The sequence below is a fragment of the Phyllobates terribilis genome, unplaced genomic scaffold (assembly GCF_046119375.1).
Source record: "Phyllobates terribilis strain yellow unplaced genomic scaffold, ASM4611937v1 Scaffold_5__5_contigs__length_657084704, whole genome shotgun sequence".
In the NCBI taxonomy this organism is placed as follows: Eukaryota; Metazoa; Chordata; class Amphibia; order Anura; family Dendrobatidae; genus Phyllobates; species Phyllobates terribilis.
In genome coordinates this window covers 150261944-150406122 of record NW_027362765.1, presented here as the reverse complement: position 1 = coordinate 150406122, position 144179 = coordinate 150261944, and the positions used below count along the sequence as shown (strand labels likewise).

Genomic DNA, 144179 nt, shown 5'->3' with positions numbered 1-144179 from the left:
AGCATAGTCCCGTACACTGTCCCGTGTCCATTGTTTGCACCCATAAAACTTCATCTTTATCTCTGCCGTAGTACGGGTGTCAAAAGTGTCCTTTAGGCGGGCCAATATCTCTTTTACAGTCCCTTTTTCTCTGGCTGACCAGGATTTTACTTCTCTCTGGGCTGCACGAATCAACTGGCCTACGAGGATGCTCACTTTCTGCTCCTCGGACAGGGGGTATACTTTAAATAAACTGCTTAGTCTCTCCTTGAAGTCACTCAGGGTGTGCGACTCTCCTGAGTACTGGGGCAACCACGCCGCCCCCGGTATATATGGCATGGAGAATGGCATTACCGCGGCAGCGGCCGCGCCGGTTGTTGAAGTTCCCTCCATATCGGGCGTCTTCCTCCCCCCTAGTGAACCGTGGCCTACCTTCTTTCACTTTTCTTCCGTAGGCCGCAGTTCCGCAGGCGATGGTCTCTGTCGAGGACCTGGCGTCGCACGCATCTGACGTCAGCGTTCACTGTGGCTCCTTCCAGGACCTGGCGCTGCGTCCGTGCGTGGGGCGGGGCTTTGGAGTTCACGCGTTTCCAGCGATCACGCCCCTCTTCTTCCCGCGCGGCGACTCGAAAATGGCGGACAATGGCGGGAAAACGGCGACAAATGGTGGGAAATCTTCACCACAGTATGCGACACAGTCTGTGAAGGCACGCAGTACCCGGTGGTAGCGGGCACGCAATCCTGCCGACTACGCCAAAGTTGACGCGCCCCCTGGGCCGTGGGGTACCCGGAGCCTGTAGATGCTGGGGGTTGTAGTCACCGTGGCGGTGACCCGGTCCGTGACCCAGGTGGTCAATCCAAGGGTAGTATTTGTGTCTATCTGTTATGTATAGTCGGACTACGCCACCTGTGGAATGCGGTTATTGGGAACCGCCGCTGCGGAGCAGTCCGATGAAGCTGGTGGTATGTGCAGCAAGGTGATGTAACTCCCCACAGGAAGAGTGGAGCTTCAGGGCAGCATGTATGGATGATGGTGGTGGTAGTGCAAGGTATCAGTAATGACAACACGGAGTCTTTGCAGTGCAGTCCCAGGGTCTTTACTGTTGGCAATTATATGGGCCCCAACGAGAGTACCGGCTAGTGATGAGGGCCTGATCAGTCTGGGAACGATCCTAGAGTCCTCCTGGCCAGGTGAAGTTGTAGGCCTGCCATTCTGACTATACTCTTTGGCTATCCCGCTTATAGTCATGTTGTAGCCCACGTCCCTGAGTGTAACGTGCTGCACTCACCCGTATGGCTGGCGACTCGGACCTTGTGGATTCCTCGCTCCTCTGTGGCGGTATGGGTCCTTTCGTGTGGCTGAGCCTCCGGGCTTCTGTTGGGCCAGGAGACCTGCAATCTCCTGCCCTGCGGTATCTGCTTCTGGGTATGCAATCCCCACAGCCTCGGACTCCGGTGTCCGGTCCTCTGTAGATACTATCCAGGACGAGCTAACTCCAGCTCCAGTCCCTGGCTCTTTACTCCTTCGTGTCCTACTTGACTCCTCACACTGACTCAGACTCAGACTGACTAACCCCGCCTCCAGACCCAGTTATAAAGGGCAGGATCCTCCCCTTTCTGGTCTGGAGCAGGAGGTGTTGCGTGTAATGTGTTCCTGGCCAGGAAACCCCTGTTTTGCTCCCAGACATGGTATTACTAACACTGTGGCAGCCAGACCCTCTGGGGTGCCACAGAAGCGTAAATTGATGTGCATGCAAAGTGTAAATGCATGTCCACATAAGGCCATGGGACAGAAAGAAAATAAAGACAAGGGCAAAATACACAAATACCTGAAAGTATATGAATAAATTGCACAGTGCATAAAAATAATAATAAATAATAAAGGGTATTTAGTTAACATAAATTTTGATCAAAATAATGTAAAAGCCATCCCGCTACGTCACGGCAACCCTTATGGGACAGTCCTAACTCTATTTTTTAATATTAAAAACCTTACCATTTGTCAAGTGACATCCATATGGATAAGGGCAGAGAGACTGAAACCCTAGTAGAAGCATAGGCCTGAGGCAGAATGAACCTTTCAGCTCAAACAAATTTTTCCATATTTTGGCCGACAGAGTCATGTGACGGCTTTATTTTTTGCGGGACAAGTTGACGTTTTTATTGGTACCATTTTCGGGCAAGTGACATTTTTTGATCGTTTTCTATTCTGATTTTTGGGAAGCAGAATAAACAAAAACCAACAATTCAGGATTTGTTTTTTTGCGTTTTTTTTTTATGCCGTTCCGCGTGTGGTAAAATTGATAATGCAGCATTATTCTTCAGGTCAGTACATTTACAGCGGTACTGCATTTATATAGTTTTTTTATGTTTTGCCACTTTTACACAATAAAAACGATTTTCTAGAAAAAATAATTTTTTGTATCGCTTTATTCCGAGAGCTATAACTTTTTTTTTTTCGGACAATGGAGCTGTGTGGTGGCTTGTTTTTTGCAGGAAAAGATGACGTTTTTAGCGGTACCATTTTTATTTACATTCGTCTTTTTGATCGCGTGTTATTCCATTTTTTGTTTGGCGGTATGATGATAAAGCATTGTTTTTTGCTTCGTTTTTTATTTTTATTTTTTACCGTGTTCACTAAAGGGGTTAACTAGTGGTACAGATTTATAGGCCACGTCGTTCCGGACGCGACGATACCAAATATGTGTACTTTTATTGGTTAATTTTTTTTTTCATAATAAATAAATATTATGGGTTCAATATATTTTTATTTTTGGGGGATTATTTTTTTCTTTTTTTTTTATTGTATTTTTACATTTTTTTTTTTTTTTTTTTCCACTTTTCTACTTTTTTTTACTTTTACACATTGTCCCACTATGGGACTTTCACTTTTTGCAGCCTGATCGGCTGCATGGCATAGAGAGCAGCAGCTCCCTTTGTCATGCAGCCTGTCAGCGCTGCACACAGGGGAGACATTACTTTGGTCGCGCACTGCGCATGACCAAAGTAACGTCCTGCCTCCTGGTGACCCGGATGTTGTCATGACGACATTGGGTCGTCATGGCAACATCCGGAAGCCGCCGCAGACATCGCTGGACGCCGGCAGGAGAGGTGAGTATACCGATCACCTCCCCCCTTGCCAGTGCTATGCTGCGATCGACTTTGATCGCAGCATTGCGGGGCTTAATGTGCCGGGAGTGGTGCAGGACTGTGGAATGCGATTATTGGGAACCGCCGCTGCGGAGCTGTCCGCTGAAGCTGGTGGTATGTGCAGCAAGGTGATGTAACTCCCCACACGAAGAGTGGAGGTTCAGGGCAGCGTGTATGGATGATGGTGGTGGTAGTGCAAGGTATCAGTAATGACAACACGGAGTCTTTGCAGTGCAGTCCCAGGGTCTTTACTGTTGGCAATTATATGGGCCCCAACGGGAGTACCGGCTATTGATGAGGGCCTGATCAGTCTGGGAACGATCCTAGAGTCCTCCTGGCCAGGTGAAGTTGTAGGCCTGCCATTCTGACTATACTCTTTGGCTATCCCGCTTATAGTCGTGTTGTAGCCCACGTCCCTGAGTGTAACGTGCTGCGCTCACCCGTATGGCTGGCGACTTGGACCTTGTGGATTCCTCGCTCCTCTGTGGCGGTATGGGTCCTTTCGTGTGGCTGAGCCTCCGGGCTTCTGTTGGGCCAGGAGACCTGCAATCTCCTGCCCTGTGGTATCTGCTGCTGGGTATGCAATCCCCACAGCCTCGGACTCCGGTGTCCGGTCCTCTGTAGATACTATCCAGGACGAGCTAACTCCAGCTCCAGTCCCTAGCTCTTTACTCCTTCGTGTCCTACTTGACTCCTCACACTGACTCAGACTGACTAACCCCGCCTCCAGACCCAGTTATAAAGGGCAGGATCCTCCCCTTTCTGGTCTGGAGCAGGAGGTGTTGCATGTAATGTGTTCCTGGCCAGGAAACCCCTGTTTTGCTCCCAGACATGGTATTACTAACACTATGGCAACCAGACCCTCTGGGGTGCCACAGAAGCGTAAATTGATGTGCATGCAAAGTGTAAATGCATGTTCACATAAGGCCATGGGACAGAAAAAAAAATAAAGACAAGGGAAAAATACACAAATACCTGAAAGTATATGAATAAATTGCACAGTGCATAAAAATAATAATAAATAATAAAGGGTATTTAGTTAACATAAATTTTGATCAAAACAATGTAAAAGCCATCCCGCAACATCACGGCAACCCTTATGGGACAGTCCTAACTCTATTTTTTAATATTAAAAACCTTACCATTTGTCAAGTGACATCCATATGGATAAGGGCAGAGAGACTGAAACCCTAGTAGAAGCATAGGCCTGAGGCAGAATGAACCTGTCAGCTCAAACAAATTTTTCCATATTTTGGCCGACAGAGTCATGTGACGACTTGTTCTTTGCGGGACAAGTTGACGTTTTTATTGGTACCATTTTCGGGCACGTGACATTTTTTGATCGCTTTCTATTCTGATTTTTGGGAGGCAGAATCAACAAAAACTAACAATTCAGGAATTGTCGTCATGGCAACATCCGGAAGCCGCCGCAGACATCGCTGGACGCCGGCAGGAGAGGTGAGTATACCGATCACCTCCCCCTTGTCGCCACAATGCTGCGATCGACTTTGATCGCAGCATTGCGGGGGTTAATGTGCCGGGAGTGGTGCGGGACCGCTCCCAGCACATAGCACCGGATGTCAGCTCTGACAATCTGCTGACACCCGGCGGCGATCGCCCCGCACCGCTTGTGTGCGGGCGCGATCGCAGCTCGTGTAATAATACATAGCTCGTCCATAAGTCCCAGGGCACAGCTACGTACTATTACTGACATGGTCGGAAAGGGGTTAATAGTGGGCGCACAGTGTCAGCAGCACCGCAGCTCCCGCTGCAGCTCAGCGATCCTCTGTGCCCGCTGCTAAAGAGAATGAATATTCACTCTTCTCCACATCCACGGTGGATCGCTGAGCCGCTGCGGCGCTGTTGACACTTTGTGCCCTCTATTAAAGAAATTAATATTCACTCCTCTCCACTCCCATGGGCGTAGAAAAAAGTGAATTTTCATTTTCCTTTAGCAGCGGGCACACTTGGTAGCTGCAGCAGATATTGACTTGATTTAGTTTCTCCTTTGTTTATTTACCTCGCATTTTGCTGATTAATAAAAATAAACTATCAACACTTCTATTTTTTAAAGCATTCTTACTTCGCAGCATTTTTTCAACGCCTGCATAAAACTTTTGCACAGTATTGTATACATACACATAGTATGCACAATATATACCTGTACATATTGTATACATACACATAATATTGTATACATACATCCATTGAAATTGCAACACCCAGAAGTAATAATAATCTTTATTTTTATATAGCACCAACATATTCCGCAGAACTTTACATACATTATCATGGCTGTCCCCATCGGGGCTCACAATCTAGATTCCCTATCAGTATATCTTTGTAATGTGGCAGGAAACCGGAGAACCCCGGAGGAAACCCACGCAAACACGGGGAGAGCATACAAATTGCTTGCAGATGTTGTCCTTGGTGGGATTTGAACCCAGGACCCCAGCGCTGCAAGGCTGCAGTGCTAACCACTAAGCCACTGTGCTGCATGTAAATGTCAAGGAATTATGGAAATCACAGAATCGATAGACAGGTTAATGATATGCAAATAATGAAAAAAATGGAAACAAAATTTTCAAGACTTTTTGATTTATTCAATATTAAGTATTGATATTGAGTGCAGAAATCCATCCACTTACATGCCTTAGGTGCTATCAATGAGGTTATTAATGGTTGTCTGAGCAATATTCTACCATGCTGATTGCACTTGGACAAATCATCAAGATCCTTAGCTGGCAGCAACCTTTGCAATTGTAGGCCAATGACATCCTGATGTGCTCAATGGGAGACAAGTCTGGAGACGCTGCAGGTCATGGTTGAACATTTAGGCCACAGAGACTGCTCACAGTAGCACAAGCAACATGCGGCCTGGTGCTGTCATGTTAAAAAATGCCTCCCAGGACACTCTGAAGAAATGGCTGTATCACTGGTTCCACATCCAAATCAAATCATTGTAGCGTCAAGCTGTTTCAGTTTCTGACCTGAAATTTAGAGTGGTCCGACTACCATACATTATGCCACACCATATTCCCTTTGTGAATAACACTTCATGGTGTTGCCCATGTGGTCTACACATTAATCTATGGCTATCGTTGCATCCAAAAGAAATGCACTACTTATTGCTGAGGATAGACCTCCATACTAGCTTCCGATCTCCATCTGGAGACCACATGGATAATGCCTTGAAGAGACCTTCTTGAGAGAATATCACACTGGTCCTATTCCTGAAATAATGGTGGGGGGTGGCATAATGTATGGTAGCCAGACATCTCGATTCTTTATCCGAGGTACACCAAAAGCTCGCTGTTACATTGATTTGATCGTGAAACCAGTGGTTTGACTACTTCTCTAAAGTGTTACAGGAGCCATTTTTCAACATGACAATGCCAGACCACGTGTTACTCTTGCAATTTCAATGTTGAGGAGTGAATGTAGAGCGAGAAAAGTGGCCGTTCCCAATTAACTTTTTTTTTAAATGTATGGAATCAGCGCAAAGGTGTAGCTTGCATCCCTGACCCCAAAGCAAAACCTGTAAGAGGGTGCCCACCTACAATGTGAAATTTATAGTACTTGTGTACACAGGCATTAGGGCAGGGGGACTACTGCTGAATGTATATAAATATATCTAACAACCAACTCAGTAAGGGCCCTCATGCACATTAATGTCAGCAGAATCGGATGATTTCTGGGGGTCAGCTACCCATCTAAGGCCCATGGGGCGTCTTAAATCTGTTGCGGGAAAAGAAGGATCGGCTATATTTTAATTTAAGTGACCATTTTTTTTGTCATTCTGTGAGGTAAGATGCCACCATACTTGTCTACCAGCTGCTTATTTCTCTCTTTTCATTAAGTATGTATGAATGCTTGGCCAATCCAAATCCTAGGAACAGTGGGTTCAAAGTCCCCTTTGTGAATGTAGTGTCAGTGGCCGGTGTGACCACCACTCTTATAGACAGTGAATGGAGCAGTGGCTGCACATGTTTACTTCTACTCCTTTCACTTATGGGACTTTGAGACCCCTGTTCTTGTGATTAGTTGGGAGTCTCGCCTATTGTTATAATGGTAATACAAATATATTGCCTATCATTTATGGGACAACTCCTTCAGGCTGGGTTGTCAACCGTCTGTAAATTTAGGAAAAGTCCATAAAAACCTGGTTCTTTTTCTCTGCCGCATGCTACAGAACCGTCCATAATCATTTAAAAACTTTCCTGAAGTTTGTACTGCACCTGCGCTAATGAGGCCGCTGTGCGCAGTACGAACAGGACCTTACCAGAAGAAGGACATTGGAGAGAAGATCCAATCACCGTTGGTCCAGTTGTCCAGAAAAATTTGAATACTAAGTTAGCAACCCTTCAGGTCAGCAATGTATTATAATGTATGGCAGCCTGGCAAAAATGAAGTGAGGCTCCACTTATGGGGCAACTATAACTTGTATGTAAAGGGGTGGCATTTGGAAGCATTCCACTAAGGCTGCATTCACACATTTGTATGCCACAGTTCGTGAAAGGATTAGATGAGACTCTAAAATCAGGTCAGCAGAAACGCGAGTCTGAATACAGCATAATATGAACTAATTTAATTGAGTTTCTTGTCTATTTGGTGAGTGGAATTGAAGGGATTTACGTAAATGATCGGCTGCTGACAATACAGGATCCTAATATAAGATAGATACTATAATACTAGACATGTACATACTGCAGCTATTTGCATAGGTTTATTCCTGGCACTGAATGAGTTAGGTAACCCCTGTCATGACTTTAATTTATAATGCAAGATTCTCTGTGTACTTCTTCAACTTGATACGTTTCGCTTGAGATCAATTCCTAATTTAATGTTTAAACTTTACCCAAAGCGTCCCAGGTCCCCTGAACACACGGCTGTGTCTGAGCAGGAGAAGGGGAGGGGGGTGTCTGGTTTAGGTAAATGTCGCAGACTTCCTTAGGGGCGGCCAGAAATGTCCTATGTGACAGATCCAGGGTCTTATAGAAAGGTATTAGTACATGCTTATATTCCTAATTTTCCTGCTCAGCCTCCATAGTAATAACATTTCTCTACTTAGATTCTTTCTCACATTTTTTTCCCATCATCTTCATTCTTACTTTTCTTCCATCCTTCCATTTTTCTGGGTTTCTTTCTCTTTTCCTTTCTTCCCTTTTTTCTTTTCACCTTTTTTCTTTTGTGCCATCCTTCCAGACCTGTCTCTTTTTTTTAAACAGATTATTCCCAAATCGAAAAATGTTCACCTATCCATAGGATAGGTTATAACTTACTGATGGTTGGGGGTCTGGTCATTGGGATCCCCATCATCCCAAGAACAGAGGTCTGCCATGTCTGATCATAACAGAGTGTTGCTTCCTTCCTTGCTGCCCTGTATAAACCACAGTTCTGGCATCATGTCTTCAACATTTGGTTATGTCTGAATGAAGGTATAGAAGGTTGAGGTATAATATAAACCAGTGAGCTATAAATATTAGCGGCATGAGATACAATGACCAACAGGGGTGAGCAGGGAAGTGCTTTAGGAACTGGTTGACTACCACAGATAGCTTTGGTAAGGTGTAGTTGAAATTAAGGGGCCAATTTGGGCAATCTAGTTATATTAGATGTTTTCCCCAAAAATAAGCTTACTACAATGTGCCCTGGTGCAGGAAATTCCAACGATCAGCTGTACTGTGCAGAGGACCCTGGTAAAAAGGGTTTCATTTTCCTGCAGTGCCCCCACAGAGGAAGTATTGTACTGACACGTTGGGTCCTCCAGAGAAGAAACAATTTAGGGAGCATCTTTCGGCTCTGGCTCATTGATGAAGTGCCCAGATGAGGGACCTCACTCTGATTACTAAGATATCCCTAATGAGGTACGTAAATTAGGCTTTCTAAACCAGACACCAATGCAGGAAAAAAGGTAGGCGTAGATCAATAAATGAAAAGGAGCTTATAATAAGGTGTATAATATACAATAGCAGGCAACAGTTCATACAGCTGTGGACATAACACAGAGAGCAGAAGAGGTTAACCAAAGATAGAAAAACCGCTCACACAAGCACAGCACACGACAAGATGCGGGCACGCTGAGGGCCACGCAGTGTCCCATCTAATGAACGAGAGATTTCTGTGGGAGCCAATTAATCAAATTGAATGAGTGACACAGAATGTGTCCCCAAGGGGGTTCCTGCTGCAGTGCACAGACACCAGGAGACAGCACTAACATATAGGAACTGCCTGCCTTATCCTATACATTCTCCTAACACTGTGTACTCCACCTACTGCTCACACATGCCAGAGAATTGTACAGAAATCTCACCACCGCCTAATACTCCACAGTATAGCTAGGCTTTCCTTCTGCCAGACCAAAGATTCAGTGGGCTGCCCTAGCCCAGTATATAAACACCCCGGCAAATGTAAAGTGGCATGTTGTTGCTCTTATGGCACCAAGTGCATATGTTTTATCAATCTCACCCATCCAGAAGGAGGTATTAAGGTGCCCACCTCTCATATATTATTCAGACATCAGAACACAAAACATTCACTCAAAAGTCAGGACCCTTCTGGCTCATCTCCTCCCAATACACAGGAATTCAGACACCTAGCTCTCATTTCCTTCTAATACACAGGAATCTGGACTCCACCTCACACATATACACGGGTATCAGGACGTTCTTTGTCACTAATACCAGGTATCAGGACCCATACCTCTCACTAATACACAGATATCGGGATGCTACTTCTCACTAATTGACAGTGATCAGGATCCTACCTTTTACTAATACATAAGAATCAGGACCCCTACCTCTCACCAATACCAATGAATAAGAACCCTACCTCTCACTAATACACAGGTATCGGAACCCTACCTCTCACTAATACCAATGGGTCAGGACCCTACATCTCACTAATACACAGGAATCGGAACCCTACCTCTCACTAATACCAATGGGTCAGGACCCTACATCTCACTAATACACAGGAATCAGGACCCTACCTCTCACTAATACCAATGGGTCAGGACCCTACATCTCACTAATACACAGGAATCGGAACCCTACCTCTCACTAATACCAATGGGTCAGGACCCTACATCTCACTAATACACAGGAATCGGGACCCTACCTCTCTCTAATACCAATGGGTCAGGACCCTACATCTCACTAATACACAGGAATCGGGACCCTACCTCTCACTAATACCAATGGTTCAGGACCCTACATCTCACTAATACACAGGAATCGGGACCCTACCTCTCACTAATATCAATGGGTCAAGACCCTACCTCTCACTAATACACAGGTATCGGGACCGTACCTCATACCAATACAGAGGTATCGGGACACTACCTCTCACTAATACAAAGGTATCAGGACTCAATTTATCACCTCTGCCTAACACTAAGGCCAGAAGACAGAGGCCTAATATGGAAGGCTATGAGTACACCAGAAAAGCTCCAGGTATAAACTTTACTCCTCCCATAGGCCACCATTTACCAGAAGGCGCTTTCTTACATAGCAATGGCTACCGATTCCATATGGTGGCACAAATGCCACGGCACCCATACAGACTGTGATACCTCATATGCCTGACAGAGGCTGCTTTGTAGATTTAGCCTAAGAAAAAGAATGGTTTCCTTTGATATTGCCGGTCTTAAATGTATTCCTATTATTTCCTGGTTTATTGCTCACTATTATGTGTAACGTCTTCCCCCCCGTATGTATGGAGAGGGTGTGAGCTGGACGTACAGACATTCACATGTTCAATTCTCATACCTAATAATAAAACTTTGCACATCGCACATCTTATCCTGTGTTGTCTTGGAGAAAAACAGCCTTAAGTTTTCCAATCGATGTCTGGAAAGTTTCAGATTATAAGAACAGGGGCACTTGAGTACCCCCTCCCCCTACGCTCCCTCCCCCGCCCTTCAAAAGGGCCAACAGTAATTACCCAGCTAGGGTGACTGAGCATGAATCCTCAATATTAGAAAGAGAAAAGGCAGCGCTGCCGAAAAAATAGCACATGGACACGTAGCAAGTGACAAACACACTAATTCCTGTGACAGATATACAGAGGACTCTGAACCGGCGAACAGACCAACACGTATCCTGTCTGTCCTGCAGGAACACAAGGCTCACATATAGGGCACGTCCATGGATGGATATACATGGCTAGGAACAACGACACACACAGCCACAGGCGACAATGACACACACAGCACTTAAAGATAAAGCAGCACAGTAACACTGACACAATGTGACATCACTGGCACTCGTCAATCACTGCGTGCACGTGCGGGCTGATCATACAGACATATCCACTGACATGCACAAAATGACATTCAGACAGCAAAGTGTGAAAGTAATACACAGACTGGGACTTGGCATGTGCATTATTACCATACCCAAGGTGCAGATTTATGTGTGTGGAGGGCGCACCCCACCCGGGATCCAGTGCCCCTCTGCCACAAAGAAAGACTTCAGTATTAGAAATGGCACATGATGGTTGGGGGTGCTGTTACAGGTTTTGTATTGGGACCCAGAATGTTACATCATTGGGCTGTACTTTTACCAATATTTCAGTGTTTGTTAGTATTACACTATATAACCCTTTAGTGACCAGGTGATTTTGTTTTTTTTTTGTATTTTTGTTTTTTCCTTCTACTCTTCCCAAAGCCATGACTTTACAGATTTTTCTCTTATCAGCGTAGCCGTATGAGGGCTTGTTTTATGCCGGACAAGTTTTAGATTTGAATGGCAATATTCCCTTTACCATATACAGTAAAAAAAAAATGAACGCAGTAAAAAATCCCTGACAATAGGATTCTCCAATTCAGTAAGGTTACAGCAATGCCAAACTAATATATTATTATTATTTTAGTGGCTGAAAAAAAATCTGAACTTTAGAGCTGTGCAAGGGTTTATTTTTTTTTTCCTTGGCAAGCTGTCGTTTTTAATGGTAACATTAAAAACATTGTTGGAACCCTGTAATCTGGACTTGTAACCTTGAGTTTGTTGATATTTTTCAACAATTTTGGTTCTCAAGTCCTCAGACAGTTCTCTTCTCCTCTTTCTGTTCTCCATGCTTAGTGTGGCACACACAGATACACAATGCAAAGATTGAGTCAACGTCTCCCCTTTGTATCTCGCTTCAGGTGTGATTTTCTTATTGTCCACACCTATTACTTCCCACAGGTGAGTTTGAATGAGCATCACATGCTTGAGACAAAGTTGTTTACCCACACTTTTGGAAAGGTGCCATCAATTTTGTCCGGCCCACTTTTAGGGTTTTGTGTGAAATTATGTCCGTTTTGCCTTTTTATTCTCTGTTTTTTTGTGATGTTCCAATACACACAAAGGAAATAAACATGTGTATAACAAAATATGTGTAATTGCAATAATTTTCTGGGAAAAATACTTTATTTTCTGAAACAATTTCAAGGGTGCCAACACTTTCGGCCATGACTGTGCATGATTTCAACATCCTCACTGCACAGGCTGGACATGGGCACTGTGCGTCTACTGCTGTCAAAGCATAAGTTCTCCTCTCCGATTGCGCCCTTGCTTTGTGACCAAACAGAGCAAAAGCAAGAGGATCAGTCACTACACCACCCATTTATTTTCTCCTTAGAAGTGCGCATATTTTTTCTATTCTATAATTCTTATAATGGACGCCTTTTACCTATATATACACAACTGGGCCATTTGTCTATAGTGAAGCTGTCTCTGTTGCACGCAGCAACCAATCAGGAATCAGCTTTAATTTTTTAAACCGCTCTTGTAAAATGAAAGATGCGCTGTGATTGGTTGCTATGAGCAACAAAGAGCTAAGAGAGTACACATAGGGTAATATTATCTGAAACACAGAATTGGAGAATGGAGGATTAGAAAGTGGAAGGATTTAGGGGCAAACAAAAATTGTACAGCATTTATTGATATATTAGAAACTATGCACAGAACATGTCTGCTCTTGTCCCAGGGGCCATTAACAAATCACAGAGCAGTTGGAGGAGTAGCTAATGTTATCTGTGCATATGGGAGATGGATGGTGGTCAAACGAAGGACAGCCCACTTGACACTTCGCAGAGACACAATTATGGGGGCGCTGGAGCAAGAAAATTATGTAATAAATTAGCCAGTGAGAATCTGAATACATGGCTGGTTTACTTTAGGAGTTTTTCAGACTAAAAACATTCTTGGATAACCACTTTTTTATGTTTTTATTTTTCACTGTAATTTCGGATCCCCATATGGTACATGAACCTGCGATCGCTTGCACTATATTCTGCAATACGTCAGCACATTCAGTGATATTTCAGTCTGTGGCTGGGCTTCACAAGAACAGCAAGATGGATGTAACAGGGGCCTTCAGCAGGCCCACGCCTGCAATGGCAACCCATCAGTGCCCCGGGATTGTGTTACACCTGGTCACCGGTACCCAACTGGGATAACAAGATGTAAATATCACTGTTAAGAGATTCACAGAAGCATATAAGTGGTTAAACAACTGTTGGCGCCTGCCCTGTGTGGAGCGGGCTCAGCTCTTGATCTAACTCCATACATGCTCCATGACGTAGTCATGGGGCAGAAAAAAAGGTTAAAATAAAAATGACCTGGAGAATGGCAAGACTTTCTCCTCCTACATATGACAACTGTTATTCTCATAATGGCAATATTTTTTATAAAGTACAGTATCTGCATGACCATTATTAAAATCCAGTACAAGCCCAACAGAAAGATTCTTTCTTATACCTTTGTGTCTTTTTTTATTTCTGTATGGGCAGTCCTATTCTTATCTACTAAAACTACATTTCAGAGCAGCACACTTCTCCTCGGTGCTGCAGACCCCTCCATCTGCACTTCTGTGTGCTACCTGATTGGGATAGAAAGATCTCAACACGGCAAATTTTTTATTTATACGGGTGAAATGAGCATTGATAAGTTTTGAATGTAGTGACTGTGACCCACTATTTGAGCTATATTCATTACTATTTAACAACTCCACATTTCATTGGTGGTTCAGGGTAATCTTTAGAGCATTATCATACTCTTTCTTGCATGAATAGCGGAGCATAAAATAGCTGAGCAGTGCGACAAGGCAATGAGGATGCCGTCACAGTGACTAGAGGATGCTTTTTTTTTGACAGGTTCATAGGTGCATCTGTTTTTCATGAATTAGGGTCATTAGGTGCACATGTATCTGGTATCAGTGGGACCTTAGCCATAGCATAGCTGAACTGTGCTACAACCTGGCTAGCACATATCAGACAGAGTCATTAGGTGCATCTGAGCAACTTCTAACAGAATTAAAACTACTGGGAGATGGATCCAGAGGCAACAGTGGGTAAAGAGAGCGCTGGGGGGAGTCATCATTAAGGGGGTGATAGCTGCAAAGGGATTATTCGAGAGGGAGGGGATCTGGTGGTGTTTGCTAACATAGGAAGTGATGATTTCCAATCCATTCAGTACCCCGAGGTCATTAATTGGCTGCAGAGTGAAGTAACTGATGGACAAGACATCCCTTCCAGTCCCAACAGACCACCAGCTTGGTAGGGGATTAGAGTGGTAAGTACAACCTCTTTCTTTATAATTTAACAATTCCTTCCCTCAGGATTGTTTTGGAATAAGTAATGGACTGCTTTTTCCAAGTATATTGACACGCTCCAGTGCACTTGTAGCCCAATTTGCATATGACTTTAATGCTAAATTTCTCATGACAGGTACATCAGATCTTTACAAAAAAAGGCTCATTTTTATTGGGGGATGAGCATCTTTACACTATACTTCTAAATGTAAAATCAGACTGACAGGTTCCCCATCATTTCAATTTCCCAAACTTCCAAGTGTTAATGAGGCAACACCAGCTGATCACCACAGGACTGGCTTCTTTAACCTCACAATTAGCTGGAAGCACTGAAAAAAGGAGATTATGCTGTGACATTTGACATAAAAATGACAGTGTTAACAAGTGGACATTCACTTTAGGCATGGGCTTCACACTGATACTGACAACATCCAGGCTGGCACACTAAAGGGAATGGTAGGATGCTCTGGGACAAAAAGAGACACATATTATCCTAATGTGGAAAGAAGGTGTTGAGCAAGCATGATGCCATGATCTGTTCAAAAATTACAACCCTCCGAATTAAGTTAAAAAATAAAAAACTGTGGCCACTAGGGGGGGCTGTTTGCAAATGGATTCATTAGTAAGTTGTGACCTTCATCTAGTGGCAGCTTTAGGTATTAACACTTATCCACTTGACCACATGCGAGCTGTTATAAGAATTCTATCACAGAATCACAGACCCCCCAAACAACCATTTGTTAAAAGATAAATAAAATATATATTTGCTTGAGTGCTGAAAAATGCCATATTTTCCCATTTCTATCAAGGTCATAAATGCATTTATATACCCCACTCCTTTTAAGGGTTCGCTCACACTGGTGTATAGCACAGCCGAGTGCTCTCTGATGTTTTATCGCACTTGGCGCAATGTTATACTATGGGGCAATGCAGATCATATATATATATATATATATATATATATATATGTAAAAAGTCAGTTTTCTTTTTACATATTACTATAGGAGGTTGTAACTGCCTCCTGTTTGACCTTGCACTCCCCCCATTTAACCAGCAGGTGATGTATATTCTATTCTACCAGCCCATTTAAATTGTAGGTGTTTCAGCCCAATGTGACATGTTCGGTCTAGAGTTATAGGCTTGTAGCCCAAGAGAGGCATGTAGGCAGAGTAGTACCCATCAGATGGGAGGTCACCTTGCAGCGATTGATGGGCACATATGAATTGGCCAATTTATGCGCTAAGAACCTCCATTCTTTGTAAGTAAAGCTCACTGAGTAATAACACAGCTTAAATCAAATGGTTTTATTGTCTTTATGTATCTTGGCCATAATGGAGTGCTGCTGCGCTTTTATATATACAGTACAGACCAAAAGTTTGGACACACCTTCTCATTTAAAGATTTCTCTGTATTTTCATGACTATGAAAATTGTACATTCACACTGAAGGCATCAAAACTATGAATTAACACATGTGGAATTATATACTTAACAAAAAAGTGTGAAACAACTGAAAATATGTCTTATATTCTAGGTTCTTCAAAGTAGCCACCTTTTGCTTTGATGACTGCTTTGCACACTCTTGGCATTCTCTTGATGAGCTTCAAGAGGTAGTCACCGGAAATGGTCTTCCAACAATCTTGAAGGAGTTCCCAGAGATGCTTAGCACTTGTTGGCCCATTTGCCGTCACTCTGCGGTCCAGCTCAACCCAAACCATCTCGATTGGGTTCAAGTCTGGTGACTGTGAAGTCCAGGTCATCTGGCGTAGCACCCCATCACTCTAATCCTTGGTCAAATAGCCCTTACACAGCCTGGAGGTGTGTTTAGGGTCATTGTCCTGTTGAAAAATATATGATGGTCCAAATAAACGCAAACCGGATGGAATAGCATGCCGCTGCAAGATGCTGTGGTAGCCATGCTGGTTCAGTATGCCTTCAATTTTGAATAAATCCCCAACAGTGTCACCAGCAAAGCACCCCCACACCATCACACCTCCTCCTCCATGCTTCACGGTGGGAAACAGGCATGTAGAGTCCATCCGTTCACCTTTTCTGCATCGCACAAAGACACGGTGGTTGGAACCAAAGATCTCAAATTTGGACTCATCAGACCAAAGCACAGATTTCCACTGGTCTAATGTCCATTCCTTGTGTTCTTTAGCCCAAACAAGTCTCTTCTGCTTGTTGCCTGTCCTTAGCAGTGGTTTCCTAGCAGCTATTTTACCATGAAGGCCTGCTGCACAAAGTCTCCTCTTAACAGCTGTTGTAGAGATGTGTCTGCTGCTAGAACTCTGTGTGGCATTGACCTGGTCTCTAATCTGAGCTGCTGTTAACCTGCGATTTCTGAGGCTGGTGACTCGAATAAACTTATCCTCAGAAGCAGAGGTGACTCTTGGTCTTCCTGTCCTGGGGCGGTCCTCCTGTGAGCCAGTTTCTTTGTAGCGTTGGCTGGTTTTTGCAAATGCACTTGGAGACACTTTCAAAGTTTTCCCAATTTTTCGGACTGACTGACCTTCATTTCTTAAAGTAATAATGGCCACTCGTTTTTCTTTACTTAGAATTTGTATTATGACAAGAAAAAAGCAGCTAACAGTCTATTCAGTAGGACTAACAGCTGTGTATCCACCTGACTTCGGCACAACACAACTGATGGTCCCAACCCCATTTATAAGGCAAGAAATCCCACTTATTAAACCTGACAGGGCACACCAGTGAAGTGAAAACCATTTCCGGTGACTACCTCTTGAAGCTCATCAAGAGAATGCCAAGAGTGTGCAAAGCAGTCATCAAAGCAAAAGGTGGCTACTTTGAAGAACCTTGAATATAAGACATATTTTCAGTTGTTTCACACTTTTTTTGTTAAGTATATAATTCCACATGTGTTAATTCATAGTTTTGATGCCTTCAGTGTGAATGTACAATTTTCATAGTCATGAAAATACAGAAAAATCTTTACATGAGAAGGTGTGTCCAAACTTTTGGTCTGTACTAATAGATAGAGATAGAGATATTATATATATATATATATATATATATATATATATATATATATATATATATATATATATATATAAAGCTAGAATTGGTATTGAAGCCTGACAGTCTCATGAGATACAAAGCAGCCTGGCACAGGGTAAATAAAATGATACACAATGCTGGCTATGAGATGGTGCTTGCCAGTTTTCTCGTGTGTAAGGCTGGCATGGATCTGTATGTAGGATTCTTGTCCTGCATACGTGGGGGAGCCTGGCATTGCTAATGACAAGTCTGGCATTGTGGATGACAAGCCTTATGGCAGCATTTTAAATAATAATGAAAGCTTTTATAGTTATGGTTGTGAAGTATGGAGGAAGGTGGTGATACCATGGGTACATATTACAGGTATACTGCATGAACCTGTTCATAGACACAGACTGCATAAATAAAATAATAACTAGTATATGCGACCATGCCCCAGGACAGAGATATTGTATATTTTGGAATAAGCATTCAAAAATTTGTTCCCAGTAGATACAGTAAATTTGTTATTCTACCACCATTATCTGTACTGAAACAACCCCTTTAAATAATAATTTACTAACGGAACTGTTACTGTTGCCTGAAAGGGTGGTCTGACAATAGAAAAGCATGGTCTTGCTGCCCTCATCTCAAGTCTAATGAGTCCGAAAACTATCCCAATCCGCATGCTCTGTAACTTCATATCCACTCTTTTTGAAAGTGCAGTTCTTCTTAATCAGCATCCTGCCAGCACTATAAATGCTGGAATTTCCTAAAATTCCCAGAAGGAATTGCTCCTGCCATTGTCTAATGGTTTGCCTGCCCTAAAGTGAATGCCTATATATCTGTTGTGTCTTTATGTAGTTTTACAGACGAGAGATACAGAGCAAAGAGACAAAGACCCACCATCACCATACCTACCTCCTGTGATCTGTCTCTACAGCTGCCAGAAACAAATTACACCTGACAACAGGCAGTGGACAGGAAGAGCGACACTAGTGTTTGCAGGTATGGGAACATAATTTTTAAATTAAGCGATTTGCAGATTGTCTATTTATCACATTATCTTAGTAACGAAGCAGTTATCCCAGGCTTTATTGTCACGCTCTACATGATAAATCCATGCTTGACATCATGGGGCAGTATTTTCTGTCAATCTCTTGGTCCTTTTACTCCAGACTTTTCCTTTTTTCAGTAATTAGTACCTAGATACTAATGCCATCCATTTTAACTCTCTTAGGGGTTGCTTTTTCTGTCACCTGGTCACCCAGAGAATTCCCCACCCGTCTCACAGCAGCTAATCACAGGGAAATAACTCTCCAATTCTGTTCTCATCACTGATTGTGTCTGTGGTTGTGAAATACGATCTAGTATTACGCAATCAATCATGTGTCAATCAGAGTAGAGCCCTCATCCAGCTTATGTAAGAAAAAACAAGGAATGCTGGGAAGTGTAGTTCAGGAGTGAGGAAAGTTGCAGTAAACCGCGCCATCAACTAGGTGCCTAATAGAAATCGATATAGCTGTCAGCCTGAGACAGAAAAAAGTGAGACATGAGATTTCTAACAAAGAAGTATAGCAGCTTTATTGCACATCTTCGTAATCTCCCCTTTAATTGATAGAAAATCTGTGCCTGCAAATCCTGGGAGCTTTAAACATTGTGTGTGCTGATCATGGTACTGATTCTGGAGACACCTGGTACTGATCGTGGAGAGAGGCATGTAAAATACAGGAGACTGTGTGCGTGCATCCTGCCTGGTGTGTATGGTGCTGACTAGATATGGTCCTGCTACTTATAATTGTTCATCATTGTCTGTGAAAGGTGACAGGGCTTGAGTGTCCTGCAGTTCTTGGGTTACACATTCTGCACGCTGGTCACGTAACGACACTGAGATGTGCTGTGACGGCCGTAAGATTGGGTGGTCTCCCTCCTTTCCGCTGATCCGTGTTTGATCAGGAAAAGAACAATCTGATAAAATCCGCCCCCTGCCCCTTCTCCCAGGTCGATAAACACCTCTCGTCTTCACTAACAAGCAGTGAAAAGTCAAACTATGCCACGCTGCCACCCGCTGACCACAGTGGGAAACTACACTTAACCAACATCAGACACATTATACGGTTCTAAGACAAGAGCCACACGACTTCTGTCATGCTGTGGACAATCGAGACAAACTGCATTCTCTAGGAGCCAGGCCCTTTCCAATAAGCCGATAACTGGATGAATGATCATTCCCGATCACTGACGCAAGTAAACATGAAAGCAATTAGCCAATGAATTCACAAATGTCTAAAAATTGTCGGCAGCGAATCTCAGTGTACACATGGGATACCCTCCTGTAAATACAATTTTAGTGTGCCGACATCCCCCAATATATCGCATGAGCCCACACACAACCCCCTATATACAGTGTGAGCCCGCACATAGCCTCCAATATAGTTTGTCCCCACATAGCCTCCTATATACATTGTGAACTCACCACACAGCCCCCCTTTATACAGTGTGCGCCCCATATAGCCTCCTATATACATACAAATATACCATAAACATGAAAAAAAACAAGCACCACCTACTCACCTCATTCCTGTTCCCCCAGCGCTCCTGTGCAGGGAGTCTCAGCAGCAGCGCAATGAAATGATGTCATTGCGCTTTCTGTCTCACGCGCTGATTGGTGGAAGATGGAGCTGGCGGCCCTATCCTCCACTAATATATTCACCGCAGTCTGCATCCTGAGGATGCAGCTAGCAGTGACAGCAGGAGGCGGCAGGTGGATGCCGGGTGAGGGAGGGCAGGGTGTGGCCTGTGGACCACTGTTTCGATCCGCGGGCCGGTGTGAAACAGACAGAGGGTCGGATGTAACCCACAGGCTGCAGTTTGCCGGGTCTGACCTACACTATGCTGGAATGTAGCAGCGGCACAGAGCGATCTTTGGCCGCTTGTCCTTACCAAAGTCACTGTGTAGCCCCAATACTGCAATGTTGCAATGCAGCGCTGCCATCTTCAAGTTGTGTGGCCAGTATCACTCTTTAGTCCTAGCCTAAATTACTGTGAATATTACGTGTAAAATGGCATCAGTATTATAAAAAAGGACACATTGTCTATTATTTATTTTAATCAATGAACCATAGATCAAATATGGCAGTCCGCTCTCATTGATCCCGTCTTTAAAAGTATAGTCCCAGAAAAATAAAAGACTTTAATAAATTCCATTCTATTTAAAAAAAAAAATCCGTAAAAATTAAAAACTTGATGTGTTAGTGAAAAAATAAGCTACTTTTGCTTTAAACAGGAAGACAGCTACAGCTGATGAACAGATGGTATCCACCAATCTCATTCACCCTGTAAAACTCTTTAATGCTTAAGCTATGTAATAAAAAATATATAATGTAATTCTCTGTGTAGTGACTTACATGGCAAATTCTTCTGCATTTCCACAAAACAGCCAGCAGAGGGGGCAATAAAATTTCTGATGCAGAATTCCGGCTGCAAGGGTTGCACAGTAGTCACCTTATTGACTTCCACATTAGAGTTGATCTAGAAATACATTGTTAAAATCAGCTAAAATCCAAATGAAGGCATTTATAGGAAGAAAAAACTAAAATCTATGTATCACAGTCAATATATCATTCTGCCCTTGGCTGGCGTTCACTGCCATAACCGCCTCAACAGGCTCCACATCAGCGCCACCAGACCAGCACCTACAGTCACGGCAGCAATGCGAGTTGGAAGGTATCCTAGTGAAGACTCCAGTCGATGGTGGAGTTGCAGGACTTGCCGCCGCGTACTCTCCCGGTCACCGGAGTTATCAATGACATGATCAGCTAGTGGCAATTTGCTATCAATGGGAAGCTGAGCGGCTAAACGTTTCTGGACCTCTTCCCGGGAGAGACCACTTCTCCGAATCAATCTGTCAACTTGAGTCTGTGGATCACTGCAAGAGAGTCAAGAGCATATTGGATTAAAATAAGAAAATTATATATAAATACATTTATAACGTAAAACTTTATTTATTCTTTGTTCGATGCTGGGATATAATTGCTTGACGTTTTAAGCCTAAACCTGAGCTGTACTAGAGAGATAGTCAATAACATTTGTGTCAGGTCCGATGTTGTTGTGGATCAGAAATACAACAATGTGTACAGGACATTAGATTGTCTCAGTAGTGCAGCCTCAGGCTTTGTACTTTTGATGTGTTACTTTAATACCAAAATAAATAGGTGATAAGTGTCTGCCCAATGGGGGTCTGACCCCTGGAACCCTTACCAATCACAAAAGCAGAGAGTGCTGGAAAAACCCTTCAAGTTACAGACTTTAGGCTGCACTACTGAGAAATTCTGATGATAATACGTACCTTCCTGACTTCTATCAGGCACACGGAGACTGGATAGGAGTTAATCAAATTGAGACACATTGAATTTGCATCAAATTTTAAAAAAACAAAATAAAAATAATAATAGAAAAAAAAAAAAAAAGATTCTCTTGTATCTGAATTCTTTGTGATTTGCTTTGTGTAAATTTATCAAAATGACGGCAGTCTAAACACCATTTTAATGATTTGTAAAATAAAAAAGGGTTAAAAAGTAATAATACTGCAGCCTCTTTCCATCAGCACGACCTCCTCTTCTGACATCTTCACTCTTCAGCATCAGGGTTTCCAGCGCTGAGTCGGCTTTTGAGGTCACGATGTGAGTCGCCCAAGGCTTAGTCAGTGAAATGGTGACATCAGAGGCGCAGAAGTGAGAATGCTTGGAGTGGAAGTCTCGCCGGAGGTAAGAAAGGGCCGGATGGAGCTTAGTGAAGGACCGGATGGGGCAGTTACAACAGGATCCGTAAGAAGCAAGACAAGTAGTATTTTTTTTTCACCCTAAGTTTATTATAGTGTTGGATTTGGAGACCTCTTAAAGTAGTGTCCCCCCAACAGGTCATGTTTTCAGGATTTCCTTAGTATTGCTCAGGTGATAATTCCATCACCTGAGCAATACTAAGGAAATCCTGAAAATATTTCATACATTGAATAAACATAAAGGGTTTGATTCATCACAGCTTTCACAACAGAATTCTGGGCAAGTTGTGCCTAAATTTTGCTACGTTTGGCGTTTGAGCAGTTTTTCCCAGATATGACAAAATGGATTGAGCTGGGGCAGGACGGGGTGTGGCGACCACTGCATGTCAAATTCATGACGAGCGGTGTTTGCTACGCCACAAATCTTACTCCAGCACTGTCTGGAGTAGGATTTGTGGTGAGGCGCACACAGAGGTGTACACCGCGCTGGTCTGACGCTCCGGATTCATGAAGAAGCGTAGGTGTATCTGACTCCAGCACGTCTCTTTGTTCATGCCAGTCATGATGAATCGTGGCTTAATGTCTACATCACAACATCAGACAAGTGTCATGAGCAGAATATTATCATTGAAACTCCTCATGCTTTGGCTTGCAACTTCACGCTATTTTTTTCTTCTGGTAGGCCTTCTTCTAAATTATTCCATGGAGTACATTTCCTCTTAAAAAGTAGAAGAATCTACATTAATCTTTTCTGCTACATCTGTTATACAAAGGGGTGTGATATCACTACATAACTAGAAGACAACCCATATGGTAACAGTCAAGGGGGTGACCACACTTAAGGCTAGACAGTCTACCAGAAAAGGAAAGCTAGCCTTGCAAATCTTGATCAAAACGAGAAGCGTTTCCACTGCCCTGAACAGACCAGAGCAAATTGCACATGTGCTGGTCTGATCTGCCGGGCCAGAGAAAAATTTGCAAGGCTACTGGGATGACATAAGGGATGTCATCCACATCCAAAGACAGAGAAGCTGCATTAGCAGTTTCAAACTGGGCACCGATCACAGACCAGAAACACCCACAGGACAATCCAGCCAACATGTTTCAGACCTTACATCAGTTCCCTATCATGGCATGCCTTGTGGATTTCAATAGTTTGAGTAAGGTTACATTTCTATTGCTAACTCTGTGGATACTGGATGACTGTGACTGTGGTGGTTGTGGACCCACTGTGCCACTGGCTGGCTTACTCTGGAGGGTCGTAACTAAGTACCTACCTGGTCTTCACTAGAACCTCTGATGGTGAGGATAGGTTTGGCCTTAGGGTAGTCACCAGGTGCTACTCCAGGGTAGTCCCCAGACCTGCAGCAGCTGACCGAAGGGTCAGAGGCAGAACACAAAGCCCAGAAGGCACAGACAGAGATATGGTCAGACAGTCCGAGGTCGGGGAAGGCAGCACAGGATCACAATATGAAGCCAGGGTCAGGAGTGAAGAGATCAGACAAAACGAGTAAACTAGCTGGGTCGGTAAAAGGAGTCAAAACAAATATGCACCTAGAGAGCTTACAAGATGAACTGACACTAGGAATCTAAGTTAAGGCAAGGTGTGGAGGGAGGAGCTGCCTAATATATACCCTGCTAGGAGGTAAGGGAAGCAAGACTCTGTAGGGGTTAAATTCCTGCAGTCTGGCCGTACCTCCCTATAACCAGGTGGAGAGTCTCCAGCAACATGAAGATGTAGCCGAGCTGGGAGTGCAGCAAGAGGCAGCTCAGCGCGATGGCCTAACACTGGAAGAAGCAGAGCAGTGAACGCAGTGAGTAGTACGGCACTGAGAAGGTGTGCTAGTTACTGGCCCGACAGTGAATTTTGTGTATCTAATTGTTGTTGCTTTATCTTAGCTTCTGAGCACAGAAAGACCCGGTTGAACTTGGACATTTGTCTTTTGTCAACCAAATTAACTATGTAACTACATGCAGAAGAGCTGAGATGACAACCCTATTGCTATAATCTTGGTGCTCAATGGTATTCGCTTGGCAGATCTGAAAAAGGTATGTCAGCTGTGGGCTGCAACAGGCAGGTGGGTAAAACAGTAAATGGGGGTAGTCTCAGGTTCTCTGAAGAGCTATATTCACAAATATTTTTTTTTTTTTGAGGTGTCCTGGGGTTTTTGCCTTTTTCTGGATCAACAGATTTAGGCATAGGGATTTTAGTAATACCATTATTAGAATCACAAGAGTAATACAAAATCTAAAACTAATTAATTTTTTTTTATTATAAACTGGTACATTTTTAATTGTAATAGTGCAGCAATAATAAAAATATTATTATTAATAATACATTTGAGAGGCCTAGTCCCATTTACTTAGTTAATAAGTTAGTGTAGTGTTAGTGTAGGGAGTACAATTGGGGGAGGAAGGTTGAACTTGATGGACCTAGGTCTTTATTCAACCTACGTTACTATGAGGGAAAGCTTTCTGAACAATTCTTAAATTAAGATGCCACAAATAAGAGGACGAGACAAGAAGCTCCCCAGACTGTTTGAAATTCTCCTCAACTAAAGAGAAATTCGTTAGACGAAATCATTGGCTACTGCTTGTGTTAGACATTTCCCGGCACAGACTCCTAATGAGCCAAACATCCTCACAAATCGATGCTCTGATTTTGCTTCGATAAGTTTTTCTTTTTAACCGTTTTTATTAGTGAGAAGCTTGCAGTGATTAATGTAGGACCAAAAAGTTAATGTTTGCAAGAGACTCTAAAAAAAAATTATATATTGGCACAAGTAAACAAGCTGAACTTGCTGGGATTTCCCACGTACTAGGGAACCATCATCTCAAGGTGAGATCCTTTATTTCCCTTCACATGTGGTGACCTGATTATTTTAGGATCATTCGTTCTTATCTAAGAAATTGTACTAAACTGCAAAGTTCAATATCTTCCTAGGATGCCTTAAGACCCTCATACACATTAGGCTAATGGGGGTGCTGGCCAACACATTGTTGGGGGAGATAACAGTTGGGCATGTCTGATTTTGAACTGCTAATCTCTTTATTCTCCCAGCGATAAGACGCCGGCAGAGATATCTGTTGGCGACTTTCTGATAGAGCACACAGGAGAACTAGGCCAAGAGAGCGCTCCTGTGTATGGGAGAGGCGTACGTAATGCCTATTGGCCGAACAATCTGCTAAAGCATAGTTTGGCAGACAGCCATCTAATGTGTATGACACATAGCAATTTTGCATCTTATCATAGCCCGATGCATAAAGATATTGTGGGCTAAATGCAAAACATTAGACAATCTGAAACAACTATTGGTAGCTGAAACCAACTTAAGTCCTACTCCGTCTCCACTATAATGTTCATATGATTTGTATATTAATCTTCATTATGACCATGGCCTCAGTAGTGAGAATCACTGGTCAGATCGATATCAGATCTTCTCAAGAACTATATTCAGCTCATGGGCTTAAAGTTATATCAGCTAGAACCATGTAATGATCGCTCATTCACTACCTACAGCTTGGATATTGGATCTGAGAGCTGAAGCCAATAGACACATTTCTCTGTAATGAAAAGTTAGCATTTCCCATGGGGGAGCAATCAATTAAGGTAATTAAGGTATCTAATTGTAGCTAGTGAACTGCACCAGACCTTCCGCTCTGCATATATTACAAGTGAAGAGATGATGTCGGGCGTCCTATATAAAAGTTTCATATACAGTATAATGCTTGGGACTACAACATACAGTTTATACAAAACCTGTAACGCATGTTTGCATGGAGCTGCTCACATCTAAAAGGAGAATAATGAGACCTCCAATCAGGATTTATGACTGACTCTCCATAGAAAAATCGATATTTTGTCTGATAAAACAACATTTATCACTTATCCACAGGCTGAGTAATCCGTGAATGATCAGTGGGAGACAACGTGTCTGCAAATTATGATTCTGATTTGGCTATTATCCTAAAGGCCCCGTCACACTTAGCGATGCTACAGCGATCCCGACAACGATACGACCTGTCAGTGATAATTGCAGCGTCGCTATGTGGTCGCTGGTGAGCTGTCAAACAGGCAGGCTCACCAACGATCAGGGGAGCAGCGACATCGTGGAAAGAATCTTTCCACGATGTCCTGCTCCTGGTTACCAGCCTGCTGAAGCAGGAGCAGACTGGTAACCATGATAAACATCGGGTTACTAGGGGCACACGCGCACCTAGTAACCCGTTGTTTATCATGGTTACCACTCTGCTACGGTGAGCGGGAGGTTACCGCTCACTTTAGCAGGCTCGTAACCATGATAAACAACGGGTTACTAGGCGCGCGTGTGCCCCTAGTAACCCGATGTTTATCATGGTTACCAGCCTGATCGCTGCTCCCGCTGGTCACACACAGTGATGTGTGCTGACCAGTGGGAGGTCAACGACCAAAAAATGGTCCAGGACACTTTGCAGCGATCAGCAGGGGCTTGATCGCTGCAAAGTGTCACACATAGCGACATCGCTGGTGAGGTCGCTGTTGCGTAACTAAAACCGTGACGCAGCAGCGATCTCGCTAGCGATCTCGCTATGTGAGACGGGGGGCTTAAGTCATATTGCACAACTCGTTAAAGGGTTGATTGTGACTTGTAGGATTGCGGCTTCCAATAGGTGGCGCTATAGAGTTCAAGTCCTCCTTTTCTCTGAAGAGGCAATTTGAATATTAAATTTCCCAGAGGAGCAAGCCTCCTTACCTTGACATGCCAGAGCCAGTATGTCACTCTCCACAAGGAGAAACATTACCCCTGGAAACATTGAAAACATTCAAACTATTTGTTATAAAAAATAAATAAATAAAACACTTATCTCCTATCCTGTATATGGAATAACCCTTTATTTTATTACAAATGTTTAATCTGAAGACATAGCATCGCCATATTAAATATAAGCCTTATATACGTATCAGACAGCACCAGCTCTAGGGGCAGCAAACTGAATATGGAAGAATAGTGACTGCTATATATAGGAAAGGCGGCCATGGACACCAGATCTAAGTCACCGGGATCTGTCAGGTTCACTGACAATCTATGGCAGGGGTGAGGAACCTTTTTTTCTGCCAAGGGCCATTTGGAGATTGATAACATTCTTTGGGGGCCGTACAAATTGCGCTCTAACTCCACCTACAAAGTACGTCCTGGCGATGGCATTGGTGTCAGGACGTAATCTTTCATCGCACGGGCCTCAGCATTCATTAGTGAACACTGTATGCGGGTGCTCACAGAGCAAGAAGAAATTAATAGGCCAATGGCCGGCAAAATACAGCTGCCAGCCCAAGCACTATGGTCCTCAGGAATCTGCCCAGGGGCTGGAAAAAAGGTCGAGGGCCGTAAATGGCCCTGGGCCCTTAGGTTCCCCACCCCTGATCTAAGGAGTCTGCTAGAGATCTCGTTGAGGTAACAAGGTTAGATCTTAGTTTCTCCAACACTTTGGGATAAATGATGTGCATGTTGCTCAGTACATCTATATAATCAGCGTCTTGTAACTCTTACCAGTAAACTAGTACAGTGTGTTTCATGTAGCGCGTCAGGGTCCTGGATTCAAACAGAAGTGGGATGTCAAGGATCACGTATTTATACCCTGTAGAAATTAAAAATTTGTAGAAATCACTTTTACCATTATCTGCAGCTATGTAAATCAGCAATTCAACTGAAGCCTAATATTTTCTGAACAGTGAATAAACCTAACGAATGCTGCATTCACACGTTTTAAAAAATATTAAAAAAAGCACCATATGAACACTTAAAGAGGCCCATTCACCAAATTTTTAATGTTGAACTGGACACACAATGTAATAGTGGCTGCAGAGTGGAATAAAATGTTTAATTCTTTTTTAGTTTTGCCTCGCCGTTGCAGAGATATTACCAATAAAAGTATTTGATACCTAATAAGTTAACTTTTGTTAAGTGGAGGTTCTCAAGTTTAAGAATTATCCTCCATATCCGGGATAGGGGATAATTTTCCAATCGCTAGGGGTCCGACCGTCATGCCCCCTACTGATCCTGAGAACTGGGGTTCTGAAGAACCCTGGCTTAAGGAAGTGGAACTCGATCATGCACACTGCTTCTCCATTCAATCTAATAGGAGCACCGAAGATCAGCAAAACGCTGCTCCCTAGTTCTCAGTATTGGAGATTACAACACAGATCGCTAAAACCTTTCAAATAAGGTCCCTGTGGCTGTGGTGTGGCGTAGCGCAGCGGAGTTCAACTGTGTCACATTACAAACCCTTCTATCAGCATTCCTCCTCTCATATCACTGTCAGCTCTACTGTACTGCCCCTCCTCCCACACTGTACTCACTCTGCAGCGAGTGCATGACAAGCTACTTCTGTGTGAGATGTAATGACACCCAGCTTTGCACTCACTACAGAGATCACAAGATGCTGTGTGCACAACAGACATAAGTGTGTCACATCTCTGGACAGGCATCTCTGGACAGTAGAGCTGACAGTGCTATGAGAGGAGGTGAGCTGATATTTGTAATGTGACACAGATTACCTCAGCTGCACTTTCTAATCATGCAGGAGGTTAAACTAGGATATCAGGGCAGTATCATTACATCTCACACACTGAGAAACCCGCTCTAAGCCATGGTGGGGGCATGGTCATCTTCTGCTAAGTTGCTGCCTGCTTATGATTGGTCAGCATCATACAATGGGGAAGAAGTACACACCCCCAGTGAAAACTATCTAATAAAGCCCACTTGGACTTAACTAAAGTTAACTCATTAGATGACGAATACTTTGATTGCTAACATGTCTGCACTGGAGAGACAAAATAAAAACCCCATTGTTTTAATCCTCACTGCCGCCACTATTCTCTCATCTATCCAGTTTAACATGAACAATTTGATGAAACGTCCTCTTTAAAGGAAATCTGTCAGCAGGATCAGCCCTCCTAACACAGTACTGCATAAGTGAACTGCATATTAAAAACCCATTTGCAGTTGTCTTTTCAGCACTTCAGCTTTCATTTGACAGACCAAATAGTAATAGAATCATTGAATAAACAGTATTGTGCACATTCAATTTTTTGTTATTTCATCTGAGAGCACCACAATGTAACAGCAGAGAGCCTGATGACAGCAATGTGTTACTTACTGGGCTGTGTTTTGCAGTTTTAATACAATTAGTGTTTTATCACCAGGAGATTATCAGTAGAGGACAACTGGCCTTGTGCATCTAATTCCAACCACGCCCCCAACACTGATTAGCAGCACTCTGTTACTATACCATGTACATAAAAAGCTGTGGTGTGGGTGGGGTTATAACAGAGCTCAACAATAGAGCTCTGCTACATCTGCAGCAGAGAAACTGTGACTCTCATAACTGCTGTACCCAGTATACATCACTGGAATCAGGGTCTCTGTCCCTACCTCATGATGCTATCAGATTACATAGAAAAAACTGCTGACAGATTCCCTTTAAAATAGTGGCAAACGCAAAAAATATACCAAACCTGCCTACAAAAAAAAAGGAGTTTGCAAGCACTTGAAAGGTTGAAGAACATCAATCTTTATTACTAACTTTGTCATATGAAGATTTAAAACAATTCCACCAACAAAGAACCAGGAAAGACCAAGGAAAAACAACAATTTCATGAACTATTCAATAACATAATCAAGGCCTGATATATGTATTTACAAGGGACAAAGTGCAAGTGCAAACTTGAATTAATTAGTACTAAAGTTCATAATTGCCATAATGAACTAGAATCCCAGAGTACAAAGACCAGAAGGGCCAGGCAGCTTTTACAATAAATATTGCAAGGTCACTGACTGAAACAAGTGCATATAAATGAGGATGCATAAAGTGCAATTGTCACTGTAGCATAAATGCCCTCAGAGAAAAGCTATACTGTATTTATATACACATACACACACACATATAATACATGGTATATACATACACACACACACGCGCACACACACACACACACACACACACACACACACACACTGTCTAAATCATGAATAAGTCAGAAACTAACTTAGGATAAAAACTATGCACAGACATGTATACCCAGGGCCGGCATCAGCACCCGGGCAAGTGCCAGGGCCCTGAGCAGGAGGGGGGGCCCACTCGCCGCCGGGCAACCCGCCGCGCTATGGGACCCGTGAGCGATGTGGTGCCAGTGTCAGCGCCCGCTCCCCCCCCGCTTGCTCAGGGCCCCGGCAGCCGGCACTATACTTACCTCTCCCCGTGCCTCAGCAGCGGCTCCGGTCTCTTCCGCGTCCTCTGACTGTGACGTCTCAGGTCAGAGGGCGCGGTGATGTCTTTCCACCGCGCTCTCTCCTGAGCCATCACAGCGCAGAGCACATCTGGGACATCATGTCTTGCTCCATCCACCAACGTCACGTTGCACCACAGACTGTCCAGGAGTTGGCGGATGCTTTAGTCCAGGTCTGGGAGGAGATCCCACAGGAGACCATCCGCAACCTCATCAGGAGCATGCCCAGGCGTTGTAGGGAGATCATACAGGTACATGGAGGCCACACACAATACTGAGCCTCATTTTGACTTGTTTTAAGGACATTACATCAAAGTTGGATCAGCCTGTAGTGTGTTTTTCCACTTTAATTTTGGGGGTGACTCCAAATCCAGGCCTCCATTGGTTAATAAATTTGATTTCCATTGATGATTTTTGTGTTATTTTGTTGTCAGCACATTCAACTTTGTACAGAACAAAGTATTCAATGAGAATATTTCATTCATTCAGATCTAGGATGTGTTATTTGAGTGTTCCCTTTATTTTTTTGAGCAGTGTATATTCAGGGTACTGGGTGAAGATGAGTGATGAAGAGATGATAGAGATGCCTCTTTATCATAAAGTACCTGGACCTCCAGTGATAATACAGTGCTGTACACTGATATATAATGGCTGCCATTTCTATATACCATGTGTGGTTCACTTTATTAGAAATGTGTACTAGGGGTTTGCTGTTTATGGAATTAACAACTTGTCCATGTGCTCAAGATACCTAACCTTGCTGTCATTTCTGGGATCTTTTTAACAAGTCAAGTGCTGTTCATTGGCCATAAATATTTTATAATCTATATAAAGACATTGTAGCTGTACAGAACATGTCATCCTCAGAAGACCACTTCATCCTTTTATAAAGAGTACAAAGGACTGCAGCCTTTCTGCAATATCTGCATTTGTAAAGGTCTCCCCTTTTACGGTGCTATACTAGCCTGCACATGCTCTATGACCTCCCTATTCTTCTCCCCCTACAAATACCTTCTCCATGTTATAATAGAGGTTCTTATCTGCAAGGGCTGACGTATTGTTCATATAATAAGCCGCAGGAGCTCCTGAGAGAAGGGGAATATTCGGCCTGGCTTCTTCAGACTTTGATTTTTATCCAGACTGGAACAGAATGGGAGACACGTTTCCTTTCATGTCCCTACAGGATCTGTGACATTTGTCACCCTCATCTTGAATAAAACTATTTGATTTAAGGAGTATAATATTTCTCATGCACCAGATTAGAAGAGGTTGGTACAACATAGGGGAGAGTGGGGTGAGTAGGACGACCAAGGGAATGGCAAGTCCTTCAAGTTATTGGCTAAAAATATTCACATAACATGTAATTAAACTTTTCCCCTGTCTGGGATTGACAGAGGGGGACAGATTTACCCTAAAGATTAGCGTGAATCAAACATACGTTTGTGTCATAGGGAAAAAGATAGTATTGTGGGTGTTCAGGTGGTGGGACCCCCACTCATTTATAGGTTTTTCCAAATGAGCTCTCATTAACCTCTCTCAGCTTTAGGCTACATGCATACATCTGGGTTAGTTTAACCATCTGTGACAAATGAACCCTTTTCATTCCCATGTTTCATCCATATTGTATTGCACAATTGTTTCCTCATCTGTTGATTTTTGGGGTTTTTTGTCTTTGTTTCCAAGGCAATACAAAGTTTGTGTATAGGCCTAAGGCTCAAAGCCATAGAAGAAATCTGCCACAAATCTGCAGAAAAATCTCAAAGGAGTTTGTGTTAAAATGTGTTTCCGTTAAATATTGATTTGTCTAAAAGGTAGAGGAAACGGAATGGCACTTACTAGTTAAAAAAGGTAGCTTTATTATCTTCAGAAAGCCCACACAGACAGGAAAGGTGCTGCAGCAACAGCTGTTTCGCAGGACTTTGTGCTTCTTCAGGCTACAGGAAGTGCAAATTATTGCAAAACGGTCATTGCAATCTGCAGCTCCCTCGTCTGTATTGCACTTTATGAAGATAATAAGAGAGCAGATGCACGTCCGTATTTCTTGTGCGAGGAACGCATCGTAATCCTCAATATGACCATCCGCTCTCCTGACCTGAGAGTGACAGCTGCATAGAAATACATCACACAGTCACGCTTAGATCAGGAAGGGTGTCGGGTCAGTCTGTGCACTGCGATGCGATCATCGCACGAGAAATAAGGCTGTCTGCGTGCGTCTTTAAGCTACAGTTTATATCTAGCAAGTGCCACCCCGTTTCCTCTGCAATTGGACGTATTTAATTTTGACTGTGCCAATTTGAGCAAAATCATGAAGGCTTTATTTTTATGCTTCAAAACTAAGGCTAGTAAGCTAGTGTATCATCGGATAAAGTGAAGTCACACTGTAGTGCTGACCCAGCATCTCCTATTTTGCACTATATACAGCATACATTTTATTTGCAGCGCGAGGATAAGATTTGTTAAAATCAGTAATACAGGGCAGAATTGCCACAGAGAAAATCCGGCTGGAAAATTTCCAGCGTATCTGTTTGGTGTGAATATACCCTAATAGCAAGCGTCTATACTGGGTGAATATGAGAGTGAAGAGATGATAGATTGGCCCCTTTGTCATAAAGCACCTGGACCTCCAGTGATAATACAGAGCTGTACACTAATATATAACAGCTGCCATTTGTATATACCATGTATGGTTCATATTTCACTCACCCACAAAAAACAAGCACAGCGTCTGTCTCAGCATAGCTCTGCGTATTGGAGGGTGGGTGATGGAATTGAGTAGAGCCCTCTTCGCGGGATTTGAGAAGATAATGGCTCCCATCTTCTCCCGATCAAGTTCCCCATTCTTTAGCAGTACTTCTTCTCCAAAATGGAACACAATCTGACTATGGGCTGAGGTTCCCGGCTGTACCACTGCAAGACAATCACAGGGCAATAGTCAGCAAGTGTCTTGATCTCTCGGCAATCCTTAAAGTGAACCTGTCAGCTGATACATGCTGCTCAAACCATGGGCACTGGCTGTATTATCTCAGCCAGGATGTAGGCAGAGACCTGTCAGTCCAGGACAGCAGGTGAGGAGAAGCCGCCGGGGACCCGCCCGTCCGAATAATTTATGCCTCAGTTGGTGGAAGCTATTGTAGTATGTTTTTCTCTGAAACACTGCAGCCTTTCAGAGTTGCGCATACCTGGCTGACATCATACAACCAGTGCTTGATACATGCTGCCCGAGGATTGAGGAGCATGTATCAGCTGTCAGGTTCACTTTAAGAGCCGTTTTTAAATGGAACATCTATAGATATGTATGTGCCATCAAGGTAGCCAATAAGGCCGCTATGGGATCTACATAGGGAGCCAAACCAGGTTGATCCTGAATGCAATAAAAAAAAATTTGGGTGTCTGCTTTGAATGACCTGAAACGATCATTTTCACTTTGCGGTCACCGTAACTGAAATTAAAAGGGATTGTCTGAGACTAAACTATAGATCCTAAAGAGATTAGAGTAGCCTTAAGGCCTCGTCACACTTAGCGATGCTGCAACGATCCCGACAACGATACGACCTGTCAGGGATCGTTGCTGCGTCGCTATGTGGTCGCTGGTGAGCTGTCAAACAGGCAGGCTCACCAGCGATCAGGGGAGCAGCGACATCGTGGAAAGAATCATTCCACGATGTCCTGCTCCTGGTTACAAGCCTGCTGAAGCAGGGGCAGGCTGGTAACTATGGTAAACATCGGGTTACTAGGGGCACACGCGCACCTAGTAACCCGTTGTTTATCATGGTTACCACTCTGCTACAGTGAGCGGGAGGTTACCGCTCACTTTAGCAGGCTCGTAACCATGATAAACAACGGGTTACTAGGTGCGCGTGTGCCCCTAGTAACCCGATGTTTACCATAGTTACCAGCCTGATCGCTGGTCACGCACAGCGATGTGTGCTGTCCAGCGGGAGAGCAACGACCAAAAAATGGTCCAGGACACTTTGCAGCGATCAGCGACCTCACAGCAGGGGCCTGATCATTGCAAAGTGTCACACATAGCGACATCGCTGGTGAGGTCGCTGTTGCGTCACCAAAACGTGACACAGCAGCGATCTCGCTATGTGAGACGGGGGTTTTACACCCGTAGATAAACAGAAGGACTAGGCACTAAACAATGTACGGATCAGTGGTGCTCAGCTTCTTATACTGGTTACATCTGGCCACTGCCAAAACAGACTTCAGCTGATCGGTGGGGGTAACGAATCTCCTATGGATGGGTCATTATTAGTCTAGTCTCAGACAACCCCTTTAATCTGCAAGATTAAGTAATGATATCAGAGACAACAAAAACAGCATTCCAGACTTATTATGTACCTATCATTGAACATTACCTATGAAATCTGGGTTTCATAGCATAAAATATTACAGAAACCGAGAAGGGTCCTTTTATAGCCCAGTGTCTTGGATCAGTGGCGTATACTGAAACCCAAACCCATAACACTATGATCTGCGGATCTAACCCAACAACCTCAAGGACTCCTATGAAACCCTAATGACATTAATGTTGTGTTGTATGTCTGTAATATCATCAAGTTTGCACAGAAGAGACCAGAATCAGCACACAGCATCGCATGTCCAATTAGTTTATGTCATGACATACTGTACAGCATATTGATACATACCTTGTCTGGCAATGACATCTGCGTCAATCACTGCACATCCCAGTTCCTTGAGGATTGACACAACGGTGCTTTTACCTGATGCAATCCCACCAGACAAGCCCACCAGGAACATGGCTGCAATGAGAAAACATAACCACAAAAGTGACACATCAGAAGCAGCTGAAGCTGGTCATACACATTAGATTATAGTCAGATGAACCTGTAAAGATACAAGCAGGAGGGTGACTCTGGGTGACAAAAAAGAACAACCCTGTTGGATCTAACATGGCTGACATTTAAAAAGCACATAAGAAACAAAAGACGATGAAAGGGGCCACTGGATTTGAAAAAGTTGTAACAAAGTTTATTAACATTAACAATTAGGCACACAGCAGGGGTAAGTGCAAGTACAATAGGAAAAGCTAAAAATATAAAAACAACCCACTCCACATGGCAATCATCATAATAAGCCCTACATTATATATAATTCAGTCATTGATTTAAGACATACAAGAAAAGAGGATGTCACCATGGGGAACTTACAACAAGTGACACCTCTATGAACAGTTCACAGAGTAATCAATCATACTGCCCTTATAGCATATAGAAAAAATCACTCACTAACTCTTACACATATATATTCCCCAGAGCGTTCACCATATACGTACCAGGGGAATCAAACCAGGTCACGAAGCAGGCCTATTAGGCCCTTTGGTTCTTGGTTGCCCTTTGACTGCTTCGTGACCTGGTTTGATTCCCCTGGTACGTATATGGTGAACGCTCTGGGGAATATATATGTGTAAGAGTTAGTGAGTGATTTTTTCTATATGCTATAAGGGCAGTATGATTGATTACTCTGTGAACTGTTCATAGAGGTGTCACTTGTTGTAAGTTCCCCATGGTGACATCCTCTTTTCTTGTATGTCTTAAATCAATGACTGAATTATATATAATGTAGGGCTTATTATGATGATTGCCATGTGGAGTGGGTTGTTTTTATATTTTTAGCTTTTCCTATTGTACTTGCACTTACCCCTGCTGTGTGCCTAATTGTTAATGTTAATAAACTTTGTTACAACTTTTTCAAATCCAGTGGCCCCTTTCATCGTCTTTTGTTTCTTATGTGCTTTTCATGTCTATTTGACGATGGGGTTTATTCAGTCCATTAATAGTAGTGGTTAATATGGTAATAAATGGAATGTTAATTTAGAAAATACACCCTCTTTAGGGTGTATACACTACCTTTTTCCATGAATTGTGTGTATTATCATGGCTGACATTTGTAGTTATACAGCTACTTCCTGTCTGAAGATCAGTTACCGCCTATAAAAATTCAGAAGTCAGGTTTCCATGTTTGCCAAAAGACTGTAGTAGTGAGGTGGAAGAGAAAGGAAACTGTGTGATGGGAGACAACTGCGGTAGGATTTACAACCACCACACAACAGATGGTGCCTGTTCCGATGTATCACAACCCCTTCAATCACCTGATCATGAAGATGTTGGGAGTCGGACCTCTTTCGATGAGATACTCATGACCTGTCCTCAGGATACACCATCAATATTAAAGTCCTGGAAAAACAGCTTTAATCATTAAAATGGAATATTCTACTCATTTATCCAAAAATCACTCCACATAGGTGTGGATGTAATACCTGCATCATGTAAATGTATGCTGCTAATGTCAATGCGGATGTCACCCTTTGCAATAGCTTTAGGATAGATCATCAGTATCAGATCGATGGGTATCCGACACCAGGTACCCCATCTCTAAACATATGGAAAATCTGCACAAGTACTTAGCACTCCAGACTTCACTATAATTTTTCAGCAGCAGATATGGCAAGTAAGAACATAGTCTATAATATTTCACAGTATTCTGGAGGTATTTTTCGCTAGAAATATTACTTTTATGGAAGGATATCTCCATAATACCAAGGACAACATCTACAAAGAGTCTGTATGTTCTCCCCGTGTTTGTATGGGTTTCCTCCGGTTTCCTCCCACACTCCAAAGATTGTGAGTCCCAAAGAAGACAGTGCTGATAATGTCTGTAAAATTGTCTAAATTGTAAAGCGCTGCGGAATATGCTGGCGCTATATAAATAAAAAAGAATATATTATAATAGTTTTGTTCGGAGGCACTGTGTCCTAGGCACAAAGTGAAATTCTCAGCCTCTAGAAGCTACTAACTGAAGGACGCTCCTGTAGTCAGAAATTACTGCCTACTGTACAAGTGATCAATAATTCTTCACAAAATCGGTCACATTGATCACTGAAACTCTTGTGATTGCATTAGCAGATGAGACTTGTTAATCATCATTTCCACCAAATATTTAAAGTGATCTCTGGGATTACAAAACAGATAACCCCGTTCACATCACATTATAGTAAGTCAAACCCACTAACCATGGATCTGAATGGGGCCTTTTTTCCTAGGACAAGCCACTGCCATGCATCTGGCAGTGACATACTCTGCTCTTCTCATAGAGAACACAATCCGAGCATTCATGTATATGGGGACAACTGACGTATGGGCACCTTTAGGTTAGCTATTAATATCAAATCAATGAAAGTGACTCTCAGTGCTCCCACCAATCAGCTCATTGAAAAGGGCACCATGTTCTAGAGAGCGCTGCATCCTCTTTATTGTACAAAAGGCACAGCGCTGTTCTTTGAGCAGTGGCCACATCTGGAATTACAACCCAGCATCATGCAAATGGATCAGCAGGTGTGCTGACAGTCAGAACCCACTGATCTTGTATAGTCCCCGCCCCGCATGTCTCATGGTTATTAGACAGCCAATAAACATGTAGGGATTGCCTGCCATATACAGTAGTGCTGTAGCCATGTTCATTGGATGTCTAACAGCTGCGAAACATGCAGGTTGGGGACTCGAGCACCTACGATACTCGGTGCATGCCCAAGCACCCGATGCACGATCGAGTGGCGAGCACGCTAGCTCATATACATACTGGTCATATACATTAGATAGTGGTCAGCCAAACTGCTGTTCAGCCAACAACTATCTCCCCTACCATCCCACACACAGCTCAGTGTTCCTGCATTTTATGTTGTGAGACAACCTCTACCAGACTTCTCTGACAGCAGCTTATTTCCACAACGAAAAAAGTATCAGGCGCTGAAATTTAACTGGCCGGATGATGTCGGGGGAAGAGTCGGGAGACCCTCATACACATTGAGCAGTTGGACAATTTTTATCTGAGGTGTATGACGATATTAAAAGGGGTTGGCCAGTATCTCATCATAAAACATCTGATGGTGTGCTGCTCAAGTCAACGGACCACTGCAACCGATTAGGCCACGTTCAGTATTTTACCTCCGTATTTGTAAGCCATAACCAGGAGTGGGTGATAAATACAGAAGTGGTGACGTGTTTCTATTATACTTTTCCTCTGATTGTACCACTCCTGGTTTTGGCTTACAAATACTGATGGAAAATACAGACCAAATACTGAATGTGTGAACGTGGCCTTACAGTTAGAAGCGATCCGTCCCCTGGTAGAACAGCAACATCACCGCCTCCTATCTATGAGCAGATCCAGGTGGGTGCAGGTAGGAGAGCAGAGGACGTCATGTGACCACTGCAGCCAATCAGCATGACGTCCTCCCATCAGACAAGGAAGTGGGGACACAGGCATACTAAGGAATGGTGGAGGTCTGGTAGGTCGTTTTTTAAGACCATTTTTAAGGAGTAGATATTCACTTTACAGTTCAGTCCAACTTTTCCACACTCCTCAATGTAAAATTAGTCTAGTGAATGACAAAACTAAGCAAAATCGTCATTCGGGGGGCTGGAAAAGCTGGGTGGTCCCCAAAGAAGACAATAGTGTTTACGGGTTAATATTGAGGCAGAAGAATAAAGAAATGTATAGAAACAGTGGATGCATCATGTAATTACAGGAGATTTAATGAAACACAATCTCCCACAGCTCTGTCCAGGATTACATAACAGGGTGATAATGGAGACGTGCCTGGAAAGTGACCACTTCACACTCCAACTGCTACCATGACAACAGTGGCTGGAACCACACAGACACACACCACACTAGAAGGAATAGGCAGCCCCCAGCGTCTCCTAATTAATCCTACCCCGAATCACGGACCACTTACCACCTGCCCTATGCCAGCCCTCACGTCAGTCACCTCCTCCCATCGCGCTCTCTCATTGGCTCTAATTTTACAGGGAACCAATAGGAGCCTAGCTTACTGCATCTCACTACTGGCAAGACGGAGGAGACTTCCGGGTCTAATCTCCCACTTCCGCCCACAGAGGCTGAACATTCCCTACGGTTGCTAGGTTACGGAAGGCGTCTGCGCGGCCCCTAGAGTAGCCTTCAGGAACTGCCAATCAGCTGCGAGCGGGAAAAAGTCACAGAGGGGGGGAGGGGCGCGGCGAGGATAAAGTGGGATTAAATTAATCATGAGGGATTGCAGTGGGTGGATGCTGGGGAAGGAGGTTGCCTAGGAGATAGGGCTGGAGTTAGTAACATATTTTTAATAAAGTTATTGCAAAAAAAAAAATTGAGTGAGATTTTTAGGGGTTCAGCTGTAATAGCCGAACTGAAAAATTAGTCCAAATTGTACGCAGTGGTGAATAATCCATGTAATATGATTACGGTCACGGCACATTATCGACAAGGACAACAGGTCACAGCCATAGTCCTCTCTAGTAGTCACAAGGACATTTTTCCGTTACTAGGATGCCACTTCATTCTCGCTCCAAAAGTGGATGTGTGAGAGTGGCATTTGCCCCCTCTTCCCAAGCAGGGCATGGCTGGTGTCGGGGCACCAACAAGCCACTTTTCTTGAGATGGGGTATTTAGCTACATGGTGAGGGTGGTACATTGAACCCTTTGCCCTGGGTGAAGGAACGCCTAACTAAGGCTCTGCCCACAAGCGGCAGGTACCAGGAGCTTGGCATGGGTGAACTTTGTCATTTAATGCAAAGAACTTAGAAGGATCTGCTTCAAAAGTATGAGACGAAACTGGGTGTCAGGAGCTGTGCCAAGACCTCAGAGGTTTGCCCCCAGCATCTCCACCCAGCTGGAGGAAGAAGAAGGGGAGAACTGGAGAGATGCTGTCTCGAAAGTATGCGGGACGGAACCAAGGACAAGATGTGAGGGTAGCCCAGCCTTGCCCCTGTCGTAGTAACAGGAAAGAACCAGGGAGAAAGTCAGTAGTGCATGGAAATGTTCCAGCAGATGATGTACACTTTGTAAATAGATGCCACAGTGGCCTTCGTCACCTTAGGAATCCAATGTAATCAAGGTATATTGCAGTGCGCTCAGAGATTTGGGATGCTGTCCCTTTAGAGACTCAGTGAGGATGATGATGGTGGGACGGCATCATGCTGGAAAAACGTCTGCACTCTGCCTTGTCCTAAAGCGGTTTACCTGTGAGGAAGGGCAGCAGCAGGCTGGACAAGATGAGGGGCCAGGGGATTGGGAACGTGCGAACGCCGAGGCTGTGAGCTGACGTATAAGTGCAGAGTTTGGTACCAGAGTACGGTACAGATAAGTCTGCGTATGACATATGATGGAGTCTCCCTGGAGCAACAACAACGGATTGCAGCAAGTTTGACCATCGAGATGTTGGTATATACGTGATAAAACTGTGCCCCGCACACTGACCTGGGTTTCCCACCAGACTAAGTTGCACAGATGTCTCTGAAGTGCCCCTTACCCCCGTGTTGCTAGCTAATGAGACAGAGAAAAAGCAGGGTGACGTGGACGAAATGGGTGGTGCGAAGAGTCAGTCCTACAATACGAGGCAGAAGGTGAAAAGCCTCCCTGCAAAATACTGATTGTTGGGCCTGGCGGGTTGGAGAGAGGAACAGTTAAAACGCCATCAACCTGAATAGTACACTGCAGAGATCCATGACTTTCACCTATTACAGAGACTGTTCTCTCCCTAATGTGATTGTTCGAACCTTGTTCCCCATAATAAGAAACTGATCTTAAGTGCTATCCATCGATTATGAACTGTATAGAATGGGAGCTGGCGTAAAAACGGCAAAAGTTGCAGCATTTCTGCAAACTACATGTTGTGCAAAAAATTGCAACTTTTTACGCCAGTTTTCGGTCACTGGATATACAGAAAATATTAAGATTTGAGAGTCCTCAGTGCTTGCACGCTTTCGAGACTACTCAGGTCTCTTCATCAGGCATAGTATAACACAAAGTCTGAAGGGTCACATATTTATACACAACAGGACACAGGAATAATGCAATAGATGAGACAAGTGACGAGAAGCAGAACTATCAGTATGAGAAGGGGAGAAACAGTTGTGGCCATGTATAAATATGTGAGTCTTCAGATTTCATGTTATACTATGCCTGATGAAGAGAGCTGAGTAGTCTCGAAAGCTTGTAATTTGTTACTATCTTTTCAGTTAGCCAATAAAAGGTATCAACCACTGAGGACTCTCAAATGTTATTATTTTTATATCTACTGGCTAACACCATACAAAGATATAGATTTTTCCTGGATACATAGGATGAGTTTTCCTTTAGAACCAGTGAATAGTAGGGGAATTACAAGAAGACAACCCTTTTTAAAGCTGGTTCCTTTTATCCTGATCAGATATTATCAGGGGGAAAGCCTGAGGCCAGTTTCACACATCTGACTTTCACTTGGACCTTGATGTCCAGACTGGCCACAGGTCTGACCTGAGCAGCTACATTCACAAGCATTTATGAGGCTGTTTAGCTCTAGCCAAGAGACCCAAAGCCAGTACGGATATCACGGTCCATACTCAGACTACGGCTACGGTCAGATGGCTGTAGATTCTCTCATCCAAGAGAATTGGGTCAATTATGCATATAACACTTTGATCAAACTGATCTGAGTGTCAGCACATTGTGATCCCCATTCTCTTGGATGAGAAAACTGCAGCACACTGAGAAGATGAAAAACACAATTTCTCCACTCGGAGTCCGTGGAAATCGGACTGCACTCAGATGTCATCCGAGTGCAGTTCGATGTTTTCTGCGCATCCATAATCTTGAATGGCCGAGTGTCTTCCGATTTCAGAGTGAAATCGCAGCATGCTGTGATTTTTTCATTGAGAGATTGTCAGTGAAAACAAATTGTGCATCAGCACCGCCCCATTGAATAACATTGGTTCGAGTGCTAGCCATTAAACAATCAGATAGCACTCATCCGATGAGTGAGTCCTATGTGTGGAACTGGCGTTATCTAGACTTGCAGTTTAGCTGTTGTAAAAGAAATATAGCATGGAATGACAAGTCATAAATACATGGACACACTAAGTTATACTTGACAACTCTTCCAGGAATGTCCAGGAGGCTCTCAGAAAAAAAGGGAGATCTACTGGACAAATCTCTGAATTGGAAAACCTCCCAGGTGCACCAAAGGCTCCAGAAACCTCCCGGGATTTGCACTTCTGACAGGTGTCTTTTTGCAGATGGGACCCCTGAATCCAATTACATGTGGGCATCGGGGTATTGGGCGTAGTTATGAGTAAACATTTTCGACAAGGCACCTATCTTCCTGAATAGTACTTGTGAAAGTTGGCAAGTATGCACTAGGTCCAACAGATTGGGTCTTATTCTGGCTCACAGAGGAGTATCTTGAGCAGTAACGCTCCCGCTATATGATCCTGAGAAAACCCCCGTTAGATGCTTCTGGTGAGGGGATGGTGTCAGTCTTATATAGAGCACGTTGAAAAATTTGTACCCAACTGCGTTTACCCTCTTATGTTGATACACTGGTATCTGTGGCCCAATTTAATTGCAGTAACCCCTGTGTACAGGGTCCGCAGAATACAGATGCCATATATCTTCAATAGTGTTGAGCAAAAAGACGAGCGGGACCGGCCACATCAGTGGTCCATGGCCGCCGGACCAGAGCCCTGTGAACCTCCTCCTACCTGCTGGCATCCCCGATGCCTCTTCTGGTTAGTAAACCCGATCTTGCCATGCCTACCAATAAGATCCCCACCGGGATCCCTGCAGATAAGGGGGAGGTTCAAAGGGCTATGATACTGAGACCATGGATTACTGATGTGACCGCCCCTGCAAATCTTTTTGCTGAACTCTAATGCTCATGTGTATGAGGTCTAATAAATCTAATTATTCTGCACCATGTGTCAGATACAGTAAAACCACACCTGATAGCTTTTCTAAATTTTGTGGGAATCATGTTAACATTTTTTTTTTTTTTTTTTTTTTTTACAGAAACATGCCGCCCTTTTACAGACCATATTTATCATGCAATATTCCCACACATACCCTCCAGGGTGCCAAGGGTCAACACCACAGCAAAGAAAACCTAAAGGTGGCATTGCCATGCAGGACTTGTGTGCGATGCCCAGGAGAATTGCCATATCTTCCAGCAATACTGTGTGCACGTCTCCAGAAGACCACCTCAGTGAGACCATCCTGTCATCCAGACCAGATAGCTTCCAGATCCACCATACACTATGTACACTGGCCATCCCATGTCACCACCATTTTCCATTGCTGCACGTTTACTGCAGGTCACTACTATTAGGCCACATTCAGACGTTCAGTATTTGAAAGCAACTCGATGGCTTGATACAATCAAAATAACAGCAGAGAAGACCCTGCTGTACCTATCCAGGCTTGCACAAGATGGATCTTCCTACAAGTCGTTCATCCAGCAAGTCGCCATGGCTGGAGATCGAGCTGAAGGCCGTTAATTATAAGCCATAACCAGGAGTGGGTGATAAATACAGAAGTGGTGACGTGTTTCCATTATAATTTTCCTCTGATTGTTCCACTTCTGGTTTTGGCTTACAAACATTGATGTAAAATACTGACGTGTGAACACAGCCTTATCCTAAGCACATTGTATACTGTACACACCACTCTGACTTTGGATATAGACTTTAGGGGTTAAAGAGCGGTAGGTGTAGACATAGAAAAAAAAAACTACAACCCCCAGTAAGCCATCGCCCTGCTGTATCGCTCAAATGAATAGTGAACTTACCCGCAAGGCTTCATGGGATTTGTAGTTTTTCTCAAGATACATTAAAGCTGGAAAATGAGTCCTTCACTACAAACACCGGCAAGCTTTGCGGCAAGCAACCAATAGCTGCTTTCCATCCTCCCCTTTACCCGGCTTTGGATTAAAGATGGCGGATCAGAGTGAGACAGCAGCAGGCGATCGGTTGGGGGATGACGAGAATGGACATGGACATTGCAGCGACTGCGAGAACGAGGAAAAGCATAGCTTCAACCGGGGGTAACGTCCCAACCTAATGCCCCTGCCTTCCCGGTGTTTCGTTCTGAAGTGGCTCTAGTGCACTGTTCGCTGGGTCGTTATATGTCCCGCCTCTACCCCTTGCTGATTGGTTGATCTGATGGGGATCCCCTAGTGTGATTGGTTGATGCTGCCGTCGATCAAGGCTCAAGCTTGTGTTTCACTGCATATGTGCTAGTAAATGTCATTAATGATATAGATGAGGGAGGTCGGGGCTGCTGAGCAGGATCAGAGCCGGGAGGGATTATGTGCAGGACACCTGTGCTATCAGCAGAGCTGCCAGGTGATTATGCCCTATCCCTTGTGTCATCCATTGTGATCCAGGGCACAGGGATCTGATGGAAAGGTTCCAAATCTTCATGTTTCCATTCATTATACTCTGATGATCCACCATTATCTAACCAATATCCACTGAACAGCCTTAAAGGGGACCTCTACTACAACCGCTTGCCGTTGCTCAGTGGCTATAAGTGGCCGGTGATCCCAAGATATATCCTAGTATAGCGGGTAGATCGGCCCCTCCAGAATCGCGTCTGTTATGACCAAGTATGCAATCGAGATCTGACACATGGCACCTTCAGTATTTATTTTTTTTCCTCTTCTTCTTTTAGTAAAAATATTAGCCTTTGGACAGGTCTTAGACTCTCTTCTGAGACCGACATAAATCCATCAATACAGAGAAATTAGGGTGTATGCTTTTGTGGGTGACCTCTAACCAATGGGACCCCTATCAATACCAAGAACGAGGGTGCCCCTTCCTTACTGCCAGTGGAATGTGGTCACAGGTGCACGTTTGCTTGATTGTTGGCGGATTGCTGCAATTTTGTACACCGGCAATGATCAGGAATGAACTTTCTTTTTTGATAACATGTATAAAGGGAATTTATCATCACATCTTTACATATAGAAAATAGTATGGCTGTGTAGGTGCCAGATCCCCAATAAAGATTATACTTTTTTTTTTTTTTTTGCCGAGAACCGATGTGCCAGTCATTAGAAATCCAGTGTAGAAACAATATGCAAATCAGGATGAAAGTGCTCTAGGGGCGTGGCAATGCATTGGCCATTATGACAAGCCCCCAGTGCAATTTCTACCTGATTTGCATATAGTTTCTACCCTGAATTTCTCATGATTGACACATCTGTTCTCTACAGAAAAAAGGTATACCTTTTTATAGCGATACAAGCGGCTATACAGACGTAGCATGTTTTGACATATGGATGTGGTGACATGTTTGTTTCAAATAAAGCCCAATTAAGATATCCATAATATGTTTTCCAGATTCAACCAAAGTGCAGATGTAGCAGAACTGGGGATGTCACTGTACAATTTAATAACCCTGAGGTCATAGTATTCTAAGTTTATAGTATTATGGAAAAGTAGACCTCCCAATAACACTCAGCTCTGCTACATCTGTTAGTGTAATGAGCTTCACTGCAGAAGGATAAGAGATTATGACACCTGTCTTATTGTGATTATGTCTCATCTGTTATCCCGTATAACATTTCAGTCGCTGACCATGTTCAAGGGAACCTGTCTTGTTGAGAATGATATCTGATCTGCAGGCAGGATGTTATAGAGCAGAAGGAGCTGATCAGGTTGATAGACATTTATGTGGGAAAAGTTTCAGTAAAATTTAGCATTTTATTCAATAAAATCCCCGGTGTTTGTATGGATGAGTCCAGTGGGCGGTCCTACTCAGAGATTGATAGTCTGCCCTTACTGTGCATGCAGATATATCTGTCAATCACTAGTAGGACCGCCCACTGGACTCCTCTACATACAGACACCAGGGATTTCAATGAATAAAACACAAGTTATGCTGAATATTTTCCATCAAACCTATATATAATTCTGCTCAGCTTCTCCTTCTCTGTAACATGCCGTCCACAGATCAGACTGCATGTACAACATTACAGGTTCCTTTTATTAAGTATGACGGGGCTTTAGCACCACAGTGGGATGTCTTACATAGGATAATCCTACAATGAAAGAGGTTTTTACCATCTCCGACATTGATGCCATGTCCACAGGAATTGTGGTCAGAAAACAGTGGGGTCCCCCAACCCATGAGGGTATGCTCGGGGTATGGCTTGATATGCTGGAAATTCATGGCACTTTGGTTGTATTAATAATTTTTTTATACAAGCACCAACACAGACACAAACGTGTAAAGGTATAGCCTGATATCCGCTAAATAAAATCCTTGTAAGAGTTTCTGTAATTAAATCTTATTTAGGCTTCATTCAGACATCCGTTTATCTCACGTACGAGAGAAACGGACCTATTTATTTCGATCACAGTGTGGTCCGAGGGTTATCCGTTTTCCTGTGCGTGGAGAAATTAAAAAAAAAAAAAAAAAAAGTTTCTCCACCTAAAAATCAAACGTGTCCAAGGTTTTTCAGGTCTGCAAAAAATCAGACATGTGAATGGCCCCAAAGATTGTCACAAGTAGCAGTGCAATCCATGAAAAACACAGGTAGCACTCGTACATGAAAATTGGACGTCTGAATGAGGCCTTAATTGTTCTAGCTATATCTTTTACTGGGAAAGCTGGGTAACAACTAGTGGAAAATCAATTCCAGCTTTTCTGCTTGGGTAGGCCGCAGTACGCCATTACAGTGCCTTAGAAAACACACGAGGTAAAAAGGAAAAATGGTGAAAATGATGGGTTAGTAGGGAAGAGAAAAAATGGTCGCTATGGATAATGGCTCTTAGACCTGAGAAAATAGGGGACAGAACTGGAATGAGGCATTGCTAAGGAAGGCATAACATGGAGCCATTGTTCGTAGCAACCAAGGTGTGAGGAAAAGGAGGGCAGGAGTAAATGATGCCTTACTAGGGGAGGTAGAATATGGAGCCATTATCCATAGTAACCAAGGTGTGAGGAAAAGGAGATCGGAATAAAATGACAGGTTACTAGGGTAAGCGTGAGGTGGAGCTTTTATCCATAGCATCAAAGGCCTTGAGGGATAGGAGTAAAACAATGGGTTAATAGGCAAGTCATAACATGGAGTTTTTATACATAGCAACCAATCAAAGACCATGATAAGAGTTCTAATTTGGTTGATGTGATAGATGATCTCCGGTCGTTGTATCTTATTGATAGGATATAGCGGTATTGATGGATGCCCGCGGCTGGCACACTAGCTTCTCATAAACTCTTAGACATTCTATTCGCTGCCATTTTCATTCTCCCCACATCTTGCGTCTCTCCCTCTCCTGTGGTAGTTGCTGTCAGTGAATGGATTCTCCTCCCCCACTCATGTGGAAGCCACTGGTGGTTGTAGTATTTTTTATTTTTTTTTGTCACTGCCGTCCTTGTGACCTGCAGCGTGTTCGGGAGATAATGACACTTCCTGATACTTTTGTCCTTTGCACAAAGCAAGCGATTTCCAGCGCTTTACTGCTTCCTGTCATCACTTTTTTCATCTTGTGACTGGCGTGATCTGGGCTTGTAGCCTTTTCTGTGGTCTTTATTTTAAAACTAATCGGCAGCCACCCCTATATCATCCAAAATATAATATAACACGATAGAAACCCATATTAATTCTCTTTATAAGCCATTATAAATGTACCTGTGATCAACTGGTTGACTGTCCCTCCCCCAATTTTTTAAACATATGGCCCTGGCCCAAAACAGCTGACCCTCTCCATGTCTCTGGCACTGTCTCTGGCACTGTCTCACTGTGCATCTGTCACATGAAATGGGACTTTAAATAGGGCTCCATTCCACATCGCCGGCTCAGGGACTCTAATAGGATTAGCAGGTATGTCTGTGCCGGCCGTGGCCCAAGGCTGTGTCTTCATTACTCGTGTTGGCATCAGCCCAGTGAACATGGAGTTTATTTTATGATGCCCTGTGGATTTAGGTTTGACTTTTTTTTTTTTTTTTTGCTTTCCATATTTTAATCCTCCTAAATTATCACTAGGATACCCTTTCACAAAATGATCAGTCTGATTCTCACTGTTTGGAGGAAACTTCATCGGCTAAACTTGACAATATTTGCAAGATTGTATGCCAATCTAATGTGTAGGATTGGGCATGTTAAATTTCAACATGCTTGATCCGTTAAATTTATTCCATAGGGGATAAGCAAGTGCCAGCTATTTCCGCTCTCCCTATTGAAAATTCATGTATCCTCAGCCAAAGAGTATTAACAATAGCTGTTGGCTGGCCTAGCTATAAAGTGCATATGTTTAGTCAATTAAAACTCGAACGTTCGTGATTAATTTTTTTTTTCTCTTTTTGCTGTTTTCTAGGGAAGTCGATGACCCTGGAGTCAAGAAAAAGAAGAAACAGAAACGCAAGAAAGATAAGGGAGGAGATAAGTTGGATGCCGACGCTCCGGTGAGGATATTGGGATTATTTTTTCCTGTGCCTTACTTTAAACCATGTAGATCAGTGGTAAAGGGGGCAACTACTGTATAAAAAAGTTTCATTTCCCATGATACCGGTGCTTCCATTGCTATTATTGGTCTGAGAATATATGTTTTTAAATAACCAACCGTTTACAGCAGTGCTGTAAAGTGCTAAACCAAGAAAAGACTGATGAAGGCTCTAGTCTGTTGCAAATGGGTTAAAATGCAGGCAACAATAGATCTTCCCATGTATTAATATAGCCCCTTCAGATAGGCAGAGGACAGGAACTCTGGTGCCATCTGTTGCGGTACTAATGTTTGCAGTTAGTATTGGCCATCATTTTCTTTAGTTTTTTTTTTTTTTTTTTTTTTTTTTTTTTAATTCTTACTTCTTATTAAGGTGACCACTCTTCCTGCTGAAAAGATCCAGGAGATCCAAAAGGCCATTGAGTTATTTTCAGTGGGACAGGGCCCAGCAAAAACCATGGAGGAGGCTAGCAAAAGAAGCTACCAGTTTTGGGACACACAACCGGTACCCAAGCTAGGTGAGAACACTGAACATGAATGATCCCTGTAGGACTTGTGTGCAGTACACATCCACGAGGCCCGCTCTCCTACTTTTTTGTAATGGTCCTGCTTCTCCACAGGAGATGTGGTGAATTCACATGGCCCCATTGAGCCAGACAAAGACAACATCCGCCAGGAGCCATACAGCCTTCCACATGGTTTCACCTGGGACGCTCTAGATTTAGGTGATAGAGCAGTGGTAAGTACATCTGCTATTACTTATCTGCCCCTTCTCCACTCCAGCTACATAAAGGTGGGTTTACACCACCCGACTTGCAGCATTACACAACCACAGATCTGTAAAATTTTACCAAATGACTATAGTTTAATAGTGTTTTTATGCAGGCAGACCGCTCTTAACGATATGCACTGTAATTGATCGTTCAGTGCGCATAGTCGGCCATTGTTCTCGACAGCGCGAGTCCTGTTGACAAAGGACTATGCACAGACAAGTGGTTTTCTTTCATTGAATGATCAGCAATGGGTTTAGACTGCTGATTACCACTTGATAATCTTACATTGTAAATGGCTGTTAAACGACCACAGATCCACAATCACTTAATAGCCTGTTTTAGACAGGCCGACCGCACCTCCATTTGCATAGAACGATCGTTAATATGATCTTTGTGTGCCCTTAGAGCATTATGTTCTTGGCTTAACATGTCCTATTTACACAGGACAATGTGCTGCCGAGAACGATGATTTTTAAGCAAGCTTAAAAATCCTTTCACCCAACAAACAAAAATTTTGTTCGGTTGTTGGGTAATTGCTGTCTGTTTAGACAGGCTAATAATCGGGAAATGAGTGTGGCTGATTGTATAGGCAAATATAGATGTCTAGTTATTACGAGTGATCTCGCCATCAGCAGGACAGATTAAACTAGCCAAAAAAAGGGAAAAAAATGTTAAACCGAATCTGCTAGAACAGAGTGACAAAAGATCAGCCACATTCAACTAGTCATGCCATAAAGGTGTATTATCAGCTGGAAATGGCTAAAAAATTCCAGCATGACAGATCAAATTTGTATGCCTTAGCGTGAATGGACGTACCCCTATATCCATACTAGATTCAACATGTGGGATACCGATGAGTTACCATTGAAAGTGGGAACCGCTGCGGATGGCTATCATCGCAGCTATCTTGGTACTTCTGTGAAGCCCAACCCATCAATTACAATGTATCAGCAATAGATATTGCAGTATCTAAAACAAGCCATGAAAGGGTCGCAGGTTCACTAGGAGGACTAAAAAATAGCAAATTTAGAACATGTAAAAATTCCCATCAACCTCCTTTTCTAGTTTCAAAATAAACATATTTGCCATCTCTGCTTTCATAAAAATCTATCAAAATGTAAAAGTACTTTACACCTAAGAATAAAATTCATAAAGAAAGTTGGGGGGGAACCAAATGTCATTTGGTGCAGCGACTGAAAGTACAAATCTTAAAAAATGCAATAAAAAGCAATCAAAATATTGTATGTACCCAAAATTATTATCAATAAAAACACCAGCTCGCCACGCAAAAAAACAAGTCCTCACATAGGTGTACTGCCACAAAAATAAAGAGTCTCTGAAAATGGCCATAAAACTATTTTCTCTGGCACTTGATTGGTGTATGCTGCTGCTCCAGACCTGTATCTGCCTCCTACGTGACACTAACCTAAACTGAGTAGCTTTGTGCAGGTAGGCGTATGTAGCCTGCAGAAGAGGAGCAAACCCATGGTTTCCCAAACCCCCCCCCATGAAGGCTACGAGAAAGGGATATTACAGAAAGTCATAAAAATCCTCTTTTTACTCGGTAATTTTTTTTTTTTGCTATCACTGTAAGTGTACAGAAGTGTCACTTTTACCATTCATTGAATGACGTAAAAAAATCCAATAAACAATGTCAGAATTGCATTTTTTTTTCATTTAATAGTTAATACAGTTGAGAAAAAAAACTTGTCCATCAAGTTCAACTAGTGGCTGGGAAAGAGTAAACGTACAGTGGGGGAAATAAGTATTTGATCCTCTGCTGTTTTTGTAAATTTGACCACTGACAAAGACATGAATAGTCTATCATTTTAAGAGTAGGTTAATTTTAACATTGAGAGATAGAATGTCCAAAAAAAATCAAGAAAATCACATTGTATAAATTTAGATAGATTTTTTGCATTTTGCAGTGAGAAATAAGTATTTGATTCCATACAAACTATTATGAGTTCTGGCTCCTACAGACCAGTTAGACTCTCCTAATCAACTCGTTACCTACATTAAAGACAGCTGTCTTACATAGTCACCTGTATAAAAGACTCATGTCCACATACTCAATCAGTCAGGCTCTAACCTCTACAACATGGGCAAGACCAAAGAGCTGTCTAAAGGATGTCAGGGACAAGATCATAGACCTGCACAAAGCTGAAATGGGCTACAGAACCATAAGTAAGACGCTGGGTGAGAAGGAGACAACTGTTGGTGCAATAGTAAGAAAATGGAAGAAATACAAAATGACTGTCAATCGACATCGATCTGGTGCACCATGCAAAATCTCACCTCGTGGGGTATCCTTGATCATGAGGAAGGTGAGAGATCAGCCTAAAACTACACAGGGGGAACTTGTTAATGATCTCAAGGCAGGTGGGACCACAGTCACCAAGAAAACCATTGGTAACACATTACACCTTAAAGGTTTAAAATCCTGTAGTGCCCGCAAAGTCCCCCTGCTCAAGAATGCACATGTCCATGCCCGTCTGAAGTTTGCCAATGAACACCTGGATGATTTTGTGAGTTATTGGGAGTAGGTGCTGTGGTCAGATGAGACAAAAATTGAGCTCTTTGGCATTAACTCAACTCGCCGTGTTTGGAGGAAGAAGGAGGAGTACAACCCTAAGAACATCGTCCCAACCATGAAGCATGGTGGGAGAAACATTATACTTTGGGTGTGCTTTTCTGCAAAGGGGACATGACGACTGCACCGTACTGAAGGGAAGATGGATGGGTCATGTATTGTGAGATTTTGGCCAACAACCTCCTTCCCTCTGTAAGAGAATGATCCAAAACATACAGCCAAGGCAACAAAGGAGTGGCTCAAAAAAGAAGCACATTAAGGTGATGGAGTGACCTAGTGGCCAGACCTTAATCCCATAGAAAATTTATGGAGGGAAGCAATCTATCCTAAAGGAGCACATTTTTCCCTCCTGATTCCGAGTGAAAATTTGATAGATTAGCGTTCAGAACAAGAATTTTATACATTTAGGCTATGTGCCCACGATGCAGAAATGAAGCAGAAAATTTCTGCAGCATTTCTGCAACTCCCTGGCAGAAAAAACGCATGCGGATTGTACATGCGTTTTTCCTGCGAAATACATGCGGAAAAGCATGTGAATAAGCATGTGGATTGACAAGCGCTTTAGCATCACTTGGAAAGTGCTTGACAACTCGGTCACACTATATAAATCCATGCAAACAGCATGGATTTATATAGTGTGACCAGAGAGAATGGTTAAAAATAAAAAATAAACCTATACTTGCCTTCCGATGGCCCGGCGTGTGTTGCTGCGCTCCTTCCTGGCTGCCAGCTGATCGCGGGACACTGCTCTGAAAGACCTGCCGAAACATGACTGTGACGTTACCACCGGTCCTTCAGTCCTGCCCGCAAGCACAGGGAAGGAGTCCGGGAGCCGTCGGAAGGTGAATATAATCTTTATTTTTTATTTTATTCTTGTTTTTACAGTTTCTATGGTACCTGGGTGTGAATGAGAGTCTTCTCTTCTCCACACTCGGGTACCATCCGCACATTAGAACGCGCCAATTACGCAAGTACAGATGCAGTCTTGCGGAATTGGCGCGTTCTAATGCAAGTCAATGGCGGCGAAAACGCAGCACTTCCGCAAAATAATTGGTAGTGCTGCGTATTTTTCCGCAATGATAATCCGCAGCGTAAATTTCCGCTGCATGTGCACAGCACATGCGGATTATCATTGGGGAACATTGCTGCCCTTCTACCATGCGTTTTTAATGCATTTCCGCAGCTGCAAAAACGCTGCGGAAATGCATTAAAAATGCATCATGGGCACACAGCCTAACTTACTTTTTTTTTTTTTTTGTTGTTGTAGAAAATACGTATCTAAGCCTTTGTTAGAAACCATAAGTTGTGACCAGGTTGTGTGGTAGACTATTCCACAGATTAATAGTTCTCATGCTAAAGAAACCTTGTCTTCTATGGAGGTTAATTCTATTTTTTTTTTTTTTTTTTGCCTTCTTGTCTTCTGAAGGTCTTCTACCTGAAACTGATTTTGACCATAGCTTTTGAGGCATTTATGTATTTGTACAAGTTAATCATGTCTCTCTGTAGACATCTCTGCCCAAGACTACCGTATAAGCAGAGTTTTGCAGCACATTATTTGTGCTTAAAAAGCCCCTATCGGCTTATACTCGAGTATATAGAAATTCCGGTGGTGGATAATGGTGGGGGGGGGTGTTGCGGCGGCTTAGGAGCGGGGCACACGCAGTAGCCAGCTGCTGCAGCTAGGTACCACGTGTACCCGCTGCTAAAGGGGAAATGAATATTCCCTCTTCTCCACTCCCATGGGCGTGGAGAGGAATGAATATTCATTCTCTTTAGTAGCGGGCACAGAGGAGCACTGTGCTGCAACTCCTGCTGACAGTTCCCGCTACTAAAGAGAAAGCATATTCACTCTTCTCCACACACATAGTCCCGGCGTGGAGAGGAGCGAATATGCCGGCAGCTCACATCAGCGTCTGAGGGTGCGTGGCAGTGAAGCCATGCACTTCTCAGATGCTGACATGAGCTGCTGCAGCAGAACAGGACGCAGTGCTGGAGCAGAGGTGAAGAAGGAAGGTGAGTATAAGTGTTTATTTTATGTGTGCAGTGATGGGGCTATGCATACCAGGATTGGGGGATGAGGGTGCCATGCATACCATGATTAGGAAACTTACCAGTAGCTGCTGCACTTCCCACCCTAGGCTTATACTCGAGTTCAAGTCAATAAGTTTTCCCAGTTTTTTTGGTGTAAAATTAGGTACCTCGGCTTATACTTGAGTGTATACGCTAAAAGTGATACATTGTTGAATTCAGCTTCTCTTTGTCTACATTATGCTGCTCTTAGATAAGGTAGCAAAAACCTAACAGACTCCCTTTAAAGGGGTTGTACACTACTTTTATATTACCCCTCCAATGTATCTCCTCTCACCCCCCACCCCGGGCCCCTAGGGCTTTTTGTAAATACCTTATGTTGCAGATAATGCATGTGAGCGGTGCTATCGGTGGTCGCTCACAGGCATCACGTGACACACATCCGCTGATGTCGCGACAAGTGTGGGCTTGTTTACCCCCCCCCCGCGTCACACCCGGCATCCGCCGCGCGCTCTGCCTCTCCCCATTCATTGGGAAAAGCGCGCGGTGGATGCTGGGTGTGATGCAGGGGGTAACCCCGCCCACAACCTAGCAGCCACCCCTGGGACCCCAGTGCGGAGTCACGCTTCCCTTGTCGTGACGTCAGCGCGGGGTCACATGATGCCTGTGAGCGGCTACCGATAGCGCCGCTCACAGGTAGTATCTGCAACATAAGGTATTTACAAAAAGTCTTAGGGGCCCCGGGGGCATACATCGGGGGGGGTAATATAAAGTAGTGTACAACTTCTTTAAGGAGTTAATAGCAACTGTAACAATAATTTGCAAATGATGGTCAGCTGCTTCAGGCAATATTTCCCTTATGTGTATGGGCAGTGCAGGGGGCATACAATGTGTCCTGTGCACCTATTGTGACTGGTTACTACTTGGCACCCACAGTTAAAAGAATTGTACACTCTGCTGAATGAGAACTACGTGGAGGATGACGATAACATGTTTCGATTTGACTACTCACCGGAGTTCCTGTTGTGGTGAGTTTTTCCTCTCCTGTATCTTCATTGCTATCTCTTTTCCTTATATTGAAAATTATTTGTGTGATTTCTGTCTGGCAGGGCACTTAGACCTCCTGGCTGGCTGCCACAGTGGCATTGTGGGGTGAGAGTTATCTCAAGCAAAAAATTAGTGGGATTTATCAGTGCCATCCCAGCTACCATGAAAATCTATGAACTGTAAGTACCTGCAGATTAACACCTGAATGACTGGGCTTGTGTCGCACTTCATTCTAGAATAAGAGCTGGGATTTCAGGGGTGTTCCTATGTTGTAATTGGGATTATTGTTAGGATATGCCATAATATTTGGATTGGAGGGAATCTGACCTTCCCCAATAATTGTAGGGTTTTATAAGGAAAGGAGCCCTTCTACAGTTCTCCTTATCAGCACTCCAGGTCACCCGGGAACTCGTACCACAAAACTGGCGTATTTCCCTGCACATCTGGGGACTGAGCAAGCAAGCTTCGGTGTGGCATCAGGCATTTAACAGTTACCATGACAATTGGACCACCCTGTCTGACAACCGAATTTAATTTCTTGCCCTTGTTTGCACATTTTGGAAGGAGATACAGATTTTCTTATCGTGTCACTTGAATTGGTTAACTACTTGGACAACTTTCCTCTCACTTCTCATTTAACTCTCTCTTCGACAACCAACAATCTGGCTTCCGCCCCCACCATTCCACCAAAACTGCCCTTACCACAATCACCAATGACTTACTTACAGCCAAAGCTAACAGACAATTCTCTGTACTCCTTCTTGACCTGTCCTCTGTCTTCGACACAGTTGACCACTGCCTCCTACCAGGGCTGTGGAGTCGGTAAGCCAAACTTACGACTCCACGACTCCGACTCCCTCATACATGGCTCATGTTTAAGTGATAAATTTACTGTAGCACAGATTAATCTCCGCTAAAAGTCTAGACCCTTAGATCAGGAATAGGACAAACATTTATAGGACATTTCAGAACTTTCCCAACTTTATGAAAAAATATTCCCCACAAACTGCATTGAACTACTGTACCCAATTTATTATATATTTTAGGAGTCGGTCCATTTTATACCGACTCCACCAAAATGGACTCCGTCTCCACGACTCCAACTCCACATCCCTGCTTCCTACTACATATACGGTCTTCCTTTGGCGTCAAAGACCTTGCCCTATCTTGGATCTCCTCATACCTTTCCAACTGCACATTTAGTGTCTTCCAATCCCACACTACCTCCTCATTGCGCCCCCTTTCTGTTGGAGTCCCTCAAGGCTCTGTCCTAGGACCCCTACTCTTCTCAATCTATACCCTTGGCCTGGGACAGCTCATAAAATCCCTTTGCTTCCAGTACCATCTGTACGCTGATGACACCCAGATGTCACCTCTCTACTGTGCAGAATCCCAGCATGTCTAGCAGCCATATCCTCCTTCTCCTCCCGCTTCCTCAAGCTCAACGTGGACAAAACTGAACTCATCATCTTTCCTCCTTCTCGCATATCTTCCCCACCTGATCTTTCTATCACAATAAATGACATCACACTTTCCCCTGTACCGGCAATTGACTGCCTCGGAGTAACCCTTGACTCTACCCTGTCCTTCAAACCCCACATCCAAGCTCTCGCCACCTCCTGTCGCCTCCAGCTCAAAAATATTTCCAGAATCCGTCTCCCACCTTGATTACTGCAACACCCTCCTCTGTGGCCTACCTGCTAACACTCTCGCACCTCTCCAGTCCATCCTTAACTCTAACTCTGCTGCGCGATTAGTTCATCTCTTGCCTCGTTGCTCCTCTGCTACCCCCCTTTTCAAATCCTTTCACTGGCTCCCAATTGCCCAGCGTTCAAACTACTAACACTGACCTACAAAGCCATCCATAACCTTTCTCCTCCGTACATCTCTGAACTAATCTCCCGATATATTCCCTTACGTAATCTCCGGTCCTCCCAAGACCTCCTTCTCTCCTCCACACTTATTCGTTCCTCACCCAATCGCCTCCAAGATTTCTCCCGAATATCCCCCATCCTATGGAATTCTGTGCCCCAACACGTCCGATTATCCGGGCAGGGTCCTCTTCCCCCTGTACCAGTCTATCATTGTTAGTTTGTTTACTGTAAGTGATATCTGTATTTGATATGTAACCCCTTCTTATGTACAGCACCATAGAATCAATGGCGCTATATAAATAAATAACTACTTGGACAACCCCTTCTTAAATTTCCTCCTGCACAGCGCCATCCTAGCAATGCTGGCACTCGCGCTGACCAGCCACATTCTTTACTGTTTTGTCAGAGCAGATGTCCGCTCTGCCAGAATATTGATGAGCAGCAGGCCGTCAGCAAACGCAGATGGGCTGCAGCACTTGCATGACATAATGTCACGCAAGCACTGGGAGACCCTTCTCCAGTATCGCTAGAATGGAACTGCTGCTGAGGTGAGTATAAGCTTTTTTTTTTTTTTTTTTTCTTTTCTTCTTTTCTGGGGGACCCTGACATTTAAGAAGGGATTGTCCAAGTCGTTGACAAACATTTAAAGGGAACCTGTCACCAGTTTTATCCTATATGAACTAAAACTATGAGCTTATTCAGCACCTGTATTCCATAAATGCTTATATAACCCCCTGACTCCCCTTGTATACCCCCCCCCCAAAAACCTTTTTTAGGTTGTCCTGCGCTGTATGGTAATTGGGTCGGTGCGGTCCGATGGGCGTGGTTTAGGGCCTCTCCATCCCTCGCTCGCCGTCCCCCTTCTTTAATTGAGGTGGCCGACACCTTATGTCATCCACATTGCCTTGCGAAATCTTGTGTCCTTGCACAGAAATCACTGCACGCGCCTGCGCATTATGCTTTTCCCAACTGCGGGCACAGCCAAAAACAAGTGCGCATTCACCCACTGTAGGGCAAGGCACCCATCCAATTACCATGCAGCGAGGGATAACCTAAAAAGGTTATTGAGTGCTATATAAGAGGGAGGAGTCAGGGGTTATATAAGTATTTATGGAATGCAACACAGGCGCTGGATATGGTCCTACATTTAGTTCATATAGAACAAAACTGGTGACAGGTTTCCTTTAATGATGTCACATGCTATTGTTTTGTTTTGCATCATTTTATATATTGTTCATCCAGCATATATTTATCTTACATGTGAAGATCTTTAGATTTTCTGAAACATTTCCTTCTATTTCGAACCAGAACCAAGAAAATGGTTGAGATCAATTTCCTTTGTGTTCACAAAAAGTTGCGTTCTAAGAGAGTTGCTCCCGTTCTGATCCGTGAGATCACCCGTCGAGTCCACATGGAGGGGATCTTCCAAGCAGTGTACACAGCAGGGGTAGTTCTTCCCAAGCCAGTAGGCACATGCAGGTATGTCTATTTTTTTGCATTAACTGCTTAGTTGTGTATATGTGTGCGCTGTGTGCATATGTATGTTATTTACATTCTCTTGAACAAATGGGTATTAATAAGGTCCATTCTCTTCTCTGTGGCTTTTAAGAAACTCCACAGCTAGTAAGGCTTTTTACTTGGCCACTATACTGCTAAAGGAATGATTAACATAAGTGACCTATCCATAAAATAGACAGTCAATATCAGATCGATGGGAGTTGTACTGTATGGAATTAGACTCCTAACACCCCTACCAATCAGCTGATGGATTATGGTGCCCCGAACTGGCACAGTTATGTATATTGTCTAGAAGTTGCAAATAGTACTGCATCTCTCATGAAAGTACTATTCAGGGCCCACAACACCACACCATGTTTTGGCATGCCACAGTCCCTTTAATTGGGTAATCACACAGGTTCCAGGAGTCAGACAATCATCAATCTGATATTGGTGGCCTATCCTTCAGATAGGTCCTCAGCATTAATGTCCCGACATACTAAAACTCATTCTGCCCTGTGCTAGGCCTAAGGTGGCATATAATGAAGGAGTTTCTATGCTTGTTTTCTGCACCAACCTCAGGGTCTGCACTAGCCTTAACATTTTAATGGAGATGGGCATTGCTTTTTGGTGATGAGGATGAATTGGAGAGAATTAGACTTTAAAATCTTCTGTGGTGTGCAGGTCAGGCAACTTCTTATGGTGATCCAGGGTTGGAAGAAGAGGTTGAGGGAGGAAAGGGGACCTAGCAGTTGTGAGAGAATGCAAGAAGTGATGGTAGATGACATGTATCTGAGAAGACTATTTTATTATGAAATGATTTCCCTTAGTATTACAGGGTCACAGATTTTAGTTCCATTGTACGAAAGTGAACTCGAGATCTTGAAAGATTTGTTTCTCATGAGCGATACCAGCTATGAGGGGAAGACTGTATGATTCTGTACAGCATCTGAATGATAAAGCTTTGTGCTTACATCTGCAGGATGTAGGGCGAACTCATTAGTTTCGCTGTTTTTTTTTGTTTTGCCAAGTTGCTGGTCTATTGCATACAATGGGAGAATCAAATAGTCATGTTTCTCCCCTCAATTTGCATTAATGGATTCACAAACTTCTTTATATATTGAACTTGTAATAGTATGTCCCCATGTGTTCTGCAGACCAACTAAAGGTAGAGGACATTGCTGTTTCTAAAGGGTTGTTTTGTTATAAGGAGTACACAACAGCTGTAAAGGGTTAACCTGAGTCTTACTACATACTGTACAGAGCCAGCAGCAGTCAAGTATAGAGAAGCTTGTAAGACTTGCCTATACTGCTGCTTCTAACCACCACCTCATATCGCTCTATAATATACTGGAATGTGAGTGTTTACATGCGGCAGTGTCTCTGCCTCCCACCATAAAATGGGATGTTTAACCTCAACAGGAGGAAGTCTCACACAGCTGTCAAAATAGTGAGACAGTGGAGAGCTTTTAATTTTCCTAATTACATTTGGTACTGTTTTATTTTATGAGATTTTCCAGGAGGTGATGGTTTATTTTTAATGAGTCTTTGTTCTCTGATCTTCAGGTACTGGCACAGATCGCTAAATCCTCGGAAGCTGATAGAGGTCAAATTCTCTCACCTGAGCCGTAACATGACCATGCAGAGGACTATGAAGTTATATCGGCTGCCTGAAGTAAGCAGGGTTTGAAGATTTCAGTGTAATCGCAATGCACACATGACATCCCACGAGCCTTCTTATATCCAATGTAGGAGGCTGTAGGACATTGGATTGCCCATAGTGGATTTTGTGTTCTAAATGTTATGTTTGTTCAAAGGCTCCTAAAACAGCCGGTCTGAAGCCTATGGAAATCCATCACATCCCAGCTGTGCACAAACTTCTAACCAGTTACCTATCCCAGTTTAATCTGGCTCCAGTTATGGATGAAGAGGAGGTCCAGCATTGGCTGCTTCCACAGGAGAACATCATAGACACTTTCATTGTAGAGGTAAAGTGGACATACTGCACCCGTCTCCTGCTGACTGGGTGGGTTGCTCACCATGTAATGACCAATGTGTTTTCTATCTGTAGACACCAAAAGGAGACATCACTGACTTCATCAGCTTCTACACATTGCCCTCAACCATCATGAATCATCCTACACACAAAAGTCTGAAAGCTGCATACTCCTTCTACAACGTCCACACCAAGGCACCTCTAGTCGACCTCATGACTGATGCTCTCATATTGGCGAAGACTGTGAGTTTTGGCGGTGTCAAAAAGTTATGGGCTTGGGGGGGGGGGGGGGGAGTCTGTAGTGACCTCTATGCAGAACGTAATGCAGTTCTCATCTCTACTTACTCGCAGAAAGGATTTGATGTTTTCAATGCCCTGGATCTTATGGAGAACAAAACCTTCCTTGAGAAACTGAAATTTGGGATTGGAGATGGGAACCTTCAGTATTACCTGTATAATTGGAAGTGCCCCAGCATGGGCCCGGAGAAGGTACCGTAATATTAACCACTGTGAGATGCTTGGCCTGTAACATAGGGTTGTGATGCCTTCTGTGTCTTTTCTGCAAAGAAGTTATGATTTAACCCTTTTTCTCTCTTCTAATCTTAGGTCGGTCTGGTTTTACAGTAATTGCTCTCATCCCTTGTATCTGAAGGGAACAGGGTGTATACTGAGCCGCCAGCTGCTCATCATGCCAGAGGTTGGACACCCAAGAGAGCAGCCCCAAGAAGGAGCGCAGGATTTGTGGGCGCTGCTCTCGAGCACATCATGCTGATGTAATGTGGGAGGGAGGCTTCAGGTTCACGGAAGTACAATGCAGGGAGCTTTCTCTAGCCTGGCTTTGACTTAAGGATATTTCAGGGTTTTCTCTTCTCCCTTCCTACGGCTGTGAATATAAAATTGCGACCACTCTTCCCTTCCTGCTGCCATTCGGATTGAATCGGAGTTGTGGCTGAATATTAAAGTATATATTATATATATCTGTGACTTGATGCTTCATTTTTTTTTTTTTGTTATGCTTTTATGGTATTCTTAAGGTTAAAAGTAATCGCTCACATCAGCTCATTGGCCAGAGAAAATAGGTTGTTCTCAACGTATCTTCCAGATTCTGACAAGTTCTCTGGACAACCTAATGTCTATGGACACTGCAGATAAAAACCTTAAAATCTCTGGTGGCATAGGACAAGTGAAAGTTATCTGGCAGCTTCTTATCTCCTCCGATTCAATTAGTATGTCTGTTATGGGGATTATGAAAAAGATAGGCTGACCCTACATATGCTCCATGTCGGCTAAAAGGTAAGACTTGTGGAGTGTATGGTCCGATTTTGACTAAAATGGAAACTGATATGTAAATGTGGCACAAGACCGGAGTCGCACATCTGTTTGTCTATGAGGCTTTGAATCTCGGATAAAGAGACCCACGCTGGTCCGCGTTCAGACCCCGATAGGGTCTGTGCACACATTGCAATTTTGTCGTTCTTTTCTGCGCAAATTTGTCACAACCTGAAGAATTTCCTAGTGCCAGCAAAGTGAAGGTCTCATGCACACGTTGCTTATTGTTTCCTTGCAGATTTAAAGCTGGAGCAAGATAATACTTTTAGCATTTTTGCTGCAGATTTCAACCATACTAATAAATAAGGGAAAAACGCATGCAAAAAAAAAAGTGTCAAAATTGCATGTATTTTTCTGCCGTGTTTTTCCTGCCACCACATCAGTATTTGCAGCAGATTTTTCGGCTGCATTCACATGTTCATGTACTCTCGTGGTTCTCCTGACCTGAACTCAACAACCTCATGGCCAAATATGTCACGGTACAAACCAGGTCATGCTGGGAGTTGTGGTGGTTTCACAACAAAAATTAAAAATCCCATCATTTACTCAGTAACCAGAGACAAGGAATCGGCTACACATTTATATTTATTATACGGTAACGCTGATCCTGGATAAAATACTGCTCATTGCTTCCTACCGAAAGTAGACAATATCATGGGAGCCCGCTGTATATGGCACCAGGCACTATTTAACAATCTTTAACAAATGCAGTCAATTTTTTGCTGTAAATGCTAATTGGTGCCCCCCGTATTCCTAATGGAAGGCACAAAAATGACATAATAATGGAGATATTTAGCAGTTAAAGTAAAAGTGTGTTACCAGTCACACTCCGCTGTGCGGACTCATGGATAGAAAAAAATGTATACCGCGGAAATATTTCTAAAAATATGAGAACACGCACAATATGTGCAACTATAATCGCCAGTTCTCAAACCAGGACTCCAGCAGGTTGCAGTTTTTGAAATGTTTGTCTGTATAAAGCATGGAGAAATTTCCATAAAGTCATGCGACTTACTGAAAATGATATATGATCTCACACCAACATAAAAAGCACATGTGCATTTTACGTGTTCCCCCATGTGTACAGAGGCTGCCTCTTATGTCCCCTGATTACAGCATCTTGTACCCTGTATCCATTCTACTTTAATAGCAGTATCGCAGCTGTAGGAATGTCTTGTGACCCTACTAGGGTAAAGGCACAGGGTCCGCACCAAACACGGGCTGCAGATAGTAAATATGGCACCTTTAAGAGAGCTGAAAACAGAACAGCAACCGCTAATAGAGATATTAGGAGGGTCCAAACTCAATCTCCCCCCAGGTTTAATTGGAGATAGTCCATCATCCGGCTGCTCACGGGTCTTCTATGTGTACATGTATAAAGAGGGTAGCTGGGGACAGGGAGGCTCCATCTTTGGAAAATAGGTGAACATGACGGTAACCTGTGATTGAAAAAATTATAAATCATGAAATTTTTATCAGCATGCTGGACTATGTTGCGTATAACACTGCCTGCTTATGAGTTTCATCATAAAATATCCACCCTGATTTTTTTTTTTAATATAGATAAAAAACCGAATGTTCTGCCTGCAGCCACCAGGAGAGGGAGTGAGTGAGCTTCCTACACCCATTGTAATCAGTAATAACACACTATGCACTAGGCTTGTAAGCGCCCTCTAGTGGCAGCGATAAAGTTGATATTCATTTAAAAGGTTAAAGGAAATCTGTCAGCAGAATTTCACCACCCCAAAGTATTTATATGAGCGTGTAGCTCTTTCAAAGACAAGTCCAGCATTCTCTTTACATGGTGTGTTCGTTACTGAGAAATCATCGTTTGATTCAGTATGCAAATGAGGCTGAAGAGCTATGGTAGACCTGAAGCCTGTCACTCCAGCTCTATTCCCAGCGCTGCCTTCTGCTTGACAGATGGCTCCTTTGCCTGAAGTCACACAGCAAGAAGGCTGTCAGTCAAGCAAGAGGTGGCGGCGTTAGGACGAGAACAGAGCTGGAGTGACAGAGGCTTCAAATCTACCATAGCTCTTCAACCTCATTTGCATATTAATTTCAATACTGATTTCTCAATAATGGAGGGATGTACTGTCCTGTAAAGGTATTGTTGATCTTGTTTTTGGAAGGGCTACATGTGCATAAAAAAAAAAAGTTTGGGGCTGAAATCTTGCTGTCAGATTCCCTTTTTAAAGGGGTGTTCCCAGGATTATAACTTATCACCTACTCTGTGGATGGGTGTTATGTACTGGTCTCTGGAACTCTATTAGTTCACTGTGCAGCTGAGCTGCAATACCAGATACAATTCATGGGGCTGTTTTTTTTTGTTTGTTTTTTTAAGAAACTGACCATATATTCCAAATTTATGCTCAATAAACCCATTTATCTACTTTTCTACCCCAGTCCTTTATATGATGCTCCCCTTTTACACTGTTCTTCCTATTATCCATCCAACCTATACAAAAAAATAGTGATCCTGACAAATTTCTCATTTCTGCTACAATACTAGAGACCTTCCCCATATTGCATGCATCAGTTCCTCTCCCACTTACCTTGCTTCAAGCTGGTAAATGGCAGCGTGAATTGTCCCACAAAATCATTACTAGACGTTTTGTCATAATCTTCAACCACAAATCTGACGAGAGCCAATTGAGGGCACAGCACCTCCAGCTGTAGTGTCTCGCGCCACATGGGGTTAAACCCTGTTAAGAATGTTCACATTATTTTGTGTATGTTTTTCATTTATTTTAAGAGGTTTTTTTTTTTTTTTTTAGTTTACTTATACATCTTGGTAATGGACATGTTAATGATATATAAATGGTGAAAAAATAGAAATGTAATTTTTAAAACATCGCAATATATTCAGTATCAAGCTTGAGCACCATGCGTAGAAATACGTTCCTCAGCTGCTATAATTGAGGTTATCTGAGGAATGTTCTGTCACGCTGAATGCACTTCGGCATGTGAATCAAGATCCGTTGCTGGCAGCTCCCTTTGCACTTGCCAACCAATGATGCCCCCCCGATATGCTCAATGGAAGACAAGTCGGGAAATGCTGCAGACCATGGTTGCATCTTTAGGTCTGTTACCTCATGAAGGCCTCTTCATGGTGTAGCTCACGTGGTCTCCAGACCAATCTCCAGTTATCGTTGCATCCATGACTCATCTCTGAAGGGTACAGACCTCTATTCCAGCCTACATTGCCATCTTGCTCTGCTCCATGATGGTCTTTGAGAGCGGTGGTGGCATGTCAAAAGGCCATGTCGCTGGATATCTGGCTTGTAGCCCAATGCTGTGAAAATGCTTTCTGACAGTTTGTGTAGACACTGACACAGAAGACTTAGTATGTGATGGCTAATTTCACTTGCAGTACAGAATTGATTGGTATGCACCATTGTTTGGGGAGACCATGGGGATAACATCATGAAGACGCTTCATGAGGGAATGTCACACCTGTCCCAAAGCTGGGATTATGGTGTGATGTGGCATAATGCATGATAGCAGGACCCCTCTAGTCTTCATTCCAGGTAAACAAAGGACTTGACGTTACATTAATTTGGTCAAGGAACCAGTAATACAACCATTTCTCCATATTTTCCAAGGAGCCGTCTTTCAGCACAACAAGGTTAGGCTGCATGTTGCTCGTGCTACTGTGAGAGGCCTGCATGGCCTAAACGTGCTACCATGGCCTGCAGCGTCTCCGGACTTGTCTTCCATCAGGCACATCTGGGATGTCATTGGTCAGCAATTGCATAGCGAGCTGCCAGCAGAAGATCTTGATTTGCCCAAGTGCATTCAGCATAGCAGAACATTCCTCAGACAACCAGTAATACACGCCTTGGCTGCCATCAATGATGTTAAGTGCAGAGACTTCTGTGCGGGGTGATAATACTTAATACTAAATATATAAAGATGTTTTGAAAATGTAGTTTTCATTTGTCATTATTTCCATGTCATTAACATGTCTATCCAACCTGTGATTTCCATAACTTTTTGTCTTTCCCTCCTTGGTGTTGCATTTTTAATGTTGAGGAGTGTGTGTGTGTATATTACTACTCACAAAATGTGATATTTGGCTTTTGGGTGAAATTTATGGAAAATGTAAAAATGTCACGCTACAGTGATATTTTATCATGAAAGTAGGGCATTTAAGTAGAAGCATTGTTTAAGATTTCCTCATCTTAAACAATTTATTGAAACAAAAGCCAAGAACAGTGGTGGGTCCGGTGATGTTGAGGTGGCAGCAAGCTAGGTCATGGCAGGCTGTAAGCTTGTTTGAAGAGGTGGGTTTTCAGGTTCCGCCTGAAGGATCCAAGTATGGCGGGTAATTGGACGTGTTGAGGCACAGAATTCCATAGGATGGGGGATATTCGGGAGACATCTTGGAGGCGATTGGGTGAGGAACGAATAAGTGTGGAGGAGAGGAGGTGGTCTTGGGAGGACCGGAGATTACGTAAGGGAATACATCGGGAGATTAGTTCAGAGATGTACGGAGGAGAGAGGTTATGGATGGCTTTGTAAGTCAGTATTAGTAGTTTGAACTGGATACGCTGGGCAATTGGGAGCCAGTGAAGGGATTTGCAAAGGGGGGTAGCAGAGGAGTAACGAGTCGAGAGATGGACCAGTCGTGCAGCAGAGTCAAGGATGGATTGGAGGCGTGCAAGAGTGTTAGCAGGTAGGCCACAGAGGAGGATGTTGCAGTAGTCGAGGCGAGAGATGATGAGGGCATGCACAAGCAGTTTAGTAGATTGAGGAAAGGACGCATTCTGGACATATTTTTGAGCTGGAGGTGACAGGCGGTGGCGAGAGCTTGGATGTGGGGTTTGAAGGATAGGGCAGAGTCAAGGGTTACTCCGAGGCAGCGGATTGTCAGTACAGGGGAAAGAGTGATGTCATTTATTATGATAGAAAGCTATGTGAGATGGGGGAAGGATGGTGAGTTCAGTTTGTCCACATTGAGCTTGAGGAAGCGGGAGGAGAAGGAGGATATGGCTGCTAGACATGCTGGGATTCTGGACAGCAGAGAGGTGACATCTGGGCCAGAGAGGTAGAGCTGGGTGTCATCAGCGTACAGATGGTACTGGAAGCCATGGGATTTTATGAGCTGTCCCAGGCCAATGGTATAGGTTGAGATGAGTAGGGGTCCTAGGACAGAGCCTTGAGGGACTCCCAACAGAGAGGGAGCGGGGTGAGGAGGTAGTGTGGGAGACGCTAAATGTGCGGTTAGAAAGGTATGAGGAGATCCAAGCTAGGGCAAGGTCTTTGACGAAAAAGGAAGAGAGGATCTGTAGTAGGAGGCAGTGGTCAACTGTATCGAAAGCAGAAAACCGGTCAAGAAGGAGTACATAGAATTGTCGGTTAGCTTTGGCTGTAAGTAAGTCATTGGTGATTGTGGTAAGGGCAGTACCGGTGGAATTGTGGGGGCGGAAGCCGGATTGTCGGTTGTCGAAGAGAGAGTTAGATGAGAAGTGGGAGGAAAGTTCAGCGTGAACGTGTTGCTCAAGGAATTTGGAGGCAAATGGGAGCAGCGATATGGGGCGATAGCTGGACAAGGCAGTTGGGTCGAAGGATGGCTTTTTGAGGATGGGCGTGATTGTGACATGTTTGAAGGCAGCGGGGAAGGTACCAGAAGTTAGTGATAGGTTGAAGAGATGGGTTAGGGATGGGATGAGTGTGTGGGTGAGGTTGGGGAGGAGATGGGATGGGGAGATGGGATGGGGTCGAGTGCACAAGTGGTGAGGTGCGATTTGGAGAGGAGACGAGCAAGGTCTCTTTCCGTGATGTTGGGAAGGGAGGTTATGGGGGAAGCGCAATGGTGTGGAAAACAAAGGGGTTGTGGTGGTTGGGCAGTAAAGACTTGCCATGTTTGGTCAATCTTGTTTTTGAAGTGTGGCAAACTCCTCAGCAGAGATGACTGAGGTCGGAGGGGACAGTGGAGGGCGGAGGAGAGAGTTAAGTGTTGAATAGCTGTTTGGGGTTGTAGGATAGGGAAGATATGACTGTTGTGAAGTAGGCCTGTTTAGCAGAGGTGAGTGCTGATTTGAATGCGAGTGTTGCTTGTTTGAATGCAGTGAAGTCATCTTGAGACTGTGTTTTCTTCCAACGACACTCTGCAACCCTGGACGCTTGTCGGAGCTGTTTAGTGAGGTTGTGCCAGGGTTATTGACTCTTCGTGCTCTGCCATGCATAAGAGGGGCAACCGAGTCAATAGCTGATGCGAGAGTGGCATTGTAGAAAGCAGTGGCACTGTGTGTCGTGGAGTGAAGATATGGATGTCAATGGTAGAATAGAGTCAGAGAGTGTGTGTGGTTTTCTAGATGTGCAAGGTTTCTGCGGGGGTGTGCTAGTTGCTGGACATGGGTGGCAGGTGAGGAGGACAGAGATGAGATACAAAGTTACGAGCCTCTACACAGAAACTCAGATGATTCCATAGGTTTTCCAAGGGATTCAGGTCTGGAGAAAGTGAAGGCCGCTCCATTTGAGGTTCCCCAGTCTCCAGCAGCCGTTACTAATTATGCGACCTCTATTAGCTGGAGCATTGTTGAAGAAGAAATTAGGCCTGTGTTGTTCATGCAGAAGCACAATGACTGGATTAATGATGTTATTCAAGTAGTAAAGGCTTGTCACTGTACCATTCACAAAGTGTAGGGCATTTCTATACTGCCTAGAGACACCTGCCAACACTAACACCACCACCAACGGCTCGTCTGGTGACAACAGTGACTGACGCATAGTGCTCTCTTTGACGTCTCCAACATCGTTGGCAGCCATCATTTCTGCTCAGCATGAATCAATTTTCAGCAGAGAACAGCACTGAGGCCCACTGGTCCCTTGTCCAGCGTAGATGCTCCCTGGCCCAAGCAAGACGATGATGCCTGTGCCTGGTGGTGTGGTCAGGTACCCTTGCAGTTTGTCTAGCACGCAGACCACGCTGATGTAAAGGGTTTCGAATGGTTTGACGTGACACTTGGGTGCCTCTCACCTCTCTTAAATATCTTGTGATTGTGTGGCATTCATCATCCGATTCCGAAGGGCATTGTTCACAATGAAGCGGTCATCGGTGTGGGATGTGGCCAAAGGACGTCCACCTCTCTGCCTTTCTGTGACTCTTCAAGTCTCTGTATTTCTGTTGCAACCTGCTGATGACTCTGTGACACTTTAAGCTCGGTGACCTCTTCCGTCTGAGAACATCCTGCTTGAAGCCTCGCAAGGGCGAGGTACTGGTAATCAATTGTCAGGTGTGGTCTTGGTCTCCTGATGTAAAAATGTGAACAGCATGATGAGGAGGACTGTTCAAATACCAAGTCTAATTGAACCCCGAAATTTATTGGCCGATTCATGGATCATAAACCTGTGGTGAATTTTGTCATTAAGCTCCTTGTTAGAGATCAGCAAGTTGTGCAAAAAGTACTGAAACATTGAACAGTTGGACATGTGCATCCAAAAGTTTAGAGATAGGCACATTAAGTCTACCTGAAAAGGTTAGAGGGCATTTTAGGATCATCTTGAAATTTCATCCGAAAGCCAAATATCCCTAACTTTTTGTGAGTAGTGTATGTATGTGGTCCACCTGAACATGACATTAACCTGATGTGCAAGAAGGGTATTTTCATCTCACCATTATTGAGGATGTAATTAGTCTCCCTTTCCCTCTTCTTCCCTAAACTGTGAATCTCCACACGTACAAACGGGTCCACAATAGAGTTTGGATTTTCCTGATTTAGTTTAGGAAGCTGCTGAGCTGAAATAATCTATGGAAAAAAAAAAATCAAATGTAAAATTTTTCATAAAACAAGCCCAGGTTTAATATCATAAAAAAATACTTTATTAAAATCCATTTAGCATCCCTATAAACTGGACCTTTTAGAGCAGTGTTCCCCAAATTGCAGCTCCCCAGCTGTTACAAGACTACAACTCCTATTGCGCCCCAAAATATCCTGTGGATATACTATAAGGCTAAGTGCCCACGATGCAGAAATGCTCCGGATTTTTCCTGAGCGTTTCTGCATCTCCCTGGCAGAAAAAACGCATGCGGATTTTATATGCATTTTTCCTGCCAGGGACAAGCGTAAGTGAAGCGTTTTTACATGCATTTCTGCATGCGGGTTGTCAAGCGTTTTCCAAGCGATTTTAGCATCACTTGGAAAGTGGTTGACAACTTGGTCACACTATATAAATCCATGCAACTGGCATTGATTTGTATAGTGTGACCGTAAAAGAATGGTAAAAAATAAATATTATACTTACCTTCTGATGGCCCCCGGTGTCTTTATCCGATCCGTCCGGTGTCTAGCGGTGGTCTAAAAGGACCTTCCATGACGTCATTTAGTCATGTGACGGGTCACGCGACCGCCGACGTCAGCGGTTGCATGACCTGTCACCTGACTAAATGACGTCATGGCAGGTCCTTTTAGACCATCGCGAGCTGCCGGTGAGCCAGGAAGGATCGCTATGGAGACCGGGGGCCATCGGAAGGTAAGTATAATGTATATTTTTTATTTTATTCTTTTTTTTTTTTACAGGTACTATGGTACCCAGGTCTGGAGGATAGTATCCTCTTCTCCAAACCCGGGTACCATCTGCACATTGAACCGCATGATATCTGCATGTGCACATTTAGTGATGTGGATATTATGCGATTCAATGCAAGTCAATGGCGGCGAAAACGCCGCCATTCCGCAAAATAATTGGTAGTGCTGCGGATTTTTCCGCAATGATAATCCGCAGCGGAAATTTCTGCAGCGGAGTTGCCGCTGAGGAAATGCTTAAAAAACGCATAGTGGGCACACAGCCTTAATGTCTGAGATGGGAATATTCCTTGAAAGAGGACCTTTCACCAGTTTGAGCATAGCCACATCATGGAATAGAAGTTGCAGAGCTGAAGAGAACATAGCTTTTTAGCTTTTTTTTTCTAATTTCTTATCATTGTTGCTGAAATGTTAGATTGTAAAGTTTTAGATTCTAATTTGTAAGTCTAACAGGCGTGTCCTTTTCACATCTCTACTGTACTCCCCTCACCCACATTGATTGCCATGACATGAAAGTTAGAAGTGTTTGTAATGACACTTAGCTCTGCTGTACTCTACACAGTAGATGAAGAGATCACAGAGGAGAGAAGGGCTGTCTGTTCTTTTTTCCCTGGATGATGCCTCCTGCTTATGATTGGTCAGTGTCATGCGGGGGACAAAGACCTCCAGCTTTTATCTCACCACAGTCAGTGTAAGGACAGAGAGAGTACAGCATAGCTGTGCAAAAGTACATGATCCCAGAAAAGAATCTCTGATAACGTCCAGCTGGGCTAATGGTAAATTATAACCTAAACTCTACAATCTAATATTTCTGCAAAAATATGAGAAATTAAAAAAAATTTTTTACTCAGCTTTGCAACCACTATTCCATGTTGTGACCAGTTTAACATGACCACACCGATGAATGGTCCTTTATAAGAGAAAAGTATTGCTACCTGCAGCCAGCACTCGGGGGAGTGTATAGCATACAGATTTATATAGCTCATATTGAACAATAAGGCTATGTGCACACATTGAGTAAATAGATGCAGAAATTTCTGTACCATTTCTGCATCTCTTGGCAGGAAAAACGCAGCTACAAAAACGCACGTTTTTCCCCTGCGTTTTTGACTGATTTGAATGAAGTCTGGTAAAAAAACGTGGGGCAAAAAATCACAGAGAATTTGCAGATTATTTTCTGCACCAAGTCTGTAAGTCAAAAATAAGCAACGTGTGCATGACAGGTTTCTCATTCACTTTGCTGGCATCAGGATTGCTTCAAGTTTAGCTAGCAAATCTATGAATTGTGCACACAGCCTAACAATCTGTTAGCAGTACGCTCCTAAATTCCTTTAGTGACGGCTGAAGAAAGTCAGAATTTTTGTTCTTAATCCACATAAAAGCCTAAAACTTCTTTTAAGCTTCCATATATACTCGTTTCCTAATGCTACACAATTATGTTTGTATGACTCGAGGCCTCATCTGGTTTTCCATTCTACCAAGAAAAGTTATACCATGCTTGCTCTGTACAGGTATGTCAGATACATTCCCATTTTATAGATTTTTCCCTTTATGGGTGAAGCCAACTGGTCAGACTGCCTGTTGCACTTGGCAGGTATGTTATGACCCATGATGCAGCCCAAAGCTCACCCTGACATTCAGAATCTTCAAACTGCCGCTGCCATCCTCTGGATTAAACAGAGTATCCTCTTTACATAAGAATTTGGGTTTCAGGACATAACCACAGGCACCATTGTCCAGGAAACGTCCGCGGTTCAAGTCCATTGTGTAGCCAGGGGTCTGAAAGTTCAGAGCCACTGAAAAAGAGAAATGTGAACAGTGAGAAAAGGAAGGGAAAAGATCACAAGATAATCGTTAGAAATTTTGATATTTGTATTCATAGGCTCTCTGAACAAGCACTCCACCAATCATGGCAGTTTTAATCATAGCAGGATCCTACCTACCCATATAAATGTAGGCTATTTGCCCGGAGAGGAATCACATAAGGTTAGGTCCCCAGCAAAGAAGATCACCTTGTCATGGCTGCTAGGCACACATGGATTGGCCAATTTATGCGCTAAGTATCTTCGTATTTTCTTGAGTAGTAATGCAATTCCAATTTCATATATTTCATGTTTACATGCTATTGTGTTACAGAGTGCTACTTTATTTGTTAGTTATGTATGGAGATGGCTACTCTTAATATTCACCTGTTCAGACCAGTATTTTTTTTGGAAGTGACGTTCAGTCTTTTGATATTAAGATGATCATTAGAGGCACCAAGTGTGTCCTTACCAAGTTGGCAGCCCGCATTCCACATCTCTTGCGGACTAAAGTTAGAAGAGTTGGCTCTTAATCCATCAGGGTAAATGCGACTGAGTTGTCGGGTATTGTAACGAACTATAGCATTTCCTGCAAGAAGATAAATTGGATAATCAGCTGGAAAACAGTGATGAATGAGAAGTATATAAAAAAAATGGCAGATAACAGAATGCAACTCTTTGTGAATTTAATATCAGCAACAGAACACAGGAATTCTAAATCCACGAATATACCCTCAATAGAGAGGAAGCCATTGATTGTCTCATTATAAAAGTCATTCTCTCATATTTATTCAAAGAGCCCAGGATCCGGAAGACAAAAAAAAAATCAAAGTCATCATTTCTTAATTATTTCTGATTCTGGAAAAGTGGCTTATAACCAGGTTGTGAAAGAAAAATTTTACTTCGAGGAATACTCCGGACAAAACTGGTACACTGCGTTACCCATGTATTGCTCTCCATCCCCGCAGGTTTGCCCATGGGTGTTATTTTAGCCTTGGCCTGTTTAAGGGAGCCATATTGCTGTCATATGTTATTGTGCGTGCTCCCAACACAAAGCCAGACCTTCAGTAGTTATAATGCCAAATACTAAAATTAGATCAGAACCACTTGTGATCAGGTAATGCGGCAGTAATGTAAGCTTTAAAGGAAGTCGGTCAATTCTAATATCCAGTTTAAAGGGAACCTGTCAATCATTTCATGCTGTCCAAACCACAATAGCATGAATCACAGTCTGTCTGCACAATTGTGCAAGAAAAAAGGAAAGGATTCCAGCTTCTAAAGTGCAGCAGACAATTCTTTATTCCATAAAAACAGATTCCGTAGTTAAAACAAGATTAGCTACGCGTTTCGAACACTCCAATCTGCGTTCTTTTTCAAAGCTCAGCTTTGGGAGGCACTGTCTATGGTCATTTCAGGGCTGACTAGCAACTGAGGGTCAGCTATGGATTGCCCTTATAAGGGCAGGAGTCTTGGGGTCCTAGGGTCAGCCATAGAAACAGGGTCTGTCAGGGTCAGTTAATGAACACCATCTCTGTGTATTATATGTGTTTTGTGTGTGTGCTTTTTACCATGTTTATCATTTTTTAAATAACATATAAAAAGTTATATTTTAAGTCTGCTAGAATTGCTGCAAAACTATATTGATTAGCAGTCTTTTGGCCTTGGGGATATTTTGTTATCTATTGTATATATTGCTTCTAGTTCTTGGTCAGTCTTGCTATTATGTGTACCTTAAAGGGATTGTCTCGTGCTTCTCACTTCCTATCTGCACACATCCTGGTAGGTATATGCCGACTCAAAGTTATCAACGATCCCCATCGCGATGTGGAAGTGAGCAGTGAATACTCTTTTATGTCTGCTTATCTGCTTCTCTATTATGTAAGCTTAGCATCTCCACATGTAAAAACTCTAATGCCGACATACTTAAAATTAATCTGTCAACAGGTTTTTGCTACCTAATCTAAGAGCAATAGTGTGTAGGGACAGAGACCCCGATTCCAACAATGTGTCACTTACTGCTACCATGTAATCCTCTATATGGATAAGCTCAGTGCATAGGCTGAAAGCTGACACGGATTGGCAAATTTTTGCCTATGCACAGTGTACACAGAAAGCTGCCAATCAGTGGTGTGGGTGCAGTTATACCGGGCTCAGCATTCAGAGAGCTGCTAGATCTGCAGCAGATAAAACAGATATTTTATCAAAACTGCAGCATGCAGCTCAGTAAGTGATACATCGCTGAAATCATGGTCTTTGTCCCTACATCCTACTGCTCTCAGATTAAGTAGCAAAAACATGGTGACAGATTCCCACTAAGGTTTAACCAGTTTTCCCAGGAACATATAAAAAAGTTTCTTTAATATATTGGTTATAATAACTTCTTTGGGGAGCTCCTCATCTCTACCCCAGACATTGGATGTAGTATACTTACCACCGTCCTTCATCAGTCTTCGCACCTTGTCCTCGCTGAATGAGCTCATCTCACACGCTTTCCCCGGCTGGTCACGATACTCCACAGACTGGCAATAGACCACCAGGTCAGAGAGCTCCTGTGCAATGTCCTGGATAGAAGAAGAGGTCATCTCATACGTATATTATACTGAACAAATGACACCTCTGCATCAAATCCTTCATCACATCTCCAGGCTGCATTATAATGTACCCCATACAACTCATCCAGATCCCCACTGTTTACACACTCACCATCCTGCTTCTTCCGTCCTCCTCCTCCGATGATCTGCGCTCACTGAGCTTCTTTGCCTTCACAAGGATTTTCCCCTTCAAAGCCTAAGAAATAACAGCACAAACTAATATGCCAGCCATAAAGTATTGGAGGAGATGTATAATAGCATTACTCAGTGGATATCAAGTGGTATCAGGGACTTGTGGCAGCCATATTGGTTGTTGCCAGCTCATAAAGTTTTAGATGCCTCTCACCCAGCCAAACCAGATCTCACACTTTGCACTGACGAGGGACAGTACCCCGACACACAGTGTCTGCAAATTGAGATTCCTGGTTTGGCTTTTATCCTAAATCATATGACAAGGTTCATTAAAGGGTCCATATTGACTTTTAGGATTTCTACTTCTGATAGGTGGCACTAGAGTTCTAGTCCTCTTGCTCTCCGAAGAGACAATTTGCATATTTAATTTCCCAGAGGAGCATTGCGGCTTAAAAGTCTCACCTTGGTATGTCAGGCTTGACATGTCACTCTCTGCAAGGAGAAACGTTACCCCTTGGATCATGACTTTAGGGGGAAAATCTCTTAAAGTATCGTAGAGGGGACATTGATGGCTATTCACTAGTGTACTATTCTCTTGACAAGAGAAGTCACTGGTCCTCAGCCCACAAAATCGTCATGATCTCCCATCCTAAACAGTATTTTTTGGCAGGACCGGCCAACCAACCATCTGACTTGTATGGAGGGGAGCTCTCTCAACTTTTTGCTATAGATAATGTTGACAGATAGAAGGATCAGGTGTCTGGAGGAAACAGATGTGTATGGGGGTAACAGAGGGCTCTAAGGGGAACAAAGGTGTCTGGAGGAAACGCGTGTCTAGTTGGAACAGAGGTGTCTGGGGGAACAGAAGTCTCTGGTGGGAATAGAGGTGTCTGTGTGGAAAAGAGGTGTCTGGATGGAACAGAAGTGTCTAGTTGGAACAGAGGTATCTGGGAGGGGCAACCATAGGTCTCTTGGGAGATCAGAAATATCTGGTGGGAATAGAGGTGTCTGGTTGGAACAGTGGTGTCTGGAGGGATAAAAAGGTCTCTAGGGTTAATAGAGGTGTGTGGCAACATTTTACTCCACTGCCCCCACTGAAATACATGTACACTTGGCTGAAATGAACGTTCATGTGTATTGGGGGTTGGAAGAGACATTTTTTGGACAACTCCAGTTTAATCAATTCAGGATCCTAATTAAAATAAAAACAGAGTATACTCACCTCTTGCAGGGGCGCTGTTCCAGCAATATTGGTGCCGCTGTTCCCGGAGAGTGACGTGACATATCACAGGTCAGCTACAGCCAATGTGCAGACGGTTTTTTGGCTACAGTTCATCAATTTTCCATTAGTACGGACATCCTCTCTGATGACATAATAAAGGCTGCAGCTGTCATTGGCTTCAGACTGCACGTGACACACAAAGTGTCTCCAGGAACAGCGACACCAACATCGCTGTAACGACACCCCTGTTGTTTTTATTTTCAGAATTACAAAAATATTCATATGGCATATATATATCTTTCAGCTGGGGACATAATGGTGTAGGTCCCCTCCTAATTTTTTTTTTTTTTTTTGTGAAATGGATTAATTTAATAATTCAACCTACAAATGAGCACCTAGGATGCGCACAAACCACCTACACATACAGTTATATGAAAAAGTTTGGGCACCCCTATTAATCTTAAGCTTAATGTTTTCTTAAAATTGGTGTTTTTGCAACAGCTATTTCAGTTTGATATATGTAATAACTGTTGGACACAGTAATGTTTCTGCCTTGAAATGAGGTTTATTGTACTAACAGAAAATGTGCAATCTGCATTAAAACAAAATTTGACAGGTGCATAAGTATGGGCACCCTTATCATTTTCTTGTTTTAAATACTCCTACCTACTTTTTACTGACTTACTAAAGCACTTTTTTTGGTTTTGTAACCTCATTGAGCTTTGAACTTCATAGCCAGGTGTATGCAATCATGAGAAAAGCTACTTAAAGAGGCCACTTGCAAGTTGTTCTCCTGTTTGAATCTCCTCTGAAGAGTGCCATCATGGGCTCCTCAAAACAACTGTCAAATGTTCTGAGAACAAAGATTATTCAACATAGTTGTTCAGGGGAAGGATACAAAAAGCTGTCTCAGAGATTTAACCTGTCAGTTTCCACTGTGAGGAACATGGTAAGAAAATGGAAGAACACAGGGACAGTTCTTGTTAAGGCCAGAAGTGGCAGGCCAAGAAAAACATCAGAAAGGCAGAGAAGAAGAATGGTGAGATCAGTCAAGGACAATCCTCAGACCACCTCCAGAGAGCTGCAGCATCAACTTGCTGCAGATGGTGTCACTGTGCATCGGTCAACTATACAACGCAGTTTGCACAAGGAGAAGCTGTATGGGAGAGTGATGCGAAAGAAGCCGTTTCATCAAGCACGCCACAAACAAAGTCGGCTGAGGTATGCAAAAGCACATTTGGAGAATCCAATTTCTTTTTGGAAGAAGGTCCTGTGGACTGATGAAACCAAGATTGAGTTGTTTGGTCATACAAAAAGGCGTTATGCATGGCGTCAAAAAAACACAGCATTCCAAGAAAAACACTTGCTACCCACAGTAAAATTTGGTGGAGGTTCCATCATGCTTTGGGGCTGTGTGGCCAATGCCGGCACCGGGAATCTTGTTAAAGTTGAGGGACGCATGGATTCCACTCAGTATCAGCAGATTCTTGACAATAATGTTCAAGAATCAGTGATAAAGTTGAAGTTACGCAGGGGATGGATCTTTCAGCAAGACAATGATCCAAAGCACCGCTCCAAATCTACTCAGGCATTCATGCAGAGGAACAATTACAATGTTCTGGAATGGTCATCCCAGTCCCCAGACCTGAATATCATTGAACATCTGTGGGATCATTTGAAGAGGGCTGTCCATGCTCGGCGACCATCAAACTTAACTGAACTGGAATTGTTTTGTAAAGAGGAATGGTCAAAAATACCTTCATCCAGGATCCAGGAACTCATTAAAAGCTACAGGAAGCGACTAGAGGCTGTTATTTTTGCAAAAGTAGGATCTACTAAATATTAATGTCACTTTTCTGGTGAGGTGCCCATACTTATGCACCTGTCAAATTTTGTTTGAATGCAGATTGCACATTTTCTGTTAGTACAATAAACCTCATTTCAAGGCAGAAACATTACTGTGTCCAACAGTTATTACATATATCAAACTGAAATAGCTGTTGCAAAAACACCAATTTTAAGAAAACATTAAGCTTAAGATTAATAGGGGTGCCCAAACTTTTTCATATAACTGTATACTAAAATCAATAATTGTATTATTTGACAAATTTCAACAAGACGTACATATTAAAATAAATGAATGAGGTCAAATGCTAATACATTTAGAAATACAATTCCAATATATACAGAGAATAATAAAGTTCTAGTTCAACTAAGGAGGTAGATGATTACAACAAGAAACCGGTCAAAGATCTAGTTATTGCTTACCCATGTTGTGTATAATGTGGGATCCACTCCATGCGCCCGACGCACGTTTTGCTATTACTACTTTTCAAGGGGATATGCTCTAAGACGATTATCTATGACAGTATATAGTGGCATTTGACTTTAGTATATGGGATTACTATAATGTACTTTGACATATAGGTCTAGTGAACTATATCATCAAGATTATTATCAATGACTGCTTTATAATTGCCTATCTTTTTGGTTGCACTTGCACTTTATTTCTAAATGTATTGGCATTTGACTTTATTACAAGTAGCTAGTTCATTGTATTGATACACATTTTTATCTGATGATAACACCTGTGATGTGGTCCAAACTTCTTTTTCCTGTTCCTCTTTGAAGACCTCATTCATTTACTTTAATATGATTGTATGTTTTGTGGAAATTTGTGTAATAAAACAATTATTGATTTTAATATTTGTGTAGGTGGATTATGAGCACCCTACGCACACGTGTAGGTTGAATTGTTTTTATTTTCGTTAGGGACCAGAATAGATTAAGCTGAGGATGTCTAGTAGTGCAAAACCCCTTTAGTAGATATGGCTAACTAGTAATGTGATACGTGTGTTATCTCACCTCTGGGGATGGAAGTGTAGATGGATCGGCATTCCTTATTGGAGCTGTTAGTAACACATCTCCGAGGATGGTCCGGAGGTGATGAGCCATTATCTCTTGCTGTTTCGACCCACAATGATTCTCAATGGATAAGATGACCGGATACGGCGAATACTGTCATATTTAACAAGAAATACAAATACATACAATAAAATACACACTAGCAGTATTATTCTCCATATCACAAGGATTGTTTCACAGTTAATAAGGTCTCATTGTAGTGGCTGTCTGTACTATCCTGTGGATACAGACGCTATACTGTGGTCACATTATACATCTATGTAGGGCAGGCCTTATGCGGCATAGAAAAACAAGATTCATCATCTCAACACTTCAAGGTAACAATAGCAGTTTGTTAGATGCGCTGCATGGGCAAGGGTGTGGGCCGGTTCCCTGGACGAGATTAAGGTAAAGTGGATGATTTCAGCAACTGCAAATGAAAAATTAAAAATATATATTTATTTGATCTCCCTAAAATATCATAGATGAAATAAATTAAAAGAAACACTTTACCTACTCGTTTCAAACCCATGTAATGCCCTTAGTCATAGACCTGCATGGGCTTGAAACGCGTAGGCCAAGTGTTTCTTTTAAAAAAAATTGTCTTTGAAATTTTAAAGTGATGAAATAAATATGTATTTTTAATTTTTACAATTGCGGATGCTGAAATTATCCACTTTACCTTATCCGGCATATCTAGTCGACATGTAACAATGGGGCGTATTTGTGCAGCTAGATGCGTCAGAATTTTGGAAGTTTTTTTTTCATGATTTGCACCATACCTTTGATGTGTTTTACACACATTTTATGACTTGTCTGATTATGTGCAATGCCCTTATAGAATACTCCTTGGTTTTTCCATCGTATATATTTGCCATATTCTAATCCTTTGGATCCATATCAGATGTGTCAGGTTTGCAGTATTGAATCTGATTGGCTCTCATTTTTCCTAAATACCATGTCTAATTGATCTGCACATATGCTGTGAACAAGAGCTACTTTAAGCCCAAAATGCGTTGGATGAGGTTTTTTGTTTGTTTTTGCACATGTTTTTATGAAGAATGTGAATATATTACAAGGAATTTTAATCCCAAAGTGCTAGACTAGACGATCTTAAGATTTATCAAACTGCATGAACCACTGTTATAAATGTGACGCATTTCAAGACTGTCTAGTGTTACATTTGATAAATATGCCCCAATGTGTTGCATAGGGATGAACTGAATTTCACATTTAAAAACTGTGTAATATAAGGGGCATGATGCTTTTTCCCCAGTTATACCCTGCACTATAACTGATATTTCTGTGGCATTTTTTTTCTACCTAAAGGCATTGTCTGTTAGAAAATGTTATTTTTCCTTAGGGTTGCAGGCTTTTATCAAATACCAAACTGAGCTATTGCTCACTCTCACCTGCCTCAGCGTCCCTGCTCCTCTCTCTTTTTGATATGTTGCAAAGGTGACATCACATCTACAGCGCAAGTGAAAGCTGCAGCCAATCACTGGGCTCAACGAGCATTCTGATTATAGATGTGCAACCTATCAATAAAGACTGGCGCAAAGGCCAAAGGTGACACTGGGCCTGGGGAGGGTGGGTAATAGCTCCTTTTGTTATTTTATAGGTCAGATGGAAAGATACAATTTCAAAACAGGCAACCCCTTTTGATGTAAATATGCTAAAAAAAATTGGGCCTGCCATAAAAATAGTGACTAACCATAAACTATTTGGCTCGTGTTTTCTGAGGGGACTGACTTGGTATTACAGAGACGCTGCCACAGACAAACACTTCATTGACTACCTCTATTTTCTCTCTAGTTTGCAGTGACATGTATGTGTGCACAGCTGGAGAGGACTGGACAACAAATTGGTATAACAGAAGGAGAAGTATTAGTAATGATATTATATTGTGGAGAGGGGGCAAAATTGCAATATTACACAATGTCTTGTACACAGCAAATAATTCCATTACATAAGTCTACATTACAACATCATATGCCCGCTTCCAAATTTCTGGGGATCACCCAGCGATATTGTCACCGGTGTGTCAGAAGTGACAGACAGTCGCCCTGAAGTTGGTTGCAGGAGATCTCTATGTTTGGCATTACAGACACCTTCTTAGAGACTGTCTCTCTAGGACCCAGCAGCTACCTTACTCTGGCTAATTAACACCCTGCTGTCGGCTAGAGGGAGGTGCCAGCGATACTCATTACCCTTTGTGAAGGCTCGGAGAAAGTGCATTACTTCATCCTCTCTGGAGCTTTGAGGACAAGTGTTTATCTCTATGAAGTCAACTAAAAACTAAGCTATCTTCCCTTGTTTGTTCCCCTTGTTGTCTTTTGTGGTCTGTGGGGATGGACTAGCGCTCACCCCCTCTCTTCCCTAGCCAGGGTTAACGCCAGGGAAAGACAGAGCGAGGTTCGCGCGCGGTGATTGGTGAAGAGCCAATATAGGGACGTTAATGGAGACAGGGTGATACTAGATCAGCCTAGGAGGTCTCCACTCCCCCCTTTCCCTAGAGTCTGGGCTCCCTTTTCCTCTACCCTTTGTGTTGCACTAAGTCTTTCCCACACCTTGCGTGACAGATATTCTACATTAGTGACAGAAGGACATAGGCTTCTGGCCAATCATGGCAGGTGCGATAAAGTATTCTGAAAATTCAGTGATAGGATAGTCATGGTCCTTCACCTGCTTCCTTGCTTGGTTTATCCTATGGTCCATGATGATTGCCATTTTTAGTCCATCGTCCATTTGGATGTCTGGTATTGCAGCTTATCCCCATTCAATTGAAATAAGCTGCAAAAATTGATAGCCCTTAGACAGCAAAAGTGCCATTTCTGGTGAAAAAATAATATAAGCCTTCTTCCTACTTTTCTACCTGCTTCTCAGTAGTCATCACTTACTCAAAGGGCTGCAACACAGTCATTTGACCAGGAAAGGCTATAGAAGCTTATGTGGGTCAAGAGTAAAAGAAAAAAAATGTGTAGTTACTTTAGAGTCAACGTGGGGGAAGGACTAGTTTTCCTTAAAGTGACCAGCTGAGTATGGAATCTTACAGGCAATGCTCCATGGGAAAAAATGTGCAAATTACCTCTACACTCCCTGACAGAAGTTATGTCGCTTTTCCATGTTATGTAAATAAAAGCTTATAACCTGACGTTAAATTCATCCATTGGTTTTATAAATTACTCTTTTGAAAGCTGAAACCCTCCCAAATTTGGTTTAGGGTAAGAAAATAATTTGGCATCAATGCTGAAATATTGATCATTTAATGAACACAGAATGGTCAGATTTTGGCAAGACAAAAGTTTTGTCGCCCACAGAAAGTAATGTGATATTCAAACAAATAATTATCTCAAAATACAAATATATGTTGCATAACATTGATGAATGAAGTTGTTGTGCTATTAGAGTCATATTTAATATTTTGTGTGACTTCCATGAGCTTGAAGGGCTGCATCCATGCGGTTCAACAATGATTCATACAATTTATTAATGAAGTCATCAGGAATAGCAGAGAATGCCGTCTTACATGCCTCCCAGAGTTCATCTAGATTCTTTGGTTTTGTCTTCCAAGCTTCCTCTTTCATCCTACCCCAAACATGCTGAATGATGTTCATGTCTGGTGACTAGGCTGGCCAGTCCTTGAGCACCTTGATCTTTTTTGCCTGGAGGAACTTTGTTGGAGAGATGGATGTATGAGATGGAGCACCATCCTGCTGCAGAATTTGACCCCTTTTATGATTTGGAATGTAAGAGGTAGCTAATACTTCTTGATATTTTAGGCTATTGATATTGCCTTCCACCTTGCAAATGTTTCGCACACCCCCATACTGAATGTAACCCCAGACCATGATCTTTCCACCACCAAATGTAACTGTTTTCTGGGTGTATTTTGGATCCATACGGGCTCCAGTAGGTCTCCTGCAGTATTTGCAGCGGCTGTGGTGTAATTCTACTGAAGATTCATCAGAGAAATCCACCTTCTGCCACTTTTCCAGCGTCCATCTGTTTAGCAGGCTGTGGGACTTTGCAAATGCCATACGGTTTTTTATTTGCCTTTAGTTTAGTGCTGGCTTCTGGGCACTGATTCGACCATGGAGGCTATTTCGAGACAGAATCCTACAAACTGCTCTAGTTGACACAGGGACTTGAGGTGACCAGGCCTGTTGGAGCTCTGCTGCAGTGGAAGAGGGGCTTGCTTTGGATTTTCTAATCAACAAACGTTCCTCCTGAGCAGTTGTCTTTTGGGGTCTGCCGGACCTGGGCTTGTCAAACACATCTCCAGTCTCTTCAAATCTTTTTTTAATTCTTTGTACTTGACGCTGAGACACATTAAAGGTGCTAGTCACCTCTGCAGTGGATCTGGTCTTCAGCCTCTTGATAATCAAGGCTTTGGTTGCAGGGTGGATTTTTGGCATGTTGTCAGAGCTCAAGTTGCAGTTCAAGTGAAGGTCTGGGGTGCTGGGTTTCTTTTTATACACACCCACTAATTAACCGATCATTTACTGAGCACTGGTGAGGATATAAACTAGGATTGGGTGCATTATATGACCAGGCAACAAAACTTTTGTCTTGCCAAAATCTGACCATTCTGTGTTCATGAAATGATCAATATTTCAGCATTGATGCCAATTTATATTCTTAACCTAAACCAAATTTGGGAGGGTTTCAGCTTTCAAAAGAGTAATTTATAAAACCAATGGATGAATTTAACGTCAAGTTATAAGCTTTTATTTACATAACATGGATAAGCGACATAACTTCTGTCAGGGAGTGTAGTGCAAAACAATAACAGACTCACAATCTAGCTTCTAGAAGGGGTGGTTACTAGTGATGAGCGAGCATTCTTGCCACTGCTCGATACTCGATCGAGCACCGGGGTGCTTGGGCACGCTTGTTACTCAATGTAGTATGGAGTGCTCGAGCGCCATGATCGACTCCCTGGACCGCATGGTTTGCGTCTGTTAGACAGCCAATAAACATACAGGGATTGCCTGCCATACACCGCAATGCCGTAGCCATGTTGGTTACTGGCATTACTGTGATTGGCCAGCCGCATTGCGTCATTGGGTTTATAGAAGACCCAGTGACTTGATGCTCGCCTCACTGTCCTCTAGAAGCAGTTCAGAGAGAGTTGTTATAGGAGGGAGAACTTAGATTAATGTCGACCCCTTTCCCCCCCTAAATATTATAAAGTTGTACCCTTTAGTGCATTTCATGTGGCACTAAAGGGTATTTTTAACCTTTTTAAACCTATTAAATAGATAATAAAGAAAAAAAAGTATGTGGGGTCCTTCCTATTTTTAATAGCCAGCCAAGGTAAAGCAGACAGGCTGGGAAGGTCAATGGATATTGGCCCCTTCCCAGTCTAAAATTACCAGCCAGTAGCGGCCCCAGAATTGGTGCATCAATTAGATGACATCAACCCCAAAAAATATTACCCCGATTGCCACCGCACCAGGGCAATCGGGAAGAGCCGGGCAAAGCGCCAGAATCGGGGCATCTAATGTGATGCGCCAATTCTGGGGTGGCTATGGGCTGGTATTTTTAGGCATGGAAGAGCCAAATAGCCATGAACCTCCCCAGCATGATAATATCATCCCCCAGCTGTCTGCTTTACCTTGGCTGGTTATTAAAAATGACGGGGGGATGGACATCTTCCCCATGTTGTTCCCATTTCATTTGAGCACTGTTTCCATCCATTTCAGCAATTTTCCTGCCCCCCCAGGGCTGTTAGGGTCTCCTGGAAAAATGCTCGAGTTTCCCATTGACTTCCATTATACTTGTAACTCATGTCGAGCACATCCAAGTGTCTGACCTGGTCGATTCGAATACTGAGCACTAGAGCATTTTAGTGCTCGCTCATCACTAGTGGTTACCTTATAAGGGAATAGTCAGACGGCTGTATAACTCGGACGAAGATCTCAATACAATGCTAGGACTGGCCGTTGGCTCTTCTGACCCGACCGTATGTAACATGTATTTCTATGTAGCTGTCACGCTTGAGTTGGGAGAGCCGATGGCCAGTCCGACGATGGCAGCCATCTGATTCTTCCCTAACATTGACCCTTTAAGGAGTCTTGCAATATGGCCCGGAATAAATGCCAAGTGCCAAGCAAGAATCTTATCTACTGGCAGTTTTGGGGTGTTTACCTCTCATCAGAGCAGAGTCTGGTAACAGGATGGGTGCGATGCTGGTTCTTTCCCCACTTTGCCTCAGTGACGTCGCACTCATCCAGCCGAACTCTGCTTTACACTGATGAGGGGCAAACCCTGCAAAACAGGCTGTCTGTAGATTACTTTCTGGCTTTGAACCATAAGCTCTCCCCTGCAGCAGTCCATACTTTGTGCAGGAAACTTTCCTACAACTTACTTTGAATGCAAAGTGCTTGATAGTAGAAATTACATCCTTAAACAGTATCTTGGAAGTGAGAGTGTGGCCATGGTAAATGACAGGTTCTCCATCTGCTCCTTCCCAGCAGTCCAGCTCCACACAACGGCAGCCCTCTGTGAACACCCTACAAATGTAAGAGATAATACACCTTAATACCGAAACTGCAAGTGCAATGACACATGCATTCAATAGAGTCACCATTTCACAATAACTCAAGACTGAAACATTTCATAATTTCTATATGGACCTTCGTATCAAGTTTGTCATGTCTTTTGCTAAATTCACTGTCAGCCTGGTGATATAATTACAACTAAAAATACAAAAGAGTATCAAAAGGGAAGCAAATACCACAGTGTTAATTAATGACATTTACTGACCACCTTTATCAATGATAAAGCAGATCTCTATTATGGGGGAGTCGCAGAAGAGCAACCCAGATTTATAAAAAAGTCTGCTGACTCCATTCTCTCAATGGTCAATAACATCACTTTTGACCTATGGTATCAATATCATACCTGCTGCCGGCACATGCAATTAGCGCTGATTTTGGAAACTAAGTTCTTTCTTTAGAGTATTTGAATGCAGAATGTGGGTGGAAATTTGCTGATTTTAGGTGTTTAAAGGGAGTCTGTCAGCTCAAAATTACTGTTCAAACCAAGCACAGGCACTTGATTTACTTGTTTGCCTGGCCAAATAGTTCAACGCACCTTTCCACCTACTTGTTTTCCATCAATCTCCTCCCTTCTCTGGTTCCTGTAAAGCCAGAACTGTCAGTCAGGGAAGAGGGGGAAGCGATAGAAAACAAGTAAAGGAAAGGTGTACTGAATTACTTCGCCACGCCTAGTGTTCACCAAGTACCTGTGTTTGGTTTGAACAGTATTTTTCTGCTGAAAGAATCCCTTTCATCTTAACCCCTTAGGCTATGTGCCCACGATGCAGAAATGCTCAGGATTTTTTACTGAGCGTTTCTGCATCTCCCTGGCAGAAAAAACGCATGCGGATTGTACATGCGGATTGTACATGCGTTTTCCTGCCAGGGACATGCGGAAGTGAAGCGTTCTTCACATGCATTTCCGCATGCGGGTTGACAAGCGCTTTCCAAGCAATTTTAGCATCACTTGGAAAGTGCTTATCAACTTGGTCACACTATATAAATCCATGCAGCCGGCATGGATTTATATAGTGTGACCCGAGAGAATGTCAAAAAAAAAAAAAAAAATCTATACTTACCCTCCGATGGCCCCCGGTGTCTTGCTTCGCTCCGTTCTCCCTTGCCGGCAGCGGTACACTGAAGGACCTGCCGACGTCAGCGTCGCGTGACCAGTCACATGACTATGACGTCAGCGCAGGTCCTTCAGTCCATCGCGAACTGCCGGCATGCGAGGAGGAGCGCATCGGGGGCCACCAGAAGGTAAGTATATATTTATTTTTTATTTTATTCTTTTTTTTACAGTTTTCTATGGTACTCAGGTCCAGAGGAGAGTCTCTTCTTCTCTAGACCTGGGTACCATCCGCACATTGGAACGCATGGAATGATAATATACATATACAGGGATGCGTAATCCATGCAATCTAATGCAAGTCAATGGCAGCGAAAACGCAGCACTTCCGCAAAATAATGAGTAGTGCTGCGTTTTTTTCCGCAATGATAATCCGCAGCGGAAATTTACGCAGCATTTGCACAGCACATGCGGATTATCATTGGGGAACATGGCAGACCTTCTACCATGCGTTTTTTAAGCTTTTCTGCAGCGTTTTTGCCGCTGCGGAAACGCTTAAAAAACGCATCGTGGGCACGCAGCCTTAGAGCTGTAACCAGTGTTCACTTTTGCATTTCTGTTTACTCATCACCATCTTCCAAAAGCCATAACTTTTTCATTTTTCTGTCAATAAAACCACATGTAGACTTTTTTTTGTGGGACACGTAGGTTTTAAATGCCTCCAATTACAATTTACAATTTTATTTGTCGTAATACTTACAAAATGAAAACTTTTTTTTTAATTGTTTCGCGTCTCCAAATCTATAATTTACAGCATATTCAGACATCTGTGGGTTATGTATGTGTTCTGTGTTCTTCACGGATAGAACAAGTATATATTATATCCTATGGGGTTGTCCACATGTCTGTGTTTTTTGTGGACTGAGTCTGTTTTTGATCCGAGTCATGAATCAAAATTACTGTTATAAGTCTATGGGTACGGGAAGTTCATGGATTGTATACGGATACCAGCAGTTTGCAATCTGTGTGCTGTCCCTGATTAACATTGCAATGTCTAGGAAAAGGTTTGCAATTTTTCTTTACTTTTTCATATGCGAAAATCACTGATTAAACACTGATGGTAAAAACTGACACACAGACCAAACACTGATGAAACTTGGATCCAAAACACTGAAGAACAACGATCCGAGTTTTTACACTCAAGAAAAATCACGGACGTTTTAATGAAGCCTTAGTTTTTCCATCAGTGTTGCTGCTTGAGGGCTTAATTTTCTAGACCTGGTGTTGTGTAAACTTTTATATTTTGGGGTTTTTTTTATACATTTTAAAAAATGTTAAACCATTTGTTAAACCATTTATTTACAAGTTTTTTAAAGTCCCTCTTGTAATTGGTGACTTTAGTAAACCGGAAGCAAATGGTTGTCAGCTATAAGGACGAAAATTGTGTTTGACACTGTTTTATCCCTTTATGTGTTAGATTTCAACATTTGCTGGGCCAAATATTTTGCATACTTTGTCATGGGTAGTTGAATTTTGCCTAAATTTTCTTTTCCTTTTTATGTGTGTGTTTTAGGTTAAAACATGGCAAAGACAAAGCAAAATTTATCACCAGATGTCAGGGAGCTTATTAATCTGAGAGTGAAGTCAGTTAAAAGCCAAAAAGAGGTAGATATGGAATTCAACTGTTCTCAGAGTCAAGTGTCATGTATATTAAAGAAATAAAAAGAAGGTTATTGAACAGCTGACAAACCTAGAAGTTGATGACTACGGAAAACTTTCTCCAGGGTTGATTACATTATTAAGAAAAAGTCAGTATCTGATGTCCATAAAAGTGCTGTACAGATTTTGCACGAAATGAACGAAGAATATGGGATCAAAGTGAGTCGCCAAACTGCGGTTCGACGGCTAAGAGCAGTAGGGTTGAATACATGAGTTCCAGTCAAGAAGCCTTTCATCTCTGCAAAGAACCGGAAGGTCCGACTTGAGTTTGCCAAAGAACACAGCCAATGGAAAGAGAAAGATTGGTCTAAGGTGTTGTGGTCAGATGAATCCAAGTTCAATCTGTTTGGTAGTGATGGCAAGGACTATATATACCACCCAGTTGGAAAATGTAATGATGTAAGATACCAAACACCTACAGTGAAACATGGTGGAGGAAATGTCATGGTTTTGGGCAGCATTTCTGCATCTGCCATTGGCCCTCTGCATAGAATTGATGGAAATATGATTGCTACCATGTGCAAGGATATACAGTGGGGAAAAAAAGTATTTAGTCAGCCACCAATTGTGCAAGTTCTTCCAATTAAAAAGATGAGAGAGGCCTGTAATTGACATCACTGGTAGACCTCAACTATGAGAGACAAAATGAGAAAACAAATCCTGAAAATCACATTGTCTGATTTGGAAAGAATTTTTTTTTCAAATTTTAGTGGAAAAATTGTATGGAGAATGTAATGCTGCCACATGGTAAAACCAAAGTAGGCAGGGGACACATCAAATTTACCCAAAAATTGGTTAGCAAAGAAAAATGTTCGCCTGTTGCAATGGCCAATCACCTGATGTAAACCCTACAGAGCACCTTTGGGATGAGTTAGGGTGACAAGTTGGGGCCCGTACCCATAGCAATAAAGATGAAGTGTTTGCAGATTTGCAAATGGAATGGAGCAAGATCCTTCAAGATGTCTTGAATACCCTAGTGGCTTCAATGCCCTGTCAGTGTGGTTCAGTAATTAAAGCAAGAGGTTATCTACAAAATACTAAGTTATTGCATTGTAAACAATGAATTACTCTCTATGTTGTGATCAACAAATAGTATTTTCAAAACTTTTGGCAGTCAGTTTAATTAAAAGGCCATACCTATATTCAAAAGCATTTTGGTTAAAATTAAGGTCTTGCATGATGACAACTTCATGCACTTTCATCACCAGGGAAATTGCATCACAATAACCAGACAGAAGTAATCACACTTTAAAAAAAAATGCAAAAATTTTGGTCGCCATTGTATCTTTGCACAGCAAGATATATTTGAAGTTTAGGATACTATGAAAATTGAGTGACAACCCCTGTGGGTATCCTATTTTTTTCTATTTACTGTCTTACCTTGGAGATATGTTAGAAAACCCATCCCTGGCCTATAGCATAAGCCAGATGGTTCTATAAGAGGACATGGACAATTATCTTAAGCTAGGTCTACAATACGAAAAAAACATATCACCCAACGAGCGATTTGATCGAGTGATCAGCAGTCTGTTTGGATTGCAAGATTATCGTGCAGTGAAAATGGACAATGAATATTAGGTTTGATTAAAACCAATGCTAGCCTATAAACTACCGTGAACATCTTCTGTTCAGGGCTTACAGTAGTTTTTATAAATCAGCACATGGGTAATTTTTGGACCTAAGTTTGGTGAAATTTTTGTGGATTTTAAATTTTCTTTATTTAACCAACATTGTGCTTATGTTCTATGTAGATGTGCAGCATCTGAAACAACGGATACTGGAAGCCTGTGCTAGCATTTCTTCTGCGGTGTTGCTATCAGTGTGTCAAGAGTGGGAGAAGAGGGTTGCATTGACAATCCAACACAATGGGCAGCACTTTGAACACATTTTATAAGTGGCCATAAACTTGTAAAAAACTCATGAAAGAATAAAGTTACGTTAAAACCAAGCACACCATTGTTTTTCTTATGAAATTCTCAATAAATCTGATGTGTCACATGACCCTCTTCCCATTGAAAAAAATAAAGGTGGATCCAAAATGGCAGACTTCAAAATGGCCACCATGGTCACCACCCATCTTGAAAAGTTTTCCCCCTCAAATATACTAATGTGCCACAAACAGGAAGTTGATACCACCAACCATTCCCATTTAATTTAGGTGTATCCATATAAATGGCCCACCCCGTACATTTTATAGACTGAAGCCATGGTGGAGATGTCCTCTGGGAATGCCACCACAGGGACCACAAAGTGCCCATAATAGGGTGGAGATTGAAGGAGCTGCCAATGCAATTTTCTGCGTTTCGTAACATGCCTGCAAATAGTTAGACATCACAGATAGACTGCTCCCCTGGAGACTTCCGGATATACAGAATCCAGCTGTTTCAGATTTAGGTCAGGTTTATGTAACGAGGAAACATCTTTAAGAAAGGCGATGATCTTAAAAGTCTCAGAGTAATAGTTAGGCACTAAATCAATATGGGAACATAGATAAAATTTAAAATATCCTAATTGGCTGGTAGTGTATTATATAGATTATGAAATTTCGAGCTATGTTGATGCAAATATCAAGGAGTTGTTGTCTAGTAATTCCATTCCATACTGCGGAGCCATCTTTCCTTAAAACTTGACAATGAGCCATTCCCCTGTTATTTCCCCTAGAATTGTATGACTAAATTGACATCTCCAATTGTCTTGTTATACTGTGATGACATGGTCTATTGACATGGAATGGTTACATCATGTTGTCAATTTATTAGGTACCTATTACTATTATGCTTTTCACATATAGCACTATTATAATACACAGCGCTTTACAGACATAATCATTGCTGTCCCCATTGGGGCTCACAATCTAGATTCCCTATTAGTATGTATTTGGAGTGTGGGAGGAAACCGGAGAGCCCGGAGGAAACCCACGCAAACACGGGGAGAACATACAAACTCCTTACAGATCTTGTCCTTTTTACCTCCATTGTATATCAATACCAATACCACCTGTAGAATTTGGTTTGATCGCTTTGTTAGTTGTACAAACCACCATGAAGATTTACCTTACCTAATATAGGACTCGGTGCTACTTGCCCCCACAAGCTGGTGGTTGGTCAGGTAGGTGTTGTGGGAGCAGGAGATGAAGTAATGGCACAGCGGCTGGCTCATGTCCTGATACACTTTCCTATGTTTCTGGTTGTAGATGTCTCCCTCAGCTGACAGGAGGTACATCATGAATCCCTCTTGCATCATCAGGCCATGTTGCTTGGCTAAAGGGGAAAAAGTCGAGAAAGAAGAGAGGGAATGAAGGAACCGAACATTGGAACTTACTTGGTTAGGGTGAAGTAACATCTAATAGTACCTCAACCCAACTCCATTATCTAATTTATCTAATTTAATGTGATGCACGAAGACTAGAGAACAAGTGCTTAAACCAGTTAAAAGACTAGATGTGAACCTGACAAGTTGGACAGAATGGACTACAAAAGGAGAAGCTGAGCAGAATAATATATAGGTGTGTTGAAAAAGATTCACTACAACTTGTATTTTATTCAATTAATTCCCTGAACTTACTATGCTTAAAGGGGTTTTCCCACAAACAAAAGTTGATTTTAATCAATAGATTTTGGAAAATTAATAACTTCCATAATTGGATGTGTTTAAATAAAATGTTCCTGTGCAGAGATAATCTTATAAATGTGCCCCTGCTGTGCACTGTGTAATAGCTGTGTCTGACCGTGCAGGAACATAGTCTGATCATACCACATCTCCTGGGCAGTGGAGGAAGCAAAAGAGTATACAGACATTACAGCAGGGGATCACAGCTGATTCTTTTTGTGAGGTAAAACATTTCACTGCCCGTTTTTAAACAAAGAAAGAATCATTTGTGATCCCATTCTGTAATATCTGTATAGTCTTTTTCTTCCTCCTCTGTCCAGGAGCTGTGGTATGATCAGACCATGTTCCTGTACAGTGAGACACAGCCATTACACAGTACACAGCAGGGGCACATTTATAAGATTATCTCAGAACAGGAACATTTTATTTAAACACATCCAGTTGTGGAAGTTATTATTAATCCAAGATCTATTGATTAAAATGAATTTTGTTTGTGGGAAAACCCCTAGAGTTCAGTGGGCGGTCCTACTCAGTGATTGACAGCTATCTCTGCATGCACAGTCATACAGGGAAGACAGTCAATCACTGGATAGGACCACTCACTTGACTCATAAGCAAACAAACACCAGGGATTTCACTTAATAAAATGTAAGGTTTTCTGAAACTTTACTCCAAAAAAAGTCCATCAGTCTTATCAACTCCTCCTGCTCTATAACAGCCTGCCTGAAGATCAGATGTCATTTTCAACATGACAAGGGGTCCAAAATTTAACACCTGTCTGAAGGAAGTCCGATAATCGGGGAATGACTATTTGCTTGTTCCTGACTATTGGCCTTTCTAAACAGGATGGCAAACACTCGACGAATTTGAAAAACGCTTGTTGGGTGTAATGATTTTTACTTTTGCTCCAAAATCATCTTTCTTGGCAGCACATCGTCCTGTATATGTTTATGAATCAAAACAGGACTTGCTGCCGATAACATGATGCCCTATGTGTATTAACGATCGTTCTGTTTGCAAAGAATTGGGGTCGAAACAGGTTATTAAACAACTGCCAATCGACTTCCATGTAGGCAATCATTGGTCTTAATGGCCACTAAGCCCAGCCTGATTTCCTTCTCTGCAAATGAAAGAAAAATAGACAGACATACAGAAAATTTAATAAGTAAATATATAGGATAGATGGACACATAGATAGATAAGGATAGATAGATAGATAAGGATAGCTAGATAGATTGCTAAAGATAGATAGATAATCAATAGATAAGGATAGATTGAAGATAATAGATAATACATGGATAAGGATAGATTGATAGATATTAGACAGATAAGGATAGATAGATAATAGATAGATAAGGATAGATAGATAGATAGATAGATAGATAGATAGATAGATAGATAGATAGATAGATACGTCATATGGGCTAAATAAAATCCACCTATTTTTGGTAAATATTGGAGTGCTGCATACTTTTTTTTCTCTTCCATATATGTTAGCAAAATCTGGATATTTTGCTTGGGAGGCGTTTTTGCACCCACATTACATTTGTCTAATGGTTTCTTCCATTTTTTATTCTAGATAGATAGATATGTAGATAGATTCTAATTCCCTCAACCTTCTGGCTCTCACTGAAACCTGGATCCAGCAGTCGGACACCACCGCCGCTGCAGCTCTCTCCTATGGTGGCCTACACTTCTCTCATACTCCGAGACCTGACAACAGATCAGGTGGAGGTGTTGGTCTGCTTCTTTCAACAAAATGTACTTTTCAGGTTATTCCCCCCTGTACCCTCCCTTATCTTCCCTTCTTTTGAGGCCCACACAGTCAGACTCTACCGGCCCTTCGCCCTGCGAGTGGCGGTTGTCTATCGCCCTCCAGGTCCCTCCCATCAGTTCCTGGATCACTTTGCTGCCTGGCTTCCAAATTTTCTATCCTGCGACATCCCCACGATAATCATGGGAGATTTTAACATCCCAATTGGCGATCCTCTTTCCCCATCTGCCGCTCACCTTTTATCACTAACCTCCTCCTTCGGCCTTTCACTGCTTGCTAATTCTCCTACACATGAGGACGGGAACACATTGGACCTGATCTTCTCCCAGCTTTGCTCAGTACATGACTTTACTAACTCTCCCCTTCCACTGTCTGACCATAATCTTCTTTCATTCTCTGTCAAGAACTGTGACTCTACTCAAGACCCCCCCACTTTCCACACTTATAGAAATATACGGGCCATTAACACCCAGAAATTTATGAAAAAGTTGCAATCATCATTGGCCCCAATCTCCTTCCTCTCATGTCCCGACTCTGCATTGAAGCATTATAACGAAATAATGCTATGCGCCCTGGATGAAGCCGCACCTCCTACACAAAGAACAATTCGGCATAGACGGCGACAACCCTGGCACACGCCTCAAACACGTCTTCTCCAGCGGTGTTCCAGGTGCGCTGAAAGGCTGTGGAGAAAATCTAATCTGCCCGAAGATTTCCTCCATTATAAATTTATGCTGAAAACATATAACTCTGCGCTTCACCTCTCCAAACAAACCTACTTTAACAACCTCATAATCTCACTTTCCAATAATCCTAAATGACTCTTTGACACGTTTCATTCTCTCCTCAATCAAACAGCACAGGTCCCGAACACCGACCTCAGCGAAGACGATCTGGCCAATTATTTCAAAGAAAAAACTGACCATATCCGTCAGGAAATTTTCTCCCAATCCTCAAACGTTTTGCATGCTCTCCCCCGCCACATTGTATCTTGCTCCCTTTCTGATTTCGAACCAGTCACGGAAGATGAAATGATCAGACTCCTTGCATCTTCTCGCCCTACCACCTGCACCAGTGACCCTATTCCCTCACATCTCCTTCAGTCCCTTGCTCCAGCTGTCACCACTCACCTAACTAAAATTTTCAACCTCTCCCTCTCATCTGGTATCTTTCCCTCTTCTTTTAAATACGCCAGCATACATCCATTGCTTAAAAAAACATCCCTTGACCAGAACTGCACGGCCAACTACAGACCTGTTTCCAATCTTCCCTTTATCTCTAAACTCTTGGAACGCCTGGTCCATTCCCGTCTAATCCGCTATCTCTCAGACAACTCTCTTCTTGACATTTTACAATCTGGTTTCCGCTCTTTACATTCTACTGAAACTGCCCTCACTAAAGTCTCTAATGATCTACTAACAGCTAAATCTAATGGTCATTATTCCCAGCTGATTCTCCTGGATCTCTCTGCAGCATTCGACACTGTGGATCACCAGCTCCTTCTCTCTATGCTCCGTACTGTCAGCCTCAAGGACACTGTTCTCTCCTGGTTCTCCTCCTATCTCTCTGACCGCTCCTTCTCTGTGTCTTTCGCCGGCTCCTCCTCCTCTCTCCTTCCCCTTACTGTAGGGGTTCCTCAAGGATCAGTCCTAGGCCCCCTTCTTTTCTCCTTATACACTGCTCCTATTGGACAAACAATCAGTAGATTCGGTTTTCAGTACCATCTCTATGCTGATGACACCCAATTATACACCTCTGCTCCGGACATCACCCCTGCATTACTACAAAAGACCAGTGATTGTCTTTCTGCTGTGTCTAACATTATGTCCTTCCTCTGTCTAAAACTGAATCTGTCAAAAACTGAACTACTCGTATTTCCTAGCTCCACTAACCTACCTGTGCCCGATATTGCCATTTCCGTTTGTGGCTCAACCAATACTCCCCAGCAACAAGCCCGCTGTCTTGGGGTAATTTTCGACTCAGATCTTTTCTTCACTCCTCACATCAAATCACTCGCTCGTTCATGTCATCTACACCTCAAAAACATCTCAAGAATGAGGACTATTCTCACCTTTGACTCGGCAAAAACTCTTACTGTCGCTCTTATTCATTCTAGTCTGGGCTACTGCAACTCTCTACTTATCGGGCTCCCTCTTACTAAACTCTCCCCTCTCCAATCCGTCCTTAACGCAGCAGCCAGGATCATAGTCCTCGCCAACCGCTACACCGATGCCTCTTCCCTGTGCCAGTCATTGCATTGGTTACCCATCCAATATAGAGTTCAATTTAAACTTATTATGCTTACCCACAAAGCGCTCCATGCTTCAGTACAACCCTACATCTCCTCCCTTGTCTCAGTCTACCACCCTACACGTACCCTCCGTTCTGCCAGTGACTTAAAACTTAAATCCTCCATAATCCGAACTTCCCACTCCCGTCTCCAAGATTTCTCGCGTGCTGCGCCAATTCTTTGGAATGCATTACACAGGACAGTTCGATTAATTCCCAATACCCACAGTTTCAAGCGGACCCTAAAAACCCATTTCTTTAGACTGGTGTATCGCCTCCACACACTATCTGTCCATCCCAGTTGCCCGTCCCAGTTTTCCCTCATATTAAAATCTTCTTCAATTTCAGGTTCATACCAACCATGCACATAATAGCCTCGGTCAGGACTGCACACATACTGGCAGGCGACCAGTCCATGTATTATTTATCCTATATAGTATATCAAGGCTGCATTATACAATATATGTACATTCTACCTTTTGTGTCTCCCCCATTTCCTCATAGACTGTAAGCTTGCGAGCAGGGCCCTCTCTCCTTTCGATATGAGTTATGTTTATTCTGTATTGTTGTATAAGTCCCCCCTAAAATTTGTAAAGTGCTGCGGAATATGTTGGAGCTATAAAAATAAAAATGATTATTATTATTATGAGTACACCCAGGGTTTATGGAGTCATACAATGATTAAGATGCATGTGATAAGTCAGTTGGACCTGATGGCTTGTCTTCTGGGTGTGTACATGTGAGTTTGATGTTATGAACTGGCAGATCAAGGAGAACAGGTTTATTACACTGAACATCACAAGTTTGAGCTCTCACCTGATACCATCGGAGTCTACACAAGTCTCGAGCCACTCCTAGGCCAATCACCCATAGGACGGTTGTGTTTAGATAACTAAATATATTCTGGATCCTTACACAATGGCTGGTGAAGACTGCAGGGTTAGGCATTGTCTAGCATATAGGATCTAAGAAAGTACTGTAAGAACTTGGCATGATGGCACCACAGTTATCTCTACAGTGCTGTGCAAATTAATTGGGACAAAGCCAAAAAAAACATATTTTTGAATATTTAATAATAAAATGTTATAATGCACTGTTACATACTAATTTTAGTAAGAAATATGTCCTCCTTTAGCAGATATGAGATTTTCAATGCGTTTTGGCATTGATTCTTCCAAGTTTTTGCATAAATTCTTCAATTCTTCATCATGGAACCACACTTGTATGGCACTGTTTATCATGCGTTCTTTTGCCAAGACGTCTCTTCACAATGCTCCACAAATTTTCTATAGGATTTAAGTCTGGTGAATTGCCAGGCCAGTCCAGCACTTTTACTTTATTTTCTTCCAGGAATTTATTCATACACTTGGAATTGTGGCATGGAGAAAAAGTACACTGAACCACTCCTCACAGAAACAAGCTCTCAACTGAAGCTGAGGGGGCAGCTAGCTGTTATTTTCTAACTAAAACCAGTCAAACCACATTTTGTTACTCACGGTTGTACACTCACACCTGTTCAAATCAGTTAAAACTGGTTTGAATCACTGACTGGTAACCAACTTACGATTTTACTTAAAAAATGCTTTGTCCCAATTAATTTGCACAGCACTGTATGTGGCCATGCCCTTTATGCCACAGAGACCTTGTCTAAGGAAAGTTTTATACTGCAAAATGAACTTATTCAGGAGGAGTTTGTCTAAACCTTGACTGTAAACATAGGACGATTTTGCAAATTGAATTATCCCCCACCACAGAACAATAAGGACTGTCACAGGAGAAGAGCTATTAAAAAATAATAATAATGATAGCTTTCATCTAAATTTCAGGGTGTTGAAGGGTCGCTAGGAGAGGTCATCAATATAAGATTGGGATCTTATATAGATTATCTATGCTCTGTGGACCCAGTCTGTCCATATGTTACAGGCTCGGCCTCTAAACTGGAATTTTATCTATGAGACAAGCTATTTCGTTGTGTACATGGTTGCAGCGCGCTCTCTTAGGTTAAGTTCAGACAAGAAATGAACTTTGCGTTTCAATGACATCCAGAAATTGCGGACATGACTGGCTTTGTGTGGGACTTCATATAGCACAGCATTTCGGTGCAGGAGCTGTCTGCTATTTACATGGTCCAGACCAGGTTTTTCCCTATTATCTTGCCTTATTATGTCTACAGGGATTTAAATTATTTAGGGAAGAGTCAGACGACTGTAATACGGGGAACGCAACGCAATGCTCAGACTGGCCGTCAATTCTCCTGACCTGAGCGTGACAGTGTGTATTTCTATGAAGCTGTCACACTTGGAACGGGAGAACCGGCAGCCAGACCAAGCATTGCATTGTGATCCCCGTCCGAGTTGTACAGCCGTCTGACTCTTCTCTTACTGGTATACTACTGTTTTGTGGTGAATTAGTGGGTTTTATTAGATAATTTATACCTGATTGTCCCCATTGTGGGTTAATCATGTTATGTGAGCAGGTATTATCCATAGGGGTTTCCTGTGTTGTTTTTTAGGGGGTTCTTTTTTATTGTCTTGTAGGGTCCATTTTATCTATTTTATTATTGGTAATAAACAATATATTTATATTGTGGAGTCCATTTTATCTATTTATTATTGGTAATAAACTGAATATATTTTTGCATAAATAAAGAAATTACTTTGATTAACTTATTTGGATGTATGCTTTTCAAGCTAATTGATAGGGCTATATATTTACATGCACTAATCTGGTGCGTAATTCACATCAGATCAGCACATGGTGTTATTTTATTTCCACGCACTCTTGTCCATGTGGATAATATCCTAGGAGCACGAGCACACAGGCTAACATTAATCTGTGTGCGGTGCATTGTGCACAAAGACAGCAAACGAACCGAAAAATAGGAGTCATTCTATATTCTATATACAGTACTATTGGTTAGTACTGATCCAGAAAGGTGGTTGGATCAGGTACAAATTCTTTGACCTGCTGAAGAAATAATTTAAAGGGGTTTATCCAGGACTTGGATTTGATAGCTTATCCTTAGTCATCACTGATCATTTGTTAGCAGATCCAACCTCAGCCAGATGTGCACAGTGTACGAAGTCAGATGATCACAGCTCTGTATATTGTATAATGGCCATTCTCGGGTACTGCAGCTCAGCTCGCATTGAAGGGGTGTTCCGATGAAAACAAGTTATCACCTATACATAGGATAGGTGATAATTCACTGATCATGGGGGTCTAGAGCTCACACCAATCAGCAGAATGGGGAATTTGTATCCTTTTACCCCCATTACAGAACGGAGCAGCAAGTCAGATGACCAGAAAAAGCGAAGCGCAGAGGTCAGAAACCCTGTAGGGAATGAATGGAGCAGCGGTCGAGCATGTGCATTGTGCTCCAGTCTAACAGAGATAAAAGTGCCCCTTTCTGCCAATCAATGAAGGTCCCAGTGGTCGGAAACCCCACCAATCAAAACTTTATCACCTACACTGTGGATAGGTGATAACTTGTTTTTAAAGGACAACCCATTTAAGATAAGCTGCAGCCCTTGACAACTCCTTTAAATGAATGTTTTCCCCATATCTAGATTGTTTAGTATGGGGAAAATGTGGACAAAGGTCACCATTACCTTTCTCATTCAGCTCAAACTTGTGGATTATGTTTTGCGCCCTCTCCAGAGTCGCCTCTTCTCCTTGATGCTGCAGGAATTCTTGTAGCTCCTCGGCAGAAAGTACCCTGTCCTCACCAGAGTAACGGTGAAATATCTCCTCCAGCTCCGGCCGCTGCATAAGCTGAGTGCAGAACTCTTCTATCTCACAGTCCTCCAGGGTGTCCGAATTGGAGCGATCACATTTCTACACAGGAAGGAAATACAGTCACGTTCTAGGGGTTAATCTGGAATTTTTAATAGGTCATTTGTCTATAAGCCATCACCTCTTCATTAGTTATCCAGGAACAGTATGGCACATACGGATGACGAGTCTGGAACTCCAGCTCACCCCATTCAAGTGAACAAAGCCGAATTGTGGCACTTCTACATATATGCTGTGAATACTTATGCATACATCTACATGTGACATCTTGTGCCAGCGCAGCTTGGAGATGAATTGGCAGAAACAAAGTCCACCATTACAACCCCAATATCATCTAGCTTTCCCAATTCCAGTTATGTGGTCATTTATTCCTTGCTCCTGTATCACTGCACAGCTAGGTCGACTAGTGCTTCTGGTCTAGTAGGGATTTGTCATTTCTACCTAGAGCTGTAAGACATACAGATATAAAATATATGAAATATCTGTATGTACCTTACTGTATGTTACTGATTGTATAACAAAATGGAGAATCAATACTACAGCCAAAAGGTCTGAATACAGGATGTCTAATCAGTTGGTTGTGCCAAAAGCCTTCAGAGGTGTTAATCATATGCACATAGCAATGTATATGGTAACTTATATTACAAAGGCTGCTAAGAGCACAAGCATTTTCTTAGGGTACATTTAGACTGAGGCTTGGACTGGCTCATAGGAGAACAGGAGGATCCTCCGGTGGGCCACCACCCTCTTATATGAGCAGTACTTGGCACTATATACTTGAATCATTATGTACAGACAAAGGCAGCATCTTATTCATGTAACAATCTACCCAGTCCATTGTTCTATCAATTTGTGAATGAGGATAGCGTCACATTTGCATGTCGTTGAAAAGTGGGGCCCTGGGGTTTGTTACTGGTGGGCCCTTGGCACCCCAGTCCACACTGTTTAGACTAGTAAACCCACGGCGTTAAACGACTGTGGTATGGCTATATAGCTATATAGAAGACAATTATTTAATAACCTGTATAACATGATTGATCGCTGCACGCAGCATACTACACATACAGGATGATGTACTGCCGAAAACGTTCAATTTTAAGCAAGGTTTATGATGAATGAGCATTTTGTTCGTTCTTTGGGTGATTGGTGCAGTGTTTAGAGCATCTGATAATGTGAAATGAGTCTTCCTAGGAATGCTTGTGCCCAATAATTGTCCAGTGTAAATGCAACCTTAATGTATGGCAAATTGTATTGATGATACCAACTAGCCGGCAGATCTATATTCTGTAGTATTGGAATGTAAAGTTTAAACCAAAGATAATCATGATGTCATGTAAAATGCTAATTACAGCAAAATAAGATTTCCCTTGTACACATATTGCCGGAAGTAGCGCAGCTTGGTCAAAACTGACCCTCCGTTGGTATGGCCCCCATGAATGTTTCTTTGCATTCCCTCTGGATACCTTCCCGCTGGGATGCCCCCTTAATGCTTTTCATTTGAAGCATTGTTTGGTTCTTTTGTACCCCATATGGAACGCCAGCTATGAGCTTCCCCTTCAGCCTGGAGACGCTATGTCACCTTATAATCAAACAACTGTTTTGATGAACTTGTGCTCTTCCCTACCCTCCAAAACGCGACCAAAGAATCATGCACCATATCTTCCCCTGGTTATCCTGCTATGCTACATCCTGATTATCCTTCACAGGGGCATTGCCTGCCAATACCACAGAATGGCCAGTTGATACCCGTTATATTTGTATTATAAGATAATACTTGTGCTCTCGGGAGCTTTTCTCTCACTTAAAGGGATTGTCCAGTCCAAATCATTAAGTCTGCAATCACTCTGTGTGCCTTATGAATCCCCCCAGTGCACGCACTGTGCACTGCGGGAATTCGCAGGTTTCAGGCCCGGTAACAGAGGGTATGTATGTGTTATACATACCCCCGACCAGTGGGCGCGGCCTCACTTCCATACACTTGTATTGAGCCGAAGACGCGCCCCATCTAGTGACACAGATGGCCGGAGGCAGGGCTGTGGAGTCGGTAAGCCAAATCTCCGACTCCAACTCCGACTCCTCAATTTCCATGACACCGTCTCCAACTCCGAATCCACAACTCCAACTCCGACTCCCTCATACATGACTCATGTTTAAGTGATACATTTACTGCAGCACAGATTCATCTCAGCTAAAAGGTCTACCCTTAGGTCAGGAATAGGACAGACATTTATAGGACATTTCATAACTTTCCCAAATTCTTATGAAAAAAATATTCCTCATAAACTGCTTTAAACTACTGTACCCAATTTATTATATATCTTAGGAGTTAGAGTCGGTCCATTTTATACCGACTCCGATTCCGACTCGACCAAAATGAACACCGACTCAGACTCCACGACTCTGACTCCACAGCCCTGGTCGGAGGTATGTATAACACATACATACCCTCTGTTACCGGGTCTGAAACCCGCGAATCCTCACAGTGCACAGTGCGTGCACTGGGGGGATTCATAAGTCGGCAGTCACACAGATTGATGGTAGACTTATCAGTTTTGACCGGTCAACCCCTTTAAATGCAAGTGAATCCTGATTAAAAGCGCCCATACATATAACATCAGCCCAATCCGTTGATATTGATGGGATTGGCTGACAGTCTAAAGTGCATGATGACCTCCCGAGAGGGAGAAGGATGCGGCATATGAGATTACCCATGGCTGATCCTTTTTTCTCCAGTAGATAAGCTGCCACGAGAGGAGTCTGACAACAGCTCTCACATGGAGAACCCTGACGCGCTCAGCCAAGCCTCTGTATGGGGAGTCAGGAGAGATAGCTGTCAGCTGAGTGACTGCACAGCTGACAGCTCTGTATGTGTGTTGCTTCAGAAGGATTTTGACATAAACAATTGATGGGCGGCAGACTGATTAGAGAAACTGTATTCCAATTTTTTGGTTAAAGGAAACTTAATTTTATGTACATTCAACTATGTACAAAGTGGTATACTTAAGAAAAAAGGAAAACTGAAGAATGAAATATCCAAAATGTGTTATGGCTGACTTTTTGTAATTTTGGCTTGAGAAAGGCCTATCATGTCCAAAACGTTGCTTGATTCATCTACCTCATTTGCAACTACTGCCATATGCTTTTAAGACAGAATAAAAGTTATATATTATTTCTTTGAGAAGTTTTCTAGTGCCTCAGATTCCCTTGGATTTTTGAAATATCCAAAATAGTTCATGCCATGCGATTGTCTGGTAGATTGTGCACTGCACGGCAAAGCATCCCAGCTGGATAATGGATGCCACAATATACAGTACTTATATGGTTAGGAAAAAAAAGCACTTGTCTTCAAAGATAAAAAAAATGTAATCCTTTATTTCATAAGAATAAAATCCATTATAATAAAAAAAATCCATTATAAAAAAAAATATTCTCACGCGTTTCAGACCGATAATATTAAATAGTTCTTAGTCATGGCTAAAGATACGTTATCTTTAGCCTTGACTAAGAACAATTTAGTTAAAGGGGTTGTCTGGTCAAAAGCAATAAGTCTGCAGTCACTCTGTGTGACTGCAGACATATGAATCCCTCTAGCGCGCACACTGTGTGCTGTGGGGATTTGCCAGTTTCTGATCCAGGACCGGAGGGTAAGTATACATTATACAGTACAGACCAAAAATTTGGACACACCTTCTCATTTAAAGATTTTTCTGTATTTTCATGACTATGAAAATTGTACATTCACACTGAAGGCATCAAAACTATGAATTAACACATGTGGAATTATATAATTAACAAAAAAGTGTGAAACAACTGAAAATATGTCTTATATTCTAGGTTCTTCAAAGTAGCCACCTTTTGCTTTGCACACTCTTGGCATTCTCTTGATGAGCTTCAAGAGGTAGTCACCGGAAATGGTCTTCCAACAATCTTGAAGGAGTTCCCAGAGATGCTTAGCACTTGTTGGCCCTTTTGCCTTCACTCTGCGGTCCAGCTCACCCCAAACCATCTCGATTGGGTTCAGGTCTGGTGATTGTGGAGGCCAGGTTATCTGGCGTAGCACCCCATCACTCTCCTTCTTGGTCAAATAGCACTTACACAGCCTGAAGATGTGTTTGGGGTCGTTGTCCTGTTGAAAAATAAATGATGGTCCAACTAAACGCAAACCGGATGGAATAGCATGCCGCTGCAAGATGCTGTGGTAGCCATGTTGGTTCAGTATGCCTTCAATTTTGAATAAATCCCCAACAGTGTCACCAGCAAAGCACCCCCACACCATCACACCTCCTCCTCCATGCTTCACGGTGGGAACCAGGCATGTAGAGTCCATCCGTTCACCTTTTGTGCATCACACAAAGACATGGTGGATGGAACCAAAGATCTCAAATTTGGACTCATCAGACCAAAGCACAGATTTCCACTGGTCTAATGTCCATTCCTTGTGTTCTTTAGCCCAAACAAGTCTCTTCTGCTTGTTGCCTGTCCTTAGCAGTGGTTTCCTAGCAGCTATTTTACCATGAAGGCCTGCTGCACAAAGTCTCCTCTTAACAGTTGTTGAAGAGATGTGTCTGCTGCTAGAACTCTGTGTGGCATTGGCCTGGTCTCTAATCTGAGCTGCTGTTAACCTGCGATTTCTGAGGCTAGTGACTCGGATAAACTTATCCTCAGAAGCAGAGGTGACTCTTGGTCTTCCTTTCCTGGGGCGGTCCTCATGTGAGCCAGTTTCTTTGTAGCGCTTGATGGTTTTTGCAACTACACTTGGGGACACAGTTTGCACAATTTTTCGGACTGACTGACCTTCATTTCTTAAAGTAATGATGGCCACTCGTTTTTCTTTACACGGCTGCTTTTTTCTTGCCATAATACAAATTCTAACAGTCTATTCAGTAGGACTATCAGCTGTGTATCCACCAGACTTCTGCACAACACAACTGATGGTCCCAACCCCATTTATAAGGCAAGAAATCCCACTTATTAAACCTGACAGGGCACACCTGTGAAGTGAAAACCATTTCCGGTGACTACCTCTTGAAGCTCATCAAGAGAATGCCAAGAGTGTGCAAAGCAGTCATCAAAGCAAAAGGTGGCTACTTTGAAGAACCAAGAATATAAGACATATTTTCAGCTGTTTCACACTTTTTTGTTAAGTATATAATTCCACATGTGTTAATTCATAGTTTTGATGCCTTCTGTGTGAATGTACAATTTTCAAAGTCATGAAAATACAGAAAAATCTTTAAATGAGAAGGTGTGTCCAAACTTTTGGTTTGTACTGTACATACCTCCGGCCAGGGGGCGCTGCCTTGCGCCATACACTTGTATTGAGCAAGGCCACGCCCTGTCGCGGATGGCCAATGGGCGTGTCCAACTAAAGGGCGTGCCCCCGCTCAATACAAATGTTTGGAGAGCGAGGTCGCGCCCACTGGCCGGGGGTATGTATATATATATATGCACATACCCTCCAGTCCTGGGTCTGAAACCGGCGAATCCGTACGTGCTCTGGGGGGATTCATAAGTCTGCAATCACACAGAGTGACTGTAGACTTATCGCTTTTGACCGGACATCCCCTTTAAATAGGTCCAGAACGCATGTAGATTTTTTATCATTTTGAATTTAATCTTATGAAATGAGAATAAAGGATTCGGATTTTTTATCTTTGACAATGAGTGCTGGAACTTACTTTTCTCCTAACAAAATGGTATATACAGATACTTCCATATTTTATATCTGTATATCTTACAGAGGGAGAGATGCTTTGTTTTATGTATCATATACATGTGACATTTGATCATATTACTCTCAGCATGTCAGCCCCTCAAGTTATACAGATGAACAAAACTGATACTGGGCACTGCAAAACGAATCCACTCACACAGCCTCAAGGAGTTAACATGAAAAAAAGTGTATGTAATGCTAGCGAGGGTCACTGCTGGCAGGGGCTCACAGAACTCCTGGGTGTGTGCCACTTAGCCACTCTAAATTTAGCCAGCGTACACAGACAGCTTCACTGCAGAGCTGCGGATCAGCAGTCAGGGGACACAGGACAACTGCCTCCTGGAGGGTAGTAACTAATAAGGTGCCGGCAGCACTGCCCCACCCATTGGTAAACACCCATAGGTATATGATTCTACCTGGAGACGGGTACTTATATATAACAGTATTAAGACTACAGGTGGCATGATTAATTATGGAGGATGACCACATTAAACTCCTTTACCCAGTTATTTATAGGAAACCTCTCCGTTGTGAAATGCTGTATAATATATGGACATCGTGTCACCAATCAGGAGAAGCAGAGCAGATGAATTTATAAATTTGGGGAGAAAGATTCTAGGCTTAGGAGTTGTGGGGGCGGTTCCTAATCAGTGATTGACAGCCTCCCCTCATTAGGGTTTGCCCTCAATCACTGATTAAGACCGCCGACAGGACTCCTAAATCCAGAATAAGCAGGGATTTAAAGAAAATCTGTCATTTGGTCAAAAGTTACCATTTTTTTCTCTTGTTTTATTCCTGATGTTCACCTGAGTATTCTTTTTTTTTTTTTTTTATTTAAATCCACCATATGGTTCTAGAAATATTTTACTTTTTACTTAGTGCTGATTGCTATGGTCTTTAACAAAGGTACGTTGCTCACCAGATTCTCTGGAGGCGTGCCTTTAGGCTGCTCTTTATTGTGAGCACTGCCCTCTTGGCAAAGAATATAAATAATAAATAAAATTTGCACTATTATTTATTTATTATGCTTACTTATATTGCACCATTAATTCCACAGTGCTTCATGGCTATTTTCATTACTGTCCCCATTGGAGCTCACAATCTAGATTCCATATCAGTATGTATGGAGGGAAACCGGAGAACCCGGAGGAAACCCATGCAAACACGGGGAAAACATACAAACCCCTTGCAGATTTTGTCCTTGGTGGGATTTGAACCCAGGACCCCAGCGCTGCAAAGTAACAGTGCTAACCACTGAGCCACCGTGCTGCCCCTAAATATAAAGGCCCATATCTCTGGAAGTGTATGGTGGATAAAAAGAAACAAAACACCAGGAGAGCAACGGGAATAAAATAAGAGCAAAAAAGGACAAGTTTCGTCCTGCTGACAGGCACTTTTTAAATGAATAAAATAGAAGTTACATTCATTCTAACTTTTATATAAATCTCATCTTTTCCTGCTCCAAGATTGCAGAGGGTTTTTGAAAGACGACAGATTCCCTGGATTAAAACTGGTTCCAAATATTGTCCTAAGCAAGTGGTAAAGTCAATCCTGCGATTGCTGCCACCCTGCAGCTCTCCAACTACAACTTCCAGCATGCCATATACCATGTATTTTTAATGAAAGCCAATATACCTCCCTTCTAGTAACCCTGGTTTCCCTAGCCAAGTATATACATAAAAGCATAAAGGTGTCACCTTGAAGAGCGTGTAGGCGTACATGTCGTTCATATCGATGTTTATCATCCTCAGCATGTCCTTCACTTCTTGGAAACTCATCTTTTCATCCCCATCTCTGTCTGCCTGATGCAGATAATCCCGGATCCAAATGCAGATCAGTCAAGGAAGATAATTCATGGGAGGTGACATATTAAAACATGCCTAAGTGACTGCACCACGACCTGACTATTGAGAATACAGTGCAGATGTATAGAGAAACTTCCATAGCAGAAAGCTGCAAAACTTCCTGGCTGCCAATATATTATATTGGGTTGGTACAGACAAGATGATATAAAGATACCAAGGGTCATCATGCAGAAGATGCCACAGATAAGTCTCAATACAAAGACCAGATGATATAGGGAAATGAGAGATGGTTTATGAGTCACTAGAGAAAGGTTGGCACAGTAGTTTCACCAGAAAGGTGCCATGTACATGCCTCCGTAAAATAAAAGTCAACTCGTAGATGAAGTTTTATAAAGCAAATATTGGGGCAGCCATGAAAGATACCATGGATAGGACCCCAGAAAAGGGAACATAGTAGAAATATTAAGGGAAGAAGAGAGGGATGGTTAGATACAGACTTGAATGGATAAGTTAAGAGTAAAGCCAAGTTTCTATAAGGCTCAAATGTTTGATGGCAAAACTGGTGTTGAACTTGGCCAATGCTAAGTTTTCTGTCCCTTATTAAACCTGTCAACCACTTCAATTCATAAGGATATTGAACTAATTTCTCCCTCTGGCTCATTGCCTCCGCTCTCTCCATCAGTTTTTGCAGCCCTTGTACCCAGCTACGAGCTTCTTGGTCAGTGGATGCAGCCAGGTCCAAGTTTCTTCTCCTTCCCATGAAGGAGATACTGAAGCAGCAGCTCTCCGGGAAGCGGCGGCCATTTCTACGAAGCCCTTCTGACTGTCGCCCTTCACGTACAGACTCAATGTGTAGAACAGAAACTGCGGCAAAGGACACAATGGGGAATGGAGATAAAGAAACACAATGAAAAAAATATGTAGCATTGCAATGTGACATTAACAGGGAAACTAATCAATGCAAACAATAGAGGGTGATTTGTGTAAAAAATTACCCTTTAAAGCCCAGGTAATGCAGAACAGGTTTACCCACAAAAAACATCCCTCTGATGATGCTTGTCTGACGCATCACACCATCTATCCCAGAACAGAAGGGCCAGGCCATACTATCACACACCACAATACCTTCCCATTTTTTGTATGAGCTCAGTGTTCTCATAGACCTTTTCTTGGTTGTAGGCCTCTAACGCCCCAAGACAAGGATGAAAAGGTTAACCTGAAGTAGGCCGCCCTATCTAATAGGCAGGGCTGTGGAGCCGGTAAGCCAAACCACTGACTCCGACTCCTCAATTTCTCTGACTCCAGACTCCGACTCCAATTCTGACTCCACGACTCTGACTCCAGAGCCCTGCCTCACTACTTAGCATTTACATAACGTACAGCACAGTTTCATCTCAACCTAAAGCCTAAATCCTTATATCAGGAATAGAACAGACATTTATAGGACATTTCATAACTTTCCCAAATTGTTATGAAAAAATTTACAGCACATCCTGCATTGTACTACTGTACCAATTTATTATATATTTTAGGAGTCGGAGTCAGTCCATTTTATACCAACTCCACCAAAATGGACTCTGACTCCACAGTCCTGGTAATAGGTCCCATGGCAGGTTACTTCCCTGATACTTAAGCCCTTGTATACAGCCTAAGTAATAACTGCTTTCACTTATTGTTCAAGCCCATTTTCTACCTTATTCCATCAGTCTATCCAGTGGTATTGATCGCCCAGCATTTGCTGCAATATCACAGATTCCTCAGGTACTTTAGTAAGAATTTCCACCTTGTGATGATTTTGGATTCTGATATCTAATATATAGCTTTCATACTGCACATACTGTATACATAGATCTAGTGAATAGTATCTGTTGCTGCAGAGGGCACTTACAGCATACTGTATTATTATAGTCAATCTGCAACAGTATGCAGTGAGCGCCCCCTAGTAGGAAGAAAACACATAAAAAAATATAGAAAATGCCAGTGAGTATGACACTGTTCTTAAACCTTAATAATACTTACAGATTTGCTTGGAACGTCCCTTTCTTGCTCTGCTTTCGTACCAGATGGTCATCCCATCAGGTTCCAGCCTATACAGTCTTTGTTGACGCCATCCTTGCCTAATCTTCCAGAGGTGAGTACCCACAAGCATGGTGTTTATATCTTCATCATCGGAGAGGGCTGCAGAAAACAAATCCGAATATTTCACATACCCTTTCTACAGTGATGATGAGATCGCGGCCATAGAAGATTAAATTTTGATGACCTCATAAGCCACCTTTGACTTTCTAAAAGGAATGGAATAAGGAATCATTGGCTCAATCCCTTTTGTTACACACAGTGGCCTCTGTGCAGCTGCTACATATGCAGTACATCCACCCTGCAGTGATGTCTGACCTTATATTCCATATCGTCACACAGCAGCCACCACCATCTGGGCACTACAGGTAGAACTGTAGCTATCAGTCTAAACTAATAAATCCAAAAACAGACGAATACTCTCATGTCAGTTACCACTTACACCTAAATACAATTAGATTAAATTAAAAGGTCTTCTCCCTTAAATCTAAAGTATAGATATAAAGAGAGCAAAAAAATAATTTTAACCCCCTTTTCCAATCTTTGCACAGATTATACAATCTGTCACTTAAAAAGGAACTATCATAATATTAATACTGCACAATAATAATGTTCCTCCAACATACTCTGTCAATTGACCATCAAATATAAATCATGCGGTACTGTAATGGGATATAAAATTATGCTCGATTCATCACATATATGATTTCAAAATGCCTGACAACAGTTTTGGCCATGGCAGTATGTTTCTATCATCTAGAAAATATACTGTAGTATACATTATATACAAATTTTAAAAAATCACGATTTGCATTATCTATATGTCGGTAGTCATTTTTCACATTTTGGGGTACTATAGTGGGGTACAAAAAGATGCCCAAGTTATCAGAGATAACATTTATAACATGTCTGATAAATGCTCTGGCCACGACAGTAGAGTCCTATAATTTAAGAATGATGATAGACTTTATATACATACAAAGATTAAGATTTGCAATACTCGTATGTCTGTAGTCATTTTTATGGACCTAAGTTTATAGACATGAACTTTTGCAGGAAAAACTTTTGCATGAACCAAAATGTGACCCAAGCTGACAGACCTATGCAAATCAGAATCTATCATTCAATTCTTCCTGATGAGACCGCCAACTTGCTTACTTTCTGCAGCTACCTCTCCCCACCTCTTTACAACTTCGTGACTAAGATTTGTATATTTGCCCAGTGTTTGTGTTTTTAAGCCGACCACAAAGCGTCTCCGTTATTATAAACTGCTTACAGACCAATAACACAAACCAAAGCGGGAGACACCTGGGAAACCACAGCGGAGGCCAGGGAAAGTAACAGTCAGTAAACATAAGCAAGCTAATGTGGAACATGGGAAGGCACAGTAAAGAGGAAAAGGGAGAGTAGATGAGAGTATGATGAAATCTGCAGATTTTCTGCCTAAAGGGGCATTTACACTACAAGATAATCGTGAACAAGCGATGTTAAAAACTCTTTTTTCCCTATTATCTAGCTGTGTAAACAGGCGATCACCCAATCAGGTGAAATGATCTTTTGTGCAGCACAAAAAGTGATCGTTCTTGATGATGCATCATCCTGTGTGAACAGGACTCACAATGCCAAGAACAGTGGAAGTCTATGCACACTAGTATAAATCGCCCAGTGTGCATCATTTACTTTGATCTGCTGATGTAAACAAGCATTTAACCAGCCACGAATCGGTAAAAGTTTACCAATCGGCGGTTGAATCATGCCGCTGGTCGATCCATGTAAACGGACCTTTAGCAGCAACAATATGTGTTACTTACATAGAAGTAAGCAGTAACATCTCTCATCTTTCCAAAATAGTTATAAAAGGATTGATTGATCACCCAGGTTAAAGATCGGTCTGTAGGACTAGTCTATAGTAAGCTAAGGAAATTTAGGTTGACCTACATTCTATAAGGAAGGGACTCATGGGTGGAAGAGAAACCCATGAAAATCAGTTCTTTTGCTCCTTGAAAGTAAATCACCGGTATATAAGAATATTGGAGCAGATCTTTTTTGCCTTCCAGTAATGCAGATGGAGTAGGAGTAATAAAAGACATAATTATGGCATCTAAACTGGATTGTACAAAATACAATTTCAGGAATGTCTAGATTCTGCTTGTCAATCCCTAAGCTCCTGTCTGAATTGGGATCTTGCTAAGAAGCTTAGTATTCAGCCTAATGCCGTATACAGTGTGTGCTGTTCTAAAACATTAACAATCCAAGGATTTAACCTTTGTACATTTTTGCACTTCGTCATCTGAGAACAGTAAATGTTCCATCTTCCAGTCTTTGGTCAGAAGGAACCGTCCACAGTGGTCTCCAACATCTTATTCATACTGTACATGCCAAGTCACATACTTCCCCCTTTCCCAGAAGACTCTTGTTTGCTGGCCTGAGTTGTCCATGTGGCGGAAACAGTTAAAGGTGTTCCTTGTTGGTTTGTTCAATTTACAGTGTTTCTAGGAAGGAATTTATGAGGAAAAAGCTCACTTTTATGGTTGAATTAATTAAACATGGTTTGACTAATGAAAAAGCAATGTCTTAGAGTAAAACATTTTATTAGTCATCTTCAAGGACTTTGTTTTTGTTTACATCATGTTTTAATGGGGCAGGATGCAGGTTCCTCCAAGAAGGAAACAAATGCTTGAACTAAACCCAACAAATGGATTACTGGAGTTATTTCTTTCATTGGGTGGCCATGGCAAGTCTTCCTTATTATGTACGTTGCAAGACCAGCCACAGCCCATAAACAATTGTGGTGCCATTTCTCAGACAATACCCGGTCATTTGTCTAAGACTAAATTTACACAAGCGTATAAAAAAAATCATCTGCGTTCCATTCAGAATAAATTAACGATTTTGATCTTTATTGTCTGTCATCTGTATGGCATCTGTTTTTCATACATTAGCAGTTGGATTTACAAGATCAAATACAGGTTCTTATGTTAAGGAATTGCAATGTATCCATAAAAATTGAATGCTATACGGGGATCCAATTTTTTTTGTGTACTCATAGACTTGAATGGGTGAGTCTCATCCAACACATGGAAGAAACTAGTTCAAGCTTTGATTTTTTTCAATTGCAGATTCAGTTCAAGAATAAAAAGTGCTCATCTGAACAGCCTCATTGAGTAACATTTGTCCTATGACTGTCCATGTGATGTCAGTTTTTTCTTCGAACAGCAGTCGGACTGAAAATACAGTCCTGTAAACTTGGCCTTAATCTTGCTCTGAAAAAGGACCTATGGGCTCTCTTTAGTAAATACTTGTAAATATTTCCTTATAAGAAAGGAAGCCTCTTTTTTATCACTTTTTTTTATTAATTTATAGCATTGTGTTATGCCTTCTAGAAGTTTATGGATAAATTAACTACTGAATGTTACAATTTCCCTTCACAAGGTCTGTCCCTATACTGTCAGTGCTGATTGGACATTGTATGACTGTGTAGGGCCTCGCCCAACTGTTAACACCCAGTTGTCAATGTATTCATAAATTTTGTAGTAGCAATGACAAAGGAATATCCAGAACTGTTAAATGATGGGGCACTAAAAGAGACGTCAGAAGTGGGGACAGGTCCTCTTTAAGGTAAATGTGCTTTTTCTTAGGGTACAGATGGCATCAGTGGTAGGGAAGTCCAGACTGTATCTGCAGAACACTGGAAACAAGAACCGGCAAGAAAATAATATACAACAATATGCCAAACCACAATAAACTGAAGTGTTTTTCCTGTCTAAATCCAAGTATATTATATTCAAATCAGCAGAATGAGATTTTCCGGCCAACATTCTTGAGTCTGATAAAAAAATATGGCTCTTGCCGCTAAGAATCTAGTTGAGATTTTTCTGAGTTGGAACTTAAAATATTCCCTTGGCTTGAAGTCAAGTAGGCATGGATCACCAGCAGTAGCAAAGTGATGATCAACTCCCAAAATATGTGCATGCTCCATATTAAGTAAAAAACAACCTCCTCCTACACATTAGCCAATCCCTTAGTCTGCAATCCTAATCTATGGTGGGACTGAGGATATAACAAAGCAATATAAAAACCATGTACCCAGCCTGGGGTGGCTTTATCCCCTTTGCTATTAGATGGTAAGAACTTGTGCAGGACTCCTCAATAAACAAGGGATGCAAAACTGACCCAATGGCCAAAGAAACAACGTAGAGAGGGAAACTAATACACCTCTTTGATCACTTTTTATTTCGTTTTTTTTGTGAGGCTTGATGAGCACTTCTGGTATTATTTTTCTGATTTTCTTTCTTACGGTGTTCACCATGCAGGATAAATAATTGTATATTTTTATGGTATTGCTCAATAAAATTACAGTGATACCCAATGTATTTAATTTTTTTATGTTTAGCTACTTTTGCATTAAAAAAAATCAATTTATAACTAAAATAATATGTTGGGGTTTTTTTTGCATCAGTTACATAACGTTTTACCTTTTTTTTTCAATTCCAGACCTCTATGAGGACTTGTTTTATCCATAACAAGCTGTAGTATTTATTGGTACCATTTTTTTGGATACATAAAACTTTGATTACCATCCACTAGGAGATTATATGTACCATATATGGGGTGCCCCAGTGTGGGCTCATTATCTATAGTTCCTCCAGGGCCACTTTATCAGGCATTTAGGCAGATATTAGCCATAGGTATGATAGGTATGATATTATTTTGATTTTAAAAGGAATTGACTAACCCTGTGCACTATGCACGTGTCACTTTATCTTAAATAGGGTATAGAATAATGGTCTGATGTAACTTTTGTCTACCATGTATCCCAATTATGTCTGATTGTGATTAAGCGAAGATAGCAGCAGACAGTGTCCTCTAGCACTATGGTGTTTTTACTGTGTTATATATGTCTAATAACGTAATATTGTTTTTTGTTTTTTTTAAAAAAACTCTGGTCATCTGGGCCTTTTTACTTTAGGGTCCTTTCTTTGTTTTTGTTAAGTCTTTTGGAGTTTAATATGATACTCTTGGATACCTTATGAGTATGATGTTGTTAATATTTACCATTAGTGATAAATAATGATACAGTGTCATAAAACCCGTCAATATGGACACAGCGATAGAAAATCCAGTATGTGTCATTTTTAAAAGACGTTTATTTTTAGCTAGAGTAAGCTATTTTCTTAACGGCCAAACTGTGATTTTTGGGGAGGTTGTATCTCCTTTTATTTTAAACACTTAAACCTTTTTTTTTTCTTTTTTTTTCATTATTTTTTAGTCTCCAAATAGGAAAAGAAGATGCGATCTTATGATCTCATAGGTAATAGACTGCATTTTTGTGTAGTGCACTACACTTACCTGGCCTGTCAATGATTACCTGACAGGCAGCCTATAAGACCCCTCCTCTGGCGGGAACTGGTGGGCTATAGTGTATGGTAGACTCAGAGGCCATTGTCAGTCTCAGCCGTAGCAACCAATGAGCACCCTGCGATCATGCTGCAGGGTGCCGATGGGCTGATTGCCGATTCGCCCTGGTGAAGATCTGCTGTGACGGGTAATCAGCATTAATTACAAATCCATCATGGAACACAAAGTGACATGTGTTCATAACTGATATGTATGTAATATAGCGTTAAGTCGTTAATGTAAATGTGTAGTTAGAAAATGACCTATGGTTTAAATCAGGTTTTTATGTTAAATTTATTTTTGATTTAAAACGTTTGAATTTTTTTTTTAAATATATATTACTATTTAAACAAACTAGCTATTTTCACATTGGCGACTAGACCATTAGACTCTTACTTCCTGTTCTTTATATGGACATTAGCTGCAATAGACTGACTCAGACCCTATTTGTTTGTAAAAAATGTAGTCTGAGCGTGCTCTAATCTGAGCAAAGGTCATTGTGAGGAGCGAAGGAGGTGCACCTATTGTGAATGGTGGTTAGAGGTATAACAATTTTTATATTGATTGTAAAAAATTAAAAAAAAGTGTAAATAATATATATTTAAAAAACTGTTTTAAATAATAGCTCATCTTTATTCGCTTTAAGATTAAGACTGGAAAGACAGCAAGTTGTTGCATGATTCAGATGTTGTGCTCAGATTTGCATTGGGCTGACAGGAGAGAATGGGAATTATCTGCATTATTAATGTGACTTTTCTACAAATAAAGATTGAGTAAGAAACTATTTACCTGTTGTTGCCACTAGTGGCACTTTAAAAAATATATTATTAATAATATATAATTTATTAAGTCCCCCCTAAAATTGTAAAGTGCTGCGGAATATGTTGGCGCTATAAAAATAAAAATTATTATTATTATATTATAAATCTGAGTCAGTTTTAATCTAAGATCAAAAAACGGGGAAGAAAAATATTCGAAAAACTTGCAAAACTGATGGGTTAAGGTAGGACACAGGAATTTAAGGAATACTCTGGGTTATGGACCATCTCTTTGGCTCTGCACTTCGGTACTATTCAGTTTTGCCTGTCCTGTTCCTAAGACCCATAATGCATGGTATAGTTTATGTACATATCATACACCGTCCAACTAGCTTCATTGCTCCAACTCAGTATGGTGTTTGGATTAAAAAAAGAGGGTGAGGCCCCCAAAAAAGGAAAATGGTCTTGAAGAATTCTGATTGAATCCATAAGGCATAACTAAATCTATAACTCAATCTTGCGCTACATAATCCTGCACTAGAAGTTGCATTGGTTTCTTATGCACACAGCAATTAAAGTGAAAATCCAGCAAAGTCCAGATTGTAAATCAGGTTCTACAAGAATGATTGGTATGTAGATAAAGCTGTATGTGGTCATTGAGTAACTAAATATAAACTTGCACGTTCAGCCTATAACTAAAATAAGTTCAGCATCACAATCTGCCCAACCACATGCTATCTATCCAGCAAATATCATCCATCTCTAATGATAAATCACTATCAGGAATATCAACCAAATTCAGGTAATTTGGGAAGAACCAATCATGTCTTGTTTAAAAATATCTGAATATATTTGCAACTCTTTGAGTATCACTTATTTAGAGTATGACTCAGAGCGCTGGATTTGCATTTACGGAGCTAAACAGGTTGAGGTGCAGATTTCAATAGGAGGTTCAGTAAATTATAGAGCCTGCAACCAGTCTGTCTCGGATTATGAAGATCTTTGGCTTAAAAAAAATCAGTTTGACCAAGAATTGAGGGCAGATTATGGACAAGGAGCCTTTAAGGCAGGGGTCTAAAACTCGGCTGGGCATATGGACCGCACATAGAAAAATTTTGAATTTGAGGGGCCGCATGTTTTGCATAACGAGATGACGTTAACAGTGATACTATTTTTTTCTATATGACTTTTTGATTCTTTATTTGAATAATTTTTGCATGTTTTTTTGTTTAAATGGCATTCATTGTATGGGTTTTAGCACAGTTTTATGAGTCCCCAATTGGACCCATACAGTAATACTGTCTTACAATAAGCCCCATGTAGTAATTCTGGACTCCATCTTGTAATGTCCCTCATCCTGGTCCCCATCTTGTAGTAATGTCCCTCATCATGGTTCCCTTCCTATAATAATATCCCCCATCCCGGTCCCCATCTTGTAGCAATGTCGCTCATCCTGGTCCCCATCTTGTAGCAATATTCCACATCCTGGTCCTCATCTCGCAGCAATGTCCCCATACTGGTTCCCATCTTGGAGTAATATAGTAGTAAGGCGGTGCATGGCAATGACATCATACACTGCCCTCGATGTCACGCAGACGTCAGCTGCTGGCCTCTGATTGGCCGTTGCCTGGTATTGCGGAGCAGAGAGCCAGTCTCTGCACTACGATACATTTCAATTGAATGATGCACTCAGCTGAAAAGAATCACTGGCGTCAGTGACCCCTGGACCGGTCCACCATCATCTCGGGAGGTCCTGTACTCGTGGGCCGCAGGATGCAGCCTCAGGGGCCGCATGCGGGCCACGTGTTTGAGACTCCTGCTTTAGGGAATGTGCACACGTCTTTTAGACTTGCATAATTTTTGAAGATACTTTAGGAAAACGCCAGCTGTGTTTTCCCTGAAGTGTATTTTCCGATGTCTCTTTGGACGTCTTTTGTAGCAACTTTTGCAGCTGTTTTTTTTTTTTTTTATTCCTTATACACTGCTCAAAAAAATAAAGGGAACACTTAAACAACAGAATATAACTCCAAGTAAATCAAACTTCTGTGAAATCAAACTGTCCGCTTAGGAAGCAACACTGATTGACAATCAATTTCACATGCTGTTGTGCAAATGGAATAGACAATAGGTGAAAATTATTGGCAATTGTCAAGACACACTCAAGAAAGGAGTGGTTCTGCAGGTGGTGACCACAGACCACATCTCAGTACCAATGCTTTCTGGCTGATGTTTTGGTCACTTTTGAATGTTGTTTGTGCTTTCACACTCGTGGTAGCATGAGACGGACTCTACAACCCACAGAAGTTGCTCAGGTAGTGCAGCTCATCCAGGATGGCACATCAATGCGAGCTGTGGCAAGAAGGTTTGCTGTGTCTGTCAGCGTAGTGTCCAGAGGCCGGAGGCGATACCAGGAGACAGGTCAGTACACCAGGAGACGTGGAGGGGGCCGTAAGGGGGCAACAACCCAGCAGCAGGACCGCTAACTCCTCCTTTGTGCAAGGAGGAACAGGAGGAGCACTGCCAGAGCCCTGCAAAATGATCTCCAGCAGGCCACAAATGTGCATGTGTCTGCACAAATGGTTAGAAACCGACTCCATGAGGGTGGTATGAGGGCCCGATGTCCACAGATGGGGGTTGTGCTCACAGCCCAACACTGTGCAGGAAGCTTGGCATTTGCCACAGAATACCAGGATTGGCAAAGTCGCCACTGGCGCCCTGTGCTCTTCACAGATGAAAGCAGGTTCACACTGAGCACATGTGACAGACGTGACAGAGTCTGGAGACGCTGTGGAGAGCGATCTGCTGCCTGCAACATCCTTCAGCATGACCGGTTTGGAAGGGGGCAGTAATGGTGTGGGGTGGCATTTCTTTGGAGGGCCGCACAGCCCTCCATGTGCTCGCCAGAGGTAGCCTGACTGCCATTAGGTACCGAGATGAGATCCTCAGACCCCTTGTGAGACTATATGCTGGTGCGGTTGGCCATGGGGTCCTCCTAATGCAGGACAATCCCAGACCTCATGTGGCTGGAGTGTGTAAGTAGTTCTTGCAAGATGAAGGCATTGAAGCTATGGACTGACCCACCCGTTCCTCAGACCTGAATCCAATTGAGCACATCTGGGACATCATGTCTCGCTCCATCCACCAACGTCACGTTGCACCAGAGACTGTCCAGGAGTTGGCGGATGCTTTAATCCAGGTCTGGGAGGAGATCCCACAGGAGACCATCCGCAACCTCATCAGGAGCATGCCCAGGCGTTGTAGGGAGGTCATACAGGCACGTGGAGGCCACCCACACACACACACACACACACACAATACTGAGCCTCATTTTGACTTGTTTTAAGGACATTACATCAAAGTTGGATCAGCCTGTAGTGTGTATTTCCACTTTAATTTTGGGGGTGACTCCAAATCCAGGCCTCCATTGGCCAATAAATTTGATTTCCATTGATGATTTTTTGTGTGATTTTATTGTCAGCACATTTAACTTTGTACAGAACAAAGTATTCAATGAGAATATTTCATTCATTCAGATCTAGGATGTGTTATTTGAGTGTTCCCTTTATTTTTTTGAGCAGTGTATATATATGGCGGATTCCGAAGCCACCAGAAGAGTGGTCAGGTCACTTCTTTTGACCGCTTCATGGGTTTTAAAGCCTGAAGCGGAGAACATATGCATAGAAAGTCGCTTTGAGATTGCCATGTTTTTAGCGCATTTTCAGACAGGTTCCAGTAACAAGAAAAAGAGGTTTTTCAGGCTTTTACATTTTTCACTTATCCTTAGCATAAACTGTCAGTGTGTGATTGATGCGGGTCTGACTCCAAGGACCACAGGTTAGCAGAATAAGGGTGGAGACGTACTTGCTAGAAGGTTCATAACCCCCTTTCTGTAGTATGAAGACTAAATCATACAAATACAAGGAATGAAAGTGATCAAAACTAATCTTGAAAAAATTACAAACTTTATTTTATAATGCAAATTAAAACAAGGCACTGCTAGAAAGACATTTTAAAAGTTAAATTCGTACAAATGAAAAGGGTAGAGTATCATGGAAGCTTAATAGTATCATCCATAGAATCATGGGCTAAACTGGTATAACAGCATAGTATACATACAACCCTCCTGGCAAACTTGTAACACGAATTGACAAACAAGTGTTAAGTACAAAAAGTAAAATGCATAACGCATGTCATTAGATGCCAATGCAGGGGTGGACCAATGGTATATTGGTGCAATCTAAGCAGCTGCACGGAATCCCAATAGGTGAGAGAGGTACTTTATGATGAGTTATTGGACTGCCAAGGGCCCTATGCTGTCTGTGTCTGCCCCTATCCCATTGTGTATTGAAGCAGCAATAAAGTGCAACCCGTGAATCCAAGTGTCCTGGGTTTCGCACATCGTGCTTCATCATGGGGTGAACAGAAGTGGCAGAGGAACCCATTGATTGTGCAAATAGCCAATCATAAACGCTGAAAAACAAGCGACAGTTGGAAATATCAATTGGAAAATGGCATCCATACCACTGTATCCGGAATTGATGCACAGCCTAGTTTACTAAAATAGGTACCAGTCACCGCCATGTGTATAGGAATGTTCCTCAGCCAGGCATTGCAGTGAAGGATCTGCGGCGTTCCAGCAAGCTCACTGCCTCTTCATTCTGGTGAGTGGTGGACTGACCCATCACCTAACAGGTATGTAAGCAATTTAAAATCTCCACAAATCACTCTAATACATTATGTGGTGGACCTTAAAGAATTGTCTAGATGAATAAAAAAAGCTGCCATAGATGCGTTCAAAAATTAAATGAACTGTAATATAGTTGAACTGAAAAAGGTCCACTTATGTCCCAATTGTACACCTAGTTCTGGGTCCTAGCACCTTAACATACTAATAGACTTTGACAGAGGCCTCCCCTGTCTTGTGTGAATAAGGGGTTGACTTACTTCAATAGCTAAGGATTCCCCCTTCTCTGTCTCTACAAGAATGTAGTCACTTACAGAGAGAGGAAGATTTAGTCTTAGTTGAAGCTTATCTGGAAATGGAGGTGCTGGACCTTCGGACTGTAAGTGGACCTTTTAATTAAAGTATTTTAGTAACTTATATACAGTAAATTCATTTTTTAAACACATCTAGCACACATTTTATTCAGCTAGACAACCCTTTAAATGGCAGATATGGTGCTATAATGTATTACAATCTTGTAAATGGAGAAGTAAGGAAGAGGCCACGAGTGGGACTGATGTATACAGTCAGAACTTTAATCATCTTGGACAAGATATAATTTCTGCTTTTTATATCTGGTCCACAAAAAAAAAAGCTCAGTTCAATAAAAATGTTACAAATTGTCCTATTTAATTATCTTTAATGTAATCAGAAGCAAAGAGAATATTGATATTGAAATTATTTTTGATTACCATGCAGCTTGGCCTCCACCCATGGAACTTTCACTATGCAATCTGATAAGCCCAGATATTTGTATGGAGGGCTGTCAACGCTTATGTCTTACTAAGCAAGACTGTAGTGAAAATCATCCCACAAGCCATGAAATGATGGAGAGCAAGAATCCCAGTGATATGCAATGACTACATCTCAGCCACTAGGTGCACATTATATAACTCAGGGCTGAGGCATTTGCATTTTAGTTGTTCTTCTTTACTTTTAGTGCAAATTACCATCATAGAGGACCCTTGCTTGGCATTCTTTCTATTATTCTTTGTGGAAAGCCACTGCAGAGTGCCCGTCTCTCTCTGGTGGACTCATCATGGTAAATATTTGCCTTTCAACTGAATTAGCATCATGTAATGCCATATTACTCGCACAGTGGCTTCTGCAGCAAAATGTGACCTCCTGCAGTTTCTCCCCAGGAATAACAGCTGAGCACCAACTATTGAAGCTGCTTTACCCATACGAACAAGGGTGTGCCTTTGGAAAGTGCAGAGGTAGAGGTTGCCAAAAGGCCGCAATGCTACATAACAACATATGGATTTTATTTGGCCTTAATGCAGACTGGGCATTGGGGCCCAGCGGCTTTAAAGAGGTTGGTTGCTACCAAAGGATAGGTCATCAATATCTAATTGGTGGCGGTATGACACCCGGCACCGCCGCCAATCAGCTGTTACCCTACCTGAAAGTTCTCAGATGCTGCTTTGTTAAGGCTATAGTGGCTGCAGCTGAGTACTGCAAATTCACCCAATATTCATTTGTATAGGGGGTGGATTCGTAGTATCACCGTGGCAACTGTAGAAACGACAGAGCTGCTGTGTTCCGGCAGCATCCAAGAACTTCCAGCTGCCGCCAGCGCTGGTCACAGATGATTGAAGAAGGTGCCGGGAGTCGCAACCCCACCAGTCAGAAGTTATGTTGATGGCCTATCCCAAGGATAGGACATCCGTAAAAAGGTAGAGCTCAACTCCTTTAAGCTAAACCTCAGCCCAGCAATTACATCATGGTCCACAAGATCTCCTTTATGTGAGAGATAATGTACTGTATATACATTTTTGACAATGCCTTATATTGCCAAGAAGAATCTCCTCTATTCTGAGGTCGTTAGGCCTAGTTCTAAATTTAACAAGTCACAGTGCTATTCATAAGGCCCCCATACACATTAATGTTGGCTAAACCTGCTGCTTTTGGGAAGATCAGCTGACATAGGGGCCTCCGACTGTCCTCAGACAGCAGATCTTGAGGAGAGAAGGATCTGGCCACTGGAACATCAATGACCGATCAATTTGTTCTTCTAAGAGACAAGAGGAGCCTGGCAGCAGCTTTCTCATAGACAGCATGAGAAAACTTCAAAATTTATCTCCGGAGAATCGTAAAGTGTAAACTGGATCTTGATCTCTAGCATTTTACCAGCTTTATGGTAAAGCGCCTCTTGTGTAAGGAGGATAATGCGGATAGATATCACTCACAAAGAATCAGGGTGCTCAAGCAGGGTACCAACCAGTAGTCCAAGGTAAAAAGAACTTGGTACTCCAAAACGTAATACTGACTGCTGTCACTTCTCGCTTAGTGTGTACCTCCTGCTTATTTTATGTTCATTCACATGCAATCTGCATGTCTGATCAATGTTTTCTTTATTAGACTAAAACGCCTTTATATGGAGAAGTCAGGGAAGGCAACAATCGTTCGGACAACTGTTGTCTAATGTGAATGGGGCGCTAAACTCAGACTGAACCAGATCGCTGATATTAGTCAGCTGCAGTAAATTGTCACCAGTTTTGCACATGGAAAGTCCACTGCACAATCACCCGATGTATTAATGCAATGCAGTGACTCACTGGTTGCTTCATATCACGATGTTTGTGCTTCAGGAATGCCACCATCCAAACACAAATGACAAATCACATAAACGAGGCTGGAAGGTTTACCTGCGCTCAATGCTTCCGCCCATTATGTAATAGAAGTCTTCTCCTGTGTGCTAATGAGCAAAAACAGGCGGAAGTGACTGGAAGTAAACACAATGATAATGATGATGATGATGTCCTTGGTTTCGAAAATAGTTATTAGTGCTGAGAAATCAAAATATTAGGATAATGCAAAATGGCTTTTCTGCCTTATGGTACATAACCCTTTATATATGCCTTCATAGGGCATTTAGAACTAACTAAAACATGGAGACTAACCAACATCTGCTAGTTAAGGGGGGCCCCCAGCATAAAGATGCCCTTATAATCAGCGTCACTCTGATGGACCGGCATTGCGAGCTATGGTTGTCATAGAACCTCTCCTTTAAAGTTTAAAGCTCAACTTTCCTATAGGAAAAAATTTGTCTGAACTCACAGGAGATGAACAGTCACGGGAAATATGGCTGAATTTTTGTTCACATTGGAGACAAAACAGCAAAAGACTGGTCTTCACAGATCCCTTTAGACAAGTGTTCGTATTTGGATATACTGCCCACATTCCCCCTTGAAGTATAAGTGTAATATTGTATTGTGTAATTTGAATTGTGACATGCATTAATAATGTTGGTATTGGGTGTTGCCCGACAGTAGGGAGAGTTAGAGTTAAATTTTGGGACTAGCCCAGAATTGGAGGAGCTAAGTTGAAGGGACAGAGACAGTTTCCTGTCAGAATGTCAGATAGGGCCCAGTGTGTGTAGAAAGCAGACCTAAGGTCTGATCTGAGCAGTGCCGCATGTTATGTTCTGCTACCAGAGCTAAGGAAAGAGAGGAGATCTGTCCCTACGATAGAACTCAGCTGAATCCCTACGATGTAACAGGGAACCTGATCCTGCGATCAGACCTGCTAAAGTCCTAAGCTAGTCTGTACGGAGACCTATAGATGTGGGGAAGGAATCCCTACAAGTACTAAGGACTGGGAGGAAAATGGGACACCTCCTAACAGAAATAGTAGCAGACAGACGAACAAACAAAATATATAGAACATAGAGGTCCGAAGACCAAGCAAACTAACAGAGTTAGATACAGAGCACAGGCTAGCTAGAAAGTAGTTATACAATGAAGTCCAGCAAAGCCAGAAGGGCGGAGCAGGATTAAATAGGCCAACAAGGTCATGTGACCAGCAAAGGAAAAAACCTAAGAGCAAGGTTCTAACAGTACCCCCCCTTCTAAGAGGATCCTCCGGATCCCCTAGGACCAGGCTTATCAGGAAATCTCCTGTGAAACGCTCTGATAAGTCTGGACGCGGAAACATCATCTGACCTCACCCAAGAGTTATCCTCGGGTCCGAAACCTTTCCAGGCCACAAGATACTGCAAACTACCTCTATACCGTCTAGAGTTAAGGATGCGAGAAATTTCATATTCCCCGTCCTCCACCACCGGAGGAACAGAGGCAGAGGCGTCACCATCCGACACAACAGCTTTTTTTAACAGAGAGACATGAAATACCGGATTGATTCTCCAGGAGGTAGGAACCTCCAACCTAACAGCAGATTGGTTGACAACCTGAAGCACCTTAAAGGGCCCTACAAACTTGGGACCCAATTTCTTAGAAGGAATCCTCAACCGCAGATTCCTAGAGGACAACCAAACCATGTCACCAACAGCGAACAAAACCTCCTGTCGTTTCTTATCAAAGTAGTCTTTAGATTTTCTGTTGGCCTCCTGAAGATTACCACGCACATCCGTCCAAACTCTCTCCAAATCACCGGAAAAATTCTCCTTAGAGAATTTGCAGGCTGGACTTACAGTTATGTTCTGCTACCAGAGCTAAGGAAAGAGAGGAGATCTGTCCCTACGATAGAACTCAGCTGAATCCCTACGATGTAACAGGGAACCTGATCCTGCGATCAGACCTGCTAAAGTCCTAAGCTAGTCTGTACGGAGACCTATAGATGTGGGGAAGGAATCCCTACAAGTACTAATGACTGGGAGGAAAATGGGACACCTCCTAACAGAAATAGTAGCAGACAGACGAACAAACAAAATATATAGAACATAGAGGTCCGAAGACCAAGCAAACTAACAGAGTTAGATACAGAGCACAGGCTAGCTAGAAAGTAGTTATACAATGAAGTCCAGCAAAGCCAGAAGGGCGGAGCAGGATTAAATAGGCCAACAAGGTCATGTGACCAGCAAAGGAAAAAACCTAAGAGCAAGGTTCTAACACCGCATGCCGTGAGTATACCTAACGTGAGAGGTGATCCTAATGGAAGGAAGGAGAGAAGTGACCAAAAAACAGAGTGATCGATTGGAGACGGGTCCCAGGAGAAGACGCCTAACAGTACCGCCCAGAGTTTATTACTCCAAGAGGTGACAGGCCAAGACAGGACAGAGTACGTGAGACGAAGAGAGTGCCCCGGGCGGGAGTTCCAGATCGTCAGGGTCAGAGAAGATAAGTATACTCCATACTGGCAATTTAGTTCCCTAGAGGGGAAAGAAGATGTGGAACCGTGGGTTGAGAATAGGACTCTTGCTAACTGGAATGCAGAATTGAGCTGGGCTGTGGTGAAGTAAAGAGAGTAACCGTGAAGATAGAGAACAAGCAAGTAAAGAGGAAAGAATTGAAACTGTGTGTGGAAAATGCTCCGTATTGTGAAGGAAACGTTCATAAAGTTGTGTACTGTATATAATCCCCACCAAGTTATCGTTAAGTAAAAAGTTTATTTTTGACTGGTGGTCTCCCTCATTGAACTGTCAAACATCTGGTCCTGGCCAACCAAAGTCATCGGTTACATGAAGCCTAGAAGGGCTATCTTGCCAGGACGTAAGAGACGAGGACCTCGCCCACAGCTACCGCCCCGCATTACACAAGCAGATCTGGGCTTGTTAATGAACACTGATCGACTACATACAGGTGCTTGTTGATTTGCCTTTTTATACAGGCCATTAAGTGGATGGGAACATAAAGATAGTTAATATAATTCTTCTAGCACCAAATAGCATCATTTTATTGCCAGCACATCCGCCAATTACCCAGGGAGATGTGCTGCCGATAACAATGACTGTTATACCGGCATAAACGATATAGTCACCCAACAATCAAGTGTTTTGCAGTTTGTCAGGTGATCTACGTTTACAAAGGCGGATCAGGAGACTGAGAGGAGACTTAATAGCTGAGAGGAGACTTAAAGACTGAGAGGAGACTTAATAGCTGTCTACAAATATGTCAAGGGCTGTCACATTGTAGAAGGATCATCTTTATTCTCATTTGCACAAGGAAAGACTAGAAGCAATGGAATGAAACTAAATGGGAGGAGACACAGATTAGATATTAGAAAAAACTTTTTGACAGTTAGGGTGATTAATGAGTGGAACAGGCTGCCACGAGAGGTGGTGAGTTCCCCTTCAATGGACGTCTTCAAACAGAGGCTGGACAGACATCTGTCTGAGATGATCTAGTGAATCCTGCTTTGAGCAGGGGGTTGGACCAGATGACCCAGGAGGTCCCTTCCAACTCTACCATTCTATGATTCTATGATTCTATGATCATTAGGAATAGGCATTCTTAGGTTATGTCCACACTGCATTCAGAATCTGCCTGAAAATGCTCGGCAAAAGTACCCCATAAAATGAACATAATGCACAGCAGGGTCAAAATGACATTGATGTGCATACAATCTGTCTTATGTCACATCTTTTAACCACTTAAGGGTTCAGAAATGCTGAAGTGGTTAAAAGAAGTGACCTGTCCATGCTTCTGCTCGAAAGCTGTCTACTCTCTATACTTTGAAGATCAGGATCGTAGGCAGACATGAGAGTAGTCCAGTTTTGACCCCAGCCAGCTTTATCCATAGCTGGCTAGGTGATTGACAGGTCTCTCTCATGTGTGTACATAGGTAGAAGCCTGTCAATCATCTGAAGTGGCTCTGGGAAAAGCCAGTCGTGGCTGGTGTTGGAGTAGTCTCATCTCTGTCTATGGTCCTTGGCCAATATCTCAGAGGAGATCAATTCAGAGAAATAATTTCAAAGCATTTAAAATATACATATATATCCTAATGAAATTGCACAGCCAGGCCCTGATTCATTCTGTCCGCGGATTGGGCAGTATGAATCAGCTGACAGGTTCCCTTTAAAGAACAATCTGTTACTGGCTTATCAAAATAAATGGTCAGACCTGTTGAAATCCAACATGCCTGCTCCCTCTTTCATCCGAAATCTGCTATACATGAGTTCAGCCAAATTTTAGTCGGCATACTTGGAATAAAAATATTATTTTGCAAAGAATTGCTGTAAGTAAATCAAAGTTGTATAAGCTAAATTCTTTGGAAGGTAAAAGCCACGGTAAAAGCCAAGACTTACAAGTCTTTCTTAATGTCCATTCTCATGCTGACTTGTCTTGGGAACAAAGGATTAGGAATGTTGAAATTCAACATACCCAATCCCTCTTTCACTATAACACCTGCTCCTAAATTACATGATTATAAAGCTACAGACTGGATGGCCAATCCTACAATTCACTAGAGGTATCAGGGTAAATTAGCAGCTTATACAAACTACATAAACGCTGCTATGTCCCATGTGGGGATAGCAGTAGTGTTAGAATAGCACAGAAATGACATTATCAGTCAGTTGCGTCATTTGAAGCTTGTGGGCTCCAATGCAAAATTGCTAATAAGTCCCCCAGACCACAGGTCTTTAATAGTTGTCACGCTCGCAGGTGGTCCACGTGGTTCGTGGACCCATTGCGCCACGGGGCCGGACTTGCCTAGGAGGGGCATGGCTAAGCGGCAACTTGGTGTTCACTGGAGCTCCTGATGGTGGAGTCAAGCCAGGTACCACTCCTAGGCAGTCCCCAGTACCGCAGCTGCCGACCCTAGGGGTCAGGTTCACTGGACAGGGACTCGGGAGCAGAGTCACTGACCAGCAGGATACGGAAACTGATAGACAGTCCGGACAACGTGGGGTTCGGGGATAAGTTCTCGTCGAGACACCTGGGTCTTGGGAAACAGTTCAAGTACCACCGACGCGGCTTCAGGGTTCAGGTGCCACCAGAGCGGCTTCAGGGTCATGAATAAACTACACAAGACTACAGGGACAATACTAAATAAGGAATTACTATAATAGACTATGGTGGGGGACCTGGCAACATACAGTTGCACACACACACTACGACTAAGTAAATATTGGGGTTGCTCAGGCATCTCCCTATTGGGGAGGGTGCCCTTTATACAAGATGCCTCCCAGCTATTGGCTGGGGGCATCTTTGCAGGTCGCGTGCTGCCGCTTTAAGAACAGAGGAGCGCGCACACTAGGCGTGCTGGTGCAAGCCTGTGTGCACAGGTTGAAGGAGGGAGAGAAGGACGGCCGGCCGGAGCGGTGGGTATGTCGGCGTCCCCACATGGAGGGAGAAGGAGAACCATACAGGGGCGCCGGCAATGGATGTTACAATAGTATTGGTCTTCTCATATGAGCCAGAGGGACCTTTAAAGCCCCAACAGGGCCTCTGCAGCCACATTAGTTACACCCGTTAGCAGCAGAAAACCATTCTGTTGACAGAATACAGAGCAGTAAAGCAGAGAGGGTCGAGAGACTGAGCTAGTGTAAAGGCCCCGTCACACATAACGAGATCGCTAGCGAGATCGTTGATGCGTCACGGTTTTCGTGATGTAATAGCGATCTCGTTAGTGATCTCGTTATGTCTGACAGGTAGCAACGATCAGGCCCCTGCTGTGAGATCGCTGATCGTTACAAAGCTTCCTGGGCCATTCCTGGGTCGTTGTGCTCCCACTGGGCAATGTGCATCGCTGTATTTGACACCTTATCAACGACCTCGTTAGCGATTCAGAACTGAGACACGTAGGCGTGCATAAATTGGACTTTTCCGCGCCCCTCATCCCCAATTTACTTTACTTTTTACTTAATTAATCCACCTGACCTACTTATCTGATTCCCCCGTCCATACTTGATACTTAATTGATCCCCCGTCCATACTTAACTGATCCCCCGCCGATATCTAATTGATACACTTGCACATCCCTAAATTGATCCCTGTCCATACACCTATATATAAATAATTGTGTTTTGTACTTGTATATATATACTGACTGTATCCCCATATTTAGAATGACGTCCATGTTGGCCGGAGCCGTGCAGTGTACATCTTGCGCAATGTATGCATTCCGTGAGCAACCGCTCGAGGATCCATACTGCTGCGAGAGATGTGAGCATATCGTGCACTTGGAAGCCCAAATTCTGGATCTAAGTGCTCAGATAGCGATACTGAGGAGCATCGACAACATGGAACGGAGTTTGCTGCTCACTGAGCAGACACTCAATGGGTCAATACTGGGGGTGGAGCATAGAGGGGAAGTGCAGGCTGAACAGGCAGGGAGCTGGATAACAGTTAGGAGGGATAGAGGGAAGAAGTATAGGAAGGCTGGTTCAGAACCGGCATTATTGGAGCACGACAGATCCTCTGACCGCCGGGGGAGTGTATGCTCCAGTAATGAGGGGGAGGGGGGAAGTGTAGGGCAGGCAAGACAGGTTCTGGTAGTGGGTGACTCTATTATTAGGGGGACAGACAGGGCAATCTGTCACAAAGACCGGGATCGCCGAACGGTGTGCTGCCTCCCTGGCGCTCGAGTCCGGCACATCGCGGATCGGGTTGACAGGTTACTGGGTGGGGCTGGCGAAGACCCAGCGGTCATGGTCCACATCGGCACCAATGACAAAGTGAGTGGTAGATGAAGGGTCCTTAAAAATGATTTCAGGGACCTAGGTAGGAAGCTTAGGGCAAGGACCTCCAAGGTAGTTTTCTCAGAAATACTACCAATCCCGCGAGCCACACAGGAGCGCCAACGGGAAGTTAGGGAGGTGAATAAGTGGCTAAAGAGTTGGTGCAAGGCAGAAGGGTTTGGGTTCATGGAGAACTGGGCCGACTTCGCGGTCGGCTACAGGCTCTACCGTAGGGATGGGCTGCACCTCAATGGGGAGGGTGCAGCGGTGCTGGGGAAGAAGATGGCTAATAGGTTGGAGGAGTTTTTAAACTAGAGACGGGGGGGGGGAACCAAGGAAATAGGTGGGATGTGAGGCAAGCAAGTGGGAAGGGGAGAAGTGAATATAATGAGGGTGGAGAGGGGGGTGGGGATAGTACAGTTAGATCGTTAGAGAAGAATAGGATGCTAAATAACCCCAAAGTTTTATCTTGCATGCTGACCAACGCAAGAAGCCTGATCAATAAGGCGGATGAGCTGCGGCCGCTTATATCGGAGGAGAGGTATGATATCGTAGGTATAACAGAGACTTGGCTAGACGATAGCTACGACTGGGCGGTAAATTTATTAGATTATAGTTTATTTAGAAGGGACCGGAAACAGGGGAAAGGCAGAGGAGTCTGCTTACATGTAAAGTCATGTCTAAAACCCAGACTAAGGGAAAATATAGGAGAGGGAGAAGAGGGGGTCGAGTCCATGTGGGTAGAGATAGAGGGGGCAAAAAATAATAATAAAATATTACTGGGGGTCTGCTATAAGCCACCAAATATAACAGAGGAGAATGAGAATCTGCTATTAGGACAAATAGACAAAGTAGCAAAACATAATGAAGTGATTGTAATGGGGGATTTCAACTACCCGGATATTGACTGGGAAACAGAAACCAGTAGATCTCAGAAAGGAAAAAGGTTCTTGACAAATATTAAGGATAATTATCTCTCCCAACTAGTGCAGGAACCAACGAGAGGGAAGGCCGTGTTGGACTTAATATTGACTAATAGGCCTGATAGAATAACTGAGGTACAGATAGGGGGGCACCTAGGTAATAGCGATCATAATATTATCGACTTCAAAATGCCCTTCAGTAGGGTTGGTTATCAATAAGGGAACAACAAAAACATTAAACTTTAGGAGGGCGAAGTTTGATCAGCTGATAGAAAACCTTCAACTTATTGACTGGGACAAAGTACTTAATCAATGGAATATGAATAGTAAATGGGAAACCTTCAAAAGAATTCTGAATACTCAGTGCGAGAGGTATATACCGTATGGGAATAAAAGGGCCAGAAATAAGAGGAAACCAATATGGTTGAACAAGAACGTAAAAGGGGCGTTAAATAGCAAAAAAGAGGCATTCAAGAGATTAAAACAGGAAAACAGTAAGAAGGCACTAATGTGTTACAAGGAAAAAACGAGAACCTGTAAAAAACAAATAAAAATAGCGAAGGAGGAAACAGAGAAACGTATTGCTAGGGAAAGTAGATCAAATCCCAAACTGTTATTTACGTATATAAATAGTAAAAGGATTAAATCGGATAATATTGGACCGATAAAAAGTGAGGAAGGCAAAATCATAAAGATGAGGATAAAGCTAATCTATTAAATAATTTTTTTTCGACAACTTTCACAAAGGAAATAGAACTAACAGGAGAAATGAGAAGTGACAAGCTTAATCCTCCACTAAGTATGACTAATCTAACCCAAGTTGAGGTACAGAAACGCCTCAGTAACATTAAAATAAACAAATCACCAGGACCTAATGGCATACACCCACGGGTACTAAGGGAACTAAGTAATGTGATAGACAGACCGTTATATCTTATATTTAAGGACTCTGTTGAGACTGGGTCTGTGCCATTTGATTGGCGACAGGCGAATGTAGTGCCAATATTCAAAAAGGGAGCGAAAAGTGACGCCGGAAACTATCGGCCGGTGAGTCTGACGTCCGTTGTGGGCAAAATTTTTGAAAGCTTCATTAAAGAGGCAATTACGGAGCATCTTGATGCTAATAATCTTTAATCCTGAACCAACATGGATTCATGAGGAATCGCTCCTGCCAAACAAACCTGATTGACTTCTACGAGGAGGTTAGCTCTCGATTAGATCAGGGGGAACCAGTGGATGTCGTGTATCTCGACTTCTCAAAAGCGTTCGATAGCGTGCCACATAATAGGTTGGTATACAAAATGAGAATGATGGGGCTGGGGGAAAATGTCTGCAAGTGGGTAGCTAACTGGCTAAAGGATAGAAGGCAGAGGGTGGTTATAAATGGAATATTCTCAGATTGGGTAAGCGTCACTAGTGGGGTACCACAGGGGTCTGTACTAGGCCCAATGTTATTTAATATCTTTATTAACGACATAGTCAATGGGATAAATAGTAAAATATCAATATTTGCAGATGACACAAAGTTATGGAAAACAATTAATACAAAAGAGGACAGTGCAGACCTACAGAGGGATTTGGATAAGCTGGGTAGGTGGAGCATTAAATGGCAAATGAGGTTTAACGAGGAGAAATGTAAGGTCATACATATGGGAAAGAAAAATGGAAGTCACCAGTACTCACTGAATGGGAAATCATTGGGGAATTCAGAGATGGAGAAGGACTTGGGCATCTTGATTGATAGCAAACTAAATTGGAGTGCCCAAAGTCAGGCCGCTGCTGTAAGGGCAAACAGGGTAATGGGATGTATCAGAAGAGGTATAGCTGCAAAGGATGAGAACATTGCTCTTCCACTGTACAAAGCACTGGTCAGACCACACTTGGAATACTGTGCTCAGTTATGGGCCCCAATATATAGAAAGGATATAAATGAGCTTGAAAAGGTACAAAGGAGGGCAACAAAATTAATAAATGGAATGGAGGGACTGCAATACCCAGAGAGGTTGGCAAAACTAGGACTATTCAGCCTGGAAAAGAGAAGGTTGAGGGGGGACATAATAAATGTGTACAAATATGCTAGGGGACAGTATAGAGATCTTGCCCGGGATTTGTTCAAAAGGAGGGATATTACGGTAACAAGAGGGCATTCACTAAGACTGGAAGAGAAAAGGTTTCAGCACCAGCATAGGAAGGGGTTCTTTACGGTAAGAGCAGTGAGAATATGGAATTCACTGAGTGAGGAGACGGTAATGTCAGATTCACTACACCAGTTCAAGCGGGGACTGGATGCATTTCTAGATACCAGGCAGATTTCAGCATATACTTAAAAATAAAATAAAATAGTAGGTTGATACAGGGATTTATTCTGACTGCTGGTTTCAGAGTCGGGAGGGAATTTTTCCTCAGGTGAAGATTGGCTAAATCATTTGGGGTTTTTGCCCTCCTCTGGATCAACTTTAGCAATTACAGAACTAACAGGTCGAACTTGATGGACGCAAGTCTTTATTCGGCTTTACAAACTATGTTACTATGTTACTAATTGGTGGTCGCTACTGTGTCCTAGTTTTCGGATCCCACCAGCGTTCTCCGGCTGTGACTCCACTTTGAAGAAATCAGACATCTTTAGTGAGGTAGGTATTGTTTGGGGTCTCAAATGAGTTTCCATTTTTAATTCATTTATAGGACATCTACCAATTATCTGCTATCATTGCTCTTCAGGGAGGGAGGGCTTGGCTTCTATCTGTATATATATGCTATATATGCTTTTGCATGGGCAGATATTTTAGGGGTCTCATGCACACACACTCACACAGCACGTTTTCTGACACGCTGTCCTGGCCAACCGCTTCAGAGTTTTTCACACGCCAATTAACATGAAGCTTTAATCAATAGACTCTGTTTTGGCCTGTTGCACGCTTCACAACTTTCTTCGTCGACATGATGCAGTTACGTACTGTCCGCCTGGCTTCGTGGACTCTCTTGACCTAGTCAATGAGGAAGTGGAGCTCGGTGAATGGCGTGCAAACGATCCAATTGCAGGCCTTCAACCAGTGGGACATGGCAGAAACACCCATGATGCGAAGACCTGCCGCGACAACTACTGCCAGTATTTTAACGGTCCTGGTGCTGTTCCTTGGCAGCATCAGAACCTATAGTGGGCAACTACTCATGTTTCTACACTACTGACATTTCTGTACTGATGTGTCTAATAAACTGTGTGTTCTACTATGCAAAAGCTTTGTTTCTCATTCTTTCAGTAGTCACCACAGTAAGCAGTCCATATATATATATACATATGTATACACATGTGTATACAGATACATACATACATACATACACGCATATACATTCGTGTACTCGTATGTAAACAGATTCATCCATGTACTCATACATATTTTTAAGTACATAAATATATACACACACACTCATATACACATACGTATATAGATAACTATATATACACATACATACTCTCAAACATACAGATATGCATACACACAAATGGCCATTTACATCTCTATATATATATTCATATAAATATATGGACATCCATACATCTGTACAGGAACAATGCACACACCAGTGTTCCCATCTGACCGGACACGCAGTAGCGATGTTAAACCAAGGCCGCCCAATCAGAATGCAGTAGCGTCCACCAATCGGAGATGAGGGGGCGCGGAAAAGTGATTTTATGCACGCCTTTGTGACACAGTACAGTCCCTATCAAGGCGTGGATCGTTGAAATAGCTGCTGTGTAAAAGCGTCCCAACGACCGCCGAGATCGTTAGTTAGATCGCAGGGGCAGCCGAAGTTCTGCATGTTTGACAGCTCCCCAGCGATCACGAAACGACTCTCCAGCGATCCCAAAACCGTGACGCACTAACGATCTCGCTAGCGATCTCGTTATGTGTGACGGGGCCTTAAGGCTACAGATGCTGCTCGGACTCTGGAGACTGAGGAGGCGTCCAGTATTAGCAAATTTACTAATGGCTGCTAAACCCGCCCCACCCTCATTTACAATTATGAGATAATACTACATATATCACTGAGATGATTCATTTCTTTTGGATGGAGTCTATGATAATTAAGATTCGGCTCCTCACGTGTGCAATACATAAGAAGAAGCTGTGTACATAATGTATCTATCACAAAATGTATACAGCTGCCTACAGTAGGTATCTACTTACAGAGGACGTTTTCTTAAAGAACTCTCCCCTATGAATAAATCCAAACACATAGTGTGCAAATATATGGAAATATACATGGATTGTATACATTTCCATTTGTTTGCTCTTGATCTCCATTTGCAAACTATTACGTTGATGTATGCAGGCTTGGTTTTGTTACAAAAAGGTAACCACATGTAAAACTATCATGTGCATGTTATAGGGTTACTATCATCTGGGATATTTCTGGCACATTCTCAGAATAAACCATGAATGTCTAATAAACGCGAGTCCCACCCATCTCGGGAACAGACCCCCACTGCATGTTACTGGAAATGAGTCTGTGCATGTGTGGCTCTCCGCATTCACTTTTAGGCAAGATCTGAATCTCTCAGCAGGCATGGTGTCCGGGGTCTGTGTCTGATAATGCAGCTTAGCCTCAGTCACTTCAATTAATGAGAAAAAAAGGGGGAGATATTGAACGGTACAGATGAGAAGGGAGTTACGGAGTTGATCACCTGATAATCTTGTGATTGTCACAGCTCCAATATTAACCCATGAATAATACAGCTGCTGCAGTCCCGTCGGTGAATGAAGGGAAACACTCTTTTGCACGTCAATTAGTAGAAAGAGGAGATTGATGTTTCGAAGTAGACCGCGCTGTTGTAAGAAGGAAGCAGTTCCAGAGTGCAATAGTGATTCCGCAGTTTTTATTTTTACGCGTTTCATGCTCCCTCCGAGCCCGTTTTCAAAAAACAAACTACACAGCACAAAAAATCCTCCAATAGTCTAATATGCACAGGGGCCTCCTGACCGTTATCTTACAGATGATCTCAAGAAATGAAGGATCTGGCCACTGAAATTTCAACAACTGAGCCTTTTGTTCTTCTAGGAGATAAGCGGCTTCCAGAGGACGGATATAGGGACATACTAGGTGTAGTATAGCTCAGTCTGTGCCTTTGCCCAGCTTATCCAATTTATTACTATTGACTTTATTTAATATAGTGACCTATAAATTATTAATCTATTGACTAAAGTATAAAGTATATTACCATCTGGGCACTATCTGTGTTGTAGGGCTTGCCCTTTATTTCTCCTGCTTATGTTTAGGCCCCTGTTTCTCTAAAATATTGTACACTCCACTAAATGTAAATATATACACAGTACAGACAAAAGTTTGGACACATCTTCTCATTTAAAGATTTTTCTGTATTTTCATGACTATGAAAAGTGTACATTCACACTGAAGGCATCAAAACTATGAATTAACACATGTGGAATTATATACTTAACAAAAAGAGAATGCCAAGAGTGTGCAAAGCAGTCATCAAAGCAAAAGGTGGCTACTTTGAAGAACCTAGAATATAAGACATATTTTCAGTTGTTTCACACTTTTTTGTTAAGTATATAATTCCACATCATAGTTTTGATGCCTTCAGTGTGAATGTACAATTTTCACAGACAAATCTTTAAATGAGAAGATGTGTCCAAACTTTTGGTCTGTACTGTATATATATAAATATATTTATTTATTTATTACTTTTAGATAATAAAGTAATATTAGTTTTTTTTCTTCTACTACACTCTTTCATAGGGAACTCAGGAATCTACGGCAAATCGAGCGCTGTTGTGCATGCAGGAGTCGGGGGGATACAGCTGTCAGCTATCTAATGTGTATGTGTATGGGGCCTTTAATGTCTACATTGTGTGTAATATAGTAAGTGGAGGACATTGGGTAAATCATGGACATGATATACTTTTTATCTAATAATTAAAATAAATGGTATACCTATTAACTTGTATGTTCATATTATTTCTATGAAGAGAGAGGACATATATAATATATTTATAGACGTATACATTCGTTACATTGGTAAATAACCATTTACAGATGCTCACTGTCAATGTAAAGCATAAGTTCAGGTTTGCAGAGATCTGCTGTGTAACATTTTGTTGGTTGTTTCTTCGCAACATATCAAGTAATGAGCATTTCCTGTAATGAGGAAAGCTGCGGTGGCGGGATGTAGTCTGTAGCAGGAGAGGACGTATCATTGGTGCAACCTGTGTAGCTGCACAGGGGCCCAAGAGGTAAGGGGGTCTGCTATCACCTCCGAAGCAGGTGGAATTGTGCACTGTGATGAGATATTGGACTGCAAAGGGCCCATATGTCGCTCTTGTGCCCAGGGACCTCTTCTGCTTCTGTCCGTTCCTGGTCTATTGGTAATTAGCACCTCGCAGTTTCCATCCTATTCACCAAATCCAGGCAGCAGCGGACCACTGCTTCTGGTCATAACTCCACATTCAATATCTCGTGGCTTAATCCACCATAATAGTTGGGAGACTGTTTTACTCTAATTGTACTGATGTTCCGTTCCTTCTTGTCTTTTTCTCCATTTTTGTACATAGCAGCTTTTAAAATTCTGCTGGGAGACCTTGGAAACACTGGTTCATGTCTGTGCTGGAGGCTTTGTTAGGAGCCTTCATCACAGATTTCGTCAAAAAAGCCAGATGAAAAAAAATTGTGCAGCATCCCCCCAGGATGGGAAAGTCATTGGGGTCCATCAGGCGCTATTTTCGGTTTTCTTATGATGGAACAGAATACGAGAAATACTGACGTGGATATACACCCATCCTGTCTCTGCTCTGCTGTCAGTCATATGAGATTATAGCCTCCTTCTGTGTCATTCATACAGCAATAATATGGCTTGGAATCTGAACAGTATATTTACAGACTAAAATAGAATAGGATTTCATACGGCTTGGAAAAGAAGACTTACTGATTACACCTTATGGGATTTGATCTTGTTTTTGGATCTAATTACGTAGCTTATGTTAAAAGGAAGCCAGCAGAATTGAGCTGTACCGAGAAGTCAAGCAAAGTATCTGCAAAGCTACTCAACATTTTATTTTACCTGTGGAATGTGGTACATATGAAAGGGGCTGTCCACTAGTTATAAACAATTTGAAAATGAGACCATAATGGTCCAAAAAAAAAACTGCTCCTCCGTACTGTTACCCACTATCTTTCGCCGATCTCCTGGCTGCATCTTCTAGTAGGGGAGGTGACTGCTGCAGCCAGATGACAGCCGCTGATTGACTGCAGTGGTCAGATTGCGTTTGCACTAGATGAAAGTCTCACAACTATTTTTTCCAGTTTGAACGTAACATCACCACTGCAGCCCATCAGCAGCGGCTGACTGGTCGCAGCAGTCACCTCCATCGCTGGAAAAGGAAGCCAGAGGACCAGTGGGGGACACTGCCAGCAGAATGGAGGGGCAGCGGGGTACGGTAGGTATGTGTTTTTTTGTTATTGCCATGGGACCATTTTTATCATATATCATATAATATATTAAATAATAATATTTTATACTTATAAGTCGTGGACAATCCTCTCAATTAAAAGAGGATATTATATACCGTATTATACATGCTTTTAATGGTTAAGATATACATGTATGTCTATATATATATATATATATACACACATATATATACACAGTATATATATATATGTATATATATATATATATATATATATATATATATATATATATATATATACACATACCACACATGCTGTATATTTATAGCCATGTACTTTCTATGGTAACCAGGGAGGCCTCAGGGTGCAGTATTACTATTAAGTGATAATGAGTTGAATATGGACTTCCTCTGTCTATTCCCTGGAGAAAATTAGGTGACAAAACAAACTATGATAATTTCACCTTGTAGAGTATAATTTATTTTTTTTCCTTTCCTTACTACACGTGTGACCTGTCAGCCTCTGAAGATGCCACTCATTTGTTAGGTAGCTCTTGTACCGTTCACCTAGTAGGTGTGCCTCCTTATATTTACCCGTAGATAACCACTGGGCAAGGTGAAATATTCCACGTCTGACTATTTCAGCCTTTTTTTTATGTCGTCCATAATTTTGTGTTACTGAGAGGTGTAAGTAAGAGGCAGTCCACATATTTTCCAATGTGACTGGCTGCATCTATGCTGCCAAAGTCTCTACTGGAATTTCAAGCAAATGTGATTTTATTCCAATTCATATTTAGGCTCTTGGTTTATAAAGTTTTGTCTTTTCTGCAGACACTATGGATGACAAAAATCAAATGGAATCCTACCAAAAGCTTAGGTTTACAATCTGTGCTGGACTATATTGTAAGTGTGATATCAACATTGGTTTATACTTATGTGTATTGTTGTGTCCCAAGATATTAGCTACTTGAGGCTGGCTTCACACGCTATGATTACACATCCTGAAACTCACGAGATAGATAGATAGATGATAGATAGATACTGTAGATAGATAGATAGATACTGTAGATAGATAGATAGATAGATAGATAGATAGATAGATAAGATAGATACTGTAGATAGATAGATACTGTAGATAGATAGATAGATACTGTAGATAGATAGATAGATAGATAGATAAGATAGATACTGTAGATAGATAGATACTGTAGATAGATAGATAGATACTGTAGATAGATACTGTAGATAGATAGATAGATAGATACTGTAGATAGATAGATAGATAGATAAGATAGATACTGTAGATAGATAGATACTGTAGATAGATAGATAGATACTGTAGATAGATAGATAGATAAGATAGATAGATAGATACTGTAGATAGATAGATAGATAGATAGATACTGTAGATAGATAGATAGATAGATAGATAGATAGATAGATACTGTAGATAGATAGATAGATAGATAGATAGATACTGTAGATAGATAGATAGATAGATAGATAGATAGATACTGTAGATAGATGATAGATAGATAGATACTGTAGATAGATAGATAGATACTGTAGATAGATAGATACTGTAGATAGATAGATAGATAGATAGATAGATACTGTAGATAGATAGATAGATAGATAGATACTGTAGATAGATAGATAGATAGATAGATACTGTAGATAGATGATAGATAGATAGATAGATACTGTAGATAGATAGATAGATACTGTAGATAGATAGATAGATAGATAGATAGATAAGATAGATACTGTAGATAGATAGATACTGTAGATAGATAGATAGATAGATACTGTAGATAGATAGATACTGTAGATAGATAGATAGATACTGTAGATAGATAGATACTGTAGATAGATAGATACTGTAGATAGATAGATAGATAGATAGATAGATACTGTAGATAGATAGATAGATAGATAGATACTGTAGATAGATGATAGATAGATAGATAGATACTGTAGATAGATAGATAGATAGATAGATAGATACTGTAGATAGATAGATAGATAGATAGATAGATAGATAGATAGATAGATACTGTAGATAGATGATAGATAGATAGATAGATAGATAGATAGATAGATAGATAGATAGATAGATAGATACTGGAGATAGATTGATAGATAGATAGATAGATAGATAGATAGATAGATAGATACTGTAGATAGATAGATAGATAGATACTGTAGATAGATAGATAGATAGATAGAGATCTGTGCCAGTATGTATACATGTATATATATTTACTTGCAGTCTACCGTTTTACTCCACGTTACTAAATAATTGATACAATAACAACACCCGCCACCATCTCTTCGATTTCCAGTCATTAAGGTCCACAGATGCAGAAGACTTACCCATCTTCTTGAAGGTTCTCAGCCCATGGATCCTGGCACATTGGACCTGCTGCTGCACAGCAGCCACTTCATGTTCTGGCTCATACTTTTTCTGTTTCCCCCCACAAATCGTTCTCCAGAATCCTGGCATTGCCACCCCTTGCTAGATGCCCACCCTTTACCTTGTCCACCCTCTATCTCTCCTTGAGGCTAATCTGTCACTAACCGCTCTACTCAGTCCTGGTTTCTATGGCCAGTCCTGTAACCTTCTTGTGACTGCTCATATTCCTGTCTCTACTTTGCCTTCACTCCCTTTTCTGTCTCAGGAGCCTTTGTGTGTGAGCAGCCCTCACCAGACCTGCCTCCTTCCCTCGCTCCTCCTTAGCACTGATTTGCAGTTTCTGGCTGGCTTTCCTTGCCTGGAGTCGCATTTCACTGCCACAGTCGCTCAAGATCTTAAAGTTGAATCCCTTTACAATCAGGGTGGGCTCACATCTCTGGGGGAAAATGTCAAAAATAAATGTAAAATTCACAAACTATCGAGTACGGAGATGATAGGACGACTGATACTGATTGTTGGGAACGTCAGGCATAAATATTAAATAAAACGAGGATTAATTCATTAGCGAAACAGTCTAACAAAAAACACTGTGACATTCAGACGTCCCATGCACCATGAAAACAAAAATGTATATTAACCACACAATAGAAAAAAATTACATATAATTTGATGTTAATATTAAGTCTTCAGACAACGTAAAGGCGTTATCCAGACGCATCCATGGTCCGTTGACTGTTTGCCAGGTCTTTTTGATGAACACAGGTATTGTGCACCTCTCCTAATAATTAGACAAGGATGCCTACATGACACTTATCGATATTTAGAAAGCAGATACTGGACGGCATGGCACCACCGATGTGGAAGTGAGAGGTCCTGGATAAACTGTCACGCACAGTGTGGGAAAAACAAAGTGCAACATGAAGGGATGAGTTGAGGGTAGTCCAAACGCTAAGGAAAGGGGGAGTGGAGACCCCTAGGCAGATCTAATACCACCCTACTGTCCTACCTTCCCTATATAGGTTACGCACCTATCGCCGAACAGGAAACCTAATCCCTGTATATCCCTAGAGCTAGGCCCTAGACAGGGAAAGGGGGTGAGCACTGGTCAGTCCCCATTATAAACTAAAGACAACAAGGGTGACAAACAAAGGGAGGAAAACTTAGCTTGAGCAGACATCAGAGAGATAACACCAAACATCCTCCAAGGGCATCAGAGAGGAAGCTAGCCAACTGCTATTGCTCCAAACCATCACAAGGGAAAATGTGAATATCACCGGCGACTCCCTGAAGCAGACTGAGAGTTTATAAACTCCCAGACCAGGGTGTGTCAATCAGAGCAGGAGGGAGGTTGCTGGATCCAAAAGTCAGAAGGATTAAGAAGGCATCTGCAATGCCAAACACAGTAACATTCTGCAGCCAGATGCAGAGCGACTGTCTGTTATATCTGACACACCCATGACATAAACCCAGTATCTGAATTTAAGAAATTGATGACATATCCACAGGACCCCCATTCTACCACAGCTGACTGAAGAAGTGAGGAGTATAGTATAGGAGTTATGTAAGAGTGAAAAGCATGAAAGTATGGCCACCTCATCTTTAATTGTATGGGAGGATGTAATCACCTCTCCTCCGTGAACCACCATCTCAAAATAGGTGATGATTTCAGAGGTGAGATCCCCAAATATGACTTAATATATTATGTCATAAATGTCTGAAAAAAACACATCTATGTGTTGATTATCAGGATCAGCCTGTAACCATGCACATTGTACGTGAGCACATTAATAATAATGCATTTATAACTTTACCATTACACTTTATGGACATTTTAAAGATGGCATTATGCAACTTTCGATGTTGTCCTATGTGATGTGGATGACAAAGATGACAATGAATCAACAGGAAAATATTCACACTAGTAGATGATGACAGTAAACAGACACTACGTATATTTAGCGATCTGACTCATATACATTTAACCACTTCGCGCCAGAGCCTGTTTTTGCCTTCGTGACCGGCCAATTTTTTCAATTCTGACCACTGTCACTTTATGAGGTAATTACTCTGGAACGCTTCAACGGATTCCCCTGATTTCGAGAATGTTTTTTTCGTGACATATTGTACTTCATGGTAGTGGTAAAATTTCTTCAATATCACTTGCGTTTATTTGTGAAAAAATCGGAAATTTGGCAAAAATTTTGAAAATTTTGCAATTTTCAAACTTTGAATTTTCATGCCCTTAAATCAGAGAGATATGTCACACAAAATAGTTAATAAATAACATTTCCCACATGTCTACTTTACATCAGCACAATTTTAGAACCACAATTTTTTTTTGTTAGGAAGCTATAAGGGTTAAAAGTTGACCAGCGATTTCTCATTTTTCCAACAAAATTTACAAAAACATTTTTTTAGGGACCACATCTTATTTGAAGTGACTTTGAGGGTCCTTTATGACAGAAAATACCCAAAAGTGACACCATTCTAAAAACTGCACCCCTCAAGGTGCTCAAAACCACATTCATGAAGTTTATTAACCCTTCAGGCGTTTCACGGGAATTTTTGGAATGTGGAAGAAAACAATGAACATTTAACTTTTTTTCACAAAAATGTTACTTTAGACCCAATTTTTTTATTTTCACAAGGGTAACAGGAAAAAATGGAATATAAAATTTGTAGTGCAATTTCTCATGAGTGCGCTGATACCCCATATGTGAGGGAAAACCACTGTTTGGGCGCACTGCAGGGTTTGGAAGGGAAGGAGCGCCATTAGACTTTTTGGATGTAAAATTTGTTTGAATAATTAGCCATAAAAATAAAATTTTCACATTTTTCCCACAAAAAATGGTTTTCATCCCCTAATTTTGCATTATCATAAGGGTAACAGGAGAAATTGCACCATGAAATTTGCTGTGCAATTTCTCCTAAGTATGCCGATACCCCATATGTGGGGGAAAACCACTATTTGGGTACACTGCAGGGTTCGGAAGGGAAGGAGCGCCATTTGACTTTTTGAATGTAAAATTTGTTTGAATAATTAGCGGACGCCATGTCGCATTTGGGAAGCCCCTAATGTGCCTAAACAGTGGAAACCCCCCACAAGTGACACCATTTTGGAAACTAGACCCCTTAGGGAACTTATCTAGATGTGTGGTGAGCACCTTGCACCCCCAGGTGCTTCACAGAAGTTTATAATATTGAGCCGTAAAAATAAAATTTTCAAATTTTTCCCACAAAAAATGTTTTTCATCCCTTAATTTTGCATTATCATAAGGATAACAGGAGAAATTGCACCATGAAATTTGTTGTGCAATTTCTCCTGAGTACGCCGATACCCCATATGTGGGGGAAAACCACTGCTTTGGTGTACGGCAGGGTTCGGAAGAGAAAGGAGCGCTATGTTGGCTGGGATAGGTTGCAGAC

At 42.3% G+C, this 144179-nt stretch overlaps 3 protein-coding genes across 6 annotated transcripts; 1 reads left to right on the top strand and 2 right to left on the bottom strand.

Moving 5' to 3' along the window:
- Positions 1 to 19260: 19260 nt before the first annotated feature.
- DCAKD (dephospho-CoA kinase domain containing) lies at positions 19261 to 39665 on the bottom strand. 2 transcript variants are annotated; one of them, XM_073683184.1, is made up of 6 exons: positions 39510 to 39659; positions 36864 to 36948; positions 35401 to 35514; positions 33452 to 33655; positions 28011 to 28098; positions 19261 to 21630 (listed from the first exon to the last, which is right to left on the bottom strand). In XM_073683184.1, exons 3-6 carry the CDS (start codon positions 35510 to 35512, stop codon positions 21345 to 21347), a joined length of 690 nt encoding a protein of 229 aa, XP_073539285.1. In that variant the 5' UTR covers positions 35513 to 35514; positions 36864 to 36948; positions 39510 to 39659; the 3' UTR covers positions 19261 to 21344. The 2 variants fall into 2 exon arrangements, with proteins under 2 accessions (XP_073539285.1, XP_073539286.1); XM_073683185.1 differs by lacking the exon at positions 36864 to 36948 and having other exon boundaries at positions 39510 to 39665.
- Positions 39666 to 44460: 4795 nt separating this feature from the next.
- Positions 44461 to 61820, top strand: NMT1 (N-myristoyltransferase 1). Of its 2 annotated transcripts, none has more exons than XM_073683183.1 (12): positions 44461 to 44627; positions 48910 to 48997; positions 49433 to 49553; positions 49656 to 49774; positions 55366 to 55457; positions 55539 to 55655; positions 58659 to 58829; positions 60414 to 60522; positions 60665 to 60835; positions 60919 to 61086; positions 61195 to 61332; positions 61450 to 61820. In XM_073683183.1, the coding sequence occupies exons 1-12, from the start codon at positions 44518 to 44520 to the stop codon at positions 61468 to 61470; spliced, it is 1425 nt and encodes a 474-aa protein (XP_073539284.1). In that variant the 5' UTR covers positions 44461 to 44517; the 3' UTR covers positions 61471 to 61820. The 2 variants fall into 2 exon arrangements, with proteins under 2 accessions (XP_073539284.1, XP_073539283.1); XM_073683182.1 differs by having other exon boundaries at positions 49409 to 49553.
- A 940-nt stretch (positions 61821 to 62760) lies between these two features.
- PLCD3 (phospholipase C delta 3) lies at positions 62761 to 141087 on the bottom strand. Of its 2 annotated transcripts, XM_073683180.1 has the most exons (15): positions 140714 to 141087; positions 109692 to 109850; positions 108308 to 108536; positions 107565 to 107694; positions 99971 to 100196; positions 91746 to 91947; positions 85728 to 85872; positions 79316 to 79468; positions 75209 to 75292; positions 74937 to 75066; positions 72978 to 73094; positions 72333 to 72499; positions 69794 to 69926; positions 64728 to 64877; positions 62761 to 63611 (listed from the first exon to the last, which is right to left on the bottom strand). In XM_073683180.1, exons 1-15 carry the CDS (start codon positions 140841 to 140843, stop codon positions 63523 to 63525), a joined length of 2244 nt encoding a protein of 747 aa, XP_073539281.1. In that variant the 5' UTR covers positions 140844 to 141087; the 3' UTR covers positions 62761 to 63522. The 2 variants fall into 2 exon arrangements, with proteins under 2 accessions (XP_073539281.1, XP_073539282.1); XM_073683181.1 differs by lacking the exons at positions 62761 to 63611; positions 64728 to 64877 and adding an exon at positions 69287 to 69429.
- Between the last annotated feature and the right edge of the window lie 3092 nt (positions 141088 to 144179).

What these genes read in the sequence shown, in the direction of transcription:
- DCAKD (XM_073683185.1), bottom strand. Translation starts at nt 35,512, where the DNA reads ATGTTCCTGGTGGGCTTGTCTGGTGGGATTGCATCAGGTAAAAGCACC. An exon ending in AGATGTCATTGCCAGACAAG is followed by an intron (nt 33,656 to 35,400) that starts GTATGTATCAAT and finishes ATTGTCTTGCAG; the next exon opens with TGGTACAGCCGGGAACCTCA. An exon ending in CACACTGTACTAGTTTACTG is followed by an intron (nt 21,631 to 28,010) that starts GTAAGAGTTACA and finishes ACTCTCTTGCAG; the next exon opens with TGATCCACAGACTCAAGTTG.
- NMT1 (XM_073683182.1), top strand. Translation starts at nt 44,518, where the DNA reads ATGGCGGATCAGAGTGAGACAGCAGCAGGCGATCGGTTGGGGGATGAC. An exon ending in TCACCGGAGTTCCTGTTGTG is followed by an intron (nt 55,458 to 55,538) that starts GTGAGTTTTTCC and finishes TCTGTCTGGCAG; the next exon opens with GGCACTTAGACCTCCTGGCT. An exon ending in CTCTCATATTGGCGAAGACT is followed by an intron (nt 61,087 to 61,194) that starts GTGAGTTTTGGC and finishes ACTTACTCGCAG; the next exon opens with AAAGGATTTGATGTTTTCAA.
- PLCD3 (XM_073683180.1), bottom strand. Translation starts at nt 140,843, where the DNA reads ATGCCAGGATTCTGGAGAACGATTTGTGGGGGGAAACAGAAAAAGTAT. An exon ending in AGGACGGAAGAAGCAGGATG is followed by an intron (nt 75,067 to 75,208) that starts GTGAGTGTGTAA and finishes TCTTCTATCCAG; the next exon opens with GACATTGCACAGGAGCTCTC. An exon ending in AAGACTGATGAAGGACGGTG is followed by an intron (nt 73,095 to 74,936) that starts GTAAGTATACTA and finishes ATCTTCTTGCAG; the next exon opens with GAAATGCTATAGTTCGTTAC.